Source organism: Schistocerca americana, chromosome X (genome assembly GCF_021461395.2).
Source record: "Schistocerca americana isolate TAMUIC-IGC-003095 chromosome X, iqSchAmer2.1, whole genome shotgun sequence".
Classification (NCBI taxonomy): Eukaryota; Metazoa; Arthropoda; class Insecta; order Orthoptera; family Acrididae; genus Schistocerca; species Schistocerca americana.
This window is the reverse complement of record NC_060130.1, coordinates 142,557,521-142,701,699: the sequence shown is the minus strand read 5'-3', so window position 1 is coordinate 142,701,699 and position 144,179 is coordinate 142,557,521. Positions and strand designations below refer to the sequence as shown.

Below are 144,179 nucleotides of genomic sequence, written 5' to 3'. Positions count from 1 at the left end.
AATAGCTCTGCTATCTTGCAGTTCTTTAAGTTCAGCAGCAACTTTGTCCCATAATGCAATGGGAAAAGATCTGGCTTGGCAAAATTTCAGCTGAGCATTGTCTTTCATAATATGTGCAACAAAATTGTTAGATTTGCCTAAACCTTCAGAAAAGAGTTCTGAGAATTCTTTCAGCAAGCTAGCTACACTGTCTTTTCCATGGAAGGCAGACCAGACACTGACAGTGTATTGTCCTGAATGTTAAAGCCAAACAAATCAAAAGAATCAAGGCCAAACATGTTCTCACAATCACTGTTCACATATGCAAGCAATACATGGCAGACAAAGTACATTTTCCTAGAACATGAATGTCATGTCCACCATCAGGTGCATGCTAGTTGTAGACAGGTGTGGGGAGCCTAACATTTCATATGTGTGACAATTCAGCAATGTAATAGAGGCACCCGTGTCCAATTGAAATTTCACACGTTTTCCACAAAGAAGCAAAGGAACAAAAAGTTTGTTGGATTGGCATAGCGGTAAAGAAATTGCTCTCTTGTTAGTTTTGCTAATGCCTGTTGCAGACTTTGAATATACTGCATTAATGACATGGGCCTTGTGGCTAGATTTTTGTGAGTGGGCAGAATTCTTATGTTTGTTCCATTGCAAACATACGGATTGTACATGTTCCTTCTTGCCATAAGCGTAACACTGTGCTTGTAGGAGGGGGGGGCGGGGGGGGGGGGGGAGGGCTTTCTGGCATTTGTGCCATGAATAACACTGTAGTCATGACTTAATTCTGATCACCTGTGTAGCCACCAGTTTAGCGAGCTGCTTATGTGGTGTGGAAAGTTGTTTCCGCGGCATGTCGAGCGCAAGCTGCCGCTGCTGAATGGACTGGTTGCAAACAAGGGACTCAACCCAACAAATTGGTAGCTGTTCAAATTTATTGGCTGGCAGGGTACCTGAATCGTACTGATCTAGTATTGGCACTACTTGCTGAAATGATGGATTGGACTTTTTCATAATCTGTTCTCTGAGTTTGACGTCAATTACACAGTACATGATCACATCACACAACATAACATCAGAATATAAAGCACCACAAGCACATTTGAATTTGCATTTCCTCATCATACCCAGCAAATCAGTTACTGACTCATGATAAGTTTGTTCTGACCAGTTTTTACAATTAAAATATTGATACCTAGCTGCTACCACATTCACTTCTTGGTCATAATAGTCAGTTAGCAAATCTACAACTTGTGGTATAGAAGTTAACTCGGGGTGACATCAGGAAACAATTTTTGTAGGAGCCTAAACACTGCACTTCCTACTGTTGAGAGAAAGTAATGGCTTTTCACAGTACCTAGTACGTTGTGAGCAATTACGTGGACTTCAAACTGTTACAACCACTTGAGCCATCCCTCCTGTTGTTCATGAAACTGGCAAAAAGGCATTACAGTACTTGGAGGTGCTGTAGGTGTTGCTTGTGCTGCATTAGTAGTTTGGTTTGCCAGGAACTGTTGTACCTTGTTTAGCAGTGAAGATATTGGCTGGCTCTGAAACTGAAACACCTGCATTAGCTGCAGTGCATCTAATGCTGGCAACTGTGGCGCATGAGCAGGTGGTGGTATATGTGGGGTGGGCATGTTGGAAGAGACAAATGCAACAGGCAAGACAAGGAAGAAAAATAATTACAAAAGCAAAGAAGATTTTTTCAACACCCACCTGAAGACACTGATTAGCAAAGACATGAGAAGAGACTGTTAAAACAAGTAAACACCCCTGAAAAGAAAAGACAAGAGAGAATTAAGGCACCAGCAAAACAAAGAAAATTTTGTGGCTGTGATGTGCAGGGCTTTTTTTTTTTTAAATCCTCGTTGTCAATTTTTACATCCTGCCCACTCATCTAATATAGGGTGTCTAGGAAGCTTCTCATTTATGGAGAATGCCAACAACATTCAGTGAGAGCTACAGACTTACACACTGAAAGATATCCTCAACGTACTCATTCTACACATTATACATTTAAATATGTGTATGACAAATTGAGAACAACTGGATCTTAACACATCAGAAACATATCCAGGAAAGGAAAGTTACTAATGAGAAAATGGAAATTGGTACTCTTGCCACTGTGGTCCAAGGTCGTTGTGTTAGTTTGCGTCAAATCATAACGGAATCTGGCACGGGCCAGAGTAGTGTCGTTCATGTTCTGCATAAATATCATTCTTACCATATTAGTCACCACCAAGGATTAACTGGTATGGATTGTATGTGTCACATTGAATTCTGCCAATGGATTTTTTCTCGTGTGGATTTGTAAAATACATTGTTTATAAAGAAATTCCAACAACACCTGAAGATATGCGAGAGAGAATTGTCAGAGCATGTGCTTCGATCAATGCCAATGCGATAAGGAATATCACTCAATCCATGCTAAGAATATTGCAGCACTGGATTGATACCAGTGGTCATCACTTTGAACACCTTCTGTAAATGGACGTTCATGCCGCTTTTGTGACCTTCATTGACCTTCAAAGACCTTACTGTTACACATCACTGGATTTGTCTCAATAGCCACTATCATAAAATATGTACCAAGCTATAGCATCCCATTTACAAAAACAAAGTTGACCTTAATATCTCTGAAGTGACCCCACGTAGCAACAAAAAACCAACGTCATATGGGTCCCTGTTGTCCCACGCAACATTTGTCCCACAAACTTTTCAGTTCCTATCATACTTTTGGATTTATTCTTGGTGGCAGTAGTTAGTGACTCACCTTGTAGATGCTGCTCCTCTCTTGGTGTTGTCCTAGTCAGTGTACTATTGGCTGATGTCATCTCACAGCCCTCTCTGCTCTTCCAATCTTCATTGTCATGCTGGTGCTTGTTGTTATGCCGGAACAGCATGACAAATGTAACTAGAAATGTACCACTTGTATTAAATAAATCTGTAAGTTTTCCTTTTGTTTCCTTATAAGACTTCACTTTCTCACATAATGCATGTGGAACATGCAGCAAATTCCTCACTTGACCTATTTGTATCATCTTCTGCTAATACACTCCTGGAAATGGAAAAAAGAACACATTGACACCGGTGTGTCAGACCCACCATACTTGCTCCGGACACTGCGAGGGGGCTGTACAAGCAATGATCACACGCACGGCACAGCGGACACACCAGGAACCGCGGTGTTGGCCGTCGAATGGCGCTAGCTGCGCAGCATTTGTGCACCGCCGCCGTCAGTGTCAGCCAGTTTGCCGTGGCATACGGAGCTCCATCGCAGTCTTTAACACTGGTAGCATGCCGCGACAGCGTGGACGTGAACCGTATGTGCAGTTGATGGACTTCGAGCGAGGGCGTATAGTGGGCATGCGGGAGGCCGGGTGGACGTACCGCCGAATTGCTCAACACGTGGGGCGTGAGGTCTCCACAGTACATTGATGTTGTCGCCAGTGGTCGGCGGAAGGTGCACGTGCCCGTCGACCTGGGACCGGACCGCAGCGACGCACGGATGCACGCCAAGACCGTAGGATCCTACGCAGTGCCGTAGGGGACCGCACCGCCACTTCCCAGCAAATTAGGGACACTGTTGCTCCTGGGGTATCGGCGAGGACCATTCGCAACCATCTCCATGAAGCTGGGCTACGGTCCCGCACACCGTTAGGCCGTCTTCCGCTCACGCCCCAACATCGTGCAGCCCGCCTCCAGTGGTGTCGCGACAGGCGTGAATGGAGGGACGAATGGAGACGTGTCGTCTTCAGCGATGAGAGTCGCTTCTGCCTTGGTGCCAATGATGGTCGTATGCGTGTTTGGCGCCGTGCAGGTGAGCGCCACAATCAGGACTGCATACGACCGAGGCACACAGGGCCAACACCCGGCATCATGGTGTGGGGAGCGATCTCCTACACTGGCCGTACACCACTGGTGATCGTCGAGGGGACACTGAATAGTGCACGGTACATCCAAACCGTCATCGAACCCATCATTCTACCATTCCTAGACCGGCAAGGGAACTTGCTGTTCCAACAGGACAATGCACGTCCGCGTGTATCCCGTGCCACCCAACGTGCTCTAGAAGGTGTAAGTCAACTACCCTGGCCAGCAAGATCTCCGGATCTGTCCCCCATTGAGCATGTTTGGGACTGGATGAAGCGTCGTCTCACGCGGTCTGCACGTCCAGCACGAACGCTGGTCCAAGTGAGGCGCCAGGTGGAAATGGCATGGCAAGCCGTTCCACAGGACTACATCCAGCATCTCTACGATCGTCTCCATGGGAGAATAGCAGCCTGCATTGCTGCGAAAGGTGGATATACACTGTACTAGTGCCGACATTGTGCATGCTCTGTTGCCTGTGTCTATGTGCCTGTGGTTCTGTCAGTGTGATCATGTGATGTATCTGACCCCAGGAATGTGTCAATAAAGTTTCCCCTTCCTGGGACAATGAATTCACGGTGTTCTTATTTCAATTCCCAGGAGTGTAGCTTTAAATTAGCAATAAGTAAACCCTTTAGCAGACTCACATTGTCCATGCCAAAATTATCAAGACTGACTGGAGGCATAAAATCTCCATCTACTTCACTGACATGTATTATGCTTCTGCGTACAAGACAGTGTGACATCCAATTCCTTTTTGCTTTCCAGTGGCTCTACAACACATAATATGTCCTTTGGTAAGACCAGATTCCTAGTACCTTGTGGTATGCTACTACATGAATCAATCTTTAGTGTATGTGTCTGCAGTTTATTTGGTACCACCTTCATAATCAATTACCCTTGCAACATCGTAACACTTACAGCTGTTGCCAATAGCAGAAACAATGTTCCACCAAATGCAGTTGTGTGCTGTTAAAGGTGAATTCTTGCATGATGTTTATCAAGAAAATCAAATCATAGTATTGTGCAGTACCCCTCAACAACATGTTTCAACACTTCCTCATGCTACCAAAAAACTCTTAGTTCCCATGCCACAGGTGAGCAGTGTTGTCCCCAGTGACATCACATCATTATCACTGACCCCACCTAACCTATACTGCATAGACCTCAGTCTCTTTCTGCTCAAGAAATCCAGATTGACAGGCAACACATGAGCACCTACATCTACCAAAAATTTATGTTTCCCAGCATTCACTGTGCCTATCAAGCAGCATTCTGTCTCTGCATGTATTTTTGCAGTCCTCTGTTCTACAGGGAATGCCATCCAGCAGTTGAGGCACTACAGTACCTGTATAACAAATGCTTATTTGGATGTTCCTTATCCCATTTTCTGCTGCAGCAATCACATAGCTTGTATCCCACTACTCCACAACCACAACATTCTAACTGGTGACACTGTTTCCTTACGTCTCCCATATTCCCACTCTTGTAACTAGGAGAAAACATTTTGGTCACTTTGTTTCCAAGTACCAATGTCAATTTCTTCCACCTCTATGGCAATCCTAATAGCAGCAGACAAATCACTTGGGTTCTCCATCCTCATCCTTCTGGTTCTATTAGCAGAAATACTCCCCACAAACACATCTAGAAACTTACTCTCTGTCTCACGCAGAATGATTCTGGCAATCCCTGAATTTCATTTTAGCTCATAAGTTTATGCATTTACCTTCCTAATCCTGTCTGAGAAGGATTCCATCAATGCACCTTGTTTCTCTGACAACCCACCGAGTTTTTCCTAAAAATCTTGTGAATGTTTTATTTATGATAACACTGGACAAGTCCAGCAGCCAGCTCCTCAAATGTTTGTGGCTTCATCAGGGTCTCATGGTACATAATTTACATCTTTGCATTATCAAATCATTGTACCCTAGCCATATTTAAGGAAGCTTCTTCTGACCAGTTCCCCAGTTTGGCAGCAGCTCTCAATGACTAATGAAAATAGACACATCATCAACCATTTTCCCCTAAAACAGAGCTATGAGGCTAGTGTTACATGATCAGTTGAAAGGTCCGGTATGTTCAACAAGGCTTTGATCTCTCCTGAATCAGATTGTGCTTGCCCACCAGAAGCTTGTAATGCTTCTACTTACCTTTGTAATGCAATGTTACTGAGCTTCTGTTCAGCTGTCTGCCCTTTCATGTCTTCCACTGTCTCATGCACAGTCGCCACACGTCTAACATTTCTGCAACCTCCACTTGCTGTCATACAAGAAAAATAAGAAAACTGTACCCACAATGCACAAACAACAAGCAAACTATACTAATATTTGTGCTGTATCATAGCTCAGTGAGATTCTGTGCACTGCTGTGCACTGCTGTGCCCTGTGGCCAAACCTTCTACATGTACACTACTGGCCATTAAAATTGCTACACCAAGAAGAAATGCAGATGATAAAAGGGTATTCATTGGACAAATATATTATACTAGAACTGACATGTGATTACATTTTCATGCAATTTGGGTGCATAGATCCTGAGAAATCAGTACCTAGAACCACCACCTCTGGCCATAATAACGGCATTGATATTCCTGGGCATTGAGTCAAACAGAGTTTGGATGGCGTGTACAGGTACAGGTGCCCATGCAGCTTCAACACGATACCACAGTTCATCAAGAGTAGAGACTGGGGTATTGTGACAAGCCAGTTGCTCGGCCACCATTGACCAGACGTTTTCAATTGGTGAGGGATCTGGAGAATGTGCTGGCCAGGGCAGCAGTCGAACATTTTCTGTATCCAGAAAGGCCCGTACAGGACCTGCAACATGCGATTGTGCATTATCCTGCTGAAATGTAGGGTTTTGCAGGGATTGAATGAAGGGTAGAGCCACGGGTCGTTACACATCCAAAATGTAACGTCCACTGTTCAAAGTGCCGTCAATGTGAACAAGAGGTGACCGAGACGTGTAACCAATGGCACCCCATACCATCATGCCAGGTGATACGCCAGTATGGCGATGACGAATACACGCTTCCAATGTGTGTTCACTGTGATGTCGCCAAACACGGATGCGACCATCATGATGCTGTAAACAGAACCTGGATTCATCCAAAAAAATGACGTTTTGCCATTCGTGCACCCAGGTTCGTCATTGAGTACACCATCGCAGGCGCTCATGTCTGTGATGCAGTGTCAAGGGTAACCGCAGCCATGGTCTCCAAGCTGATAGTCCATGCTGCTGCAAATGTCATTGAACTGTTCGTGCAGATGGTTGTTATCTTGCAAACGTTCCCATATGTTGACTCAGGGATCGAGACATGGCTGCACGATCCGTTACAGCCATGCGGATACGATGCCTGTTATGTCGACTGCTAGTGATACGAGGCCATTGGGATCCAGCACGGCATTCCGTATTACCCTCCTGCCCCCACCGATTCCATATTCTGCTAACAGCCATTGGATCTCGACCAACGCGAGCAGCAATGTCGCGATATGATAAACAGCAATCACGATAGGCTACAATCCGACCTTTATCAAAGTCAGAAATGTGATGGTACACATTTCTCCTCCTTACACGAGGCATCACAACAACGTTTCTCCAGGCAACACCGGTCAACTGCTGTTTGTGTATGAGAAAACGGTTGGAAACGTTCCTCATGTCAGCACGTTGTAGGTGCCACCACTGGTGCCAACCTAGTGTGAATGCTCTGGAAAGCTAATTATTTGCATATCACTGCATCTTCTTCCTGTCGGTTAAATTTTGCATTTGTAGCATGTTATCTTTGTGGTGTAGCAATTTTAATGGCCAGTAGTGTACTTACATACAGTTTACACTGCCTGAACACACAGCAGCTCATATCCAGACAAATTATGATATGGTTACCTCATCAGCCTCAGGCAAACTTCCCTACTATTTCCAAGAGCTGAGAAGGTCTGCAGTTTAGAAAGTGATCCTTGTAAAGTGCTGTGAGTGTCCCTATGACTCAAAATGGCCATGAATAAAGAGACACAATAAAATCCACGACATTGGCTGATGACGCTGTAGATGTGTGGGTGTGGCATCAGGCATAAATGTCTCTACCACTGGCACCCACTTGCTGACACCAGATACAGATGGCCAGCCCACAGCCCCCACAGTTGTCATGCCTGCACTATGCAGGACACAGTGGTGAGGATCTGTCAAACACTCAAAAGCTTTAAGAAATCATTTCTGTCAGTTATATATTTACTAAGCACACATACACAATTGTCTTCCTTAGGATGCCAGCAGCTTAGGCACATAGGTGGAGCAGACACCAGGACAGCGGATGCTGACACATGCACACCTTGCAGTCTCAGAGCAGCAGTGATGGCTCACTTAGCAGGTTGCTATGTTGTGAGTGGACAAAGGCCCTGATAGTTCCACCAACACACACAGCATTGGACAGTGGTCTGCAGCACTGCTAATTGATGTCCAGAGCACTCTTGTCAGTGTCGTATCTCGACACTGGGAGCAACCTCCCAGCCCCATTTGGATTTCATGTAGCTGTGCAGAGAAATACCGTGACCTCCAGTTAGGAGAGAAAGGCTGGCAGCATCAGAGTCTGCTGCAGGAACCAGGGTGAGTGGCAGCAGCGGCTTACCCTCACAATGGTGGACGACGATCTGCTCCTACACCCTACTGTTTAGGAGTCCAGAAGGCCAACTGGATGGTGACAGTCACACAACCCCATCAATTTTGGCTCAGTAGTACGCACAGCAGATCACATCAGCTAAGTCCCTCAAACAGGTCCTAATGCTCCATGGAATTTCAAAGGTGACTAGAGGGTCAACTGATATAAGCCTTGTCTCTTGACGGGACCACTGCAACTAGATAGAAATACGCCAAGACAGGAGTAGTATTTATTTTGTGTGTGGTCATGTGCTGTGGTACAATGAGGCAGCAATGACAGCAGGGGTACTGATTTTTCTGTTTCATCAGCTCCCTTGGTCGTTTCAGGATTTGTCAACTTCACCTTTCAGACATTCTTTTCTGTTGTGTCAGTAATTGAATAGTTTCTCTTATGATAGATTTGAGCTTTGTTGCAATACTCATAGGAATTTTTTCATAAGACTTATTTTTTCATTGCTGCTCCCTTTGAATCTAAGCCCACACAAGTTGGTGGATACCCAGGTGGTGCAATTTTTTTAGCTCTTTAGCTTACCTTTCACAGTAAATAAAGCAAACAAAGTAATATGGTGGTACAGCAGTGGAAATATCACAATCAAAGTGAAGAAAATTGAATTGTGGTTTGGTCATCCAGCATTGTCAGAATAATTCTTCATCAAGGAAACATAATCATAAGTAGTGAGTTTCAAAAAATCCTAAAAATGACTGCCTCACAACAATGCTGCAAGCTGTTAGTATGAGTTGTAAACAGTTTGATTTTAATCTAAATTTTTGCCCAAAATTTAAGTCAATCAAGAAAAGAGGGAAATGTAAAGAGAGAAGATGAGCAACAATTTTAAATGACCATCAAGATTTACTCACAAACCAGAACTGTGATACATGTAGATGAAAACAGTATTCCCTTCATAAAATGGATAACTCATTCATAGATAATGAAAAGCAGTGCATTAAACCAATAATGTCCCAGTCACATTTGCACCTCTGTTGTCTGTAGAGTGCAGTCTCTTTGTGGCATTTATAGTTCACTTCAGGATGGTGGTGAGTATAAGTGTTGTGATTTTATTGTTAAGATGAATTACAGTGATGCAGTCAAAAATATACACTCCTGGAAATTGAAATAAGAACACCGTGAATTCATTGTCCCAGGAAGGGGAAACTTTATTGACACATTCCTGGGATCAGATACATCACATGATCACACTGACAGAACCACAGGCACATTGACACAGGCAACAGAGCATGCACAATGTCGGCACTAGTACAGTGTATATCCACCTTTCGCAGCAATGCAGGCTGCTATTCTCCCATGGAGACGATCGTAGAGATGCTGGATGTAGTCCTGTGGAACGGCTTGCCATGCCATTTCCACCTGGCGCCTCACTTGGACCAGCGTTCGTGCTGGACGTGCAGACCGCGTGAGACGACGCTTCATCCAGTCCCAAGCATACTCAATGGGGGACAGATCCGGAGATCTTGCTGGCCAGGGTAGTTGACTTACACCTTCTAGAGCACGTTGGGTGGCACGGGATACACGCGGACGTGCATTGTCCTGTTGGAACAGCAAGTTCCCTTGCCGGTCTAGGAATGGTAGAATGATGGGTTCGATGACGGTTTGGATGTACCGTGCACTATTCAGTGTCCCCTCAACGATCACCAGTGGTGTACAGCCAGTGTAGGAGATCGCTCCCCACACCATGATGCCGGGTGTTGGCTCTGCATATGACATGCAGTCCTGATTGTGGCGCTCACCTGCACGGCGCCAAACACGCATACGACCATCATTGGCACCAAGGCAGAAGCGTCTCCATTCGTCCCTCCATTCACGCCTGTCGCGACACCACTGGAGGCGGGCTGCACGATGTTGGGGCGTGAGCGGAAGACGGCCTAACGGTGTGCGGGACCATAGCCCAGCTTCATGGAGACGGTTGCGAATGGTCCTCGCCAATACCCCAGGAGCAACAGTGTCCCTAATTTGCTGGGAAGTGGCGGTGCGGTCCCCTACGGCACTGCGTAAGATCCTACGGTCTTGGCGTGCATCCGTGCGTCGCTGCGGTCCGGTCCCTGGTCGACGGGCATGTGCACCTTCCGCCGACCACTGGCGACAACATCGATGTACTGTGGAGACCTCACGCCCCACGTGTTGAGCAATTCGGCGGTACGTCCACCCGGCCTCCCGCATGCCCACTATACGCCCTCGCTCAAAGTCCGTCAACTGCACATACGGTTCACGTCCACACTGTCGCGGCATGCTACCAGTGTTAAAGACTGCGATGGAGCTCCGTATGCCACGGCAAACTGGCTGACACTGACGGCGGCGGTGCACAAATGCTGCGCAGCTAGCGCCATTCGACGGCCAACACCGCGGTTCCTGGTGTGTCCGCTGTGCCGTGCGTGTGATCATTGCTTCTACAGCCCTCTCGCAGTGTCCGGAGCAAGTATGGTGGGTCTGGCACACCGGTGTCAATGTGTTCTTTTTTCCATTTCCAGGAGTATAGTTTGTGTGAAGAGCAAAAGCAAATTCTCAAAGTGTAATGAATGCCTTTTCAGATTTGCAGTGTGTAACCAATGATCTAAGAAGGGAAAGCAACAGATTGAAGTATGAAAATATGCATCTGATGTCAAAGCAAAATGTGTATGAACTGCTGCAAGTTAGAGGTGACAAATCATCAGAAGGATAAAAGTAAAGAAGCACAAAGCACTTGGTGCAAAACTGTCACTTGCAAAATACAACACAAACTCTGTGAATATAAACAATTTTAACGGCTTTCCTTCAAGTGGTGGACAAAGAAAGCTTTAGTCTGCGTGCTGACTCACAACACAGCCCAGTTCAGCGCTACACTAAATCTGAATAGATTACAACAAAAATAGAAGTTGCTATGAGTTTACATTTAATGCATTTAGATCATACATTTCTATAATTTCTATAAAACTCAAGTGCCCTTTCAAACACTTGATATTCAGAAATATTGCACAGTGCAGCATAGCAGGCATGTGTTATTGATGTGGTCAACACCTGTCAACATGTAATAATTGTGGTCACTTATAGAGCTCCTTCTGATACTTTCAGGTACTTTATCGGACAGCTAGAGCATCTGCTGCAACATTGTACAGGAAAATCAAAGAATACAATAGTTATTTGGGTTTTAATTGAGATTTTCTAAAAAAAATTATGCCACAAAGCTGATCTTAAACACCTGATGCATTCCTTTAATCTAGTACCAGTAGTTAATTTCCCCTCCAGAGTCACTGCCAGTTTTAGCACATTAATTGACAAAATCATTGTTTTTAGTTACAAAACTGACAACATTTCTGTCAGGCAAGTCATAAGTGGCCTTCCAGACCACTATGCACAAATGCTGACAGTTAACACAGTGAATATCAGAGCACAGTTGAAAATTGCTGAAGAATGACAAGAAAAATATGTCCTTGTTGGACAAAATCAATAATTCAGGTAACAAAAAGAAAATTATGTGAAATTCTATAAAAAGTGAGACAAGTGTTGCTATCCCCAAGGCTTCCAATATTGTCCTTAACCACAAAAATAATAGAGTTAGCGATAAGCGAGAGATCACCAAGATCAACAGTGAACACTTTCTAAGTGTTGCTGAGCAGACAAACCTTAGGTCAGTTCTGTGTTAGATGACAGATATTCTCAAACAGCAAGTTCCAAACACTTTTGGTGAAATAATGTTATCTCCATAGCCACCAGAAAACTTAAAAACATAATTGTCTCAATGAAAAATAAACTTTCAACTGGTTTGACATTATCTTATTAAATCTGCTGAAACACTGATCTAGTGAACTATGTCGAATACTGACCCATACCCTTAACTCAGAAATGTGTTAACATATATTCCCAAAGAGGATGAAATTTGCCACTATAAAATCTATTCCAAAAATGTGATTAGTTAGACTGATTTCACTTGGTATTACATATTCAAAAGTATTCAAAAAGTTTTTGCATGTTAGGAATGTCAAACATCTCAAACACTTTAATACTTTAAATAAAAGGCAGCTTGTATTTTTAAAAAAGAAAATATGGATTGATCAGGCAATCTTCACATTTGTGAAATACGTCTTAGATTCCCCAAATAAGTACAGTTCACCATTGAGTATCTTCTGTGATTTTATTGAAGCCTTTGATTGTATGGATCATGAACTACTATTAGAGAAAGCCCTGTATTATGACATCAGGAGCCCGTTAGACACCTACTGCTAACAGGAATCAGAAAGTAATTTTGGAAGCTGTTGATTGCAAACCAGGAATAGCTGTTTTTTCCCCCAAACTGGGGTGTTATTTATGCTGGAATTCCACAGATTCCCTTCCAGGACCTTTATTGTTTTTGGTTCATGCTAATGATTGGCTTGCAGCTGTGAAGAATAGTGTTGCACACAAATTTACCATGTTTGCAAATGACACCAGCACTGTAACAGAAAATCTGCCAGACATAGAAACCAACAACATTTTATCAAAAATCTATAACAGGTTTACTGTTAACTCCATTTTTGCCAACCTAAGCAAGACAAATTTTATGCAGTTTAGATCAAGTTATGAAAACCCAGAGGAATACTCAGTGACACTCAGTAACCAGCAGTTACAGAGAGCTGACAGCACTAAGATCCTGAGCATTCACTTAGACTGAAAACTAATCTGGGAACATCACATTCATCAAATTGTGAAGAGATTGAACACAGCAACTTTTGCACTAAGAGTAGTGTACCACACTGATCAAACAGTTATGAAGACAGCTTATTTTTCTTATGTGCACTCTATCATGTCTTATGGAATTATCTTCTCTCCATTTGCTCAAAAATCTCCATTGTCCAGAGAATAGAGACTAAGAGTCACATTTAGAATAAGTCCAAGAATCTGCTGTCACAAATTATTAAGCCAGCTCAGAATACTTACCACCACTGTGAACATATTTTTTCTCTGGTATGCTTTGTGACAAGTAACCCTGTTTGTTTTGTAAACAGCTCAGAAGTTCACACACATGACACTAGACATAATAATGACATTCACTGTCTAGTAAAACAGCTGTCCCTGGCGCAGAGAAGTGCTAAGTATGCTGGAGCAAACTTTTTCAACCTTTTTCCCACTGAGTTTAAAAACTTAAATAATAATGAATCCCTTTTCAAAACTAAACTTTGCCAATTTCTCTTGAATCACCCATTCAACTCTGTTGAGGAATTTGTGGATGAGAGCTTACCTAAGATAAGATATAGCTAAACAGTTTCATGATTGTCTAATGTTAATTCATGCATTTCCTGCAGATTATGTTATTTCATTCAGTCACTCTGTGGTGTGGATATGTATTTTTATTGTATATGTGTTGCTGAACTGACTGCCCAACAGAGTGACAATAACTATGCCTGCAAAACTGTCCTGAACACATCACTAATGAAGTGTGAAAATAATAATTTGTCAAATGTTAATATAAGTATTTTATATAGGTCTTGTTATTTTGATTTGGGCACTGTGTAGTTCATATACATATTTTTACTGTAATTGTATCACAGAACTGATTGCCCAGCAGTATGACAACAACTCTGTCTGTTACTTTCTTATAAACATGTTGCAATATGGTATTAAAGACAATAATCCTTTATTGTTTTATTTGAAATACTGTAACATCTATTGAGTAGTAACCTGCAATTTAATATACATGTAAATACACAGGGTGGGGTGGTTAAAACTGTTTTGGGAAACTACACATCACATTACAAAAAGGGCTGTAGTAACAGTTGTTCATCTTGAACGGGGACCTCCTTGTCCAACTTTCAGGGTGATGGAGGAGGGTCAACTTTGAAATCTTCAGTAGGAACCCCCAATTTTTATCAGATTCAGATTCTCTGGGAAACATTTTGTAACTTTTATATGGAACCATTTTATCATTGCGTGATAGACGGCACTGTATTTAACACAAATAAAAATGGGTTACAATTCATTGAAATATGATAATATATCAGGAAATTGCCTAAAAGCTTAGGATGCCAGGAGGGTAGAGGGGTAGTATTCTTACATGCTGTAATGTGACACTGGTGTTTTATAGCAAACCAACATGATTCTCCAGTCCATAATACATTACAGTATTATGGTGTCTACATTATTGGTGTAATTACCTTCACAAATGGTGTCAAAGTGGAAAGCAGTTGGAACAGGTCATTCGTTTGTTTGTCAGTACAGTAACAACTACATTTAGTGTTCCCCAGGAACAACAATGTGGATGTAGTAATTTTTAGTTCCATTCATGGTGTTTTTTTTAATGAGAGTCCCCTATCCTCTCACCATCAGGGTGCTTGTTGTAGGTGAGTCCACTTGCCTCTCACCATCAGGGTGCTTGTTTTAGGTGAATCCCCTTTCCTCTCACCATCAAGTTGGTTGTTGAAGTTGTGTCCCCTTGCCTCTCACCATTGGGGTGCTTATTTTAGTGTTTTTCTGAAGCAAATGTTCAAAATGGGGCCCATTTGGTACAATACATGTTGCAACCCTGTTTCTGAAAACAATCTTACATCTCTACGTATCTCTTCACTAATGTTTGCACATTCAGTGATAATTCACTGCCGCATATTTGCCGGTGTTGTTAGTACATTCATATAACATTTTTCTTTTAGTGTTCACCACAATAAAAAATCTGGAGGCATCAAATCAGGTGAATGTGCTGGCCACTCTTGAGGGCCTCTTTGTCCACTCCATCAACCAGGATAGTGTCAATTCAGAACATCACAAAACATCCATGGATAATGTGCTGGACAGCCAACATGTTGAAACAATATACCCATTCTCATTTGAAGTGCAACATCTTCTAGTAGCATTGACAAAATATTATCTAAAAAGTCATCATATATTCAACCATTCACATTACTGCCTATGAAGTATGAGCCAATTATCTGGGTACCTAACACACTGCACCAAACATTGACACTCCAGGGGTGTTGAAGCTTGCTTGCATTAACCAGTGGGGATTCTCCACTACCCAATAATGCATGTTGAGCTAGTTCATGTGATCATGGTTTGTGAACATTGCTTCATCAGAGAGAATACCCTGTGAATGAAAAGCATCATTGGCTACCAATTGCAAAAGTTCAAGTAGCTTTGAAAGTCATCCCCCCCCCCCCCAAATGTAGGGCTTGATGCAACAATAGGTGAGATGGGAGGTATTTGTGTTCATGCAGTATGCACAGAACACTTTGTCATAAAAATCCTGCACCTCATGCAATTTGCCGCAAACTAATGTGAGGATATGCTGCAGGTACAGCCAAAGCAACGACTGCAACATTTTCATTCATTGCAGGCCGTGGTCAGATTCTTTGTGTGGATTGAATACCTCCAGTTGCAGTAAACAGATGGATGATACTGCGAAAAGCCATTGCAGAAGAAACATTCCTCTCAGGAAACAGGTTTGCATACCATCAATGAGCTTCTCCTGAATGCCTTTCTGATGTAATGTACAAAGGAATAATATCTACCCACTTTGCAGTCATCAACATCATTGCACACATAGAAAGAGATGTTTGCAGTTGGGATGTTTGCAGTAAAGTGAACCATGACGGCTTTGTGCCATTATTTCCTTGTCTGCTGGTTGCAGTACAGCCACAGTCAGACTCAACACAATGGAACTACATCCCTGCACATAGAGGTGTTGCACCTACTGCAAGAGTTTGAACACAGACTGCGATGCATGTTCACCATCCATGCAACACAGATGGTTATTTGAATGGTACAAAATATATTACAGACAATCTTTAACATACCAAATATTCCCCTATCACTTCTCAACAGTTTGTAACCCATTTGATTTGTGTCAATTTCAGCACCATCCATTGGGAAATGATAAAATTGTTCCATACAAAAGTTACATATATTTCTTTCAGAGAATCTGAATCTACAATAAAAATTGGGCATTCCTATTGAAGATTTCAAAGTTAACCCCCTCCTATCACCTGGGGATGGGGCAGGAGGATCAGGTTTAGTGTCATTGGATGTCCCCTTTCGAGATGAAGAACTTTTATTACAACCTTTTTTTCATCTGGGTTGTATTGTCCCAGATATTTCCAAAAACAGTTTTAACTGCATCCTGACCCATTCCATACCCAAGGTGAACTCACTGCTTTATGGATCCATGGAACTAAATAAGTAAATACATGGTGTAATTTTCCAAGGAGGCCATTTCCCCATATTTTTCAGAATAGAATCCTAGAGCATTTTGAAGCTGGTCATCCATAACTCACCATCTCAGTAACCTTGACTGTGCTATAAACTGTTATTTCAGGCTTTGACACTGGTTCTAAGATACAGAACCAGATTAACTACATAAATACCACTACTGTTTGAAGAATGATTCTGATCATACATCTGTCGGTAGGAAAAGTGGCAGTTGGTACAATCAAAGATAGGTCATATGTCATGGAAAGATGAATTTTTGGCGTTGGTGAGCTTTTGGTGGATGAAGATATCATGTTGGGTATGTGAATGGAGCTTCACACCTTTTCTGGTGGTCACAAAGATACCATTAATGCTCAGAGGTATTACAACTTTATGTGTAATTTTACAGATATGCAAATATTGAAAACTTACTCCTCCCAAATTATAATGCCTATTTATGTCAAACTGCACTGGTGAAGAAAGTTTCTCATGGGTAAAGATATCCATTGCATGGTTTGGGCAGTGAGATTTCTGGCTCTAGGATTGGATCCTACGTATAGACCACATCTGGGATGTACCGACTGAGGTGGGACATTGCTAAGACATTGAATTTTTATTCAGGAGTATGATGGTTCAAAGCTCTATCTGACCAGCCAGGTTTAGATTTTTTGTAGTTTCCCTAAATCACTTAAGCAAAATCCATGGTGGCTCCTTTGAAAAGGGCGCAAATGATTTCCTTTGCCTTTTTCTCTAACCTGAACTTGAGCTCCACCTTTGATGGCCTCAGTGTCAAAGGGATGTTAACTCCTGATCTTCCACTTGTGCCTTTTGTTTGAAGCACTCAAGAGATTGACAGCTGCTCATCAGCCTCTACCAATGACTCTTTCAAACCCCCATACAGCTCTTTCTCAAAAACTGAATCTACTGTCAATAGAATCCTTCAACCCCTTCATAGGGACTGTAACGCATTTTGTCAAACATCTACAGCAGCCATGGGTAGCCAGATCACCTATTTACTGTTTTGATCTGCTGGAAGAGATCTGGTTAGTTTTCTTGCATGTGTCTTCAGTTTTAGAATTTCATAATTACATATTTTGTCCACTGCTGTATGGTGTATACTTGTGATTAAGCTTTACCTTGTTCAGTAAACTATCTGGCATACTATTCTGGAAATATGCATTCTTTTTCTTAAAATTATGCTTCACTTTTGGACACTGGCATATGTCTATTATCTTCACTGAGCACCTTGGAACTTCTTTAGCTCACATGGAAAGACATGGAGGAGGAGGATTGGGGAGGAGCAACCATCCATATACTAACAGAGCAGCCCATACATCTTCAATACTATTAAGGTCCAAGAGCCTTGTTTTATCCTCAGCTAGCATATTCCCCACAAAGCCAATTAAATAAGCATTGTGAAAGAATGTTACCATATTGTACAATGATTTTTTTTTTTTCATTTTATTCATCCATGGATTCACACCTAAATACCCATGAAGACTTGGGTGCATTCAGAAACACAAAGAACTCTGCATGTCCATCAATAGGGCTTTTATTATAACTGCCAAGGAACCCATTGAGTGCGAGATCACAAAAGGTCAATGATGTTGACAACATTTGACACCCCATGTATTGTCTACCACGCACCAACAATATTGGCTGCAGATGGCAACAGGGGGCAGGACTGAAGGACTCCAATAGTGAGCACAGCATGAGGCTATGGAGTGTAGTTGAACTGCTTAGTCAAAGAGTAACTCACAACTGTGCTACAGTGTTAGTGGTGTTGATATAAAGCAGAGCAGTGGCAATAATAAAGACAGCTAATATTGCTTATATCTACAACAACAGTTGCCAAAGTTGACATTTCATCAGGAAGGAACCCAAGGACTTTTGCAGAGTACAAAGAAGTGGCATATGAAATATTAGAATTTCTGCAAGAAGAGTCAATTGAATTTGTGGTTTCATATATGTTCGACTGTGTGGACAATGTGCACAAGGAATACAATGATGATGTTATATTCTTACCAAGTGGAAGTGATACTGAAGCAGCTGTTGAGCCATTTAGTTCATGACTCTTGCCAACAGAGAGTCACAAATCCCATGTTCAGTGCAACATGCTAAAGGACAATTATTGTCCAAGGAGCAGGAACTAAACATAATTACGTACGACAAAGATAATCTGAAGCATAGTACTATATATATATATATATATATATATATATATATATATATATATATATATATATATATATATATATATATATATATATATATATATATATATATATATATATGACACAGTTCACTTGTTACAAAAACTGATGTTTGCTCATTTTAGGGATGCTTGATACAATCTACAAAATGTGCATGGTGGTGACCTACTATGTTTTGCATATCAAACTGCAGACAACATAGATTACAGTGATTTCAGGGAAGCAGTGGATGGTTGCATAACTTCAAACAGTGCTACAGAATTGGAAGATGTAAGGTAATGGCATTTCAAACAGCAAACTGCAGAATAGGCCTGAAAATTTGTAGGTGAGATAAACAAACTTATCTCACTGTTCAGGAATTTATTTTGGACTCTGCAAAATTGGGATTTGAAGAGGAAATGCATATGAAAGGAACCCTAGAAATTAGAGGTGCCAAGATCAACTAACAATAATGTCTTAACACATTCACATACAATTACGCCAACTGTTAATCTGGTTGGTAAATAGGCTGGAATGTTATTTATTGTGCTGCAAGAAGTTGGAAGTGCTCTATCCCCTATGATTCTTTCTTGTGTGTGTGATCTTGCAAGGACAGTAGGGAATATTAATGTCACAGCAAGCAAGAGTGGGAAAATGGGTGTAAGAGAACTGTTTTTGGCCAATAGCTGGTCAAAATAACTTGAGTTTGCTCACTCCTAGTCCGTGTATAAAAATCATACTTCTTTAGACAGAACTATCCCTCCTGAAAAGCGTGTGACATTGTAGTTCATTCCACCTGCAACCACTGGGCAAATTCAGCTTCTGAATGTTTTTTTTCTGTGCTTATAAAACATTTTATTGCACTATCAAAGCTATGTCTTAAAGGATAGCTAATTGCATGATAAGTTCCATGGCAGACTGTTTTGCATTCAATGCATGAAATCGCATTCGATCAGTTCTCGTCACCCCTTTACACCACTACGATTCTACATGCATTCCTTAAGAGTGGATACCTAGGTGAATGTCCTACATAGTCCTGAGTTTGCATTAAATCTCAATGGTGCAAACCTTTGTGATCACTGTGGCATGCCACTTTTCATTTGGTGTTCAGGATACAAGCTAATGGTTTGTTTTCAACATTTCTTGAATGTTGATGATGTCTATTTTGTGAAATATCATACATACATCCATAGAATGTTGATATCTGCACCTCTCAGACACTCATTTTCTGTCACCTTTCCTGATGCACACAGTGAGTCCTTAGCAACTAATTTTTTTTCATTTTGTTTCGGCCTACCACAGACCATGGGGCTCATCTTAACTCTCAGCTAGGTTCTTCTGCTTTTTCTTGGTCCAGTATGCCTTCATCTTCTGGCTGTGAGCTTGCTTCCTCTCATCTGTCCACTTAGGTCTCGTGGTGCCTGTCACTTCTTGCTTGTGAGAGACAGTGGGAAGACTCCCTGCAGGATGGCCTGCTGGTATTGAGTTCAGTTCTCGGTTGTCTTTAATGGGATCTACAGTTCCTCTAAGTCTGATTTAACAGAGGTGATCCACTTGGCTTTGGGCACCTATCCCCTAGTTATTACTGAAAGGATTCTGTTGGTGAGCCTGGAGTGATTCAGGCGGGTCATGTGCCGATATAAGGTCAGTCGCCTTTTCCTTAGAGATGTTACTATGTCTTCCTGATGTTTGTAGAGCTCATTATTGTGCCCGATTTTGTAGATACCGTCTTCCTCTCTTATGGGTCCTAGTATTTACCTCAGGAGCTTCCTCTCTTTAAGTTCTAGTTTCCTGAGTGGACTCTTTCGATTCATCAAGAGGCACTCAGAGGCATAGAGTGCAGAGGGTTTTACTACCGAACTGTAGTGCTTCAGCTTTATGTTCTTGGATAGGTACTTGGAGATATAAATGTGCTTACAGGAATGATAGGCCCTCTCTAACTTGGTGCACCTGGTGACTATGGTCAAGGTTTCACTCTCACTAGCTGAGATCCAATCTCCCAAGTACTTGACTGCAGGAGCTTAGCAACTAATATTTTTCCTGTCATAATTTTTAGCACAATTTTTCAAACAAGCGTTACTAAAGATTGAACTCACAACCTCACACTCAAGGGGACCCTTGTGAGATGACCTGTTTACATTTACTCATCCTTTCCACTGAAATTGACCAGGTGTCATTGTATCCCTGATCTTTGCAAAAACAGTGCATGTTGTGATTCACTGTCTAGAGAACTTGTACTTGTCCATGAGACAACTCGAGCCTCTGTTCCCGTGCCCAATTAATTTTAAAAATTAACTCTTGTGATGTCAGCTGAGTAGTTCACATGCCTTCAACCACACAGAACATAGCTAGAACACAGTTTATCACCACTCGCACTGCTGGTGACACACTGAGCACCGTAACGAACATGCATTTCCAGTGTTTGATGATAGTGGAGATCAAAAAGTGAACACCTAGCCCGAATCAAAGTCCAAAGCATAGAAAAAGTCACCCTAAGCATTTGCAAACAGCCCTGGGAGTAATTTAAATACAAAAATGTAAACATAGTCAAGGCCAATCACCTGACTATCAATGGCACATATCAAAGGCTTCAGAGCATAGTGAGAATTTCCAAATGCAGGGCCACAGTATTTACAAACACTATACGCCCATGTGATAACCCGCAGTGATGGCACCACCCTCCCTGGGAGTAAGCTGCAGCCACAGTATGAAACTTGAGTATCTCTGACCTTTTCTGCTCATCAATATTCATGCTGAGCAGAGAATCTGAATCACTGTTGGATACTAAACCTCTGCCCTATTTAATCAACATGTACATGTGGAAATGGTCCATCTTGTGCCAACTTCATTGAGGAAGTGGAGATTGAGACACTGGAATCCCCATCAAAGACTCCCACATTATTTCCTTATTGCATTCAACCAAATCAGATGTCAGTACTTTTGCCGGAATTACTGGCCAATTGATAATTTCTGGGGTGATGTTCTGGTTTGCCAGCAGGGGAGTGAGTGTCAGCCATAGTTCAGACAGAGACAATGCTTCAGCCTCCATGGGCATCTCAGTCTAAGAATGTTTGAACTCCACTGAATGTGAGACTACGGGTTGTCCGGCATCAGTAGGAGCCAGAAGTGGCATAAGTGTCCACCTTCACCGGCTCATGTCCTTGGTCACTGTCAATCCCTGTTGGCACCTAAATCAGGGGCAGAAGTCATAGTGGTTGCAGGTGGGCTGTCGGGTAGATGAGTAATGTGTGTAGTTGTGTGAGTCATGCCCAGTCAGCTGCAGAGGAGAAGGGGGGGAGGTGGTACATTTCATTGTGGCCGGAGCTGATTTGCTGCCACCTGTGGCCGATGCTGAGAAAGGTGACACAGTAGTTAGCACACCGGATTCACATTTAGGACGATGGTTAAAATTCCCATCTGGCCATCCAGATTTAAGTTTTCCACGATTTACGTAAGTCACTTAACCCTCGAGCGGATGTGCCTATGTATAAAGTGTGTCAATCACAAGAAACATTGTTCTGTAAAAATCCATTGTTGTTTTACAATTGCAAACTCATACCTATTCCTTCATTACTGCTTCAGCTAACACAGTGATAAGTTCTTTTGTCATATGTCCAAGTGAGCAGCAGTAAAATAAAATAAACAGTGAGCTAAGTGAGGAGAAAATTACAATCTGTGCAAAAAAAATGACCCAGATTCCAAACTAGAAGCACAATCGCACAGTGAGGCAGTTATCTATGAGATAATTAGTAATCAAATAAGTGGTTGGCATGAATCGGTTGCAACTACGCTGTTTAATGCTTTGAGTGAGTCATTGGTATGGAGTAACCATTTGTAGACAGAAATAGAGTGATATAATGAAAGTTTATTTTATTATTGTTTGAGTAAACAGTGATTTCGCTCATATAATGTAAGTTTATTTTACCATTGTGTAACTAAACTGAGATTTAACTATGATTCTGCTCATACATATTTATCCTGAAACATAAAGACAGCTATTCATTACATGTGTACAAAGTATGCCACGCCCCACTAGTCTTATGAAAAATAGTGTGCTGTTTGAGAGTTAAAGCAATTGAAAGGGCACAGCCAGCTTCTTTTCCCATACTTTCCTAATCCAAGCTTGTGCTCTGTCTATAATGACCTTATTCTTGACAGAATGTTAAAATCTAATCTTCCTTCCTTTCATCCTATTGCCAGCAACAACACCCTCAGTCCACCCAGGGTTCCAGCTGAAAGTGCAAGCTCATACATGGGAGCCCATGCAGTAATAAGGCTGTGTGCGTGGCTAGCAAGGCAGCTCAGTCAAGTGCAGCACGTTGAAGATGTTACAAGGTCTGCATTTATGTAAAATTTTGGCTAGATCATGTAGGTTGTAAGGATGCTGGTGAGTGGTTCCCTAGAGTTAGCTGTCTTTATCTTGTGCATCTGGTTTTTAAAGATCCTGACTATCTGCATGGTTTTCAAATTGGACATTGGATGGAAGAGGGCAGTGGTCAGGTGCTCAATACCATTGCATTTATAAAAACCCTGAAACATGGATACCATGAATTGGGGGACATGGTCAGAAACCAGGGTAGAAGGTGTTCACTCTATTGCAAATATGATGAAGAAGGCATGCTGTGGTAGTGGTAGCCATCCATGCCACATATGGGAAGCTGAAAAGGTCATTGACAATTAGCAGCCACATCGCCCCTTGGAATGGTAAGGCAAAATACATGTGTACTCTTTGCCAGAAGTGGTCAGAACATGGCCAAGGGCTGGAATGCTGTGCCAGAGCTGATTGATTGTGGGAATGCTGTGCCAGAGCTGATTGATTGTGGTTGCATCCCTGCCAGCTCTGAACCCTATGTTCTTTGGTGGTGTCACCACTGGGCTAACACACGAGCATTGTTGCCTACATTCTACACATTTCACAATGTGCAGTGTAGAGGACACTGGAGTGGACCGTGGGGAGAATTACCACCCAGTATTCAGGTTTGTCTCAGGCTAACAATAAGACCCCATCAGTTGCATAAAACTGGTGTAATAACACAAGATATTTGCACCAAGCCCACTGTACAGTATACAACACACTGCAGAGTAGCATGATTGATGCCCTTTTTTGTTGCCAATTGACACATCATTATGGGCACTTAATTGAGAATGTGTGACTGATGGGATCTAAGGCTAAATACTGTGCTTCATGCCTGTCAGAAACTGCATTTGGAACACACAGCAAGTGTGAAAGTGTGTCTGCATTCGAGTACTGTGTTGTGGGCCTATAATGGATCTTGCAGCTGCTGCACCATCTTATCAGGAAGTTAGGAGTGGAGACTGGTTTGTGAAATGAGGGAGTTGTAATCAGAGATCAGGTGAAACTTAGCACCATACAGGTACAATACATGAAACTTCTTGATGCCAAATATACACAATGTCATTTCTCAAGTTTATATTTGAAACTGAAATCATATTACTTAGTTTTAAAGACCAACATGTTAAACCATTGCTGGGGTTTCCACAGCTGTGTCACTGGAGTATGACCCATAACAATAGTGATGTTTCTACTTGATAAGTAACATTTGAAATAATTTATACCAAAAACTCGTGCCAGAAACACTTTTTCAGTAATGCTTTAGTTAAGCTTTGCTTGACTTAATAGACATCTTTGTCTTTAAAAGTCGCCATCAACTTGACTTAAAACACACCTTATGACACAATCACTACTGCTGCAAGGTAAAACGGACAGTTTCTCAAAATCGAAATAGGCTAATACCAGTAACTGCATCAGAAATCTACACTTTTCCAGTTTTACATCTACATCTATACTCTGCAAACCACTGTGAAGTGCATGGCAGAAGGTACTTCCCATTGTACCAGTTATTAGGGATTCTTCCCATTCCATTCCTCTATGGAGTGTGGGAAGAATATAGCTTAAATGCCTCTGTGCCCGCTGCAATTAGACTAATTTTGTCTTAAGAATCACTACATGAATGATACATGGGGGTTATAATATATTCATAGATTTCTCACTTAATACTGGTTCTTGAAACTTCCACAGGATAGTACGCATCTTTATTCAAGAGCCTGCCAGTACAGGTTTTCCAGCATCTCTGTACTACTCTCCCATGGATTATACAAGCATGTGACCATTCGTGCTGCCCTTCTTTGTACACTTTTAATATCCCATGTTAGTCATGATTGATATCGGTCCCAAACACTTTAGAAATATTCTGGGATGGATCACACAAGTGTTTTGTAAGTTATCTTTTTTGCAGACTGACTGACTGCATTGTACTAGTATACTTCAAATGATCTGAAGTCTGTCATCTGCTGTAGCTATGACTGACCCTATTTAATCATCCCATTTCATATTCCTACCGGTTTTTACACCTGGATCTTTCTAGGAATTGATTGATTCCAACTGTGATTCACTGATATTATAGCCAAAAGATATTACTTTTTATGTGAAGCGAACAGCTTTACATTTCTGAACATTTAAAGCAAATTGCCAGTCTAAGCACCACTTTGAAATCTTACAAATATCTGACTGAATATTTGGACAGCTTTTTTCAGGTAGTACTTCATTACAGATAACTTTACCATCTTGCTGTTCATATTGTATATTACTGATCTGACTAATAGTATTAATAGTAACCACAGATATTTTCCATGATGGCTAAAAATTGTATCAGCATTCTGTTGGAAGCCTACTACAGTATTTGAGACCCACACTTATATTACTGGCCTAGGAAGGATCTGTGTGTTCATCTACATCTACATAGGCAGAGGGCATCCTGTACCACTACTAGTCATTTTCTTTCCTGTTCCACTCACAAACAGAATGGAGGAAAAATGACTATCTATATGCCTCTATAAGAGCCCTAATTTCTCATAGCTTATCTTCACAATCCTTACACACAATGTATGTTGGAAGAAACAGAATCGTCCTGCGGTCAGTTTTAAATTCCAATTCTCTAAATTTTCTCAATAGTGTTCCTTGATAAGAATGCCACCTTCCCTCCAGGCATTCCCATTTGTGTTCCTGAAGAATCTCTGTAACACTTGCATGTTGTTCGAACCTACCAGTACCAATTCTAGCAGCCCGCCTCTGAATTGCTTCAGTGTCTTCCTTTAAATCCACCTGGCATGGATTCCAAATACTTGAGCAATGCTCAAGAATATGTCACATTAGCATCCTATATGCAGTCTTCTTTACAATGAACCTCACCTTCCTAGATTACTCTCAACCAAAGTTGACTAATCACCTTTCCTACCACAATCCTCACACACTTGTTCCTTTTCATATTGGTTTGCAGTGTTATGCCCAGATATTTAAATGACAAAACTGTGTCAAGCTGGACATTACTAATGCTGTATCCAAACATTATGAGTTTGTATTTCCTACTCATCCACATTAACTTATATTTTTCTACATTTAAAGCCAGTTACCATTCATCACAACAACTAGAAACTTTATCATCTTGTATCTCCCCACACTCACTCAATATTGACACCTTGTCTGTCTAGTAGGCTCTCAGAGACCAGTGTGGCCTGAGTTCCCAGTTGGTGCACATTGACAGCGCAGAAAGATACGTACATAGCTCCTTTTCTGTGTTTACTTCGTAGATTCTTACTTAAATTGCGTGTGAGTTTCTTATAGGAGGTGTAATTTCGAGTTTTAGTTACTGTAATCATAAATTCAGGCAGATTGTAGCACAGTCATTAGGCATTTGTACAGGTTAGTTCATACATTCTTTGCGTGTTTCCCTTGCGTTATCTACGCACAGACTCGTGTTTCAGTAACTGTTGTTCAGTAACTGTTGTTCAACATCGATTAGAATGGACAGGGACTGTGATTGCTGTGTTCGGATGAGGGCTGAGTTGGCATCCCTTCACTCACAGCTGCAGGCGGCACTGACTTTGGTCGCGCAGCTTGAGGCTGTTGCCAATGGGCACCACTGTGGGGAGCCGGACTTGGGTATCACGGGGATGTCAACCTCGTCCCGTCTGTCCCCAGATCGGTCTACCGCTGTGGTTGCCCTGGCTGCTGCCCACAGTGGGGCTGAGCCCTCGCCTGTGGTTGATTGGGAGGTTGTTCCAAGGCGTGGCAAAAAGACGTCCCCGGAGGCTGATCAGAAAGCCTCCCTGGTGCGTCTGCTGAGCCAGATGCAGCTGCCTGCCCTGTTTCAGAGGATGATTCTCAGCCTTCAAGGTCCGGGCAATCGCAGAGGGTGGGCTTATTGGTAGTTGGGAGCTCCAATGTTAGGCGAGTAATGGGGCCCCTTAGGGATATGGCGGCTAAGGAGGGGAAGAAATCCAGTGTGCGCTCCATGTGCATTCCGGGTGGAGTCATTCCTGATGTGGAAAGGGTCCTTCCGGATGCCATGAAGAGCACAGAGTGCAGCCAGCTGCAGGTGGTGGCTTATTTCGGCACTAATGACTTGTGTCGCTTTGGATCTGAGGAAATTCTCTCTGGATTCCAGTGGCTATCTGATTTGGTGAAGACTGCCGGTCTAGCTTACGAGATGAAGGCAGAGCTCACCATCTGCAGCATCGTTGACAGAACCGACTGTAGACCTTTGGTGCAGAGCCGGGTGGAGGGTCTGAATCAGAGGCTCAGATGGTTTTGCAACCGTGTTGGCTGCAGATTCCTTGACTTGCGCCATAGGGTGGTGGGGTTTCAGGTTCCGCTGAATAGGTCAGGAGTTCACTACACTCAGCTGGCAGCTACAAAGGTAGCAGAGGCTGTGTGGCGTGGACTGGGCAGTTTTTTAGGTTAGAAGGGCTCGGGAAAGTACGGGTTGGGCTGCAATCTCAAAGGGTGCATGGCAAATACAGGACGTGCTTGGATCAAGGAACAGTCAGAATTGTAGTTGTAAATTGTTGTAGTTGTGCTGGGAAAGTCCCTGAGCTTCAAGCGCTAATAGAAAGCACAGAAGCTGAAATCGTTATAGGTACAGAAATCTGGCTAAAGCCTGAAATAAGTTCTGCAGAAATTTTTACGAAGTCTCAGACGGTGTTCAGGAAAGATAGATAAGGCAGAATTGGTGGTGGAGTATTTATGTCTGTCAATAGTGGTTTATCTTGTAGTGAAGTCGGAGTAGATACTCCGTGCGAATTGGTATGGGTGGAGGCTATACTTAACAGCCAAACTAAGTTAATAATTGGCTCCTTCTGCCGACCCCCAGACTCCGATGATATAGTTGCTGAACAGTTCGGAGAAAATTTGAGTCTCGTAACAAATAAATACCCCACTCATATGGTTAAAATTGGTGGGGACTTCAACCTTCCCTCGATATGTTGACCAAAATACTTGTTCAAAACCGGTGGTAGGCAGAAAACATCTTCCGAGATTGTCCTAAATGCTTTCTCCGAAAATTATTTCGAGCAGTTAGTCCACGAACCCACGCGAAATGTAAATGGTTGCGAAAACACACTTGACCTCTTAGCCACAAACAATCCAGAGCCTAATAGAGAGCATCATGACTGATACAGGGATTAGTGATCACAAGGTCATTGTAGCTAGGCTCAATACCGTTTCTTCCAAATCCACCAGAAACAAACGCAAAATAATTTTATTTAAAAAAGTGGATAAAGTGTCACTAGAAGCCTTCCTAAGAGACAATCTCCATTCCTTCCGAACTGACTATGCAAATGTAGACGAGATGTGGCTCAAATTCAAAGATATAGTAGCAACAGCAATTGAGAGATTCATACCTCATAAATTAGTAAGAGATGGAACTGATCCCCCATGGTACACAAAACACGTCCAAAAGCTGTTGCAGAGGCAACGGAAAAAGCATGCGAAGTTCAGAAGAACGCAAAATCCTGAAGATTGGAAAAAAATTTACAGACGCGCGAAATTTGGCACGGACTTCAAAGCGAGATGCCTTTAATAGGTTCCACAAGGAAACATTGTCTCGAAATTTGGTAGAAACTCTGAAGAAATTCTGGTCGTATGTAATGTACACAAGCGGCAAGACGCAGTCAATACCTTCGCTGTGCAGTGCCAATGGTACTGTTACTGACGACTGTGCCACTAAAGCGGAGTTATTGAACGCAGTTTTCCAAAAATTCTTTCACCAGGGAAGACGAATGGAATACTCCAGAATTTGAAACATGAACAGCTGCTAGCATGAGTTTCTTTCAGATTACGCTGATACAACAGCTCCCTACTTAGCAATCGTATACAACTGTTCGCTCACCGATAGATCTGTACCTACAGATTGGAAAATTGCGCAGGTCGCACCAGTGTTTAAGAAGGGTAGTAGGAGTAATCCGTCAAACTACAGACCTATATCATTGACATCGGTTTGCAGTAGGGTTTTGGAGCATATACTGTATTCAAACATTATGAATCACCTCGAAGGGAACGATCTATTGATACGTAATCAGCATGGTTTCAAAAAACATCGTTCTTGTGCAACGCAACTAGCTCTTTATTCGCATGAAGTAATGGCTGCTATTGACAGGGGAGCTCAAGTTGATTCTGTATTTCTAGATTTCCGGAAAGCTTTTGACACCGTTCCTCACAAGCGACTTCTAATCAAGCTGCAGGCCTACGAGGTATCGTCTCAGTTGTGCGACTGGATTCGTGATTTCCTGTCAGGAAGGTCGCAGTTCGTAGTAATAGACGGCAAATCATCGAGTAAAACTGAAGTGATATCGGGTGTTCCCCAGGGAAGCGTCCTGGGGCCTCTGCTGTTCCTGATCTATATAAATGACCTGGGTGACAATCTGAGCAGTTTTCTTAGGTTGTTCACAGATGATGCTGTAATTTACCGTCTAGTAAGGTCATCCGAAGACCAGTATCAGTTGCAAAGCGATTTAGAAAAGATTGCTGTATGGTGTGGCAGGTGGCAGTTGACGCTAAATAACGAAAAGTGTGAGGTGATCCACATGAGTTCCAAAAGAAATCCATTGGAATTCGATTACTCAATAAATAGTACAATTCTCAAGGCTGTCAATTCAACTAAGTACCTGGGTGTTAAAATTACGAACAACTTCAGTCGGAAAGACCACATATACAATATTGTGGGGAAGGCGAGCCAAAGGTTGCGTTTCATTGGCAGGACACTTAGAAGATGCAACAAGTCCACTAAAGAGGCAGCTTACACTACACTCATTCGTCCTGTGTTAGAATATTGCTATGCGCTGTGGGATCCTTACCAGGTGGGATTGATGGAGGACATCGAAAGGGTGCAAAAAAGGGCAGCTCGTTTTGCATTATCACGTAATAGGGGAGAGAGTGTGGCAGATATGATACGCAAGTTGGGATGGAAGTCATTAAAGCAAAGACGTTTTTCGTCGCGGCGAGTTCTATTTACGAAATTTCAGTCACAACTTTCTCTTCCGAATGCGAAAATATTTTGTTGAGCCCAACCTACATAGGTAGGAATGATCATCAAAATAAAACAAGAGAAATCAGAGCTCAAACAGAAAGGTTTAGGTGTTCGTCTTTCCCGCGCGCTGTTCGGGAGTGGAATGGTAGAGAGATAGTATGATTGTGGTTCGATGAACCCTCTGCCAAGCACTTAAATGTGAATTGCAGAGTAATCATGTAGATGTAGCATACACCACAGCATCATTAGTAAACTACTGCAGGTTGCTCCCCACCATGTTTGTCACATCATTTTTGTGTATAGAGAATAACAATAGTCCTATCACACTTACCTGGGGCATTCTTGAGGATACCCTCCTCTCTGATGAACACTTGCCATCAAGGAAAACATATTGGGCTGTATAACATAAGAAGTCTTCAGGCCATTCACATATCTATGAAACTATTCCATATGCTCATACCTTCTTTAACAGCCTGCACTGAAGCACCATGTCAAACGCTTTCCACAAATCTAGAAATATGGAATCTGCCTGTTGCCCTTCATTAATATTTCACAGTGCATTATGTGAGAAAACGGTAGGATGAGTTTTGCATGAGCAATGCTTTCTAAAACCATGCTGATTCGTGCACATAAGCTTCTCAGTCTCAAGAAAATTTATTATATTCAGTCTGAGAATATGTTCAAGGATTCTGCAGCAAACCGATGTTAGGGATATTGGTCTGTAATTTTTTGGGCCCTTTCTTTTACTCTTCTTATACACAAGAATCACCTAAATTTTTTTTCCTGTCACTTAATACTTTGCACTAGGTGAGAGATTTGTGATAAATGCAAGTTAAGTAAGTGGCCAATGCCATAGAATACTCTTTCAAAAACTGAATTGGGATTCCATCTAGACCTGGCGAATTATTTGTTTTCAACTCCTTCAGCTGTTTCTCCATTCCAAGGATGCTTATTACTATGTTGTTCATATGGGAGTCTGTTCAATGGTCAAACAATCATATATTTGCATGATTCTGTGTACGATTTCTTGAATGTGAATTTAAAATTTCAGGTTTTGTTTTGCTATCTTCAACTGCCACACCAGACTGGTCAACAAGTGACTGGTTGGAAGCCTTAAATATCCTTCCAGTTTTACACAGGACCAGCATTTTTTCAGGTTCACTGCCAGATCTTTTGCTAAGATATAACAGTGGTAGTAGTTGTATGCTTCAAGCATAGACCTTTTCACAGGCATATGAATCTCTACTAACCTTCACTTGTCATTATTTGCACATTCTCTTTTCAACTGAGAGTGCAACAGGCTCTGCATTCTCAGCATTTTCCAAATCTCGTTATTAAACCATGGTGGGTCTTTTCCATCCTTAATCCACTTACTAGGCATGTAGTCCTCCAGACCACAATTTACAATCTGCTTAAACTTTGTCCATAATTCCCCTGCGTCCATCTTACTGGAACTAAGTAATGTCAATTCACTGAGTAAGGGAGATGCTAACAAAAGCTCATGTGCTCTTTCTAACAAAAGCTCTCTCCTTGCCTTTATTAACTTTCATAACCATAGTTGCTATAATTACATCATGATTGCCAATCCACAATTCTATATTGATGTTGTCAATAAGGTCTGGACTATATGCAGCTACAATGATTAAGATATTTCCATTTTGTGTGGGCTATCAAGCTAGCTGATCAAGACAATTTTCAGAAAACATTTTCAAAAGTACTTCACATGATGGTCTGCCTGTACCCCCTGCAATGAAACCATAGACAACCCAGTCTACACTTGGTAGGCTAAAGTTGCCTCCAACTAGTAATACATGGTCTAGGTATTGACACACTACTGACCATAGACATTCTTTGAGTGACTCTAGAACTGTCACAACAGAATTGGGTGGCCAATAAAAACACCCAACAATTAACTTGGTTTCACCTAGACCTGTTATACATGACCAGATAACTTCACTGTCACAATCACATTTGACCTCAAGAGAGATGACAGCAAAAACAGTGTTGAGGCAGTGGAAGCTGTGTACAGGTGCAGAGTGTATGTACAGTGACTGCTCTGTAGAGGAAGGCAGACTATGCCAACATCTCTAACCCATGGCCATCAGATTGTCATGATGCACTGTCCACTACTAAGGTGACAACAACCAGTTTGCTCACAACAGCACCCAGTGGCATGACAGGCAGCAGTCAATTTTGATTTCAGTGAATTGTAGCATAGTTCATGCTTGACAAGGTAACATTTTCACTTTATGTTGGTAACTAACCACTGTCAGCCTCAGTTAATCATTTGCCAAAATAAGTGATGCTCAAATTGTAATTAAGTGGTCACTGACCAATGGAAATATTGTTGGCCAAATGGATATGCATCCAACATCTGATGCTAGCTGTTCCAAGGATGGAAAAGCAAATAGGCAGTGGACAAGGGATGAACAGTGACTTTGAAGCAAATGATTAATAGGAATTTTAAAAAAGAGACTTTGTTTTATTAATGAAAGGAGGCTAGATTAAGTAGGGGATCTTGAGCCTTAATTAAGGGGATGAATATGGTAAACAGTCTCATGAGGAGGAAAGGAGATAGTAGGAATTACCAACAGGACTGAGAGCAGCTTCGCGCATGACATCTGAGCTCTAATAAAGCTAGTGGTGCACCACAGACGTCTGGAAAATAAAGTCAACCACCAATGGAGCAGTGCTGAAATGAACAATGTCAGAAAGCGACCGTCATGGTTAAAATCATGCAACCAAGAAGGAATTCTCAACTCATTTGGCTTCACAGGAGAGTGTGGAGTCCTGTCATACAACATTGATCTCACATTTACCAGTTCAGCTCAGAAAAATCACAAATCCAGTGCTAAGTGTGAACAAAATGGCCTTGGTCATTATCCATATGTTGTGACATTATTGTTCATTATTATACAAAAAATCTTTTATATTCATGCCAACTTTTAAAAATATTGTAGATGACTTTATGGGAATAAACTTCCATTGTAAGTCATCAAGAGCCAAAAGCACTTAATGGTAATGCACAACTAAATCAGTATCTGAATGTATACTTACCTTCAGGGACTATAGCTCAACTCTCCCTGGGTGATCCTTTTGTAATAAAGTGCAATAACCAGAAGAATATTTCCATTTATTGTTGTTTTTTTATTCTTTAACTTCTTCAGCAAGATAAATTTAAGATTGTCCAAACTTTCACACAGGTCAGTATTAAAATCTTGAATAATACTCAAACATGGCTACAACTGATACTGAGCAATACAAAGGCTGAAGCAAGACTGCCAAAAATGAGCTATAGCATTCTCTCCTGCTGGATGATTTATGTGATAAGATGCCTTAGATGTTTTTCATGCATTGTTAGTTCCCAAACAGGATTAAATATAAAACTGAAAATTAAACTTTCACATAAGTTCAAATATTAAAAAATGTCCTTCAACAAATGGAAATTCTGTTTACATACTTTAAATCATGGCTGAATATGTTTTATTGTATGAAATTTCATACGTTACATAATGATAACAATTGGTTTCAAAACACATTAACTTCATTTTTAATTACAAAATCGATTTTCAAGCTAACATATATACTGAATCTTGACTTGGTATTAAACATTTTTCATCATATCTAAGGTATACAGTTTAGAAAAATGGTTTCAGGAACTGATGAGTTGCACATTTTTATGAAATTTTCCACAAAAGTAAATTTAAGCAAAATAATGACTTGAAAGACCAAACCATACTCACTCGACCATAAAGTATTAATAATTAAAACTCATATCTAAGTGGAAACAAGTTTGATCATGCTAGCAGCAGTCCACAAAATGAGTGTTCTATACACGACCAGTGTATTGAGATGATCATCAGTCCTGGCACTGACAATTTCATAATATTGTTTCCTTATGTGCCACGTTACAACATGACATACTGAAACTGCTCTGTGTCACCTTCCACTTGGAGAACAAAAAGTTCTTTCTGTACTGAGTCACAGGAAAATATAAAAGAAAATATATTCTCATGAGACTGGTTTGTGGGTTTGTACATTGATGACAGTGGTGACTTTTATTGCTGTAAGGAACCTAATATTGTGTAGTGAAGTTATTGTAGATTTTAAATTTGAAATAATTTGGCTAAAGGTAAGCATCAAAGATAGACGAAAGATGGAAATCAAGGTGCTTTTATTGATGACACAGCTCAGGAGTTATAATGCCAGAATGCTTAAAAGAAAATTTCCTGACTGTAGATTGGTAATAGGTGGAGATTTCAACCAACCAGGAATGCTCTGTGAAACTCTTGATGCCACAAGTGGTCAAACTGCCTGTCTAGTTCCTAGAATGAGATTTTCAGTCTGCATCGGAGTGTGCACTGATATGAAACTTCCTGGCAGATTAAAACTGTGTGCTGGACCGAGACTCAAACTTGGGACCTTTGCCGTGAGTCATGCTTGGATAGCTCAGATGATAGAGCACTTGCCGGAGAAAGGCAAAGGTCCCTGGTTCAAGTCTCGGTCCAGCACACAGTTTTAATCTGCCAGGAAGTTTCATGCCTGTCTAGTTTCTCAATGGTCATTTTTGTATCAAAATTACGTATGACACAGATAATGCTTAAATACTGACTTTGGTCTTTTGAAACTAATGCAGTGAGGAATCATACTATGATTCTTCCTTTTGACAGTCGAGTCAACACTAAAATGATACATATTAAAAGAAATGATGGGGGAACAGGAAGTCAACTAAAGTATCTTAATACAGGCTATATAACTGAACCTTGTGAGAAATGTGTATGATTTTATACAAAATTTATGAAAGAACTGTTCCCCTTCAAGGAGCAGTTTATTCTAGGTTGCTAGAACAACAAAACAATCCAAGTGATTAGAAAAAAGTGTAAGCCATTTCCATTTCCAAGATTGGACATCAGAAAAATGTGGATAATTCTGGCTTTTTATTAGTTCAATCTGTTTTAGAAATATGGACCATGTCTTGCACTCCATAAACAGTGATTGACTTAGAATCAGCTCTCTCTGCTCATTCATGAGATTCACAAGGTTTAAGTCATTTTACACAGTTCTGCAGTTACCACCTAATGAACAAAATGTGACCCTATGGAATATCAGACCAGCTTTGTGACTGGATTGAAGACTTCCTAGCCAACAACCTAGTCCATTTTTCTTACCCAGGAAAATTTACCAGATTGTTATGGGCTGGTAGATAACATCAAAAGTTCTGTACAGTTGTCACTGGGTGTTGATGTTGCATGTAGGGATGTCAAAACAAGAGAATATTGTAGTGAAATGCAAGATGACGTGCATGACATCAACACATGGTGCTAAAAACTGTAGTTAATCAACATAAACGAATGTAATGGATTGTAGATAAACAGGTACAATGACCCATTATTGCGTGATAACACAACTGGTAATCAGTAATGAGGAACAGTTTCAATTATTTAATACCTAAGGTTGTACATCGAGAGCAGTTTAAAGTGGAAGGTATACACAAAACCAGCTGTAGGAAAGGTAGGTACCAAACAGATTCATCAACTGAATCCTTACAGAACATAAGTCACTCACGAAGGGAGGTAATCTCGCATTACAGAACACTTAACAGGTATGACTAATGCAGGAAACGGAGAAAATGCAAATAAGACTTGTGCATTTTGTCAAGGGTTGGTTTACTGTTAAGATTTCTAAGAGTGCATGTTCCAAGACAATTTAGGCAATATATTGCTTCCAACCAGATACATCTCACAAATTGAACATGATGGACAAATGAGATAAATTTGAGCTCATATGGAGTCATAATGACTGAGAATTTTTTGTGAATGGAACAGGGGAAATAATAATGATAGCAGGAGTACTCTCCCCCACACAGCACACTGTAACTTACAGAGTGTACATGTAGTTGCAGACACCGGACATTTAATAGCCTTATATCCCTCTTTCACTTCAGCATAAAGTATTTACTTTGAGACTATGATTTATCTATTCTTCTATTAAAATCAATCACAACCAACTCCATGGTTTCCAAAGCAGTCTATGTAGGGTAGAAATAGTGAACACAGTGTTCCACGTTAATGTGCCACTTTGTCACGAATTTCCTGAATTTTACAATTTATGATGATGATCCCATAATATTGATATTTAACATATCTCATTATGTTGGCCATATAACTATGCATCTCAGGAGGAATACAACCAGCTTTGTCGTGTTGTAATAACATCAGTGACCTATCACTGAGTAATAGGGCTGTTCTGTGACGCTCACCATTTACCCATTACATTACATTTTCTAACATCTACATTCACTTATACAGTGAAGTGACAAAAACTTTGGGCTACTTCCTAATATTGTGTCAGACCTCCATTTGCCTGGCATAGTGCAGCAACTCAATGTGGCATGGACTCAACAACTCATTGGAAGTCCCCTGCATAAATATTGAGCTATGCTGTCTGTATGGACATCCGTAATTGCGAAAGTGTTGCCAGTGCATGGTTTTGTGCACGAACTGAGATCTCAATTATGTCCCATAAATGTTCAATGAGATTCATGTTGGGTGATAGGGGTGGCCAAATCAGTACCTCGAATTGTTCAGAATTTTCTTCAAACTGGTGACATGTCACATTATTGTTCATAAAAATTCCTTCGTTGTTTGGGAAAATGAAGTCCATGAACACTGCAAATGGTCTCTAAGTAGCTGAAAATAACCATTTCCAATCAATGATCAGTTCAGTTGGACCAGAGGACCCAGTCCATTTCCTGTAAATACAGCCCACACCATTATAGAGCCATCAGGATGCACAGTGCCTCATTGACAACATGGGTCTATAGCTTCATGGGGTCTGCACCACACTTGAACCCTACCATCAGCTATTACCAGCCAAAATCAGGGCTCATCTGACCGGACTGCAGTCTTCCAGTCATCTAGGATCCAATCGATATTGTCATGAGCCCAGGAGAGGCACTGTTAGCAATGTCATGCTGTTGGCAAAGGCACTCAAATCGCTCATCTGCCGCTATTGCCCATTAACGGCAAATTTCACCACATTGTCCTTACATGTATGTTTGTTGTACATCCCACATTAATTTCTGCAGTTATTTCACACACTGTTGCTTGTCTGTGAACACCAACAACTCTACACATACACTGTTGCTCTCAGTCATTAAGTGAAGGCCATCAGCCACTGCCTTGTCTGTGGCTAATGATATATGAGATGGAATGTTCCATGCATCTAACTCCAACTACCATTCCACATTCATAGCCTGTTAATTGCTGTCATGTGGCCATAATTATGTGAAGCACCAAAGTACAAATAACAGCTCCGTCAATGCACATGCACTGCCCTTTTTTTATACATTGTATATATGTATATGTGCATAGTTTTGTCACCTCGGTGTGTGTGCGCCACAGGCCACAGTACAGTGCATATCAGAGTACACTTCATACTAATATAAGTAATTTTCTGTTTTATACTATTCATATATTCAGAGGGGAAAAATGACTGCTGTATGTCTCTGTAGGTGCGCATATATATATATATATATTTTTTAAAAACAGAGATGATGTGACTTACCATACGAAAGCGCTGGCAGGTTGATAGAAACACAAACAGACACATAAATACACACAAAATTCAAGCTTTCGCAACAAACTGTTGCCTCATCAGGAAGGCGAAAGGAAGTGGGTTTTAAGGAAGAGGGTAAGGAGTCATTCCAATCCCGGGAGCGAAAAGACTTACCTTGGGGGAAAAAAGGACGGGTATACACTCGCGCACACACACATATCCATCCACACATATATAGACACAAGCAGACATGTGTCTGTTTGTGTTTCTATCGACCTGCCAGCGCATTTGTATGGTAAGTCACATCATCTTTGTTTTTAAATATATTTTTCCCGCGTGGAATGTTTCCCAAAACAAAGATTATGTGACTTACCAAACGAAAGTGCTGGCGGGTCGATAGACACACAAACAAACACAAACATACACACAAAATTCAAGCTTTCGCAACAAACTGTTGCCTCATCAGGAAAGAGGGAAGGAGAGGGAAAGAAGAAAGGATGTGGGTTTTAAGGGAGAGGGTAAGGAGTCATTCCAATCCCGGGAGCGGAAAGACTTACCTTAGGGGGAAAAAAGGACGGGTATACACTCGCACACACACACATATACAGACACAAGCAGACATATTTAAAGACCATATATATATATATATATATCTTTCATCCAAGAACTGCCATTCAAGGTTCCCAAGCATTTTGTTACATTTTCATGTGAGCTACACCAACATGTTACAGTCCTAGTAGTGTGTGTCTGAATTTGTTTGAAGTCCACTGTGATGCCAACTTGATCATGTCTCAAATGGAGTATCATACTCTAGAGTTCCTGTACACGTTCACTGCATTTCCACAGAACCTTTACAACAAATCTGCCTTCTATTTGCCTTCCCTAATACTGATTTTACATGGTCATCTCATTTCATGTCGCATCTTGGTATTATTGCTAAATACATTGCCTGGAAAAATAATTAAAGCACAAAGAAGACATGATCAGATGTCAGTGTAACTTATACATAAAAAGACCATTAGCAAGCATGTAAGTGATTAGAGTTGCAATTTTCTGTGACAAGTAGAACAGCCACCAGAGTGTGTTAGTGTTGATCATGTTTAATGTTGTTACAAGGCCTGATAGAGTATATAAGGGATGTCAACAGCATCAGATGTTGAGTGATCACTGTGAAGGACTGGGAGATGCTACATACTTTCATGAGATTGTATTACCTTCACCCGACAGAGTTTGAAAGGGGATTCATTGTGGGACTCCAATTGGCTGGCTGGACAAATTTTGCAATATCCCTTCTGTGGGGCATACAGATGTGACTGTAGCCCAACATCAGACTGCACGGAAACTTGAGAGTAGGTACAATTCAGGCCGGCCATATCTGACCACCCCAAGGGAGGACCGCCGCATTGTTCATCGACCACGTAATGCCTTTGTGTCTGCACCTTCTATCCAAAAACCAGTAATTGACTCTCTGCAACATTCTGAATCATCCTGCAGCAGCGGCCAGTCTAGGGAATTTCTGTTGTCCTGTATATGGGCCGTCATTAATACCACAACATAAATAGCTGCATACAAATTGGTGCCACTAATGGGAAATATGGACTCAAGATGAATGGCATCTTATTCAGCAATTAATTGCAATTCTGTACTATCCCTACTGACCATCATCAGCGAATATGGCAACAACCTGGGGAGTGGTCCCTTCTTCCAGTGTTTTGAAGAGGGACAGTGGTGTTACTCTTGGTGTTATGGTGTGGGGAGCCATTGGGTATCACTTCAGATCACAGTTGATAGTGACTGAGGGAACTCTGACGTCACAACAGTATGTTACGGACATCCTGCATTTTCACTTGTTACTACTCACGTGACAGTATCGTGCTGCCATTTTTCAACAGGGCAATTCATAGAGAGACACGTGAAGTGGCTTTACGACACCCTTTCCAACAGAATCAATGCGTGCATTTGGACCACAGTTGGTGCAACATCGTACTGATAGTGGGTTGATATTGCTACACAGTTTATGATGTTGCTGAGCACCAGTCATACATACTATATTTTTTAAAGGAACATACCACATTTTGACTGTTTTGTTGTTCATTTAAGTACAAGCCAGGTTTCAGCCTTTTATGCCATTGTCAACTATTTGATTTTATGTCTTTAATATATATTGCAGGACACTTGACAGCATGTTAAGTGATTTGCAATATATGTTAAAGACATAAAATCAAATACTTGAAAGTGGCATAAAAGCCCGTTTAGCAATAAACAATAAAACTGTCAGATGACAGTGTGTTCCTTTGAAAAAATGATACTGGTAAGTTGTTTGTAAATTTAACTCGATTTTGTGATCTCTGTAATAACATCATGTACAATCTCGACCCATCAAGTTTCATTTTTTTTCTCCTCCACTTCGCAGTGCTTCAATTTTTTGTCAGGCAGTGTACTTATATGATGTGACACACTCAAGATGTTCACCACTAATTTCATAATCTGAGACTATCAGGTTCTTTCAGTTTCTTGCATTTATCCACATTTAATGAGAGCCGAGCAGAAGCTTTGTCCATGTTTTTTTTCTGCATTTCTTTACAATCATCCAACAATGATACTTCCCTGTACACAACAGCATCATCAGCTGACATTCCTACAGTACTGCTGATCCTATATGACAAATCATTTCTGCATACTGAGAACTGGCAACACAGGTCATCAATGCTTACACGAGTGACAATCTGCAGCTGACTGCGATCCAACTTCTCAATTGTTGACCTGGCAGGCAGATCCTCCCCAGATATATACAGAGTGCCCATTGGTCTTGTCCCCCTACTGTGATGTTATTTCTCTGAAAGAGGTCATCACACACCCAAAATTGGAACTGCCTAGAGCCCCTAGTTTCTTCTCTGTGTGTGTATAGGCCTCAACAGAGGAGAAACTGCTGCACAAGTGGCAGAGGTAAGGTTCATTATCGGTCATATCCTCAAAAGCAGCAGTCGTGACAAAACTATTCCACAAGTGTGCAAGATATATGAGACTTGCAAAATAACCTCAGAATTAAAGAAAAATGTAATAATTCCAATCCCAAAAAGTCAGATGAGGGTACATGTGTGTGAGTGAATTATCAGTTCGATAATTCACGGTTGCAAAATACTGACACGAACTATTTACAAAAGAATGAAAAAATTGGTAAAGCCAAGCTCAGAGAATATCAGGTTGGATTCCAGAGAAATGTAGGAGCACAAAAAGCAATACTGACTCAACCATTTATCTTAGAAGACAGGCTGAAGAAAGGTAAATCTATGTTTATAGCATTTGTAGATCTAGAATATTTTTTACAGTGTTGACTGGAATACTATCTTAACTTTTCTTCAACCTGTACAGAAACCAGACTGCAATCATAAAAGTTGAAGGATATGTAAGAAAAGTAGTAGTTGAGCAGGGAGTAAGACAGGGCTGTAACCTATATCCAATGTTATTCAATCAGAACAATGAGCAAGCAGTAAAGGAAACTAAGAAGATAACTGGGAAGGGAATTTAAATTCATGGAGAAGAAATAAAGAGTTTTGGTGTTTGGCAGTGACATTATAATTATCTCAGAAACAGTGAAGGACTTGGAAGAGCAGTCAACAGAAAGGATACTGCCTTGAAAAGAGGTTACAAGATAAACACCAGCTAAAGTAAAACAAGGGTAACTGAATGGAATCAAACTAAATCAGGTAACAGTGAGGGGAAAAATTAAGAAATTAGTCACTAAAACTAGTAGATGAGTTTTTCTATTTGGGCAGCAAACTAACTGATATCAAAATTAGAGAGAATATGTACACTGACAATAACAGGAACAGTGTTAACATCAAATATAAATTTAAGTGTTAGGAAGTCATTGCTGAATGTATTTGTCTGGAGTGTAGCCATGAAACACAAACGATAAGCAGTCCAGAAAAAACATGAACAGAAGCTTTCAAAATGCGGTACTAAAGACAACGATTGAAGATTAGATAGGTAGACTGAATAACTAATGAGGAGATATGTAACTGAATTGAGGAGAAAAGAAATGTATGGCACAACTTGATTAAAATAAGAGACTGGTTGACAGAATACACCCAGAGGCAGCAAGGAAAAGACAACTTGGTAATGGAGAGAAGCAAAGGGGTTAAAATTTGTGAAAGGAGAAAAGGCTTGAATACAGTAAGCAGGTCAAAACGGATGTAAGATGCAGTGGTTATAGCGATGAAGAGACTGGTACAGGATAGATTAGGAGGGAAACAACAACTACATCAATGATATATATTAAGGAAGACTGGTGTTAACATCGTGTCAATGATGTGGTCATAGAACACAAGTTCAAACTGGGGAAGGCTGAAAAACGAAATCAGCACTATACTTTTCAAAGGAACCTTGCCTTGAATGGTTTAGAAAACCCACAGAAACCTAAATTTGTATGTATGAATGAGGACTTGAACCACCAACCTCTTGAATGAGAGTCCATTGGTATGTATCAGCACTCACCTGAACATATCTCTACAATAGTGGCTAAAACATTAGATTATTCAGAATCAGGGAGCAGTCATACAACCAGAATAACCTATGTCCTTCACAGTACCCCACATACGCGAAAAATGCCAAACTTCTCCATAGCTCAGATTCTATGTGAATCTGAAGGTCTGCCCTCATAACTGCCTGGCTGAGTCCACAAGTAAGATTAATAAAACAGCTTATCAAATTAAATAAGACCATGCTTCATAAAAAGCCTTCAATTTGATCAATATCAAAAAGGATTATGCACTGGTAAGAAAAGCAAAGTGAATTTGGCATACTGAAAAAGTATCTAACTATGAAGTGCCTTTAGTGAGTAATGTTCTTACATCTGCCCTAATGAATAACTCTCTTACATTGTTTCAAAGGACCAAGCTCCAATAAATGGAAAGGGAGGCCGAGAGAAAATTGCTGTCATGTCTCAATGACACTACTGTAATTTGCAGCATGCCGTAGACAACTCCATTAGAAAGTCACCTAAGGCAAGCAGAAAACCAGTGTGTGTGTGTGTGTGTGTGTGTCACAAGGTTCCTCTGAGTAGTCATTTATGTACTGTTAGTAGATAAAGGAAAAAAAAGTGTGATAGCTATGTGTTTGGAAGAGATTTGGCAAATAGTTAAATAACCCTTGTAAAGAGAGATACTTAGAACAACATACTGCAGTATAAATGTATTGGTTGGAACAGCTATTAAGATGACTACACCTGAAACATGTTTACTGCAGAAATTGCATAAAACTGTAGAAGAAAAGTTTACTTCTATCTGCTATTGTAGTGGGCAACAGGTTATGAAATTTCCTCTTTTTCTGCTGCCGTTGATAAGTGTCACTCACCTATGCTTGTATCTCTTCCATAAAAGCTAGTCTACTAATGAATGTACAAGTTCGTATGCACTTCCAGACCATAATATTACTGGACAGATCCAAGACAGTGCCAGTTAGCAGGAAGGTAATACACCTCAGGTTTTTACTGAACAACTAAATTCCGAGCCACAAATCTTGCTACAGACATTTGCTTCTGGATATCAAATTTGTCTTGTATACATATATTGCATCCTAGTCATCGCCCTTTTATAACTGCATTAACCCTATGAGAAGCCACGTTTAATTCCATAGTGTTCCCTCAATGTGTATGCTTATGCGAGCACCAGAATTGTTCCAGCACTCTTTTCACTGTCAACTAATCTCCAGTGTTGGCTCTTTCTCAATATATTTCCACCTTTTTTAATTTATTCTAATTTGCAATTAAATTGAACTTAGGTCTGTTTAGAGAGAGAGGGGAGTGGACAGCTACTAATCTAAGAAATGAATTTGCACATGTCACTGAATAATGTCTCAAGATTTTCTGACTAATGTGACAGACTAAAGCTTCACTGCATATGACTGTCCTTTCATGGATACATATACATTTATGTTTTACCTCTCTGTAAGTTTTAAAAACACAGAGATACTAACTCACAATCACAAATGGAAGAAAACTACAGACATTAAAAAAATCTATAAAGTTATTGTTGTATAGAATAATTATAAATGCTTTGGTTCAAAGAGAAATTTTATTACAACAACACATATTCAAAGGCTACGCTTTAACATTTAAGTGACAAAGCAGTCACAAATATATAAGTTCATTATTTTCACAATTTCAGCATTTGTACTACTCAAATACAACAAAGAATATGAAATTTCGTCATGTCCATTTTAAAACTATTTCAATGGAATGATCCTGTTAATTTTATGATGCTTTTTATATATGATATCAAATTAATAATGCTTTAAACAATATGACATCTTAAGTCCTCCATTTCCAGCCTGATCATTTTCGAAATAGAACAAACAACAATAAAGCTTACATCATCACAGTGTATCCAAAACTAATGCACTCCAATAGTTTTAACTTAGTTCAACAACATTACCATTTTCATCCTAAAACAGGTACTTAGTGGATTCCTTGATTATGCACTGTGTACACATTACCTGACAACAGTGTAGACACAAGCAGCATAGAAAAATGCTGACAAAGAGAGTGCAGTGAAATGAATTACCATTAGACTGTATAATCCATTTATTTACTACTATCTGTTTTCAGCAACAAAACTTTTCTTAACTTAAATACACAAAATTTACTAAAATAAATTGCCATAAAATGGCAGGTTCCTTTACATATTAATGGCAATACTGAAAACCACAATGTATACATTAAAAAAAAAATAATGACACATTGTTACCTTTAAACTGTGCCATTGTTTTTGTATTCACATACTTAGCAGGTTTTAGAAAAGCATTCCATTTAGGGCAGACAACTGACTGTTGAAAACCAGTGCATTTCTGAAACATATCCAGTAAGTGTATAACAAAACAATGATGCGGCTTAAAGGTAACTAAAACATCATCATTTAAAATGTATTTTTCATTTGCAAGGTATGAAGTCCGCATGATATTCCAGAATTTATACAGTTGTAAAATAAAGAACAGGCAAAGAAAATGGACATTTAGACATATCAGCATATTTCACAAATATTATCAGCATGAAAATGTCAGTCTGACTTGAAAGAGAGCATGAAATCCATTTACTGCTTCACAGCAGCTTGGCTGAGAAATAAGACAAGGAATATACAAATGAAAAATTATATTTTTTCTCTAAATTTCATTATTATAGCAAGAATTTTATTACTGTAAAGTTCATTTCATGCTACCATGGCCTACAACGAGAAATAAAAACTGCACACTTAACTCCTCCAGTATTTTCCTCATAAATAACTTAAGTCAGTAAAAAAATGAGATATCTTACAGAGTATCAAACACAGATTATCAGGTTCAGACTCTTTCTTTATGAACTGCAACACTTTTAGTCATTATAGATACTGTGCACATATAATGCTTACAGAAATGCAGTAAAGTGCAATTTGTGCTACTTCACAAAGCAAGTAGTTTTCTGAAAATGTTAAGTTGTGATGAAAATCATATAAAAATTGTTGTGGTAGTGTTGTGCCTATCTCTGCTACCTTTTCTGGGCAAAAATATGTTAAAGAAAGAAATACAAACTTTAGATGAGAGCAAAAGGATTAAGCATTTTCACGTGAAAAGCAAAACACCTGTGACTTGCAGGCACATGCAAGATTCCATATGTAAGAAAAACAATACCAGGACACTTCTGAAATTATCTCCCACTTCCTCCACATCTGCTTACGAAAAGCAAATATAAACATGAAAAAGATTAAATTGGAAAAAAAAGATCAAGTAAAACAAGAGTGTTGCTTTTATCCACATCTGCCTATTACATCCCCATAATGTGATAAGTGGGAAATCACAGTTAGCCATATTTTGTGTTTAGAAACTACTTGTAAACACAAGATAGAGAACCTAAATGAGATATAAAAGAAAAACAACATACCTAACTTATCTAGTAATGAATATTAAGTACAAAAATTGGTTTAAAATATACAAACAGTCTCAAACTGAAAGATCTTGCAAAATTATGGAACATAGTAACACCAAGATCAATAGATGAAGAAATCAACAATTATTTATAGTGCCAAATCACGCTAAAGCAACACTACTGGATGACAAAGCCATAAAGCACAATACTGATCTACCATATGACAAAGGCAAGTCAAACTCCCAAGATAAATTTTGTTTTATAACCACCAAAAACATAATACTGTTAAAAGAAGGATCACATCTTGTGCGTCTGTTAACATTTATATCTTATCATCAGAATTCATGTTGAAAATGGAAATACTTGCTGCTTGAACTGAATTTGATACCAGAATAGACTTTAAGATACTGCTACTGCTAAATTCTGCTGGAAATTCTCCAACTTCTATAAATTACACAATCTGTCAATGTCTGTATTGTACATTAGCATAGCATTGTGCACAATAACCATGACAACAACAACAACAACAACAACAACAATAATAATAATAATTATTATTATTATTATTAATAATATTATAATATTATTATTATTAATAATATTATAATATTATTATTATTAATAATATTATAATATTATTATTATTAATAATATTATAATATTATTATTATTAATAATATTATAATATTATTATTATTAATAATATTATAATATTATTATTATTATTATTATTATTATTATTATTATTAAGCTCATTATAGAACTTCAATAGCTACTGGAATATCACCAAATAAGAGCCCAAAATTATTAAAATACTGATAAGATTGCTGGTAGAGTTAATGTACTTCATGAACAACATATTATAATCAATCATACAATAAACAGCTGTATAGTAGCTACTGTGTTGGCAGAAACATCCACACTAGTATCATTAAACAAGTGCTCTCACTTATTTTGTAATGCAAAATTTTATGGCACAGAACATGATGTGATGCAAGAGGCAATTTAGCAGAAGTCGATAACAGTAAGCATTTCTCCTTTGAAAGCTACAAGAAATTGTGCATTTTGTTTTTATGAATTTCGCACAATTTAAAAATAAAAGGATTGGGAGATGATGAAATGATTTAAATATGATTTGGTTTAAACAAATATCACCCCCTTCTGCTGTGGTACTCCAACAAATATTGATGCCAAGGAAGAGTAATAAATTCCAATGGCATTAATAATGATAAATGCTAAATGATACAGCATCTATTACTAAGGTATTTTACCACTTACCTCACAGATTACATTATGAGTGACAGTTATAACAATGTCTACCCTTGTCATGCTTTTGGAAAGATAGAAAATAATTACCACTTTAGTACAAATGTTTAATCACAAAAGTTATTTTTCAAACAGAGGACCCAAGAAATATTTATAATTCTTCCCTCATTTTCACAGTCTAGCCCCTTTTCCCTCTCTCTCTAAATCAGTTGTGAAAGCGTAGGCACTGGTATGATATCAAACTCTTGTGTAGTGAGGAATATTCTCACTAGACAATAAAAAAGAAGAAGAAATCATTTGATGGATCCAGTATGTTCTAACATCACGACTTCATCAGTGTGATTTATATGTCATATTTTAAATTAATTGTCCAACAGTGTTGTTACACAATAAACTTTGAATTACTCTCAAGAAAAGAAAATATCGCAGTTCTTCTTAGAAAGACAAGAGAAGGGTATGAAACTACTACTACTACTATCATCATAAACCATAACTTGTTATTACATTTAGCTTCTTCACAGGGTAAAATTCATCCATGTTCTATTACTTATCCAGAGCATCAGAGGATTCAAAGAATCAGTTGCTTTTGCACTGTATCTGGCATTAAAATGCCCTGACACTGATACACAAAAAATTTAAAAGAAATCACCTCACACTGGTTAAGTGCATAAATCAACTGACTACAGAGTTAAAATGACCTTCAATATTAATCTAAAGGAATGCAACATATACACAATGAAGATTCATAAGTTGCTGCATCTCCTTTCTATTTTAGTGTAGTTTCAATCAACATCAAATAGCAGTACAAGAACTATCCATGAGACTGGGTGAATTTTTTTATAACTGACTTTACAGGGTAATTGCTGATGTTCAATGAGGTATGCTTTATGGTACCAAATTCATAGTATAAAAATTTCTTCAAAACTGGAGCCCAAATTCAGATTATCAGTGTGTAAAATGATTTCTCTACCTGATGATTCTTTTTAGTAGTTACTTGCAAGTAAAATGTCACTAGTTTGGAGCCAAAAGTGTAAAGAAAAGTAGTGGTAAACTGCTAAGTATGTAAGTTAACATTCCCTACCTGACAACAATATAACTCAATATTCTATATTCAAATTACTAGAATATCTATTTTTGTGTGGTAAAATCACATAAAATTGTGAACTGTAACTCCACAACCAATTTTACGAATTGAAGTCACAGAGGTATACAATGACACATTAACAGTGTATCGTAACTTTTAAATTTAGAAACAAAAGTAAATACCAGCACACCTAAAACAATAGGCCCCTTTTGATCATAGTGTATCTAGCCTGTTTACTGTTGGTTGAAAATATTCTCTCTTTTTCTTAAAGTCAGTTTTCAACAATCCCTTTTGGTGTCCACCAGCAATGTTAAGGGTGACAATTGTGAGATTGAAACCACAAGAAGAAAAATGATATTTAGTCATCCATTATCATTTGTTACTCTTCAGTTAAGTTATTACAGAGATGTCACTGGTCACCACCAACAACAATTAACAACTGAAACTTAGTATCCTACATACTCTACAGGAATCAAGGTTACACCTAAAGGTGGAAGGTTGTATGAAATAAAATATTTACTTGCGTTTACACTCCTGTAACTTATTCACCATCACGTATGCATCAGTGATATGTGGTTTACGATACAAACACAACAATTAATGAAAGTTACTATCGTCTCTCATGCACCATACAGTTACTTTTAAACTTCAGTTCCAAGAAGTAATAACCTGGTTTCAGAAACATTTTCCTACCTGTAAATGCACCCACTGTATTTACCAATGGCAGATATAACCCACGAATAACTGTGGAAATTTCCAGCACCTAAAGCTTTTAAATAAATTAGATTATATGTACAAATTATAATTTATGCACCAGTGGTAAAAGTATATTATGTATCACTTTACAAACAAATAGAGAGCTGCCATGTGAAAAGTGTGGCTTACGATGTGTTATGTACTGATACAATCCAAATAATTATGAAACCACACAAAAGTATATTGGCTGGATTATTGTTACATGTGAAGTCAGTGAGAGCATCTTGTGACAACTGACTGCACACCTGAGAAATCATCAACCATGATCACCACCATAAAAAAACCCTGAAGTTACTTAACAAATGTATATTACTGCCAAAATGCAACTGAATTACACGTACAATGAATGTAACAAAAACTGTAAATATTTTTAATTCCCAACAAATAATTTGTACATATGTCTCCAGTAATTAATTATTACCTTATGGGAAATAATGGACATGTTATAAATAAACAGAAACTTAATCTATTTCCTGGAAGATCCTCTATCAGCTTAGAATTTATAATTGTAGCCATTCCCACAGAAGTATAAGATTCAGAGAATGAGAAATCTTAAGAATGTGTGTAATGAGAGATTTCATGGAAACAGAAATTATGAGCATGAATTTTAGAGAAATTTTTGCTACATTTTTTTCTATACTTTGTGATGTGCACCATTTTTACTTTAGGCAAAACAGACGTAACACTGCACTCAATCCTTTTTTAATGAGTGTAAAACGGAGGCATAAAAACATATTCCATTAAAAACTGTGCATTACACATTCATGTTTCTCATATATTACTTTAATAGACCCAGTTACTACTGTGTGAATATTATTTAGTCAGAACACTTCACAAACAATTAGTGATTCAAATATATTTGTTTGCATATTATTTACATTAATACAAGTACAATAATTTTTATTTCACATACTTCCTAAATGGAAGTAATACTGAAACAATCTCCTCGACAGATCACCATCTCATTCCCCATATTCCAATATTGCAGCTTATATACGTGACAAGATCACCACATATTTAATCATGCAGTGAAGTTCTAACAAGGGTATTTGTGGGAAGCCCAATTTACTTTACCCAGTACTCAACCAGCAAAAAGTTAAAGAGGAAGGTTACTTACAAACACATTTATACATGACTGCAATGGTATCTGTTTATCTTGTGCCTATACAGTAGTTTCACATGTTACCTGTCAGCCATGTTCTGTACAAACACATCTGATATAACAATTAAGGTTATAGGTGGAATGTAGGAAACTTACAGATCTACATCTTCACAAGTATTTCAGATGGAATGTTCAAATAAGGACCAGTTTGTCAGAGAAAGAGGAGGGAAATCCAATTTTAAGGTGGATGAAATGAAGTTTTGCCAGATTCAGCATTCTAAAACTACACGAAATACAACTTAACCCATGTCCAAAAAGTGAAAACTGTGATGGTATCACAATCTCTCAGACTTTTAATAACCTTGAGCTTAAGAATAGCCAATGCTTGCATTACTTGAAAGCAAAAGAATGTAGAAGCTGGGTGCTTTCAGTTTTGACATTCTGCAAAAAAACTATACAACCAAATCTTGTGAACTAGTAATATCATATGCAGACATCCATTCTTAAATTCTTTCCACAAAATTTTTGAGGACCACAATTTATAAGAATGTTTAATGCTTAAGAAATAGCAATATAACACACAGTAGAATATTTTTGACAGCTAGAAACTTCTTTTCGGAGAAAGTGGAAAACATTTAACAAGTATTTCTGTACATGTGATAAATTCCAAACAAGACAAAATAAGTGTACAGATATTACATCAAATTTAAAGAAGCTGCAAACAGATAATACTAATGTGTAAGTTTACAGCTATATGTAGCATAAATCAGATTCTGTATTGAGTATGTTACGAAACAGTATACAACAATCTCTCACCAATTAATTTACAATTTATATAATGTGGTACCAGTACAAACACTGAATTTTTCTATTAGTTTATGTCAACACAGAGTTTTCATAATATGTATATAAATATTTCACAGGTATTTAATATAATTACTTCTAATCTTCAAATATGTAAAAGACTGAGTGAACAAATTGAAATGTTCCAACAGCTTCCAGCCACTACTCCATTTGCCACTTATCCAGTTAAACAAAGAAAATGAGTTGTAAATTATCATTCATTTATTTAGGAAGTTAAGACAATTATTGCATTTCTAGGGAAAAAAAGTTTCCTTAGAATTACTAGTATATCTGTTCCTCACCCACTAAAAAAAATTTAAAAAATATCTTTCCCTTATTTTAGAATCTCTTCTAAAGCAAGTTCGTGTCTCCATCAAATCAAAGTACTTTTCTTCCTAGCAAAGGTGTAAGAAGTCATGACATAACAATAAAAAGTTAAACAGTAATTCATAAACACTACAGTAGTGGAATCAATGGAATCTTTCTTATTTCCGGCACAGAAAAGCACAGTGCTGTGTAAAACACAGCCTTCTGATCACTGGTACTTTCATATGATCTTACACACACACACACACACACACACACACACACACACACACACACACACACACACACAGAGAGAGAGAGAGAGAGAGAGAGAGAGAGAGAGAGAGAGAGAGAGAGAGAGAGAGAGAGAGAGAGAGAGAAGGGGGGGAGTGAGGTAGAAGTCATGCACACACTGTAAGACTGTTGTGTCCACAGGAACGTGATTAAAATAGGAATATTATGACACTAGAATGGAAAACAAAGTCAATGTCTTCAGAAGATGGTGGGTAAACCACAATTCAAACAGGAACAATAATGGGTGGGTGGTTATGTACATAGATAGGATAGGTAGGTAGTTGGACTGTAGGAAGAATAATGTAAATAGTTCAGTATTAAAAATATATGGTCAGCTTAACTTCAGTAAAAGGCAATATTTGGTTGGTTGTGCGGGGTAAACTGGAACAATGATTAGTGTGAAATCTGTTGATCACAAGACAGCATAGATGTGTGCATGCTCTCTCTTTCTCATAGATATGAGCAAAGACAGTTTTTATGGTGAGTTACAAGTAGTTTTGGAGCATATAACAATAACCCAAGTATTTTTGATTTAAAGAATCACAGAATTAGATTATTATTTTCACCTCTTGTTGGAGATGTAATTCTTAATAGGGAAGGTAGTACATAGAGGATGAATGAAAGTACTTTTTAAGATAAAAGCTGGGGGGAGATATGAGGAGACATTCCATCTGGGAAAAAAGGGCCAGTATATTCTTCACTCACTCAAAGAATGAGTGCCATGCATATTCAGCTGCCATACGGGAAAGACTGCTGCATTAGTTAAGAAAGATATGAGAAGAAGTATATTTTTCACATTAGAGACCAAACAAGAGCAAACTTAACACAACAGAGAGATTATCACAGTAATTTTTTTTGTTTGGGAGAATACTGATGCAATGAGAGAAAGTTCACAATATAATTTTGCACCATAATGTATCACAAACAAGTTGTGAGTTTTAGGTCATGGGAATCGTTTTATGCTGTGTTTATATTCACTCAAAGAGTCAGTGTGGAATGTGGCATCTGAGAACATACACATTTGTCCAAAGATTACAATGGTATTAGGTTTATGAGGCAACACAGATGAAGTTTTCAACTTGTTCCAACTAAATGTCAAGACAGCAAAATTAATCTTAAACTTTCATCCTACCCACAAGTTATGGTATGTACAAACTAGGAAATCCCAGGCTTACGGTTGTCTTAATAGTTTCGGTAACATTAGTCAATGTACTAAGGTAGTAAAAAATCCAAATTTGGCACCACATTGATGAATAAGTACGGACTAAATAGGAAATTAGTGTGTGTAACTGTTCAAAAATAGTCCATGCTTATGAGATCTCCACAACGCTTTAAGAATACCCAATATCCTACTCATCGCAGTTCCTTTGAAAACTTTGTTTAGTTGTCAAGTGATTCTTGAGGTACAAAATTTCGAGTTGTACATTCACTTGTCATATTTTCAATGGCCCAATACTGTTTGTGTGTGATTCAATGAGACAAAAAGAAAGTGAAGATAATGCCACAATCACATGCTGTTGCCAAGCCTTTCCTGCATTTTGGAACAATGAGCTAATAATCTGAATGTCATTAATGCAATGATTTTGTTTTTTATGTTTTCTGACAGCACAATGACAAGTTGAAAATTTATTTGTGTAATGGCATTTTCATGTCTGCCTCTCATGAACATCACCTACAAAAAACAGTCAGCTATCAACAGAACATTCCACAGTAGATCTTAAAAATTTCTGTTAATACTGCTATAGTTTACAATTAAATATAAAATAATAATCAAACAAAGAATGTAAAAGCTTAGTATTTGTGACATTTCCATTTCCTCTCTCATATTCAGTTTAAAGATCCTATGAAGTATGGAGTGCATAAATTAGCACATAATGATGTCCGGCAACATGAAGAAAATAACACTAAATTCACTTATCTTAGTCACTGACCAACAAATATGAACTAAAATGTTTATTAGTAATGCTTTTTCATGAAAATGATCTCAGAACAGTAAATAACAGTTCTAACAGATACACAATGGGAAATAATTTTCATAGTATGCAATTGATACTGTCACACAATTTTAAATGAAGTTATTAGATCAATCTGCAAAAAGTACACTAAAATGAACTGAAAATATCTGAATACAGCCATTATTTTCTCATGATTAAATTGCAATAATGGTCTTCATTTCTGTTCTATGCAACAAAAATTGAAACAAAAATGAGAACAGTTACTCTCACCATTACAAAAAATTGCAATTATTATTTTAAAACAACTGGGGCAGAATGAAGGTCTCACCAACATAACAGACAAGCTGATTGTAACAGACAACACTGATCTGACAAGAGGTTATCAGAGCCCTTGAAAAGACACCATGGCTGCTAACATTTGCAAAGGAATAATATTACAGTAATAATAAATAATATTTTCCTGTTGCTCAACAACTTGGCGCACACTTCTCTACTGGACACCATTTTGACAACTTGCATGTCTCTACCTACTCCAGTAAATCTACCGAGAAAACATGTCGAACAGTTTAATGTGGAATCTGAACCATGTGTTGTTGCTGCCGAATCTTAATATCAGAGGTGAAGGGTGGGTTAAAGGCACACTGAAAAAATTCAACGTCCAACAAAGATTCAATCCCACCACCTTTTGGTTTCCAGGCATGTGCTTCACCACTAGACCACTAGTCCTGACGTACTACAGTCACATGTTCTAGGAAGCTGAATGCACATTTTGCAAAGAAACATACCTAACAGATACACTGTCTTTAAATTTAAGCAAGATTTATTTGCTATAAAGGAATGTAGAAGCTCGTGACACACAGAATAAGTACAACATGCTCAAACCTTGAGAGTGAGCATTAATATATCTCTAGGGTGTCTGTAAAGAATTCTGACCAGAGTACACATCATAAGTGATGATTAAGCAAGGAGTGAGTGGCTAGCAGTGCTGGTTTCCACAAATCTTTAATACAGAGTTTTATGGCACTGCATCATGGGGTGCCCATTCCATGACTACACCTCGTAACTGGCACCCATTTCACAAGTTATTAACAATAACTTTAGAGTAGATAGCTTCAGCTGTTTCCCCACAAATTCTAAAAAAAACTAAAAAATATAATTTTGTGGCTTCATTTTTAAATCACAACAGTAACAGCAGATTCTACAAAACCCATCGTCTATAAGTAACTTGTTTCCCAGAAGCTTGGTATCAGATTCTCAAAACAATATTTTTGATTAAGATATGAGTAATTTTCTGGTACTTATGGCAGTGCCATTATTTCCATGCAGATAGCAAATAGAGAGTGATTTGAATTTGTGTCAGCAGAAAATGAACAAAGCACATACAAGTGACATTAGTATTTCTACCAGCAATTCTGCACCAGAGGATTACTCATTGACCAATGCTTGTGCTTTCTCAGTCTCTGCTTCACAGAACTATTACTTAAAAGAAAGAAAAAAAAAAAAACAGAGAGAAAAGTAACAGTAACAATAACAAAGTAATGAAAATGAAAAAAGGTAACAATATTTACAAGCTTCCATTTCATTTCGCAAATGAACGTATAACACAGCTCTAACACTTTCACATGTGTTACTATCACATTAAAATAGCGTTATATCAATAAACTTTATACAAATGTCACAAAAGAAACTTGCTACCAGATTCCAGCAGTGGCTATCTATACATACAAATTACTACTTGCATGTTATACAATACATGCATCATCACTGAAGCTGTCTGAACATAACAACACACATTCCCAGTGAAATTCAGATCCTGCTGTAACACCAGAAGAAGTTTTGCACCCATGAGCTTGGGCACTCCTCTTTAATAAAAGAGGGAATACCAGTGGACTATATGAAGCGTGGTGGACCTGAATGGTATGTAGAGTGTCCATGTCCAAGAGATGGTGATGGACGATATGGAGGGGGAGGGCTGGGACCGACAGCAGACAGGTAGCGATGGTAGGGTGCAGCACTGTGAGATGCAGCACGAGAGCTCGGACCCCTAGTTGATACAGTGCTGAGGCCTCCAAATCCCAAATGGCTCGCTCCATCACCGAGGTCAAGCTCCAGTTCCTGACCATCTTGTAACTGCAGTTGGCCAAAGGACGCTGTTGCCATTGCCACATCTGGCATTATGTCTGATAAGTGCCCATCGCTGCATGAACTGCTTTCAGGCTAATGGAAGAAAACAATCACTGCACTAATTTTTTTCAATTCAACAAGATGACTCTACATTAAAGATACCTTACTTCTCTCTCTCTCTCTCTCTCTCTCTCTCTCTCTCTCTCTCTCTCTCTCTCTCTAGCCACACACAAACTTCATCAGTCAAGTAATCAAAACACTAACAGTTTAAATTAGAAGATTTAACAAGAATTATAAAATGTTAATTGAAATTGGATGGAAGAATACAAGGTATGGCAACCACACATGTCCTATTTATTGACTAAATTCAATACTCTGTCTTTTTAAATCATTTTTGACTGTAATTGGTGGGTCACAATATCTGTAGCAAGATATGTAAAATACAATAAGACTCATCTGGGCTCTACTGAAGCATGAAACACAAAGTTGTTATAAAGGAGGACAAAGAAACTACCGATTTCAAATCCCTTCTTGAAGACTGAAGAGGTATAACAATATAGAAAAATTGAGACAGGAGTTCATAAAACCACACTACTAATACACTCACATTATGAACATCTTACAGTTATTCAAAGTGAAATTTACACTTAACTACTTTACCTAACGCTGCCTCAATGTGGACAGTCCCCATCCAGCCTTCTTAATTTTTACTAATAAGGTAACATTCGGTTAACTTACACATGACAAGAGTCTTCAGTGTCAGACCTGAGTTTTTCCTGGTGTATACTATGTTCAAGTAAACTATGAAAATGCAGCCAGGTGACACATCATCACATAGATAACCAACAGGTGGCCACCCTGCCATTATCAAGGCAGAACTGCAGCAAGTAAGTGTTGTCCATGCAATAGGATGGACATTCATAAATTGAATTTAAAACCTTGGTTTGCATAGCAATTCCAGCCCCCCCCCCCCCCCCACACACACACACAAAAAATAAACATTAGCGCCACCACACAACCAAAGATGAACAAACTTATCGAAAGTGAAAATTACTAAGTAATGAGGGGCGTAGCATTAACTCTTTTCCCATTTTTTGATAAGACAGAGAGCAGGGTTCCACATAGAAATGAAGCAAAAATCTCCATCTCTATTTACAAGGTTACTTGCTAATTTAATCTTAAATGCTTCCTTAAGAACACTATGCCAATAGCTGGAAGTACATGCCAGAATCTCCACACCATCATATCCCATAAGATGACTGGTGCAAGACCGTGTTTTGCAATACCTGATTTTAGGGTTGCCAGACATACGATTTTAGCCAGAACAATACAGAATTTTCCCCCTTTTTGTTCTGGGCACGGTGCAAACCTTTAACCATATGCCAAACATTCCGATTTTGAACATGAGGTAAAATGACATATATTTTTTAATCTTTCAGTACCAAATTTTACAATGCTGATTACATTCTACGTGCTAGGGTGCAAATGTGATGGCAGTTGGGACTGAGAACGAGACGGATGTGACATCGGAATCAGAACTGCATTGTGTGCAGTATATTAACAAACAGATCAACGAGTCCTGCCTAGTTCTTGCTCGGCAGAAGTCGACCAACTTAGGCCTGCTCACGTTTTATGTCTGTCGCTGTCAACCTCAGCGATCCAACACAGAACTTGTCTTGTTACCATTGCAAAGTGATTGTTGGGATGTATTCTTTTTATTGCCACAATGTAAGTTTTATTACTGGCTCTTTTCAATTTCTAATTGTCTACGATATGGAATTAGGAGCAAAAAAGCACCATCACTCAACATGGAACTATCAATTCCGACTGGAGCCTTGCTCGGGCATAAATTGATAACGGTATGTAACTGCGAGTGTAGCAATAGCACTGTATGATGGAAGTGCAGCTTGCTCTCCCAATGCCACACCCCCTCAGAATTTTTCTTCCTTTTCTGAACAAGCTGTACTTCCACTCCATGCAATGAGGCACATTGTTTCATTCATTTCGGGAGCAGATTCAACACTTTATGCAAGCCATTGTACATTTTATGTTTTAGAACTTATTTCTTTGTGGAAGTAGTGTGTTCAAAATGGATGGGACTGTGACAAATCCCACAAAAAGAAAATTAGATATACAAAACCAGCACACACCGGAATAGAAAACTGCATGTGTATCGTTCAGCTTGGGAAAAAGAATTTCCAGAATTGCGGCCAGTTCCAGAAAATGTATATAAAGCAAGGTGTACCTTATGTGTTGGAAAAGCTGGAGAGGGATTTTCGATTTCACACGGTGGCATAACTGATGTTCGGCATCATTTTAACAGTGTCAACCACAAACACAAACAATTAATACCAGTAAAAACCACACTGAAAAAAAGTCTCTACAAGATGGACTCTGTTGAAGCAGACAAGGTATGTAGTAGGTTCACACTAATTTCAACACTTCTAATTTTCAAGGTAATAATCTGTTTAGGCAATTATAAAAAGATGTTATTATTATTAGTGCTTCTTTCTTCATTTTCAGATAACAGCATCTGAGCTTAAACTCACTTTTCACACAGTTAATCATCTTAGCTATGCCAGCACTAACTGCAATGTAAAAATATCTTCTCAGTTATTCCCAGATTTGACAATTGCGAACAAAACCATGTGCGGTAAAACAAAATGTGAGACATTCCTTACTGGTGTTCTGAGACCAAATAGCGTCAATAATTTAACTCAGAAGTTGAAGGATAACAAGTTTTTTGGTGTGGGATTTGACACTTCCAACAAAGGTTAATCAAAAGTACTATCCTATTTGGGTGTAAGGTATCTTGATGTGCAAGCAGGTGTGTCCCACAGTATTCTAGATTTCTATGAGGACTCTGATGAATCTACATCTGCAATGTCTGATCAGATCTTGAAAAGGAATCCAAAATAAGAGTTGAATTTGTTCCGGGTTTAAAGTTTTACTGCTGACAATACAAATGCAAACTATGGGAAGAAATCTCTCTTCATGTTTACTTACAAAAGGAAAATCGTGATACAGTGAAATCAAACTGCTGTGCACATATAGTCTGTAATTACTGTAAATCTGGTACGATCACTATGTCAATAGATATCGAAATGTTAATAATTAAGACTTTCAACTATTTCTCAAATTCAGCTAAAAGGGTATCTCGGCTGAAATATTTTTTTTAATTTGTTAACATAGAATAAAATGCTTTGTTGAGACATGTTCCAACAAGGTGTTTAAGCCTAAAGCCTGCCATAGAAAGATTGTTGAGAAATCTTCCTACAATTATATCATACGTTTCTAGTGTAGACAATTGCCCAGCTTCATTAAAAACAACTTAATAGATGTGTCTGGTTCAGGAAAACAACTTACTTCAGTGGAATTATATCTACAATTTTCCTTGCACTTAACTATGTTTTTTTGAAGGGTGCACTCAACTTCGAAAAAAATGAACTGACAATTTGTGAAGTATACCATGTGATGGAGAAAATAAAAATGGAGTTAGAACATAGAATAACTGACCTGTTTTTTGGTTATAATGTGCAATAACATGCAACAATTGCTAGATCAGTTGGGAGGGCCTGATCCCAGGTGAAAAAGAAACACAACTGGAAGAATGCAGACAGACACTGAAGCACCAAAGCAGTTAGTATAGGCATGCGTATTCAAACACAAAGATATGTAAACAGGCAGAATACGGCACTGTGGTCGGCAACGCCTATATAAGAAACAAGTGTCTGGCGCAGTTGTTAGATCAGTTACTGCAGCTACAATGGCAGTTTATCAAGATTTAACAGAGTTTGAATGTGGTGTTATAGTCGGCGCACAAGCAATGGGACACAGCAAGTCTGAGGTAGCAATGAAGTGCAGATTTTCCTGTATGACCATTTCATGAGTGTACTGTGGATATCAAGAATCTGATAAAACATTAAACTCTGACACCTCTGGGGCTGGAAAAAGCTGGGACCAACGACAACTGAAGAGAATCATTCAGCATGACAGAAGTGCAACCCTTCTGCAAATTGCTGCATATTTCAGTGCTGGGCCATCAACAAATGTCAGCGTGCGAACCATTCAACAAAAAAATCAATATGGGCTTGCAGAGCTGAAGGCCCACTCATTTACCCTTGATGACTGCATGACACAAAGGTTTACGGCTCACCTGGGCCAATCAATACCAGCACTGAACTGTTGATGGCTAGAAACATGTCACCTGGTTGGACGAGAGAGTTTTCTCCATTATGAACATTAAATGGAGGGATGAGCGAAACATATGTTCAATTTATCTAACAAAAAATGAGTTGTACACTTATTTCAATTATGATGAAAGTTGCAGTGATTTTTATAAGACAGTACTGTCTAATGAAAAATGTCGAGAATTGCCTGCTCAACTGGAAGGTACTCCTCTTCATTGTGTTGAGTGTATTATGAAGAAAATGTCCAGTGAACATAATTATTTTAAAAAATGTCAGTGTCGATAAATGTGTTCCTACTTTTCCTCACTGAAATCTGGCAACTCTAGCTGATTTGCTTAGCTGTTGTAAGTGTGTGTGACGCTGGTCCTTCGAGGTCCTGACAGTCTGACCAATATATGACATGCCACAACTGCACGGAATATGATGGACTTATGCAAACTGAGATCACGCTTAACAGAACCAGTTACTATAGATAGGGGCCAGCTTGCCTCATGAGAGGACTATATGGCTTTATGACACCCTTTCAAACCAAATAAATGCACATATCCAGACCAGAGGATTGAAATGTCATACTGATATATGGGCTCATACCGCCAATTTATTTGTTACTGAAGGAACATCACATATCATATCCACTGGTGAAGTAACATTTCATTTCACTTTTCTTGTGTCAAGCAATGTATTTATTTTATGTAGTTTTGTCCTTGAATCCAGAATGATCAACATAAAATTCTAAGAGCCGTAAAGGTTTTAACTGCCTCCATAGAAGTCTGTATGCTTCCTGATCCGAGCACACTTACCTTCTGTATACTTCCTAAAATGTACAAAAATTACCATCTCGGCTGAAAGCTGGCTTTAGTTGGAGATAAAGTCAGTTGAAATTGTTAGAAAGGACCTTCACATCTTCAGAAAGGATGAATTAAATACAGTTGATGTTGGCATGTTTGTTGGTGCTAAAAGTAGTTAATATTGTAATGAAATCGAAACAGATAGTTATTGTGAATTAGTATGGGTAGAGGTTATATTTGAGAACTGAAATAAATTAATAATTTGCTCCTTTTCTCAAACCCTTGACTCAGATGTTACAATTTCTGAAAGATTCAAAGAAGTATTGTCTCAAATAGGTACCCACTTGCTCTGTTACAGTTGGTATCAACTTCAACCTACCTTCAATATGTTAGCAAAAATTGAGGGTCAAAGAAGGTGGTAAGCATAAAACTTCATCCAAAATTGTAATAAATGTTTTCTCTGAATATTAGTTTGAGCAATTTGCTCAGGAGCTCACTTGAATTGTAAATGGTTACAAAAACACAACAACGTCATTGTAGCGAGCCTGAATACAATCACATCCAAACCCATTAAAAATACTTGTAAAATATATTTATTTGATACCTTCCTAAGAGATAGACTTCATTCCTTCTGAACTAAGTTTAGACCAGATGTGTCTTGAATTCAAGGAAATAATATCAACAGTAATTGAGAGATCTATACCAAATAATTTAATACGAGGTGGAACATATCCCTCACGGCACACAAAACGCGTCAGGAACACTTGTAGAGGCGATTAAAAAGTACATCAAATTTAGATGAATGTGAAATCCCCAAGATCGGCAAAGTTTTAGAGAAACTTAATACTTAGCAGGGGTACAATGTGAGATGCTTTTAACAATTCCCACAACAAAACTGCCTCGAAAGCTAGCAGAAAATCCCAAAAGATTTTGGTCATATGTAAAGTACACCAGTGGCAGTATACAATCAATACCTACACGGCATGATACCAATAGTAATGTTACCAATTACAGTGCCACTAAAATGGAGTTACTAAACATGATTTTCAAAAGTACTTTATCAAAGAAGATGAAGTAAATATTCCAGAGTTCAAATCAAGAACAGCTGCTGACATGATTAATTTAGAAGTAGATATCCTCATGGTAGCAAAGCAGCTTAAATCATTTAATGAAGGCAAGTATTCTGGCCCCAGTTGTATACAAATTAGCTTTCTTGCAGAGTTGGCTGATATAGTAGCTTCACACTTAGGAATCATATAAAACAGCTTGCTTGATGAAAGATGCACACCTAAATACTGGGAAGTTGCACAGATCACACCAAAACAATAGCAAGGACACAGGAATAATCCACTGAATTGCAGACCAATATCATTGACGTTGATTTGCGGTAGGATTCTGGAACATATACCGTGTTCAATCATTATGAATTACCTCAAAGAAAACAAATCTACTGACATCGCCAGCACAGATTCATAAAATATCGCTTCTGTGCAACACAACTAGCTTTTTACTCTCACAGAGTAATGAGTGCAATCGAAGTGGATTTCAAATTGATTTCAGATTTCCAGAATGATTTTGACTTGGTTCCTGCCAATCAGTTTCTAATCAAAATTTGTGTCTATAGAGTATTGTCTCAGCTGTGCAACTGGATTTGTGACTTCCTGTCAGAAAGGTCACAGTTCGTACTGATGAAAGATCATTGAGTAAAACAGAAGTGATACTTGGCATTCCCCAAGGAAGTGTTATATGCTCTCTGCTGTTCCTGGTTTATATAAATGATTTAGGAGACAATCTGAGCAGCCGTCTTTGACTATTTGCAGATTATGCTGTCATTTACTGTCTAGTAAATTTATCAGAAGATCAAAATCAACTGCAAAATGATTTAGTCAAGATGTCTGCATGGTGCAAAAAGTGGCAATTGATCCTAAGTAATGAAAAGTGTGAAACTGTCCACATGAGTACTAAAAGGAATAAGGTTCAAAGAAGGACAGTACATTTGGTAGTATAGTGAAATACAGTAGACAGTGTCACAGATGTAATACATGGGATGAGGTGGCAATCATTAAAATAAAGGCAGTCCTCTGAATGCAGAACTATTCAGTTGACACACACACACACACACACACACACACACACACACACAATCATTGTAATAAAATTAGTGAAATCAGAGCTCATATGGAAAAATTTAAGCATTTGTTTTTCCCATGCATTGTTCAACAGTGGAACGATAGAGAAATAGTGTGAAAGTGGTTTGATGAACTCTCTGCAAGGCACCTACGCGTGAATTGCAGTGTAGTCATGTTGCTGTAGTTATCACCTTGCAACAGGCTTCAAAGTTCCAACTGAACCCATCTCAGCTCTGGTAGACCACCACCTAAAACCCATGACACAGTCTCCCATCCCATACCTACAATCCACCTTAAGATATGTGGCTGTGGGTGTTGTTTGCACAACTCTCCCTCCCCAATCCCCCCCCCCCCCCCCCAATTGTCATAAATGGTGCACAGAAAGAATGACTGCATGAGCTTGAAACACTTTAATTTACTTAATTACTTAAAAGACACCAACCACTTCCCGCAACATGTCAAATCATTTCCCACATCTGTCCTACCTGAAACTTTCCTCGTCACAACTGAGACGACCTTGCTGCACACCGACATCCCTGGAGACACACAGCTTCTCATCCTCAGAAAAATTCCTCTCCCAATGCAAACCTGAAAATGTCTGAAAAACTTCAGTCATTATCACACTAGATATTGGAACCAGAATGGCTTCATCCTATTCCACCCATGTCATTTGTTGCACAGTTGGAGCATCCCTCAACACCCAGAAACTGTGCCAACTGTCTTTATTGAAGACATATTTGTAGTCTGGATTTACTGTGAAAGAAAACACTATTCCCTGCAGCAGCTTAACTCCATTTCCCAATTGCAATCCACCAAGACCCTTTTCCAAATCCAAAGCACTCTTCATTGATGCTGACCTTCTTGTTGAGGCTCACATCTATATTCTATCTGCTCCCAATACAAACATGTACTCCATAAATGAAGCCAAGTTCGTCAAGAGTAGAATACTGAATGAATGCAAGTAATGAGAACATGAAAGGCCAAGTACAATTCTGGGTCAAAATCCATTAAGCAGCATGGCAAGATTCACAGTAGCTCATGCAACATACTGCAGTAGACTGAATCATGGCTGCCCGCCTACCCCATAGCGGCAAGCAGCTCGAACTGTGTGACCTGCTGCACATATCCCTAATGGTGGTCAACACCACGATCTGAAGTGCCTCTGAGCCACTATCAATATCAGCCATTGGCAAGGATATTAAACAACCCTCAACTTCTATAAAACTAGCAACTAGGGAAACAATACCTCCACTTCAAGAGCTTCCAGCCCTTCAACATAAATTGCTCCATTCTCTTCATCCTAGGCATGATTGGTAAATTGATCTGCTCCATAGTCATACTCAGTCTCAATGCTTATACCAATACCCTCTCCCAGGCTTTCCTCTGCCAACTGCCCCACTGATCTTGACCAAAAACAAATCTCCCTGGCACTCTCCTATCTCAATCTTCTGAAAAATATAGTGTGGAGAGGGCGACACCCCCCTCCCTACCCCCCCCCTTTAAAAAAAATAAATAAATAAATAAATATATCTAAAAACAAATATGATGTGACTTACCAAACGAAAGTGCTGGCAGGTTGATAGACACACAAACAAACACAAACATACACACAAAATTCAAGCTTTCGCAACTAATGGTTGCTTCATCAGGAAAGAGGGAAGGAGAGGGAAAGACGAAAGGATGTGGGTTTTATAGGAGAGGGTAAGGAGTCATTCCAATCCCGGGAGCGGAAAGACTTACCTTAGGGGGAAAAAAAGGACACACACACACACACACACACACACACAAAGAGCAGACATTTGGCGTTTACAAATGTCTGCTTGTGACTGTGTATGTGCGGATGGATGTGTGTGTGTGTGTGTGTGTGTGGGCGCGCGCGCGCGAGTGTATACCTGTCCTTTTTTTCCCCCTAAGGTAAGTCTTTCCGCTCCCGGGATTGGAATGACTCCTTACCCTCTCCCTTAAAACCCACATCCTTTCGTCTTTCCCTCTCCTTCCCTCTTTCCTAATGAAGCAACCATTGGTTGCGAAAGCTTGAATTTTGTGTGTATGTTTGTGTTTGTTTGTGTGTCTATCAACCTGCCAGCGCTTTCGTTTGGTAAGTCACATCATCTTTGTTTCTAGATATATTTTTCCCAGGTGGAATGTTTCCCTCTATTATATTCGTATTATAAATAAATAAATAAATAAATATAATATCCAGCACTACTCAGGCCTTGAATGCCTCACTACTCACTATCTTCTCACTACTCACTATCTTTGCCAAAGTGATTATTTTCTTATTTCTGAAATAAAATCACCCACTACCATTTAAATTAGTCCCATCACTGGTACATCCTACATCTTTGTAAAATGGTTTATTGTCACATATAACCACATAAAATTTCCACAAGAAATTTCTAGATTATGCGCAGAAGCAATAGTTCAATCACAAACACACTGAGAAAACCACATTGCTTTTTGTAAAGCCTTGTCACCAGTTTTGTAAAGGCCTTATTGCTACTGCTGTGGAGGCCGAGTTGACACTGCTCTTACAATATGCAGAGTTTGTGAAACGGCTTCTGGTGCAGTACACCACTAGGACAGTTTGTCCCTGCCGCTATTACAGAGCTATGCGCCAGGGTCAGGTAACAGGTTAGGAGAATGAAGGTTCTACAACACTCCAACAAATTAGTAACAAATTCACACAAATGAGTTAAAACGATTACTTATCTTTGCGTCTCGACAAATAAGAAGTCTGCAACACTACTTGTAATATAACACAAAAGAGGCCCTCAATGGCTAAGTGCAAATTATCTTAGGTAAACTTCACAGTACATAACAAATGCAATTTAAAACAACTGTCTGATCAATTCTAAGAGTTCACTAATGACGTTCCCTGTCTAAGTCGCACTGGATGATGATCTATAGCCAAGTGTGCGAGAGCTGCTTTTCTATCTTCCAAGTAGGCTTCTGCCCATTGTCATCTGGTCATTGGCGGATTGTACTTGGCCAGCAACTAGCCATGGCGAAGTCGATATCTTCATCCTCAGCACTGCCTGTGGCACTGGTGGAACTCGCGCAAGTGGTGAGTCTCTACAGCACTGGCACCAGCTCGAACCTTTGTGCCTCTGGTGCTTTTGCCTTGGTTGTGTCTTGTTCGGATGACACAGCATCATCAGTGTGGATCTAGGATCTGACACTACCACCGTGGTTTTCTCAATGTGCTCACAATTAATTGCTTCCTTTTACAATCTGGATAGGCCAGTAATGGCAAATAATTATAATTTTTGTTGAAATTTGTGTTTGTGCCAGCCAATGAACCATTTTAAAAACTATTTAAACAATCAACAAACATCTCATTAATATTTTACTTGCACATCTGATGGATGAGACATTATTGATGATCCACAGCTGCACAAACCCAAAGCTTATTCACCGACTAAGTTCTTTGACACTAGTTATATTTGCAGTACATGCAGGGCTGTGCCCATACGTATTTGGCCACGATACCTACACATACATTTTGCAAATCAGGTATGGCCCCCACATCACCTTGGAAGACTTTTGTTCACAGAAGAGTTGCTGAGCTGTTTACTGTAAAGACTCTAGCACCTGCCACGGCACCTGGAAGCGCAAGACATGCCACTACAAGGCAACCAGGTCATGGTGCATAGCGCTGAAGTCTTGGGCACTTACTCGCATCCGCACAATCGTGTGTCTAGGTGACGCTACGCATGTACTCTTCCGTACACGCCTAGTTAGGTCGACACTCCACCCATCAAGAGCCAGTTATGATCCATTCTCCGACCAATTGACAGCTGCTACAAGTCTCCAATAAAAACCCAACACCTGCTGTTGCTGCCTCTGCTGCTGCCGCCACCATCCTACAACGTGTCGTTTAGCCCTTGCTGTGAGCCCTGTATGATGCTGCACTTCTGTCAGCCACTGCCTAGGGCATCACTTCAAAGTATCCACACATGACTGCCCACGAGCTCATTACCTTGTGGGACCATGTCATTACAGTAACTTGCTGCTCATCAGTGGGCTACCTACAAGCTCCAAGCACAGAGGGACTGTGTCATTACTTATCCTCTCTATTACCCGTGACTTCGATGTTTATGGGCTTTGTCCTAGTCCGCACATGTTAGACACTGTCAAGGACAACATTTCTGTCACTGGGTCATGTGAACATTGGTTCTCAGAAGCTGTACACAGTTTAGTTATGTTAATAAACAGTTGTTACTACAAAGTGTGTATATCAACACTGGCAGTCACATTACTCAGCTAAAGGATACTGAAGTATTAGGTACAGGTGTGCTACCTATTAGTGACATACAAAAATCTGTGCCATACAGAGACTCAAACCCCAATTTACTGCTTATCACGATCTGTTGTACAAACATCTTCAGCTATCTGTGCATGCTGGACTGATCCAAACCTCCATATGTCACATGGTCTACATCCTGACGTCACAGTTCCCTACATGCATCACCGAATGCCCACCAACATTATCAATTTGATTTCTGCACAGGCAGAATGAGACTATGATGAGTCGGAACCACTGTTGTTATTGTCGTATACCCGACGAGGCTTGTAATACTTTATTTGCATGTCTGAAAGAAGAATAGACATTATTGACGATCCACAGCTACATGAAATAATTTGAGATTTCTGCTCTGACTGCAAACTGTCTGTTCTTTCAAACATGCGAGTGAAGTATTACAAGCCCAGATGGGTATACAGCGATAACAGCAGTGGTCTCGATTCTTCAGTCTCATCCTCCCTGGCCAGGAATCCAATTAATAATGTTGGCGAGCATTAGGTGGTGACTATAGGAGACTAAGGCATAAGGATGTCCACAATGTGATGTGTGGAGGTTCGGGTTAGTTCGAGCAGGGTGCATAGATAACCAAATCGGTTAAGGTGACCTCTTGCACTAAGAGAGAAATCTGGATTCGAGTCCTGTTCTGGCACAAATTTCCATTATGTCACTAACAGGTACTATATCTACAACTAATAAAGCTGATGTCAAAGAATTCACAGACACAAATTTTGTATTATCTCCTTAACAACTGAAATGTCATTCTTTCCAAAATCCTGACTCATCAAAAGAAGAACACCATGTGAAACAGTTCATGTTATTTAACCACTAAGATGGATTTATTGCACAACTTTTTATATATGAAGAGGTACCGCTAAGCTGAACAAATGAATGAATATAAAAAAAGTGCCATCCTTGAGAATACCCAGTATCTAGTGGCTGAGCTTGCTTTACAGGAGAACACAAGTGACCTTAGTGCTTGTTACACCACATAGACCATTTGAATCCTCTTGCCCAGTATTAGTTTACTTTAACTTTAAATACTGGAACTTTTCCTCCAACATTCTCTCATCACCACCCTCCTGGACTTACTTCCATTAACATCTGCTCCCCCCCCCCCCCCCCCCCAATACTTCACGGACCTTATTTTCTCAATGGTAAAATATTCTCTCTGTATATAAAATGGAGTCTCCAGCTTGCTTTTGTCTGTTTGCTTGGGCTAATCTCAGGAACTACTGTAGCGATTTTGATATCGTTTTTACTAATAGGTAGGCTGATTTACAAGGACGGTTTGTGTATGTAATTTATGAATATTCCATGCAATTGGCCGAACTATAATGAATTTGAGAAAACAATGTTTTTGTCATCTAATAGTAAACGGCAGAACTCGCAGACTAGGCTGTTACTGTATGAACAAGAGCATTTCATCTTCACCACTCCTCACAATAGGTATGGTTCTACACTCTCACTAAGACAACATTGTCGCATTTATCTGAGCTATTATTGCTTTCCATTCTGGGTTTTGCACATTTTGTGCTACACGTACATCTTCCTGAGTCAAGTCAATATCGTCCAGGCCACAGAGCCATATAAAATTATTATTACCTGAAGCTATACTTCTATATATACCCTTTCTATGTTGAAGTACCCCAACATGTTTTTCTTTCTGTATGTGAAGGATAATCTTATCAGGAACTACTGTAGGGATTTTGGTACAGTTTCCATTAACATATACACTGATTCAGGGCAGACCGGGCGGCCTGGTAGCTCGCAGCTTCCACTTTTGGCACAAGATGTCATTCCGAACGCCAATTAAATATAGAACACAACAGCTGTGCCACCTGAAAACTTTCCTAGCGAGCACTGCATAAATCATTTAAGTTACACGAAAGTGATGTTTTTCACTTGCCTAATGTTGTTCTCTATAAACTTAAATCATAAATCTATCATGTGACCTGTAAATAAAATACCCACGTCAGCCAAGTCGTTCAGCCGTGCATACTTAATGCTACCTGTCTGAAGCCTGGGTGAGTCACAGATCATTTACTGAATTATTTATTTCTATTTTCAGTTCTCTTTCCCCATTCACTCTTTCTTGATGTTTTCTTCCCACACTCTATTCCTCTTCTCATACCACTTCTTGGTTGCACTATTCATTCAACTTTTCATTTCTCTTCTTCTTTAATTCATCATTATGTCTCACTCTGCCCCATCTGTCATCTTCTGTCTGACGCCAGCACAGTGCTTAGCACTGCACTATGTCACCACCTACTCTCTCTGACATAATCTCCATCATCTTTGCCTCTCCTCTCCACACAACAGATGGTGTCCCTCTCCACCAAGAGTCCTAGTGATCTACCCTCGACACTTTCCAACCTCAACCAATCACTAGTCCCTCTTTCTTCTCTGAAGAAGGAACATCTAAGTATCAAATGCTAAAGTGAATTACTTTTCAAGTGTCTCTTTTACATGGGTAAAGTCTTATAAAAAGAAGAAAGAACATATTGTTGAAATTACCTCTCCGTGACTTCTATAAGCATCACCCTCCGTGACAATGGCTGGCAACTCGTGGCGCTGTGAATAACTTGTGTGACCACGTGGGAAGGTCATATTCCGGCCAAAATTTGGCGGTATCCCAGGAGAGCAAACTGGCTGTTTATTTCCAACAGGTGCCTTAACTGGTTCTCCGTCCATAGCAACATCTTCCTCCTCTTCCTGAGCACAATAACAAGCTGCTGTCTGGAAATTTCAGACAAAGGAAAGTTCAATGAAATCATTGCAAATATTTATCAGCAAAGTTATCAACATTATGAATTACTGGCAAAAAACTGCTCAAAAATGCTTACACAGCTCTTAGTATATTAGTTTTCTCTACAAACAATTTCTAACTTTTTACTCTAAAGTTTTCGTGATTTATATCCTTTTACATCACTGATTAACAACAGAAAATTATGTTCATGATAAAAGAAGAGTAGTTACGAGTATATAACAAAATCATATTAAAACATTTGTTTTCTATGTTAATTGTACTGTATTTTAATAAACCACACTACATTTAGTAAGAATGAAGGCATCACAGAGATGATTAATCAACTTTGCTGCAAGCGAAGCATTCTGCAATAAGGTGCAGGTGCAGCTTCATGTTAAAACGTTCCAAGAATAGTCAACAAATACACTCCTTCCTCCTACATGTATCTTATGAAAAGATCATGAAGATAAATAGAGGGATTAGAGCCTACACACAGGCTTACCGGCAATCATTCTTCCTGCAAAATATTTGCAGCTGGAACAGGAAAGGGGGGAAGTGACACTGGTACACAAAGTGCCATCTTCCACACACCAGAAGGTGGCTTGCAGGGTATAGATGCATACATAAACGTTTTACAAATGGCTGCAGATCTGTAAACATATCCACCTCCTCCCAGAAAATAACGGGAGGTGCCAGTGGTAAAAAATCTTTGATCCAGTACTCTTTAACAGAACTCTTTTCCTTTCTTTACAGGTAAATGATTACCAACATGAAAATATGCATGTCTTAACTGTTCACAGCAATGAATTTTCCTCAAAAGTTAAAATGCTTGGGCTCTCCATGACTCAAACCTGGACCTTGTATTTTGTGATGTAAGGTCACTTTCAATTTAGACACAGCTGCAGAGTGGAAGCTTTGATTCTGATTCATTTCAGCACTTATAAGATACAATACACACACACAATACATTATTTTGCTTGTCACTTCTGCCAATTACATATGAGCTTAAGAAATATATCTCCATGTTAAATTTTTGTCTCTTAAAAAGTTTTAATAATATAAGAGTAACATCTGTGAGAACTTCAGTAATGCAATTATTTCAATTTCTATTAGTCAATAATCAAAAAATATGCCACAGGTTTTCCCTTGGTGAAAAGGGAGGATGTATGGCAAAACAAAAATTAATTTCAAAGTGTTGAAGAATAATATACAACCTCTGTCGAGAAAGTTCGGTGAATGTGGCTATATCGCAAACAGATTGTCGAGTTACCTGAGACAGCAGTTTCTGTCCTTCGAAGTAAACCCCATCGATGATAATGCACTTCCGGTAACAGCTGTACAAGTCACGGAAACCCTTTGTGCAATCTGGGGTCCTTACAGATAGACTTCAGTTGGGTCATAACATTATGTCCAAACCTCTTAACTTTCAGCACAGATTTCAATTTTACAAATGAGAAAAAAATCTGGGGCAGACAAGTCAGGGGAGTAGAGTGGGTTATTGAGTGACTACACCCCTAACAGTCAGGAACTACTGTACTAGAAAGGCAGTGTGCGCCCAGGTACTTTCGTGGAAAGGGATCAAGTCATCTTGTTTGGTGTACGGGTGCATACCCATTTTATCTGTTACAGCAGACATTTTTGCATTTCCACACATATAGCAGCATGTAACGTGGCGCCCACCAGGAGGAATTTTTTATGGATGAGACACTCAGATTCGAAGAACACCGCAAGCATTATCCTGATGTGGGATCTCTCACTATATTCCTTCTTGCTTTTTGGCGATTTTATAACCCCACCACATTATACTGTGTCACTTACCTTTGGAATTGTACCTCACACACCAGGTCTTGTTGCTCACGATGATGGTTTTCAGGAAATTTGGCTCTCTACCCACCATGTTGATGATGTCTCCACAGGCATTAACTGAAGTTGCATTTTTTATGGCATCAAAGTGTGGGGAAAAGGTCAGGACCAAAACTTGCATCACTTTGAGGTGGGCACTATTCCCACTTTGTTGTCCATCATTCGTGCTGTCACACGACAATCCTGGGACAAGAGTTCCTTTACTTCCAGTACACTCTCCATGGTGCAAACAGTTACAGGCCAGTCAGCTCAGTGGCCGTCTTCCAAGGTGTCTTTCCCTTCTCGGAACCACTTAAACCAGTCAAATACACTTCAAGGTGACTGCACATTCTTCGTAAACTATTATCAGCATTTCAAGAGACTTTAACTGATTTTTCAAGTTTGAAACAAAATAGCATATTCGTTCGCTGATCCATTTTGTGTTCTGACTGTGTGCAATACACCTTCACTCTACACCATGCAATTTAAACGAGATGGAGATTATTGTTTAACATTCTACTGATGAGGAAATAATTAGAGATTGAGCACAAGCTCATATTAGGGAAGACGGAGAAGGAAATTGGCCGTGCCCTTTCAAAGCAACCATCTCAGCATTTGTTTTAAGCAATTTACGGAAATCACGGAAAATCAAAATGTGTATGGCTAGAAGTGGGTTTGAACCATCGTCCAGTGTGCTAACCACTGCACTACCTTGCTCAGTCGTTTTCCACACAAGAAGGACACTTGCAGTACTGCTGCTGGGGAACTTGTTCAGCCATGTCTTGACTTGTCTGGTGTGGGATCTGGTAACTCTTACCACTGTGAGCATATGACGTTATTCATCAAACTTTCTGGGCAGAGGCTGTATATCACAACAATCGTACAAAAGTAGTGCGCTGTAGGATAATCTTATAATGAACAAACAGTTGCGTTATTACAAAAATGATGCTGACTTTGATGCAGAAATATAGAAGTGAAATTTTAATAGTTTTAGGAGTATGGTAGTGGTAAGTAAAATGCCAATTTTACATAAACAAAGTTAAGTAATAGATTGCTATGAATCATTAAATGGCATGAATATGATTCGAGAGAGAGAGAGAGAGAGAGAGAGAGAGAGAGAGAGAGAGAGAGAGAGAAAATATTGCAGGATTATATGTTAATCCTTGTATCAATGGAAGGAAGAATTTGCAGGAATATTCTCATTGATTTTAAAGAACATTAGATAATTTTCATGGACTAACAAAGTCAAATGATGTCATTAACACAATGTGGACAAAAATGTTACACAAGCAGTCTTTGGGTCCTACACTATATGCAAAACTTTCTCACATCACAGATGTCTCAATAGTCTTTGTAGTACAGCACTGCAAAGGATATTTGTATGTCATTATTTGATAAATAGAAGTTTTGCTTTGGAATGTCAGGTATGATATTCAAGTTCAGGAGATTCTCTACACTGTATGAGCAACAATGCTGAAGTTTGGCAATTACTTGTGCAAGAAATATGTTCATACTCAATTCTTCTGAGTGAGTTCATCACTACTGGTTGATTCAGTATCAACAGGTCACATTGATATCTTGCGTACCACCTTACATGGATTCTATCTGTACAGGCATTCTTACAGCCATTTCTCTGACAAACTTTCAGGAAGAAGATATGTTGTTTAATTTGTAATTTGTCTTACACTGATGAGCCAAAAAATTATGACCACTGCCTTGGCACTGCACACACGTGAATCCGTAAGGAAAGTATCTAAGAGGAGCAGAGACAAATTGGGAATCATTCTAGTGACAGTATGAGCAGCAAATAAAGAAATCCCCAGACATAACTGACATGCACAGAGGACAGATTATCAAGGCATGTTGCTGGGGAAGCAGCCTTTTGGAAATGGAGAAGCTGGTTGGGTGTTTGCATGCTATGGTCTTGAACATCTACTTCCAGTTGACGGACAGTGAAATCAGGAGTAGGTGACAAGGTGGTGGACATACATGCCTAGTCACAAGTCACAGAATGGAGAAGTCAGAGGCTTGCCCGCTCTGTGGCAGATCTGATGACAGTGTACAATGCTTGTGCAGGTACAAGAGTTTTGAACACACCATTCAGTGTACATTGCTGAACATGGGGCTTCGTTGCAGATGACTCCTCCCTGTTCCCATGTTGATCCAACATTGTCCATTATGACTGCAGTGCACAAGGAATCAACAATATTGGATCATGGATCAATGGTCACCAGTCACCTGGGCATACGAATCACATGCACTTTACACCAGTTCGACAATCATTTCCAGATGGCTGCCTGAAACATGCACCTTGCTTTGGACGCAGGACAGTGGAAGCAGTATTACACCATGAAGGACATTCACATAGATGTCCTTGGGGCCTGGGGTAGTAATCATAAATACCATGACAGCTGTGAACTACATGAACATTATTATAGACCACCAGCATCCCTTCATGACTGATGTCTTCCTCAAATGCAATGGCATCTTCCAGCAAGATAATTATCCCACAGTAGTTTGTGTAGCATTATACTGATTTTATGTTGGCATCTTGTACACTAAATTCACCTGCTCTGGAACCAATGACACACATCTGGGATGCTATTGGACACGAGCACCATGGACACAAACCACCAGCTCATAAATTAATCTTAATTGTGAGACCTGCGCCTAGGTATCTGATGCCACATACCTGCAAAAACTTGCCAAGGACTTGTTGAATCAATGCAAGGCAGAATCACTGTTGCACTGCATTCCAAAGGTGGATCAATATGCTACTAAGAAGGTGGTCATAATATTTTGGCTCATCAGTGTACATTAAACAGGTTTCAAAATAGGAATAACTGACATTCTAACAAAATATCTATTTCATCTTTCGATCGAATGATCGATAACTTCACCACATACCAGAACTACCAACAACTTATAACGCAGTTGCATCCACAGATATGTAGCAGTCTAACCATGTGAAATTATCATGCTTTAAGACACAGTGCTAGTGAATATCACAGCAGTGCAAATAAAAGCAGCCACACAATAACATAACATATAAAAACAGCGCAAACATTTTATACATTTCTGTTTTAAAACTATTTATAACAATAAAAAAAATAATAATTCATGGGAACATGCCAGATATCACTGGGCAACAGGTACATATTTAAGCAACTACCACATTTCTACTATTGGGTGCACTGAGAAACTGACTGCATCCACGAACTATTTTCTCACCTTCTAAACAGGGAGAAACCAATTCATTGTTGCAATATCCTTCTCTTCATATCTTGAATAAACCAATGCATAATTTTCTATTATACCCAAAATCCATGAGTTCCATATGTTGCCTGAACCTTTTCACTTAATAATAATTCTCCTATAAAGATCATAGCTAATTCCTCCACTAATCATCAAACCCTACAAAGTTCTGTTTGGTTTTTAAGAACATGACAATGGAGCAACAAACATAAACTTGCTACCAGTGAATATACTATACTATTACTTTTTTTTTTCCTTTGCAGACATTATCCGACTGATAAACAGAATTACTGCTTCATCATTTTAATAAGATTATTATTATTATTATTCCATGTTTCTTCCTCTATCCCTATTAATTTACATTGCTTTGTAATCTACTTCTCCTCAACCATATATTCTTGTGCTGTTATTTTAAATACAAAATCAATACCACTTACAATAGTATCTGTTTCTCAATTACATATTACATGCCAAGTAAAAACACACAATTGTTTTTATTTTAACCCATCATTTAATTCTTTTAAATGGTGAAATCATAAAAGTATTTTTACCTCTAGCAAATCAGAGACAGCGTCTGGCAAGTTGAACTCTCTTACAACACGAAGTCTTAATTGTTTATTGATTTCTTGTCGATTAGATAATGGCAAGGCAATGGCTCTTTGGCAGCTTGGAGACTGTCTTAACTTCTGCTCCCTTTTTAACATAGCTGTCATGGTGGCAGCATCTGCAAAAGGGCAAATTTTTAAAGATATGCATAAATGTTGAAGATAAAAACAGTAAGTACCTCAAGTAAACAGTTTCAATGCAAAAAGTTATTACATTTATAAATATACATTTAATCCTTACTATATGTGTAGTAAAAATAACTGTGAAATCTAGTAACCATTTTCAGATAATGGCTTTGTAATCTGCTTCTCCTCAACCATATACTTTTTTGCTGTTATTTTAAACAACAGCTTTTAAAGATGAAATGTGGAACATTGCCCATACCTGGAAGTGCTGCAGCTAGAACATCAACACCAGCTGCACCCATTGGTCGAGGTTTCTCCTCCACCATGTACAGCGTATCAGGAATGTCAGGGGCATATCGAGCTCTTCGTATTCGAAGTAATTCTACCTCCTGTAGCATATGATCATCAAGCTGTGCCTTTATTTCTTCATAATACGGCATGAACAGACGAGGCCGAACAAAAAGTCCATTATTCTTCCCACATCGTATCCATGCGTTTAGGCGCAAGTTCTCTCTTTCATCTCCTATCATGTGACTGGGTGGCGTGCTTACAAGGCCACGTCTGATTGCTTGGCTAAGTACTTCACTACTTGGAGGCAGTACATGGTCCATACGTACCAGTGGCAACAAATCTGACAAAATTTCTCTAAGTTCAACATCACTCAGGTCACGTTTCTTTACACCTTTCCTTGACACTGAATGGGCTGTATGACTAAGAAGATTTGGCTCTGTGGAGATTGAAAGGAAATAAAGGCAATATATGAGATAAAATTAAATTATCAGTGATAAATTCAATATATCAAGCAGAAAACAGCACATCTAACAGGAAAAAAATACATTATGAAGAAAGAACAGTAAGCAAATATTCACAAGAAATAAGAACCACTTAACAAAGCAGCTTTTAACATATGTGATGGTAACCAGCTGCTCATAATTGGTATAGAATAAAGCAGTTATACAATGGCTATATTTTTGCAAAACTTTTCAGGCTTCACTAATGATACCAGTTTTCAGTACCAGTTATTATATTAGCACATTATGGAACCCATTTACACTGAGCTACACCTCTGCCAATTGTCCTCATATCTTAGCTGCAGCCAGTCTTCACTTTTTTATTGTGTGTGTCACTCTTAAAAAGTCAGATCATTGTAATACAAACTTTTCTACAACTTTTGTTAAAAAAATCTGATTTCCACTTTTCATAGTTATTTCCTAATCATACACGGTTTCACTATTACAGGTGACATACAGCCATTCCTTTCCTTCTCCAAGGAAACTACTATAGTGACACATAGTTCAAGATATGCAGATCTTTGAGGTCACGATGTCAAAAGCCAATACTTGTTTCCCAGTCTGAAGTGATCACCATTATGATTCAAAATAGGGCCAATGTGTGCCATATCTACACAAAATATAGAAAACTACAACAGTCCACACACACACACACACACACACACACACACACACACACACACACACACACAGAGAGAGAGAGAGAGAGAGAGAGAGAGAGAGAGAGATATTCGTAAATCCTCTATATCCATGACACTATGCCATGTCAAGGAAAGTACCAGGCTTTATCACTAAATGAACATATCAGATGTGTTCAAAAGGTATCAGAAATTTTGTATTTTCACAGATAGTACACTCCTGGAAACTGAAATAAGAACACCGTGAATTCATTGTCCCAGGAAGGGGAAACTTTATTGACACATTCCTGGGGTCAGATACATCACATGATCACACTGACAGAACCACAGGCACATAGACACAGGCAACAGAGCATGCACAATGTCGGCACTAGTACAGTGTATATCCACCTTTCGCAGCAATGCAGGCTGCTATTCTCCCATGGAGACGATCGTAGAGATGCTGGATGTAGTCCTGTGGAACGGCTTGCCATGCCATTTCCACCTGGCACCTCAGTTGGACCAGCGTTCGTGCTGGACGTGCAGACCGCGTGAGACGACGCTTCATCCAGTCCCAAACATGCTCAATGGGGGACAGATCCTGAGATCTTGCTGGCCAGGGTAGTTGACTTACACCTTCTAGAGCACGTTGGGTGGCACGGGATACATGCGGACGTGCATTGTCCTGTTGGAACAGCAAGTTCCCTTGCCGGTCTAGGAATGGTAGAACGATGGGTTCGATGACGGTTTGGATGTACCGTGCACTATTCAGTGTCCCCTCGACGATCACCAGTGGTGTACGGCCAGTGTAGGAGATCACTCCCCACACCATGATGCCGGCTGTTGGCCCTGTGTGCCTCGGTCGTATGCAGTCCTGATTGTGGCGCTCACCTGCACGGCTCCAAACACGCATACGACCATCATTGGCACCAAGGCAGAAGCGACTCTCATCGCTGAAGACGACACGTCTCCATTCGTCCCTCCATTCACGCCTGTCGCGACACCACTGGAGGCGGGCTGCACGATGTTGGAGCGTGAGCGGAAGACGGCCTAACGGTGTGCGGGACCGTAGCCCAGCTTCATGGAGACGGTTGCGAATGGTCCTCGCCGATACCCCAGGAGCAACAGTGTCCCTAATTTGCTGGGAAGTGGCGGTGCGGTCCCCTACGGCACTACGTAGGATCCTACGGTCTTGGCGTGCATCCGTGCGTCGCTGCGGTCCGGTCCCAGGTCGACGGGCACGTGCACCTTCCGCCGACCACTGGCGACAACATCGATGTACTGTGGAGACCTCACGCCCCACGTGTTGAGCAATTCGGCGGTACGTCCACCCGGCCTCCCGCATGCCCACTATACGCCCTCGCTCAAAGTCCGTCAACTGCACATACGGTTCACGTCCACGCTGTCGCGGCATGCTACCAGTGTTAAAGACTGCGATGGAGCTCCGTATGCCACGGCAAACTGGCTGACACTGACGGCGGCGGTGCACAAATGCTGCGCAGCTAGCGCCATTCGACGGCCAACACCGCGGTTCCTGGTGTGTCCGCTGTGCCGTGCGTGTGATCATTGCTTGTACAGCCCTCTCGCAGTGTCCGGAGCAAGTATGGTGGGTCTGACACACCGGTGTCAATGTGTTCTTTTTTCCATTTCCAGGAGTGTATTTGTCTGATTCACATGATTTATTATTGCCGTGTTGGTAAATAAGGCTGAAATGCATTTTTACACTGGTAGCCACATTGGATGTTTAGTCTGTGGTCAGCTGTCAAGAAGGTTAAATGTGTGTGCCTACAAGTGCCAATTATTGATTTCTTTTAAAAATGTATCAGAGAATTTTCAGTCAATTTTGCTATAAAAATGGAATAATAACAAGGATTTAGAAACGCTGAATATTGCTTTTGGTGATTCTGTTGTGAATAAAATGGGTTTACGAGTAGTACAAGTGTTTCCTAGATGGCCGTGAAGTAGTAGACTATGACAAATGTTCTGGATGCCGCAGCACATCAACAACTTGCAAAAGTATATGTTTTAGTCTATAGCCACAATTTATTTTGATGATTGGTTACTGCTTTCAGACAGTACCATCTTCAGGCCTCCTGGCGCATGCCACAAAATCTTTTTGGATGTGTTGGATACAAAATGTAGAACAGCAAAATTTGTGCCAAAGAAGGTGATTTTTGAGCAAAAACATCAGCAAATGGAAGTTGCTCTGGCATTGCTAAATGAAGTCAAGAATGATGCAGAACTACTGAAATGTGTCATAAGAAGAGACGAGACATGGGTGTACAGGGTAAGACATAAAAACTGTGACTCAATCGCCCCAGTGGAGGAATTCTGGATCACCAAGACTGAAAAAAGCTCAGCAAGTGTAGTCAAATGTGAATATTTGCATCATGACAATGCATCTGTACACACTTCATTGTTTGCTCATGAATTTTTGACAAAAAACAACACTGTAATGATGCCCCATCCTCCATATTCACCAGATAAGGCCATGAGTGACTTTTTTCCTGTTTCCAAAAATAAAGAGGACCTTAAAGGGCCATCGTTTTATGAGCTTATATGAGATTAAAAGTGCATCATTAAATGAGCTGAGTGCTATTTGAAAGATTGAGTTCCAGGGGTGTTTCAGGGATTGGAAGGAGTGCTGGCATAAGTGTAAATATCTAATGAGAACTATTTTGAAGGACAAAACATTAATGTAGCTGAACAAATAAAATTATTTCCAAAAAATTAAAATACCTGAAACTATGTGAATACATCTTGTGCTAGAATAGCAACTTTTCAACCTTCAGTTGTCTAAGGCCAGACTCAAGGTAACTTTCAGAACTTATATCCTGGACTGCATGGCCCCAAAGGGAGCCCTTTTCTTACTGAGTTTATTTGTACCCTCTGCAACTAATTCTGGAATGGCACCAGTGTGGTGTCTCTCTAATTTTGGGTGTACCCAAATCTCTCTCTCTCTCTCTCTCTCTCTCTCTCTCTCTCTCTCTCTCTCTCTCTGTGTGTGTGTGTGTGTGTGTGTGTGTGTGTGTGTGTGTGTGTGTGTGTTCCTTCAATGTAATTATGGTATTTTCTTTTTAAACATGTTCTATTAAAAGCCAAGTAGGCCACAATGAAAGTCGGGAGCAACCTATTGTTAAGATTCCAACAATGTAAAAAAAATGACTGCACGATCATAATCTACACACTTTACACCACATGTTGCCATATTGTGACATTATTAGCATCTATCGTGTGATCGCAGACAGTACTTCCAAAATAGACAACATCAATGTTTCCTTTCAACCACATGCCATCATTGAATTCTTAGTTAAAGAGGAAAAAATGTGGAGCTGAAATTCACTTCAACCATCAACATGTATATGGAGATGCCTGCATGTATGTCAGCAGTGCTAGGAGATGGGTGAAACATTTCAAATATGGAAACCCGAGTATTCAGGATGAACCTCATAACAGTCACCCTCGAACTGCCTCCAGAAACGCAGAAAGGAGAGTTGATGAACCCATTAGAGAAGACAGGTGTGTCACAGTAAACAAAATTGCTGCAAAACTTGCAGCAGGACATGGCGCAGTGCAAGAAACGATTTAAGGCTTAGGTTATCAAAAAGTCTGTGTCTGTCGGACCCCACATTTCTTGATTGAAGACCATGAACTTGAGAGAAGAACAATCACCCAAAACCCTCAGAAACTTGAAATTGAAGGTGACTATTTTTTGGTGAGTATTGTGACAGGCGATGAAAATTGGTTCCATAATTACAAGCCTGAAACAAAATACCAGAGTACGCAATGGCACTGCTCGGATTCATCGCTGAAGAAGAAGAAAGGCGGCACGTTTTTCTGGGAAGGTAATGGACAATGTCTTCAGGGGTGCACAGGGTTGCATTCTGACTGATTTCTTTGAAATTGGACAATCCAGAAATGCCGTTGCCTTTCTATATCCAGACACTTTTGAAGCTCTATTGTTCATTGCACAATAAACACCCTGGAAAGAAGACCATTCTGCAACAGGATAACGTGTGTCCTCACATTGCTCCTATTACTGAGGAGAAGATCAAAACATTTGGCTGGAAAACTCTTCCACAGTTGCCCTATAGCCTTGACTTGGCACCCTCCAACTACTATCTTTTTGGTTCTGTTAAGGTACAGAAAGTGAGGCCAACATTACAAGACAGTGAAGGATGTTTTGCGAGCAGTGTGTTAGTGTCTTCAGGAAGCTGTAACGGAGTTCTATAGCAAGGGTATTTCCAAACTTGCAGAAACATGGGAACGTGTGCAAGACTACAAAAATAAATATAAATTTTTACGGAGCAATCTGATGCCTTGTTAATCCGATGCAAAATCCTGGGTCATGAAGTTAAATGAATAACAACTTCCATTCTACATTGACTGCATGTGGTGGGCTGGTTTTTGTCACACATTTTATTCACCTGCAGAACAATTTGAATTTGACTCTTTTTAAGTGTTTGGGTGAAAAAGTTACATTAAAAATGACATAAAAATGAAGACTGCACACAATTTTTGTAAATCCATGGCAATCATGAAAACTGTGGCGGTGGTGGTAATCGTTACAGGATACCACCCTTCCTTTCCAGGTTCATTTAGTGTTTAAAGATAGTTCAATGTCACCTCCACTTAACGAGTGCACAATCATATCTGTGCTGTTACAGACTATTTTTTAGTGGTTCTTGTTAGAGAGACTTTGATTTATTGATCATTTTGTTAAGCAACTCAAGACACAAATGTGTAACAAATAGCTTATAACAGACTTCATTTTAGCAAAATAGTTCATCTAGGATTAAAAAAGAATCACCGATTGGAACATACAAATAAATTTAGCTTAAACTATGGCATATATATTATTATTCTTCTTCATAACAACGCAGTTCAAAACACACTCTCCCCCCAACATAAAACTACCACATTTTTCTGCATACTAACAGACAAAGAAACACATTTCTTTGTTCTCAAATGCTATAACGATATCAGAGTTACAAAGTGACAGGCACCTAGATGTTAAAATAACAGCTATCATACTAATTACCAACCAGAGAATGAGCTTAGTCACACTGCCTGTTTGTTTGGCATTGTCATACCATACTCCAGTCAACAATTACAGCTGCTTACATAACTGTTGTGACTCATTTTCATCATGTGCTCCGTGTATTTTTGTTATCTTTTAAAAACACACAAAAGAATGTCTGCAGCTAATAGTGACAGTATGCAGCGAAATGATAAGGCTATTAAGATCCTGCAAGGCGAACTCATCACTGCATATTAACGGAAGACACTGGATGGACTTCAGTACTGAATTGCACAAGTGCTGCTGCTGCTGCTGCACAAATTTGGGTATGACAGCGAACCTCCAACAATTCCCACTTGCATGTCTAGTTGTCAATCATTTTGTTATTCTAACCCAAGCATAGGTCCTACAGCTGAGTAATACAATAAACCATACAACAGCCCACAGTTGACATGGCACCACAGCATAACTTACGATCACGTTGATATGTTGTTGTGTCTGTGCATAGCAAAACTCTATTTTTCAGTCTTGTGGACATTCTCTTCCTAAACTGGGCTTTGCTAGATGTTCTGCAATACCAGAAACTGAAAATTGGTTACTGTTTTGGTATTTATAAACGGCGAATAAAAGTATTTCAAATTATCTCTGATAAAATATATAAAATATTTCATTTGAATACAATTCACTATGAAATAGCTTTTATCAGATAAATTCGCATTTTCATACTTTGAAGCATAATTCACATCTTTATTTGCATTTATCGCAAATGTGAATTGTTCAGATGACTACATCACATATGGTGACAATGTCCATTTGGTAAGTGATGCTAAGGAATGGGGAGGAACATGCTATGTACAGCTGAGGTACTCATACAATACTATCACACAAACCATTCCAGCCACAAAGCAAACAAGGTATATTTGATTGTATCCCACACCATGAGAACTATTTCTGGCAAATGTAGGTATGGACATGACTAGCATTTGTTAACAGTTTTTCAGTTAATCTCACAACATGCAATAAAGTTCCCACAAGTGATGTGGTTGTCAGCTTATGGTTTTCCACTAAGCTCAAAACCAAGACACTTAGGTGGCACTGTGACAAGTTTGGTTGTGATGATTTACACTTGTCCCACACAACTTACAGCTGTGATGTCCCTATAATTAGCTTACAAACACATATGCCACAGACTACAACCTGCAAAACTGATTCTGTATGGAAAGCACACAAGGATTTTTAAGAGCAAGTAACACAATGATCAATCTTTATAAACATATCTGCAAATAGTTCAAAAAAACTTATTGTAATGTAGCAAATATTTCTGACAGTTCAGAATTTAAAAGTATAATTAATTAATTGTAAACATATCCCAGAATTTGAAACAGTTCTAAAAAGTAGCAGGGTGCATTTAATATTTTGTTCCAAAAGTTTTACAAAACATGAAATCAACAGTAGTGTGATACTTGGGACAAATCTAAGTGTTTACCAAAAGAACAGGATACATGGGATGCAAGATTGCACATTTTTTGCAGTGAGTACAAAATGTCATTCAACAGAAAGAGAGTTTAGATTAAAGCTGTTCAGGCAAATTTAACTCTCAAGAGCAGCCTAAAAGAAGCTATACCCTTCTGCTAGCAACTACAGTCTGTAAAAATAGTTTGTATCTTTAGAGAAAACATCACTTTACTAGCATGTACGCTCCCGGCATATACAATAGCAACTCAGTGAAATTTCAACCCTCCTCCAATAGACTGGGCATCAACACATTGGGGGTGGGGCAAAGGTATCAAGATTAAATTTATAAGCACACATTTTTCTCAGACTCCATTTGAATGTAACATAGATACTGAACAGTAGTACGGCTGTATTAACCTGAAGGTTGGTATGAATACTACAGTGCTTTACTAGTCATGGCTCTATTGTCGTTGCCTACCTCTGACCTCTGAACTGCCTGAATTAGGTAGTTACATGGATACTTACAGATTAACATGGACCCCTAACCACTGTGCAACTTGGCATTTTTTGTATTGACAAACACTGTCAGAGGTGAAAGAAGATTTAAGAGAGAGATAAAAATTCTACAACTGACCAGAGATTGAACCCCACAACTTCGGATGTAGTGTCTTGTACTTTATCACCAAGCTATACACTTTTACAGTGAGTTACTAAGTATATATGTACATCCTTCACTACAACCACAGGAAGAGATACAACATCCTTCTCTTTTCAGCTCCTTCACACCAATCACTTCACTTGTGGAACCCAACCTAGATCTCAGGCTAAACTACAGATAAGTTTGTCACCACAGCCAAGATTTCATATTTCACATGAAATTAAGAGGGTTGGAACTTAAATAGTGGCAACTATTTATTCACAACCGATACAAAAGAGTTACATGTTTGCACCTTTTACTGTCCTTCAAAGTAGTCACCAGCGTTGTGTAGAACCCGTCGCCAGTGATGTGAAAGGCATAGTTTACTGTTAGCAGAGCCTGTTCTGCTGATGGTGCGAATGGAGCGGTCTACTGCCTGTCAAATCTCTGGAACAGTTCTGAAGCGAATACCACAAAGTGGTTCCTTCATCTTCGGAATCAAATCAAAGTCATAAGGACTTAATTCCGGGGAGTATGGTGGATGGTACAGTACTTCCCAGTCCCATCGACCGAACAGAGCAACCACAGCTTGCGCTGTATGCACCCACGCACTGTCGTGCAAAATGATGGGTGGGTTGCACAGAAAGTGTTGGTGCTTCTTCCGCAAAGCTGGTCACAGGTGATGATCCAAAAATGAACAGTAATACGACTTAAGTCCTTGTGACTTTGATTTGATTCCGAAGATGAAGGAACCACTTCATGCCATTCGCTTCAGAACTGTTCCAGAGATTCGACAGGCAGTAGCCCGCTCCATTCACACCATCAACAGAACAAGCTCTGCTAACAGTATACTACACCTTCCACATTGCTGGCAACGGGTTTTACACAATGCTGGTGACTACTTTGAAGGACAGTAACAGGTGCAAACATTTAACTCTTTTGTATCAATTGTGAATAAATAGTTGCCACTATTTAAGTTCCAACCCTCGTATTAAAATCTGTTTGAGCACAATACAAAAGTGCAAAAATAATGTATATATATTATTTTTGCACTTTTGTATTGTGCTCAAACAGATTTTAATACGAGAGTTGGAAGTTAAATAGTGGCAACTATTTATTCACAATTGATACAAAAGAGTTACATGTTTGCACCTGTTACTGTCCTTCAAAGTAGTCACCAGCATTGTGTAAAACCCGTTGCCAGCAATGTGGAAGGTGTAGTATACTGTTAGCAGAGCTTGTTCTGTTGATGGTGTGAATGGAGCGGGCTACTGCCTGTCGAATCTCTGGACAGAGTGTGGAGGAAGGGTTGTCAACAAAATTTGTATTTTCTGATGTCTGGTTACTAGCTTGGCATAATGCAGGAAGTGAAGGAAAGTCCGTCCACACAATGCAATAAATCTGTGTTACTCTGCTTATGGTTATCATCTGATTAACAGCTTGTGGCTCCACACGATCCCCTCACTGTCTGCTTCCTACCCAATATTACGAAACATTGTGAACATCTGATTTATACAGTGCGAAAGTACAGTCTGTGGACAGCGCCTTTTATACTTCAACCCGTGGCAGCCAGAGACAGTGGTCATGTGTGTGTGTGTGTGTGTGTGTGTGTGTGTGTGTGTGTGTGTGTGTGTGTGTGTGTGTGTGTGTGTGTTCCAGAAGAAGCTTACTTTTTTAGTAGTCCTTTTGATGTGCCTGTCTGTGACTCAACAGCTCCACTGTATGGTAAGTAGCAATCTGCCCTTTTTTATTGTCTTTTTTATGTATGATGTGAAATAACTTTTTTCACCTTCAGGTGCTAGGACTGACACCACCACCTACTACCATTTAATTATGCAATTCAGCTTTGTAGGCAAACTACATCAAATTTTGAACAAAAAGTCACATTTGAAGTTCGATAAATTATACTTTAATAAAGCTATGCAACAACAGCAAATTAAATGACAGGAAAAAATGTAACTTCCTCTTGCACGCTGTTAACACTTCCCATGGTAGTTTTAGTGTCAACAACAAATCCTCCATTTTTCTATACACCCCTCTCTTGATTAAAACTCCAATTTCAAGATTTCTTACAAACAGTTACTGTAACACTGTAACTTAGTGTGCTATACAGTAGCAGGGCATTCTCCAGTTTACTAGTTTGAAGTAATTGGCCGGCCACGGTGGTCTAGCGGTTCTAGGCGCTCAGTCTGGAGCTGCGCGACTGCTATGGTCGCAGGTTCGAATCCTGCCTCGGGCATGGATGTGTGTGATGTCCTTAGGTTAGTTAGGCTTAAGTAGTTCTAAGTTCTAGGGGACTGATGACCATAGACGTTAAGTCCCATAGTGCTCAGAGCCATTTGAACCATTTGAAGTAATTGGTATGGCTGATGACTTGTTTTAGTCTGAATAAGAATGGTACTGTACTTTCATCTGTTTATGGGTTTCAATGTACCAGTAATTCTCTCCGCCCTTTATGACTAAACAGGTATTTGGATACAGGTTCTCTCTGGCCATAAATGGTCTCGCTCATTTCAGCCACCTCATTAATATAGACGTTGTTCTTATAATGTAATCTACCCACTCCTCCTGAAATGTCTCTGTTAATCTTAAAAACCAGTGCAACTGCACAAGCACCTAGAGGAATGAATAACCATTCAGGTCAACCCCTGCATGTCTGAGTCTCCTAATTATAACACTGGAATGAGGGTGTGCATAAGTAAAACTCACATTATCCTAGATAGGCCACAAGGCTACAACAATATAGTGATGTATACAAGAGTGTACATTTATGTTCAAAACAAGAATTGAAGTTCTTGAAAGACTACATTCTTGTTCTTTATCACCAGGTCCCTCATCACACAAGGAACTCCAAACAAAATACTTTCCTAAAAAACACAGCACTGCTGACAGGAAAGAGTCATTCTCAAGTAATTCTGCACTGGCTTGAACAACCCAACTAGGTAAAATAGAACACTTTTGACTGTCCATATAATGTCAACTAGTGCACATCACAGAAAAAAAATCTAGTCAAATTAACATATCAAACAAAACAGTGGGAATAATTGTACACATTGGGCATAAAAACTCAACTACATGAAGAAATGCTAATAGCAGACTGATACATCAAAATATTACTTAACTATCTCTGAGACCACAAACTATACCATTGTTGACTAACAAAGATTTAAATGACAACCCCCCTCCCCAAAGCAACAGGACAACCCATGGAAGCAGCCTATCGGGGATAGCCCGCAAAACAAATACCAAGAATTAACACTTCAGAACAAATGCATTAAGTGATGCTTAAGGGTCTCATGGTAAACAAAAATTGCAGAAATAAGTGAAATACTGAACAAAAACTGAAGGCAACAGTTTTTCATTTCAACAAAACTTCGTGGATTTGGTGTCAAGATACTGAGAACCAAAAATAAAACCACATGCAAATACATTACGAGCATTGTGGAAGGGAAGGGGTTACTACAGAGTATGCACGGGAAAGCCAAAGCCCCTTTGAAATTCAAAATTAAGTGACTTAAAGGTAGTACTGTAACTCTTTAGTAAATAAAAAATAAGTGCCTACCTTATCTACAGTTCAACATCTCCTTTTTATGGGGAGTAGTTATCTTGGCACACTGCACAGTATGATAACCAAATAATCCTCAGTGTCTTTTCAATAGTAGTTAATAAAAGCATGATCAGCATTTACAGTGCTTGAGAAAAGGAAAGGAAGATTAGGGTTCAATGTCCTGTTGACATTGAGATCATTAGAGACGGAGCACAAGCTCAGATTGTTTCAAGGCTGTGGAAGGTAATCAGCCCTGCCCTTTCAAAGGAACCATCCTGGCATTTCCCTGGAGCAAGTTCAGGAAATCACAGAAAACCCAATGCAGGATGACCAGGTGTGAATTTGAAACGTCATCCTCCTGAATGCATAAAGGGCTTGAAGAGTGATACTACACAACAGAAGACCTCAAAGGGGTCTTTGCATTTTCTGGCTTAGTGATTGGTAATATTAGGTGGTTCTTCCAGAAATATGATACTTAGACCCCACATTACTGCATATTAATAAGCTACATACAGACTGGATGGAAATGGGAAAAAATTTAAACTTTTAGTTCGTACCTCGATCTTCCATTCGGCGAATTAGCTCGTGTTCTCCCCATTTCAAGACAGCCTGCAGAACTTCCAGTTCACTTGCCTAAGAAAATTGAATACATTACACTTTCAAATGTATACAACAACACAAATTAGTTATTATATGAAGGCAAAGGGGAGGAAAAATAGATACTACTCAATATGTATAGAAATTGAGAGTTATTAACTGAATAAATTAGACAGAACAACCTCTTGCAATACATTTCCTCATTGTGTTAATCTCCATCTCTTTAACTAATGTTTCACTTAATTTAAAAAATAACAGAATTGGAAATATGCAATTGAATACTGTATTGCTTATTCTAGTAAATGACACTGTCTACCATAAACTAAGCATGGCAGATATACACAATACATAATAATGGATGTGTATTATTTAAAACTGATTGGGCACTACATAGACACAATGACCTCTGCAATGTAAGCCACTCTGTGGTGTGCAGTAGGTAGTGTATAAAGTGTGGTTGAAATAAAACTGATACACAAAATTCAGTAAGTTCACATAACATTAAGTTACCCTAATCAATGAACAGGAAAACTATTCTTCGTGGAAGTTACAGGAACTGCCCATCATTGATATCAATGCACAACCTTGTTGCTGTGTAGGTTGTGCTGCCAAGAAATGATGAAAACACTTTTTGGGTTCATTTTATTTTAGGCACTCTGTAGTATATCATTAACATTACAGTTCCATTTGAGGCTGGTATGTAAGCCTAACTTTAACTGCGATAGACACTACATAATGTGTGCATGGAAGATAGTAATGTGTCTCGACTCCCCTTTGAAGACTGACACTCTTAAGTTCAAGGTTGGTCCTGTTTATAAAGAATAATGTCTTTATTTTAGTTTCTCTCACAAGCACTTCTTGAGCATGTATGTGATACTCTCACACCAACTAAACAAAATCATGAATAATCTCACAGGTTTTGCTTAAAACCTTATAGATTTCTTATACTAGATTACAAGTACTGTCGAGATAATCACATGTGGCACTTGGTTATGAGCAAGAACTTATATGTGGGTTCCTTTGATATGTATTGGAGTTGTGTCGATCTGTTGATAAAAATACTATGTTTGATCTAACACAAGGATGCTATTTTTGACATGCCATTAGCATAACAATGTCCCACATCCACTGTACTCATGTCAATGATCTGATGTTGAAACATATCAATAATACAGAATAAACACAACACCACAAATAGAAATTGTTTTGTCCATTGAACTGATAGCCTGCAGTGTACAAAAAATAAGAAATAAATGTCATGTCTATATTCGTGGTCCTTTCGATTTTGTTTCGCAATAAGCTTGCAACTTCTTTTAAACATGCAATCATGATCGCTGCTTTTTAAATAGTTTTAGAATACTGTTATCAATTTGAGGTGGACCTTTCCCACGTTTGTTATCTCTTATGACATATATGTAGTTAGCATACACAACATTACAGCCCAAGCCATACATAGCTGGTTAGACATACAAATAAGTTCATAGTCACACTTCCCACACAAATGTATTTTGCCATTCTTTTTTCCATTGGGTGCCATAACTAATGTTCCAATATCCTTAAGAACACTTTTCCCTTCTTCTAGCGAGACTGAGTCAATAAGTCTGGATCAACATACTTCCAAAAGATCTCAAAAAACATCAGAAACCATGTTGAGTTCAGTTTTGCATAAATATCTCTCTCTCTCTCTCTCTCTCTCTCTCTCTCTCTCTCTCTCTCCCCCCCCCCCCTCCCCCTCCCCCAATCACACACACACTTAAAGTAACACTAAATGCAACTTCCTGGCAAATTAAAACTGTGTGATGGACCGAGACTCGAACTTGGGACCTCTTGTCATTCGCACGCAAGTGCTCTACCACCTGAGCTCCCCAAGCACGACTCACGACCCGTCCTCATAGCTTTACTTCTGCCAGTACCTCGTCTCCTACCTTTCAAACTTCACAGAAGATCTCCTGGAAGGTAGGAGATGAGGTACTGGTGGAAGTAAAGCTGTGAGGATGGGTTGTGAGTCGTGCTTGGGTAGCTCAGATGATAAAGCACTTGCCCTTGAAAGGCAAAGACCCCAAGTTCGAGTCTTGATTCGGCACACAGTTTTAACCTGCCAGGAAGTTTCATATCAGCGCACACTCTGCAGCAGAGTGAAAACTTCACTCTGATAACACTACATATTTCACACAAATATCACAAAAACTGATCCGACAGACAGAAATGAAAGAACGTCAATACAGGCAAATGCCTCACGCACTACCCTTCTCCATTTCAAACCACGAATTTCACTGCCTCTTACACCCAATTTTAGCGAGCTATCAGTTATCACCATTATATGGAAAATACGGCTGATGGAGTAATTTTACAAACTACCCTAGAACGCTCTAGTAGATGAACACTTTGTGACATTTTCAGGATTATAAGGTCATTTTTCCATTCTCTGTAAGTAATGTACATCAATACCCCTCTCTGAGAGTACTGCAGATCAGTACTAAATGGACCTACAACTTTCATTAAATGGAAAATTAACTAAAATTAGAAACTGTACTGTGCAACCATATAAACACTGTCACCCAAGCAGCTATTTCCTGCATGCAGCACTTGGATGATTATTCAGGAGAGATTACACGAATTATCACAACTAGCCACAGTGTAGCTTAGATGCCCTATTTCCAAAAGTAAAAGATATAAAACTTTTCTGCAAAAAATTTCAAGCAAATAGTATGCATAGAGTAATACTACTACTTATTTCATGACAATTTATGAATTTATTACTATTACTTCAGCTCTCCTTCCCCCCACTTGGAACATTCAGTTTCAGACCACTTTTGTTAAACAACTATAAAGGCAGGAGAAAAATAAGTATATTAAAGCTGAGAAGGATTTTATGGAGACTGACTCTAGCTGAGAAAACCTACAGTAACAGCAATAATATACTTGAGTCTGAAACACTATTCAAATAATTTAATGTCAATTTAAGGTGACAAAATCAAACAATTGCACGAATTTTTGTTGCATGGAAGGTGAATACTCTGTTGCAGGTCACTGGGGAGAGGAGGCCTCTCTAAAAGAAAAATCACATTTGCGGTGCATCAATCTCTTCTCTATATTGTACCTCTTGACACATTATAATGTCTGAAGTCAAGCTGTGTGGTCTATGGATGTTCCATTAGGCTGACACAGGAGCATTACATCAGTGTGGCAAACACCAATGGAAGATTATGAGAAAAGCATATCATTACATGCAGAGATGCTACTAAAATGACCAAATTTAGTCTGCACAAACAATTCTAAGGAAATGTTACTGCCCCTAAAATGCCTCCCTTATAAATGCTACACACATAAAATTAATGAGATTATGGTATACACTGAACCACACAATCTGCAGAAACCAAGAATGAAATAAACAAAAGGTAGGTGTGTGTGTGTGTGTGTGTGTGTGTGTGTGTGTGTGTGTGTGTGTGTGTGTGTGTGAGAGAGAGAGAGAGAGAGAGAGAGAGAGAGAGAGAGAGAGATTATATTCACTGAAAACCTGGATATCACAACAAGAACACATAGGAACAGAGGTGCATCAAAGTCTCTTTTTTACAAGGGTCATTCCATAAGTCATGGCAACTATGGTACATCTTGTGATGAGAACTCTAAGATATGCACTGAATCAAAATCAGCTACTATGCTTCAAAATAGTCAATCAGTGCATACACACAGTGTTGCCAATCGTGGGGAAGGGGCTGACACCCCCCCCCCCCCCCCCCATGGCTTTGCCATCAATGTGTGCCGCCTGTCACCGAAATGTTGTAAGGACATTTGCCCCGTTTGCAAAGCGCCTCCCTTGCAATGGTTTCCTATGTGGAATGTGGTCGAAGTCGCATGGGCTGAGGTCTTGCGAGTAGGGTTGGCGATAGAGGATCCATTTTGTAGCACGGCCAACCTCACAATGGATGTTTCAGGCAACGGTCTCAGCCATCCACGAATGCGGTCGCAATCTGTCGGTTGATTTGGATGATGCTTGCCGTGAGATTTCAAATGTATTTACAGTAATTACGGTGATGTGACACATTTGCATGATATACCATAACTGCCATGACTTATGAAATTTCCCTCATATAATCAAAACTCCTGCATTATGATAGAAATTTAAATAGTAATTTTCAAACCAGATATGAGAGCAAACTTCATACCAATTTGGTAATGATTGAGCAGCCCATGGTCCAATACCATATGTCCAATGATCAAAGAACAAACACATAAATAAATGACATTCTGACGTCAAAGTCAGGTAATGGCATCAAACTAATCACTCACAGTGCTGTGGAAAATGACCCCAAAGCAATATTTAGAACATATATATATATACAAAAAAAAAATAGAGGGAATCATTCCACGTAGGAAAAATATATCTAAAAACAAAGATGACGTGACTTACCAAATGAAAGTGCTGGCAGGTCGACAGACACACAAACAAACACAAACATACACACAAAATTCAAGCTTTCGCAACAAACTGTTGCCTCATCAGGAAAGAGGGAAGGAGAGGGAAAGACGAAAGGATGTGGGTTTTAAGGGAGAGGGTAAGGAGTCATTCCAATCCCGGGAGCGGAAAAAGCAACAGTTTGTTGCGAAAGCTTGAATTTTGTGTGTATGTTTGTGTGTCTGTCGACCTGCCAGCACTTTCATTTGGTAAGTCACATCATCTTATATATATATAAACTTCCTGGCAGCTACACTGATTTTTTTTATATATATCTGCCGGGATGGGGGGTGAAAATCAGTGTAGCCCACGATACATGTATATCTATACTTAAGTCATCGACTATTTCTCTTTTTAAGCTACTGACTAGGAATTGCTTCTCCATTTACTCCACTTATTACTTCTCACCACTTGGTGCATCTCGCATGCTGTTTGCGTGGACATATTTCCTGCTGCCATGCCGTTGACATCTATACACCAGATCAGTGGTGTGTTCTTAAATTTACAGTGTCATACTACTGGTATAAATGCCACTAGTTGCAATTCTTTCACAGTATGTACCTGTGATCTGAACAGATTTCAGTACCATCTGTTTCACTATCATTTAGTTGTGCCCAAACTTCTTTTCTTCTATAGTCACTTTCCGACACTTAATGTTAATGATTGAGAAATGGGTTCCAGCCCCATGATGCACTTCACACTTTGTTTTTGCAGACAGGTTCCCTGCTAGCATGCTACTGACCTCACTACAGCAGTTTGGAGATTGGGTCCCAAATTTCCCATCCATAGCACTGCTTGTCATTGGTATTAACTTATCTTGTTCATCATTAGGTTTTTATACATTACTTATTATGCTGCTTATGTGCACTTACATTTTTGATTATGCCTTATGGCAACTACAGGTGTGTATTGTTTTGTTTTATTATTTTATCATACTTTTACCCCCACCGAGACCATCCTCAAGAAACGCATGTCATTAGCTCCAGTTCTGGCATGAAATCTGCAACTGTTGTTTGGCTTCTTTACACCGTTTTTGTGCAGGCACTATGAACTACATGTAAGCATTTACTAGCTCTTATTACATTAATTTATTCTTTATTGTCTTACTTATCGCTCTTGCATTTTTTTAGGACCACAGCAATATGCCAAATACATCTTATTCTTGACACTCGACAAAAATAACATTTGAAACTTTTCATCCTTAATTTTGATATTCTTACTTAAATTCTACTTCTTTGTGGTACATTTTCTGTACAGCCTTCTGATGAAGGGCACTAAATGCCTGAAACCAGTTAAGAAACTAAATTTCTTTTACGCAACTGGATGCTGATTAATTCGATACATACAACTACAGTTGCTGAAGATCGATAAACTACTAATGCTAACATTGTATTTTTTCCTTAGGGTTTTTACTGTCTGTTTTTAAACTACTTTCATATGAATTAACTTTTAACTCATCCACCAGCTGCAAGGTAAACCTGTAAATGGTTCCTTCAGTTGAAGATGTCTTTATAGATTAAGTTTATAATATTGAGGAAAATTACAATCAATATTTGTCCACACTTTCCAGAAGAGAAACACAAGGTATTCATATACAATACAATCAATGCCACATGCTTCACATGTTCCAATAAGCTGTCTTTATTTTTGTAAATAGCGATAACAACATGAGTAGTATAAAGCAGAGACAGAACACCAACATAAATCATAGACAACAACAATTATTACGAAAAAAAATAAAAACGTAAAATAAAGATGGCAAATAAAACAAACTAACTTTAGGCAAAAACATAATTAGAAACAAACCTATATGACAAAATAATAATAAGCAACTGAATTCCACACAACACTTATTTATAATGGTAACAATGTAAACATGTAACATCGCTGACCACTGTCACCCAAGCTGCCAGAAACATAGCATATATAGTAAACAAGTAACATCCAATATACAGCTCCACTGTACACCTGGGAGAAATTAATAATTCCAAAACAGATAGGACATGACAACAACGATGTTACGTGTGAGGTAAAACACCTAATGATATATTATAAATCTTCAGATCATAGTTAGAAAACCATTATATTAAGACCATCATTTGTCTATGTATTTACAGAGCACCTGACGATGGCAATTTGCCAAAATGGGCTCATTGTGAATGAGATAAAACATAAACAACTTACATAGCAGTGTAGCTGGCTATTATTCATAAATAATTATGTCATTAAAAGAGATATTTTGCACTGCAGGCCCCAAAGAACAAAATTTTATTTTTTGTTGTTTATATGTACAAAATGTTATCAGTTTCTATGCTATAACTAAATCTTCAGACGTACATAGTACGGTCCAGTCAATCAACTGCAGAATACAGCCAGCAAATCAAATAGTGTACACACAGAAGATAAATTGTGAAGGCCCAGCATGTCTCAATATATCTTCTATGTGTATCTATCTCATTTGCTCGCTGTATTCCACAGTCAACTCACTGGACAGTAATACGGATGTTAAATATGTTAGTAACATAACTCTGAAATCAATAACATATCATAAATGTAAACTGTGAAACTAAAAACAGATGACTGGAACATGTAAAACATTAATTATCAATAAATACATTTGAATGCTCAAGAATTCCACCTAGCAAGAAGGATAAGAAATTGAACGTATTTATACATATTGGCAGTCAAATTTCTATATTTGTCATATTCCTTTCCATCCTTTGGATCGATTTAAGTCAAGCTCTTTTCTGCACCCTCTATTCGTTGGTCTATGTTCAAATACATTTTTCGGTAATCTTTCTTGTCTCAGTCTCATTAAGTGTCCAAACCAAAAAGAGGTATCAACGTTCTAATTCATCCATCATGGTATCTTTCCTTTGCATTATGTGCTCATCTTAGAAACTCCGTTTCTACAATTTCAGTCTTCTTGCGTTTCTTCTCTGTAACAATCCAGCACTCCAAAACATAGATAGTAATTGGTTCAATAATGGCTTCACACTTATTAAGTTTTGTTTTCAATCCAATTTTTGTGGACCACAAAAGGGAGTTATTGCTCTCCTTCCTGGGGCCAATCTGTTTCTCAAGTCATCTTTGCAGGTTCCATCTTTATTAATTATACTCTCTAGGTATTCACATTATTCACAATTATCGATGGTTACATTGTCTGTTATTTCAAGATCTATCAATTGTGTTCCTATGGTTCAGTATTCTATCTCCTTGATGTTCAACTTCAGTGCCAATTTGCTATATTCTATTAATTTTATCATCATACACCTTCATCATTGTTCACAACCACCACCTGGTCTTATGCAAATAAAAGGATATACAGTACATACAGTGGTCTTATAATTGAATTCCTGTTCTACTGCATTTGTTTTTCCAGATCTGCAAGACGATTTGTAGATATATTTATGAATAATGTTTGAGATTATCAATTGCCTTGATTCAATCCTTCATTTTAAAAGATTTATAGCTTATAGATCCTACCCTTAACCTTACATGCACATCTTTATGTATGTCATACACACTTCTTACGTATAACGAGTCAATGAATACCACATAGTTCCAGTTCTTCAAATAGCTTGGTTAAGAGGGTTGTTGTTGTAACCATGACAGGAACAGTCGCGGGGTTGCTGTTAACGAAAACGCAGCGGGACCGAATGGGAGCAGCCCGCGAACAGGCGTGACGACAGACAACCGAGCAAGACACCAAGATCAGCAACAAAGTATTAAGCAATGGTGTCCCAAGAGATAACCTCACGAAATCAAAACAATGTCCACTCATAAATGGGAAGTAAGCACACGCAACGTAAACACGATACCTGTAAGCAAGATATCAACCAACTCAACGCAAATACCAGATTGCCTCACTGAGTGAGAGGCAGCCGCCTAAATACACAACAGGGTATGTCGCTACTGGCCACTGGGACTACGTGCTCCACAGTGGCACCTTCACGTTAGACTTGGGGCCAGGAGCACACGCAGCCACGGCTTACGGTGCAACTACTGCAGAGACCTCTAGGGTCATCGAGTTCCATGGCGTCTGGCGCGGATTCGAAACCCATGGCGCTCGGTACCAGAGATGTCACAAGCTTTCTCAAGATCGATGAAAACTAAATGTGTTTCCAAATTTCATTAAGATTTTTTTTTTATATCTGCAGGCATAGGGAGAACATATTATCAACATACAATCGACCTGCTCTAAATCCACTCTATTCTTTGATGTCTACAATTTCTGCTTCAATTGTTTCTCAGAATCCTACCACACAAATTTCCTAATTAACTGGTTACACTGAAGCCAGTTTCCTTTTTTGCTAATGTAACTTATTATAGAAATATTAAAATATTCTGTTAGCTCTTCATCTTCCGTCACCAGTTTATTAAAGAAGCACGCCAATATTTCCCATGAGGTACTCTGTCCATATTTCACTAACCCTATACTTGTGTAATTCAAGGTCCTGGTCCAGTGAATTTATTACATTTCATCCATTTGACAGTCTTTTCTACTTCATTGTGTGTCACTGGTTCAACATTAAAATTATCCGCATCTTTCAGCTGATATAGTACCTGCTTTTGTTTAAATAAATATTCCTGTGCTGAATTAACCTTAGCTATGTTAAGCTTTTCACTGATTTAGTTTCATCCTTTGCAGCACTGTATGAATAGTTATTTGTAAGCTTCTGACAGAACATATTTGACATCCAACGAACATAGTAGTTCATCCCAAAGACATTTGTAGGTTTCAGATCAGAGCTTGGATTGAGCAAATCCATCAAATCCATTTATTTTTTAACCTTAATGCAATGGTACTAGCTTTGGATAGAGCAGAATTACTATACCAATATAGTAAAGATGCCTTTTCAAAAAATGAGGGAGTATTTTATCAACCAAAACTAATAGCCCGAGCCTAAACTACGGAGGGGGGGGGGGGGGGGGGGGACCATCAGAGCACCACACCACCTCTATCAAATTTAATTGCTACCATAAGACCAGTTGAGTACCAATCACCAGACATACACCAAGTCTGCTCATAATCACAACAACATCAAGTATTATAACTAATCACTGCATACAAACTTCTTCTACCACCTCATATATCAGTATTGGAATTGTTTTGCAGTCATTTAATGAAACTGCACATTTGTTCTTGTAATCAATATGTTCTGTGTAGCAGTACAGTGATTAAAACAAAATTCTATATATTTCAATGAAGATTTGTGCTTGAGCTGCAATGGAAGTTATCTTAAACAGACGACAAAGATGTACAGTAATCAGTTGATGTATTAGATTTTAAAATTCAGTACTCCTTAATCATTTAATTTTTGGGCTCATATGAGCAAGGATTGTGTTTAATGCTTCAGTGACATTTCCACTTCATATCAGCAGCATATCACCAGCAGTGAACCTAAGCATGTTTAACACCTATGAAATTTCTCCAACTCAGTGCCTGGACTTGGGAGCCCAATTATCATGTACCATTCAAACTCAGATCTCTAGGAGACAGCTTCCAGCCCCACACTATCCATGTAAGCATCAACCAAATGTGGCTTTCCTGGGGTGATGGCAATTGAAAGTCTTACACCAAGTAGGTTAATAAGAGATCGACAGATCCCTCATGGTACACAAAACAGGCCAGGACACTGTCTCAGAAGCAATGAAAAAAGGCATACCAGATTTAAAGGAACACACCATCTCCAAGACTGGAAATGGTTTACAGATGCTCGAAAATAAGTGTGGGCTACAATACAAGAGGCTTTTAATGGGTTCCACAATGAAACTCTGTCTTGAAACCTGTCATAAAATCCAAAGTGATTATGCCCATTTATAATGTGTACGACTCACAAGACACAGTCAATACCTGTGCTGTGAGAGAGCAGTGGCAACACTAACGACGACTGTGTCACTGAAGTAGACTTACTAAAAATGGATTTCTAATATTCATTAACAAAAATAAATGCAGGAAACATTCCTGAATTCAAATCAGAGAAATTTGGAAATAAATGCAATGAAACAAACTGAAGTAACTTAATAAAGGCAAGTGTTCTGGCCAAGACCGTGTACCAATTGGCCTCCTTTCAGAGTATGCTGATATAGTAACTTAGCAATCATATGAAACTTTATGAAATATCTGTACCTAAAGACTAGTAAGTTGCACAGCTCACACCAATGCACAAGAATGGAAATAAAAGTAATCTGATGACTTATAGACACCTATCAAGGATATTGATTGATTGCAGGATTTTGGAACATATATTCTGCTCAAACATTATGAACTACCATGAAGAAAACATTCTACTGACACACAACCAAAGCATATTCAGAATATTGTTCTTTTGAAACACTACTCGCTCTTTATTCACATTAAGTAACAATTTCCAGTAGTCTGTGACACGATTCCTCACAAGTGGCTTCCAATCAGAGCAGACTGGCAGAATACCTATAGAAGATTAATCTACTCAGAGACTCTCAACACTATGATTGTCCATACTTTTCTGGAGTATTACTGTACAGTATGGGGTCCTTAACTGATAGCACTGATGTAGGACATTAAAAAAAGATCAAAGAAGGTTAGCTCATTTGGAGGGATGGATTGTTGGGATCAAAGGGACCAAACTACAAGGTCATTGGGCTCTTAATTTTTTGTGTGTCAAGCCAGGAACAGTCCCACAGAGAAAGGACACAAAAGACAAATCCCAATGGACCTAACCGTACCCGAGAATCAAGAAAGCCAAGAGACAGAATCAAGTAGAAGTGAGAGAGGGATAAAAGGGTGAAGGTGGGAGAGCTGCTCCACACACAAAGCAGCTGAAGACCCCAGGAAAGCCCTATAGCACTATAGGTAGTGTGTCAGAAAGTTTAAGGTTTTGCTGTAAGGTGGCCAAATTAGGTCAGTCCAGAAGGATGTGGGCCACTGTGAAGGTGGGCACCACACTGACAATGGGGTGAATCCTCACATCACAGCATGTCACTGTGGGTCAGCCAAGTGAGGCCAATGAGAAGCTGACAGAGGACAGTAGATTCCCTGAGAGAAGCAGGGAGGGAACACTGCCACATCGTTGTGGTCTCCTTTACAGTTTGCAGTTTATTCGGAGAAACCAGGGCACACCAATCCCCACTCCAAACCTCCAACAATTGTCAGCGTACAGTCGTCCGACTGTTTCCAGTATCCCCATCTCACAAGTTGGCATCTTGGTAGCCCATTTTGCCAACCTGCCAGCACGTTCATACCTTAGGATCCCTAAGTGACCAAGGGCTCATATAAACATGACCAACTCTCTAGCATGGTGTAGGCCATACAGGAGACCCTGGATAGTCACAACCAATGACTGTTGAGGGTAGCACTGGTCAACAGCCTGAAGACTACTCAAGGAGTCACTGCTGATTAAGAACAACTAGCCAGTGCAAGAACAAAGGTGGCTGAGGTCTCAAGTAATGACCACCAATTCTGCAGTGAATATACTTCATCTTTCAGCAGAGAATATTACATGAGTGTTGGCAGAAACGGTTCATACATCAATAGTAGGGCCACTAGTGTGTGCCACTTCTGAACCTGGAAACGAGTAAGAATGGCCAGGAACAGGGGCAAAAAACCATGGAGTCAACATAGTCTTTCAGTCCCAAGGATAACTGGAGACAGATCTTAGGATGCCGTATACATCGTGGGGACATACACGAATGCTCGCTGACAAGAGGCGACAGTGGGGAAATTGGAGTTCAGAACATGACTCCAGTCTTGTCCCTCCATTGTGTGCAGGAAAAAGGACACGGCGGTTCACATACTTAAGGGAGCAGCAACTGTGTATTGCATAGTTGAGCAGCAGTTGTTGGTGGCTGATCTGTAGGAGAGGGACACTAGCCTCTGCAAGTAAGCTGTTCACAGAGCTGATCCAATAGCCACATGTTGCAAGTTGGGCCTCAATGGTGTACTGGGTCAAGAATCCGCAATGCTGAAGGTGTTGCTGAGACATATGCCAGGTTCCCATAATCGAGATGTGACAGAATCAGAGCTTTGTAGAGTGGGAAAGTGTAGAGCAGTCTGCACCCCAGCTGGTGTTACTGAGACAGCAAGGAGTATTAAGGTGTGACCAGCATGTTTGCTCAAGTTGACGAAGCAACGTCAACTGGTACTGAAGGAAAACCCAAAAAATGTTAAGACACCACCACACTGAGCATTTGGTCCTCAAGGGTGTTTTGGTTGAGGATTGGCAGTAAAATGGCAACAGAAGAGCACGACACCTGTCTTGTTGGCATAAAACCAGAAGCTATGGGTGAGAACCCCAGACTGCACCTTTTCTATGACACCCTGCAGTCAGCGTTCAGCAACACCCACAGTTGAGGAGCAAAACAGGAAGAATTACTCTGTAGACCCTATAGCTGTAGCTAGACCACTAACAGCACTAGAAAAAGTGGGACACCATTCTCTAGTACATGGTGAGTAGTGTGGAAAGCACCAACTTCAACCCCCAGTGAGACTAGAAGTTCTGGCCAAAAATCGGGAGTTGGGCCTGGAGACCCCAATCGTGGAGCGCAGCGATGATGTGGTAATGCCATGTGGCACTGTAAGCCCTATGCAAGTCAAAGAAGACAGTAATAAGATGTTGACGCCAGGCACAAACTAACTAAATAGCAGACTCCAGGCAGACCATATTATCAGCAGTAGAATGGCCTTGGCAAAAACCACCCTGGGACGGAGCCAAAAGACTCCGAGACTTAAGGTACCAACCACAGCTGTCAGCTCACCATATGTTTGAGGAACTTGCAGAGAAGATTAGTGAGGGTAATTGGGCGGATAGATATCCATCTCAAGGGGTTGTTTACCTGGTTTCAGTACTGGGGCTATCAGGCTTTCTTGCCACGGGGATACGAACTCACCATTGCTTCTGATACGGCTGAAAATGGGAAGCAAGCGATGTTGACAATCCACTGATAAGTGTCTGAACCCAATGCACTTTCATAGATAGTATGATTCTTAAAATAGCCCTGATAGTCATGAGGGTAGAGGTTCACATTGCCGGGACACTAGTTTCCTTAAGGGTGATGCAAAAAACAGGGAACATGCACAAAAGGGGTCATAGCTCAGTCAAGTGGTGGTAAAAACTGCTACAGTTCCACTGCAGGATCACACTATCAGTATCCTGTGGGGGCATGAAGCAACCAAGGATGTAGGTCATACCTCAGTGCTGCCTGCTACCACTGGTTGTCACGACACACCAACAGTACAAATTTGCTTCAAATCAGGGTATGCTGGGGGGTCTGGGGCCACATGAGCCACCAGAAACGCTACCTCAGATACAGAGGCAAAACATGCAATGCCTGGCAGGGCTTGTCTCTCCTGGATTCTGGTACAGAGGAGGAATGTGAAGTCCTACAACCTGCAACTTCTGGCTCCTTCAGTCACAGGCTGGCATCCGGTTGCAGCTCAACATAGACCTGGGAACAGACTGTCCCAAGGGACCCCCTTCCTGGTAAGAGAAGCTGGAGGAGGGCATTGCTTCTCCAGCTGGGGGTTGGGGCTGACGCCCCCGGTGGATAGGAAGTCATCACTCCCAAATGGGGTGTGGGAGAAGCAGTAGGAGCACGACCCTCAACCACTAGGGGAAGGGGTGTAGGTGGGCAGCCCGAGGACTATATGCAGAAGAGACAGAGGGCGATGGCACAGTAACTAAAGAGGATAATGTCATCTTATCAGTAGCATACGTCACTGTCAATACATGTAGGATGTAGGCCATTGCATTTCGTATTCCTGGACTTTCTTCTTCCATTTCAAAACAGTGCAGTTTGGTGAACAGGACGAATGGTGCTCCCCACAGCTGACACAGATGGTGGAGGGGTACAAGGAGCATTTATTTGCAACTGACAGCCACAATTCCTACAGATGGGCCTGGCACTGCAATGTGAAGATGTGTCCAAAATGCACGCATTTTTAGCACCATTGGAGGAGGAATATATGGTTTGATATCACAGTGATACATGATCACCTTGACCTTTTCAGGCCAAGAGTCACCTTCGAAGGCAAAGATGAAGCCTAGAGTATTCACTCTGTGTGTAGTGTACTGTAACCTACTTCCTTTGTTTTCCGACTGCATTTCCTTAGGATCCTTCCAATGAATCTCAGTCTGGCATCTGCTTTACCGACGATTAATTTTATATGGTCATTCCATTTTAAATCACTCCTAATGCCTACTCCCAGATAATTTATGGAATTAACTGCTTCCAGTTGCTGACCTGCTATATTGTAGCTAAATGATGAAGGATCTATGTATTCGCAGCACATTACAATTGTCTACATTGAGATACAATTGCCATTCCCTGCAGCATGTGTCAATTTGCAGCAGATCCTCCTGCATTCCAGTACAATTTTCCTCTTTTGAGTGATTTTAATCGTTTTTCTATACCTCTGTCACCTATTTCTATATCTACCATTTTTTCATCTGTGAGACAATGTAGAGCAGGAACTACAGTGTAGTCTTCCTCTATGAAACAGCTTTGGAAAAAAGACATTTAGTATCTCGGCCTTTAGTCTGTCATCCTCTGTTTCAGTACCATTTTGGTCACAGAGTGTCTGTACATCTTGTTTTGATCCACCTACCGCTTTGACATACGACCAAAATTTCTTAGGATTTTCTGCCAAGTCAGTGCATAGAACTTTACTTCGAATTCATTGAACGCCTCCCACATAGCCCTCCTCACACTACATTTCGCTTCGTGTAATTTTTGTTTATCTGCAAGGCTTTGGCTATGTTTATGTTTGCTGTGAAGTTCCCTTCGCTTCTGTAGCAATTTTCTAACTCGGTTTACCTGGCCAGTAAACCATTGCCCAGAGTCCCCATGCCCCAGCCATGACAGGCACGTACTCCTTGGCTTGTGCGGGGAGTTTCCAGCTCAGGCACCAACAGTGCAATCCCTGATTTGTCAGGGGGCTACCACAGTGCACATATTTGACAACCCTTCCTCCCTATCCCACCACCTCGCATATGGAATGACTATCTTGCTGGGTTATGGGCCCAGTACTGCTGCAAGAAACAAGGGTGCAAAGAGAGGAAGGAATAAAAGTGGATTATATGTCACACTGGGTGACCTTCCCTGTGTGATCCACATTCCATTAAATTTAGAAAAGAAGTAGCAAGTCAAATGCAACAAGAAGACTGTAGAAAAAGAGTGTCCAAAACAAAAAAGTTCCAAGAACAACTGGTGCTAAGAAGACCATCCAATGGAAAAGTAGACAGGAAAAATGAACAGTAGGAAGATAGACTTGCAGCACAGATAGAGAAGAAGTGCTGGGACCCCATGGTGACCATGTATGAACTCACAAGACGGATGTGACACCCTGGGGGAGGCAGCTCATTTGGTAATACTGCAAAATGAGGGGCGGGGGGGTTGGTAATAGATATGATAAGTGAGTAGTGGGTGACATTCATTAAAACAAAGGCTTTTTCACTGTGGCGAGATATTTCCACAAAATTTCAATCACCTATTTCTCCTCCGAATGTCAAAATATCTCGACAACTCCTACCCACGTTGCTGAACCATCATGATGAAACAGAGAAATCAGTGCATGCATGGAAAGATTTGAGAATGGAATGGTCACTAGTCAAAGTGGCTCAATGAATCCTCTGCCAATCACTTAAGTGTGTAATGCAGAGTAATCAAGTAGATTCATTTACATGCATATCACAATGTAACAAAGAGCATATTTTGAGAGGTTCTTAGAGAAGTATGGTCACATGGTGTACTACGTGGCATTCCCTTCTTTTTAATTTCACTACCAAATATGACAATTCATGAAAGACTAATAAATCATTTGAGAACAGACACAAATAAGAAGAAAATTAATTATATTAATATCTGCATTATCAGTAACTGAATTTATAGTCCATAGTCCATTGTATTCTATGGTGATGGATGTGTGCTACTACCTGTGTCACCTGACTACTGTAGCAACTTAATAAATAGGACAGACCTTCCCATTACTAAAGAGCTCTAACTTGCTGCTGTGGTTAGTTGTCCTAATCCTGTTCTGAATACTACACCTACAACTATTGCCAAATATGCATGTACGTCTCCACATTTTCCCTGAAGAATGTCACAATCTGAACTGTTGACAAATGTAACCTAGGGATGAAGACCATCTCCCTCTTCCATCACACCCACTCTCCTCCCCACTTCCTCCACTTATTATTTCAATATATTCAGTCAATTCACTTCATATTTGGACATAGTAACCACCTTGTTGAACCTGTGAGAGTTATACATGGCAAGGAACATCCTCCCTCCATTTCAATAGAAAGTACTGTTTGAATAAATAATTCATTCTAATCTGATAACTGCTTTAATGAGTTTGTTTTATTTCATGTAGTTTTTTGCTTAGTGCTGTATTTGAGTTAAGAATAGTGCCAAGAAGCAAAATAATTATAGGGTTACAAAATCTGTTAAGCTAAAGCTATCCCCAATGTGAAAATTAATTTCAACATCACAGTACTTTGCTAGGCAAGGTGCTATTGGAGGGGGTATGCCATTGCAATCATCTAATCTTTGAACTGACTCACCCAGTCAGTTATACAGGGATGCTCAGCTTAATGATTACAGAAATGTCAATAACTACCAATCTGTTTCACTACCAATACCATTTTTCAAAATTTTTGAGAAGGTGATGTGTTCTAGCATAGTATCCCACCTTAGCAACAATAATATCATCATCAAATCACAGTTTGGGTTATAGAAGAGTTGCTCTACTGAGAATGCCACTTACATGATCATTCACCGAATTTTACAACCATTAAATAATAAAATGGTGCCAGTTGGTATTTTCTGTGACCTATTTAAGGCATCTGACTGTGTGAATCACAGTATTCTCCTATATAAACTGAAGTTTCATAGGATTGATGGTATATCCAACTAACGAATAATGTTTTTTCTAAGCAATAAAAGGCAGAAATTTGTACTTAGTAATTCAACCAATATAATTCAGGGATGTAATAGTGACGGGGGAAATCATGTATGGGGCAGCCAAAGGCTCAATCTTAGGTCCACTATTTTTCCACATACTACAGGATCTTACTAATACAGAACAAGCAGAATTAGTTCTTTTGTGGAAGACACTAGCATTGCAATCAATCCAAGCATACATACAGAATCAGAAGAAATGGTAAAAAATGTTCTTAAAAGTATCATTGACTGGTTCCTGTGAATGGTCTCACCCTCAATTTTAAAAAAGGCACAACATATTCAGTTCTGCTCATCTAGAGGTATTACATCAACGATAAGTGTAGCATATGGTGATGAAATACCAGAATAACCTAGTTCAAGCACATTTGCACATAGAATCACTGCATATCTTGGGGAGAGAAATCAGTAAGTTGGCATATTTTCATCAATAATGTCATTCAGAATAATGTTCTGGGGTAGCTCATTTTTAAGAAAGAAAGTCTTTGTTGCTCAAAAACGTGTTGTAAGAATGATATGTGGTGCTGCCCCATAATCATCTTACAGACATGTTTATGGAGTTGGATATTCTTGATCACTGCTTCACAATATATTTATACCCTCATGAAGTTTTTTGTGACTAAGCCACTACAGATAAAAATGGACAATCATGTACATGATTACAATACCATAAGGAAAAATGACATTCATAACTCCACATTAAAGTTGTCTTTAGCACAAAAATGGGTGCACAACGCTCCAACAAAAATTTTCCAGTGATACAAAAAGTGTCAGACAGCAAAGCAAAATTTGAAAATGAACTGAGACCGATTCCCCTTGACAATTCTTATTTTGTGGAATAATTTCTACTATTGTAAGGTGTTACAGGTGGTGGGTAGGAGTTACTAACTCATATCTGCATATCTTTTTTCTTTTTGTCATGAAAAATAAACAACAAAAACTTTTAAAAACTTAGAAATATTCACAATGTACCCACATGTACATACCATGCAAAATGATCCATGGAACACGCAACAACAACAACAACAACTAACTAACCAGCCAACTATGTAACGAACTTTGGCTTGTGGGTAACACAAACGCATATGTACTTTCATAAATATCTCAGCAAGTAAAGTCCCAACAGTTAAAAAAAAATTATTTCATCTAAATCTATAATACGATCTGTGAAGTGTCATCTCACTACCTTTAAATACCTGTGATTGTGCAAGAAAATGTTTAATGTCATCAAGGCAATCTTGTCAGCTTCCATTTCAGTCGAAAAATCAAGGCTCATGTGATGTGATTAATAGGAGTGTTTTTCCTCACTTTGAAAAATACAGTAGGCCTAATTTATAAACTAAACATATTTGCACTTCTGTTTGCAGTTCATACCTAGAATTAATTGATGCAAGGTCATTCAGATAACAGGAGTAGGTAACAAATTTGCAACATCTCCCATTTAAATTCAGTATGATTGGGTAATATGGAGAAGTAGCGGAAACTCTTACATGTGCTCAAAGATTAACATAGTTTCTCTTGAACAAACTACCACCTTACTATCCTCATACGATATAAAGCTTTTTGCAAGTCTTCCGTGTCATAGCTAATGCACTGCTATCTAACTGAAGAAAGGGAAGAAATAATGACATCAGAGCTAGCATTTATTTGGCACTAAGGTATTGGAAACAAAGCCTAGGTTCACATTAGGTACAGATGAGAAAAATCAGTCATAACGTTGTTGGAGGAATAACTGCACCATTTACTTGAAATAGTTTAGAAAAATCACAGAAGACAATCCAGAGTAGTTGGGTACAAGTCCAGTGTCTTAATCAGTGCACCACCACAATCCATATATTGACTTAAATAATGCGAAACACTTGAATACAGAATACAAGCAAGAACAACAAGCAGAAAATAACTTATTGAGTCCCATTAGTTAATATAAAAATAAGTCATACCTGCAAGAAGTGACTGTGCAGAGCATCAATCAAGTGAGATTTATCAAGCTGGTGTAATACAGGTGACTGTGCCACTGTCTGAAACTCCTCTCGTAAAAAGTGAAGAGCCTGGCGGTGTACCCAAGCTGAACCATGAGGTTGGCTTCCCCATCTCAATACTGTTGGTAGCGATTCCAAAGTCAGCCACTCTAAAATTAAATCTTCACAACCCTGAGAAAGTATATCCAGTTCCAAGAATCTGCCAATCTGATAAAGTTCCATTGCTTCTTCCAAAGGACTTGGACGTGTTCTACCAGTATTTGTCAGGGCTTGCACCTGTAAGTACAGTGGTAAAAGACATGAATCACAGACATTTACAGGTACAGTAATAAAAAATAAACATGGAACATTTAAAATGAAAATCTGTTACAAATGACTTATTTATTAACAATTGACATACCTCTCCCAAACTTCCTGCACTGCTTCCACAACCACTGCCTCTTAGTATTAATGAAAGGTCTACAGTATCCAAATAAACAGCATGTAACAGCACACGAGCATAACGTTTTGGTATTACACTTTCATCCAACACTATTCTTGTTGGTATATGAAGAGCTCTTTCTGTATGCTCCTCTCCAGAGCGGGTACGACGCTGTATCAAATTGCGGAAAAAGGGAGATCTTGCACTCAGAATTGCCTTATGACAAGGAAGTTCTAGTTTTGGCCGAAAGCCATATTCAGAACTTCCTGAGTCTGGCCTCTGATAATCCCCATCAGAAGTAAAAACCAAAGCAGCATCAGCATAATCACCCGTTTCTAACAGATATCGCAAGTCATGATCAAGAGGATTCGGCATACCAAATTCCTCACCAAGCCTCTGTAACAAACCAACATCCAAACTACCATCATGAGGACAGATGTCACCTGTGTATAAATATCGTAATAAAGCAGAAAACATCTGAACATCAACTCCAGGAGTCCTAAGCTCAAGGCAAATGCGTGCTCCATATCCTGGACAGCCAGCAAGCAAGTCTCTGAAATATGGACACCTTGCAGACAGCAAAGCACGATGCACTGGGAAGCACAACCCTCTGAACACCAAATCTGCATCTGTACAATATTTAAAATCGTATAACGTTGACAGATCTTGTTTGTAAGTAGCGGCTGGTGGTCTTGCCAACTCTGCTTGCACTGATAGGTCCTTCAAGGCTGCCAATGCCTCGTATTCTTCCAATAATGCTCCAACTTCCATTGGTCCCCATTCAGCAACCAGCTCACGTAATACACGCCCGTGATCACACGCCTTTGATGACCGACGACGACGAATAAATCTTTTTCTGAGTGTTGCAAACCCAGTTGCTTTTTTCTTCCTCTCCCTACAAAATTCAGAAGCCAATGTAAAACCACACATAAGGGGCACTGAACAAGGCAGAAAACAATAAAATAAAACGCCCATACCTTACAGCCACTGACAGTTGTTCACTTGTTCCTGAAGGTGCAACAACAGGTTGAAAAGCAGGTGAATATCTGGCAGTTTGAGTCATAGCACCAACTTGGCCCTGAGACTCTGCTGCCAGGTTGGAGGCAGATGCTCCCATTCTACCAGTCATGCGATCATCTCCCGCCCAGCAACTACGCTGCAACGCACAAGGAATGAGGGCTCGAAAGACATTCATTTCTTGCCCAGCATCCAGGCTGCAAAAACAGATCGAATTAACCAAAATCGGAGAATCTGTAATTACTATTGTATGATCAAGCTGAGATGTAGCATAAGCAATACAAATTTATTTAAAACTGTTTCCCATTCTCTTGTATCAAACTTTGTTTGAAAACTAAAAAAGTCATGCCCATCATGCACACAAGTATCTATATATCGTCTTGATTGAAAATAAACGATGTGTTGTTTTTCACATGTGTGTTACTCACCTGAGTTTAGAACTCGCATTTTGTGCTCGTTATTCTCTCTCAAGACCCTCGCATATCCACACTATGTGAACATAAACACAGCTCCACACAGTCTGCCGCCATGTTTACATTTGTCTAATGTTTTGACAATCGCATACTTTAAGTTCACAACGCAAATATAAACCATCCACTTAACTTTTATTTCTGAGAGGCATTTCTAAGCATGAAAGTAAGACCGAAACTATCCAATTACTATAAGCCTCACGCTCATTGAGCAGAAAAACTCTACTCTTTCGGCTAGTAGTTTTCTCATCGAGACTACGATAGTACACTACAGTAAGCAGCTGCCTGAATGTTGACAATATGAACCTGTGCGTTTCACTCAATAGGCAAACCCCCTCACGTTTTCAAGTATAAGAAATTTTAAAAGAACACTGTAAATACAACTACGAAGTCGTAAAAAATTATACAATATGTGATAGCAACATGCTACAGCAGTTACTACGTAGCATCTTTGGCCTCCCGAACATCTAAAAATATAAGTCTATTATCTTTGTTCGTGTAGCCATTTTCCGAACTCAGAAGACTGCAGGTTGAGCCTTTGAAGAAGGATTTGCGGTTTGAACAACTTGTAAAGAAAATGATTGGAATTCAAGGAGCATTCCGTGTTGCCCCGAGATTTGGCAGCATGATTTGCCAAAGTCGCTCTATTGTTTCGGGTGTGCCCCGAACAAAAATTTCAAAAGCGGTATGTTTGTGGAACTTATCTGAGATGAGCATTACGCTTACAAATAACTTTTATTTTTCGAAATCATTTTGTGTAGCTAGTTAAAATATAGTAGTAATTTAGATTATGAAGATATTTGTTGACTCAGTTTAATATTACCTCAAGTTGATAAGGTTTCGAGCAGGTTCTTTTCTATTCTAGGGTCGGAAAGAACAGGCCGCTAAGGTTTGTTGTAGCGTGCAAGTCTTACTTCGAATTATTTTCGATACATTCTGGTTGTAAGACATTTGTGTGCAAGTTGAAGGCCGTATAACCTTTACATCATCGTTCGCTACGTGTGAAAACCGTATCATGCATTAGTTACCGAGCGAGATTGCACGGTAGTTAGCGCACTGGACTCGCGTTCGGGAGGACGACGGGTCGACCCCGCGGTCTGGCCATCCTGATTTAGGTTCTCCGTGATTTCCCTATATAGCTTCACGTAAATGCTGGGATGGTTCTTTTGAAAGTAATGACCAATGGGACTTTAAACACTAATCTCCTCCAACTCCTGTTAGTTATGATTGTTAAAAGTTTAATCAGCCTGCTGTTTACGTTGTATGAACGTAAGTCAAAATATTTATTTTTATTTTTTTCGTTGGTGGTGGGATGTGGGGACGGAGGTGGCAACAGTATGTCAACCTAGTCGCCCTTTGTGATAAATGTTTCATATCTTAGTATGATAGTGTTGGGCTTTTTTCAACGTTTTGGTGAACCTCCTGTGTTAACAATACACATTCATTATACATTGTAGAGCTTTACTTTTTCACTGTAGCAGTAATTTGATTATGGCCCTAGGTAAACTATATGTAGTAATGAATTTATTTGTAGAGCTGTTGAAAGTTACTCAGCAGAGAAGCTAAACTTCCTAAAAACCTGCCAGGAAACCTCAGAAGTGTTTTCAGAACTATGACATGGTTACTTCATGTTTTTATCTGCCAGTCAATATACCGATATCTGAGTTATGCATATGTTTCAAAGTCTGTGAAGTTCCCATAAAAGACCATGCAAGTTTGTGACAACTGTGTAATCAGCTCTGGTGAGTGTGAGTGACCACTACTTGGGCATCATACTTTGCGTGTACCATCACTGCAGTGAGATTTCTTTACCAAAGAACACTCTCAGGTAATGTCTGCATCAGACCAGGAACTGGAGCCACATGCCAAGAAAAAGTTCACACCTTGTGTGTGTGTGTGTGTGTGTGTGTGTGTGTGTGTGTGTGTGAAGGGCGAATGTAAAATTATGTAGGCTGAAATTCATTTCATGATTACTTCAAATTTATTTTGCTTTTGTTAGCTAGTGTGTGATGGTGCTTCCCTTTGCTACCCACCATCATTTGTCATGTGGTAACACTAATCAATATATCCGTTTTGAGGTTGGAGGTTAATTTGATTGGGAATGGGCAAAGGCAGTGAGTGTGAATATGTAATAGTTTTGTGGGAACTGATTGCTTTTGGGTATCGCTGTTTGTTACCTCCATTTCTATTTATAAAAGATGTAGCTGCAAGGTAAATTAGGTAATGCACTCAGTAATAGAAAAATCTCAATTTTTTTTTTTTTACCACATATCCTGTAGAATGCCCTTTGACATGTTTAAAGGGTGTAGAGACAGACTGAGAAATTTTATATATGTATAATTTTTTTTAAATTTTGAAGTACACTGTAAATGAAAAAGTTGAGCAAGACACTTTTGCATTGCCTACTACATTGGATGTGGAAAGTTCACAATAAATTTGCATGTGAAGTAATCAATGTGTTTATTTGGGAAATTTAAGTAAGATGCAGTATGCAATAACAAGGTTGGGTAAAGCATTCACATTAGTAGATTTATTTGTACAGGGGTATTGCACATATCATGGTATTAATTTCAGAATGAACACATGTTCATACTTGATAACTTTCCAAGTTATGGAGTGCTGGCTTATGGGAGTAACTGTATAGATAGAAGTGAAGACTTTTGTTAGTGCCAACAGCTTCTTTTATCACAACTAGCATAATCAACCATAGTTACTAGGCAACGGTGTTTACAGTGCATATACGTACTGGTAAACAAAAGCAGATGTAACACTAGTATTGCCACAATTAATGGCCATACTGTTTCATATTGGATGTCAACAAGGACACAACATGAAAATGTTTTATACATGTCTCATAATTTATTTGTAACTGTTGTGCAGTGTTTGGACAGCTTTTTTCTTATTTATATGGCTACAGACAGTACTATGGAATATAATTTCTATAAGTTGTTCAATTAATGTGAACCACTTGACGAAATGGATTGGTCCTGTAGAGTCTTTCTATACAAATGAGCTGAAGATAGTGATTTAATTTCACTGAAACTGGTAATCATTGTGTATTATTTGTGCAGTCTGGGCAAATAATCTTCTATAATAAGATAAACAGTGTTTAGATTGTGCAGTTACCTCCCAATACAGCTGAAATTGTCCGGTAATCGTCATAGTAGTTCTCTAGTCCTTTTCTTCAGTTAAGTCCCCCTTTCCATCTTCTGTTGGTCTTATGATTGAAGTAAAATGGGAAAGAGGCAGCATACTTTAGTTAATAGTAAGTAAATGGATTAGTTGTGTGATAATGCACACTTTGTCTAACAAAATCTCTGTTGTTGAGTTCAGATGTGCTGGTGGATGTGTATGCAAAATGAAAGTTGTGGTAAGATACTGATCTGTGGTGTAGCCAAATGTCTACATTTGTGTCACACTTAACATATTGATTCTTAATAAGAGATTGGTCTTCTTCCAAGAACCAGTGTTATTTCCCATGTAGGACATTGGTTTGTCATATAAAAATAATCTAATTAAATTATGAAATTGTTAAATTCTGACATTTGTTGACCAATGTGTGCCTTCTAGAGGTGTATTTTAGTAGAGCTGATAAATACACTAAATTTTAACAATATTCATAGTTTCCAGAACTTTGGGGTTCAAATTTTTCTGTAGGAAAGTATGTGACCTTCCTACTTGCTCCTCTTGGGTTGCTCTTTTTTTTCTGAGTGACCTGCAATTCTTCAGTTTCCTTTTTTGTTCCATAGAGGAAGGAACTATAGAACCGAAAGCTACACTTGTACTTTGTATACACTACACTAAGAGTTGCGCCTTCTGAAGCAATGTAGTGGCCAGCATGTCTCTCACACAATGTGGCAGACTCATTTTTGGCTGGAAACTTAGAGATCTTTTACTTGGGCACAGAGCAGTGTAGTGGTTCCCTTCAGTGTGGGGTTGCTATAAAAGGCATCCATTCAACAACAAAAAGGTTCCTGCAAATTTCCTAACCACACCATTCACTGGTAGTCTAAAAGTTTGTATGTTCAGATCACCTATTACCAGACAGTCAGGGGTTTGTTCTACTGTTCAAACATGTAAGTGGCTGTTGTGAAATGGACAGAGTGGTTTACCAAGCACCTTGTGAAGCATGTTGAATGATGTGAACTCTTTGGACATAAAGTAACAGCAAATGTGCTTGATGTTAGATACATTTGTCACCTATAACATCACTGCAGGCTATTAGTGTGTGGAAAGCTTTGTTGCATCATCGACATCCCCCCACAAATTAAAAAGTTGTTTTGCTTGTAGTCAAATGCATTCATACATTTTAAGATGATTGCTGTGAAGAAAGAAAAATGACGGAAGGACCATGTGGATTGACATCTTTTGATGTGGTTCTGCTGTCTACTGCCAAAAATTGGGGTGTGTGGTTTTCTATCTCTTCAGAGCTTGAAGGTGGTTGCGGTCCCTGTTATGAACAGCTTACTGACATTGACAAGCTCAGTTGAGATACTGATATTGTCATAGTGTATCTGAAATAGCTTGTATTAAATAAAACTTTAACAGTATATATTTTGTTACACTTAGTGACTTGTAATGAGTGGTGACAGATGTGTGGAAATGTTGACTGCATTCACATTAATTTCAGTTGGTGCAGTTTATTTTTACATTGATGATGCTAAAGGTTCTCTAAAGTTCTAAATCAGAGAGACATTAAGTAGTGTAACCATTTGCAGCCAAACAAATTGTTTAGTGTTAGTAATTTGTTTGCCCAAGGATAATTTTACAATTATATAGGTTTGTCATCTTAATGCAAGGAATGTCTGTTTTTTGGAAAACTGAGAAATGCATTGCTTTTATAATTGTGATAGAGACTAAAATTTATAAATCGTAATTTTTTGCTCTTTGTTTACAGGAAAAATACGTCCTGGGAACAGTCCTGGCAACCAGTATTTGTGTTATACCAGCCTATGTTTTGGTTAATTTGAAGCATTATTCTGGAAAAGAATAACAGGCTTACTTTCTGTAGAGTACCTTAAAATTTTGGTGTAAATATTTCACTGTTATACTACTTAGTGCATTGTTGTTATTGTCAGCTACTGTGTTGGATGTAAGATTGCTACAAGCATTAACTAATGAAATAGTGCTGGTTGTGAGTAATACAGTTGTGTGAAAGTAAATTATGGTGGAAGTTGTCATATTTTACTTGTGAATGATGTACTAGCTGCAATAAAAGTTGATTATGTACAAAGTACGTATGTTCTAAGTTTTCTTAAAATACAAACTGTTATATACAGCTTACATGAGAAAAGACGCAAAAATGTTTTCGACTGAGTTATCTGTAAGCCATAATAGTAACTGCTTAAAACAACAGTAGCAAGTAGTTCATGGTTTCTTTGCATTAATTTGTATTGCAGTTCCTTGGACCAAATCCCACACAAAATAGTTATCTTATATAGGACCAGGAAGGCAAGGACTGGAACATTCTGCAAGAATTACTTGTATGTGCAAAAAGCTATTGCTGTGAAAAATCATAATCAGCTGATGTGATTAAGCTCTGTGGACAGAATTTCCTGCTCTTTCCAAAATGTTTGCACCTGTAGAAAATTCAGGAAGGAATGCAATACGTATGGGACTAAATTGCACCTCTAATAAATACCAAGTGTTGGACAAGCATATAGAAAAGATGGCAAGCTGTCTAGTTTCAACAGTCCTGGGCTTAGTCTGAGAGTTGAGCAATTTTCCTCCTTTCATGGGTTCCTCTATACTGATCAACTGCTATTTGGTGAGTAGTGATCTATCTTTGTACTTATTAGGATTTCTTAGGGTGTAATGGGGGTCTAAATTTCCAGTGGAAGAAATGATGTTCTGAAATAACAACGAAAATAATAAATATTTGACAGTCAGTTTTTTCCTTCTCGTCCCATCTAGTAAGTCCCCCCTGACCTGCAGTTCTTGGTGACTTTCCCAAACTCTACTCCTTTTGCTAAACCTCACCAACCCTTTTCCTTCACCTTCAACCTTTCTGCCAGGAGGAGGAGGAGGAGGAGCAGCAGCAGCCACTGGCTCCTAAAACCTTTAATACATAATACTGTGTGTGTGTGTGTGTGTGTGTGTGTGTGTGTGTGTGTGCTGCTTCTGCTTGGTGAGTAGATTTTTTTAATCTAAATTATGTGCTCTGGAAGTTGGCAAGCTGCAATAAACTTGGTGGTAAGTGGGTCATTTGTATGATAAAATGTCAATATCTTTTTTTCCTCTTGGTATGATTTTAGTGCTGAGTGTCATTAATGTGTAGAATTGTATTATGACACACATCACAAGCCCTGTCATCGGATGCAGTAAATGTTATGCAATGTTTCTTTGGAATAGTTGTTTTTGGAAGGATTTAATATCATTTTGCTGTAATTGGTGTCCTTGGATCGCCTTTTGTGCGAATGAGCTGTGTGATGTATCTGGTATTTGCTTGTGGAAAATGTTTGACCTGGACTGCAAGCAGTCTGTGTTAGACATAAGTGCTGATACAAAACTTTAGTCAGCAATGTGTCTCAATTACAGAAATATCACTGCTTGGAATCTAAATGTATAATTTGTGGTGCCATGTTGGAGAAAGTCAAATCTATATTGTGTTCGTATATGGGGAAGATCTGTCCCAAAGACATGATTCATGGAAAAATTGTAAAAAGTTTAATGACTTTGTTGGGATCATCCCTCAGATTTGATCCACTATAAGTCCCTTTATTAGACATAGTTCTGGATCATTTTGAATGAGCCCAGGTTGGCGCAGGAATAGCATAAACATAATGACTTAATTGTTGGTGTAAAATATATTTACCATTACGTTGAGTAGAAATGATGTTTACATTGAAACTAGTACCATTTTTATGATTATTTACACACCATAGTGATATCGGACTAAATCTAAAACGTTATTGAACTGTTTTCCATAAGTAACAAATCGAAAACGTGGTATGGACATTGCATATTCACTAAGAAATTTTTGTCTGGTACAGTAACAATGGTAAAAACAAAATTGTGTGTTCTACAAGTTTAATATATTATGTGGAAATAATGTCCAGAAAATTAGAGCTCTGCATGTGCTTGCTCGTGCCATGTTAAGATGAAATCCTATAAAGTTTTGTAAAACTAATTTGTTTAGGTAACTTTACCAATATTGTGGGGTGAAATGTATAGAAAAGCAGGAATGTTTGCCAAGTGAGTCAATAATAGTTCTGGGAAGGGAAAGAACATAACATTCCTGTTTAATTTTCTTGCCTTAAATAAGTACCTAGTTAACAGAAATTTTGCAAAAACTTATGTCAGTGTATGAATTATAGTGGATATCCAGATACAGTACTGACTTACAGTAACACTACAACATCTAGGAGATGATTTTTTTTTCCTTGGGGGTCAATGGCATGTGAAAGTCTTTCAATTGGACATCACTTTGGCAACCATTATGTCCTTAACCTAATAATCCTACTGGGGATAAGGACCTAAACTTGGAAGCCAAACTTTGCCATTCATGGCAAATCTTCGTCACAGAAGGAAAAGGTAGGTTAAAAGTAAATTGAAATATTCTGTGATATTTGTTTCCAGTCACACCCTTTATCACCAGGCCTGACACCTGTGGAATGAGTGGAAGCACTATGAATCTGAGATAATGACTATTCACAGGATGAACATTGCAAGGCACCACATCCTTAAAATTATGCAACTGTACGTATTGATGCATGGATCATGTGAGCCAAAGTTACTTCATCATTGGAAAGAGTCAGTACATAGGTTACAGGCTGCTGATTGGAAAATTTATGAACAAAATTATTAGAGACTTAAAATTGAATAGAGCATATGAATAAATAGCACACTAGAGATCTTGACTACCGTGTAGAACTTCTGTACAGAACAGGAATTGGCTCAAGTAGAACTTTCAACTTGGATTTGGTTCCTTGGCATTTAGCACCCCTCCCCCAAAGCTCTGCTGCAAACCTGTTGAAAATAAAACATGGTGAAAAACCCACGCCTTTCTGTACAGTGATTAGTGCTATCAAGGTACATATTATTTTTTCACCTAGTGTTCTCTGAATGAATGCTGAAAGAGTAAATATTGTCATCTTGTGATAGAATATATGTGTAGGCATGGTAAAGTTAAAATTCACACATGAACAGCAACCTACAGAGTTCACACACTGCTGGTCAGTATGTGTGCCCTTGTCTGGGTTAAAAAGATTCTTACTGTGTGCAGTGTTGCCCCAAAATATGCCATCGTACTAAATAAGTGAAAGCAAGCAAAATAAACAAGCCTCACATCTCAGTGTCAGCAACAGTGGAGATCATTCTTGTAGTGAAGGTAGCAGCATTCTTTTTTCATGAGGTCTTGAATGCAATACTTCCAAGAAAGCCATCCATTTACCCTACATTCTAAGATTTTAAAATGATCTCCACTGACTGGCCATTTTGGGACAAAAATGCTTGTCAGAATACTGTATCGGAAACTAGGCAGTGTGTTTTGTTACATTCAAATGTTACTTTCCTTTGAAACCTGTGTGCTGATTTAACTGATTATCCTATTAGCTTCATAATTCATTCACATTCAACATATTTTGATAGTAACACTTGTCATTCACAAAGAGAATTTTTTGAGACATCTGTCATGTAAAGACAGATGTCGTCTAAAGCCTTACTGCTGTAAATACTGTCATTCACTGATGGTGTCAATAGAACTGGCTGTCCCTCAGAATTCAAGTCTGGCCATCTGCACAATCTGCTATATTGCTGGATGCAGATGTTTCTGGAGGAAGTTTTGTTCTCCCTCCAAGCCATTGCAGTGCTGTATCTACTCAAGATCCAATGGTAAACACCAAACAATGTAGACATTCATGAGTTTGTCCACACCTTCCTTCATTTCTTAAACCACATTTTGGCTGTCTAGTAAAGGGGTATTAGTCTGATGAAACCTCAGGGATAATTTGCTTCACTTTGTAATCCTTCAGTGATAGCAGAAACTACCAGAAACATATCCATGAAGCAGCTCATGGATGCATCAAGGTAACAGCTTATGTTAGTGTTTCCTTGTATAGCAGTTGCCAGATACCTGCCACTGGTTGCATAAAGTCAGTGATTGTCCATAGAAGTTAAACTTGGACATGTTTGGTTAGCATAGAATTGTTTATTATTATAGTTTGAGTTTTTGATTTGTCAATTGTCATATTTTAAAAGTTCTGGTATTTGTCCTGCAGTTTTATGTAGGGTTGAAACTTTTAAATGTTGTTTACCCATTATAAAATAGTTCAGATGGAGAAAGGTCTAAAATTAACAATGTACTGTTCACTTTGGGTGTAATGAAGGGGTGAAGGCACTAGAGGCATTTTGAAACATCTGTATCATGTCAGGGTTGAATGCTATTGGGCAAATCACACCAGAAAAGGATTTCCTAGTTTCAAGAAAGATTGTTCCAGCATGAATGAGTTTTCTCACTCAGGAAGTCTCAAGTCTGCAGACTGAGGTGTGTGGCAGAGGGTATGCCCTGGTCTACCAGTTCAGGTTTCTTCCCATTCCATTCACATATGGAGTACGGGAAGAATGGTTCTTTGAATGGCACTGTGTGCGCCGTAACTATTTTAATGTTATCCTCACAATCCCTAAGCGAGTGATGGAGATTGTAGTATATTCCTAGAGTCGTCATTTGAAGTCAGAGTTTGGAACTTTAAAAGACTTTCTCAGGATAGTGTTCTAGTTAAGTTCCTTCAGTATCTTTGTGACACTCTCCCGTGAATCAGTCAAACCTGTGACCATTAATGTTGCCAGTCTCTCTATATGTTCTCTGTCCCCTGTTAGCACTATCTGGCACGAGTTCCACACACTTGAACAGTATTCTAGAACTGGTTTCACAAGTGATTTGTAAGTAAGCTCCTTGGTACACTGATCACACTTCCTCTGTATTCTACAGTAAACTGAAGTGTACCATCTGCTTTGCCCACGACAGAGCCTACATCATCATTCCATTTCATATCCCCCCCCCCCCAAAGTGTTACACTGAGGAATTTATATGAGTTGGCCAATTTCAACAGTGACTCATTGATATTATGTTCATAGGATATAATTTTTTTTGTTTTTTCCATTTTATGAAGTGCACAATTTTACGTTTCTCAATATTCAAAGCAGGGTTGCCTATCTCTGCACCACTTTGAAGTCTTATCAAGATCTCACTGAATATTTATGCATCCTTTTTCGGATATTAGTTATAGATAGCTGCATACTCTACATAAAGTCTGTGTTAACTGCTAATATTGTCTGCAAGGTGATTAATATGCAACATAAACAGCAAGGGTCCCAATGTACTCCCCTGGGGAAAACCTGAAATTTCTTCTTCTGACGATTACTACATCCAAGATACCATGGTACACCCTCCCTACCAAAAATTCCTCAGTCTAGTCATAAATTTCACATAACCCCCATATGACCATACTTTTGACAATAAGTGTACATGTGTAACTGAGTCAAATGTTTTTTGGAAATCAAGAAATACTGCATCTACCCGACTGCTTCGATCCAAAGCTTTCTATATGTCATGAGAAGAGTGAGATTTGGTTTTCACAGGATTGAAGTTTTCTGAGTCATGCTGGTTGTCGTTGAGGAGGTCATTCTGTTTAAGATACCTCATAATGTTTGAGGTCAGAATATGTCCTAAGATTCTACATGAAATTGATATCAAGAATATTGGATGGTAGTTTTGTGGATCACGTCTACTACTCTTCTTGTAGAATGGTGTGACCTTTGCTTTTTTTACTCCTCGCCAAGAAGTGGGCACAGTTTTTTGTTTGAGGTTTCTACGATAATTATAGTCCGAAGAGGAGCTAACTCAGCTGCAAATTCAGTATAGAATCTGACAGGGATTCCATCAGGCCCTGGAGCTTCATTCAATTTTAACAATTTCAGTTATTTGTCAACACCATTGACACTAATATTTCATTCATCTTTTCAGTAGTACGAGGATTAAATTGGGGCAGTTCTCCTATGTTTTCCTTGTTTAAACTAACATTTGAAAACTGAGTAAACCCATCAGCTTTTGCTTTGCTGTTTTCAATTCAGTTCCTCTCTCATTCATTAGGGACTGGTCACTAACTTTGGTGCCACTAACAGCCCTTACATACAACCAGAATTTCTCTAGGTTTTGTGAAATACCATTTAATAATCTGCTAAGTCATTGAAGGCATCACACATTGCTATCTTGACAACCAAACTTGTTTCATTTAGCAAGTGAGAGTTTTCTTATTCCTGCAGCTAGGTTTTATAGTTACTAATAATGCCCAGTTACATAGGCTGCAAACTAAATATCATAAATCAGCTACTTTCGTTGTTTTTCTGTCTTACGTATACTGAAACCAGTAAAGCACATTCACAAGAGGCAGTTAATATTTTTGGAGCATCTGCAGTAGTAATACTGTAAAAAATGTGAGTAGGCAACATTATTGTGATATAGACTAGAAAATGAATTTCTTAAGATCACCGTCATTTGCACCATTCCCAAAACAGAACAACACAAATGAAAATGTAACCCAGCATTGACTGCAAAACATGAACATCCACAAAGAGAGACTTCGTAAGATATGAATAACGTAACATTCCAAATGAAGATAATCCACTGTACAAGGAAACTGTATGATCAAAAATGTTACAAAGAAAATGAAACCAGCATATGTGCGCAGTGCAAGTTTGATTACAGCTTCTGCTAATGTGAAAGGAATGGCAGTTATCATCAGGATACTGAACAGGTAACACTAAACACTGGCAGTAATGTCAAGAGTAAATCAGCATTTAGCAAAACTCATTCAGTCTTATAAATAGTGAAAGAACAAAAAGTCTCATCTACTCATAATTATTACAGTATAACTGCTGCTTTGTGAATAAAAATGCAAAACCATGTATGTTGAAGAGCTTTTCGACTTGCAATATGCAGTGAGACGGGTTCACAAAGTTGTGTGTGGTACTGAGATTCTAAACAGAATGCTACTAATTAAGTCCCCGGTGGTTTCTGATACGAACATCTCTTAGGGTACCACACTATTCGTACGAGAATTATTGAGGTGTAAGGTGACACCAGAGACGGGTAGATGCTTCTAGAATTTTCAGAAACTATCCATACGTGCTGCTTTGGGACATTACACTGTCACTACTTTACTTCGACATTGGTCATTGTCAGCCATTTTATAGTATGTATGTACATGAATCTGAGTGCACAGCCAATTTATCCAAATAAATAATGATCAGTATATTTCGGAACAGAAAAAGTAGGACTGCAGCAAGCAGAATACTATCTCTAACATGTATAACATGTGAAGTGTCTTTTCATTTCAATTTCATGGTAGTTTGTAATTGTTATACAGTTATCTGTATAATTAATGTAATTATTGCTGCAATAAATGTCATTTGTATCATTAGCAGCTCATTAAGTCAAAATTGTGTGCATTGTCAGATTATTCAAAAGTGATGCCAGATACAAGAGATGTCGTGTTCAAATGGCTCACTCCTCATTCCGGGTGGTTACGAAGGATTTCTCTAGATGGCCCATGAATGGGTTGGCATTGAATGGTGCCATGTGGGTGCCCATTGCTGTACTCCAGATATGTTTGTAGATAATGCGTTCAAAGCAGAAGTGATTGTGGGTGAGGATATAGTTAGTCATGGTGGCCAGGGAAGGGGGTGTGGGTGTGGAATCTGTCAGATGTTGAGAAAGGTAATGTTCAACAGCAGCAAGGCCATGGGCATTAGGGATGTTAGAGTAAAGGGAGGTGGCATCGGTAGTGACAAGCAGGGTACTGTGTGGTAAAGGAACAAAACCTGTGGAGAGTTGGTGGAGGAAATGGTTGGCGTATTTTATCTAGGAGGGTAGGCTGCAGGTAATAGACTGAAAGTTTTGGCCTACAAGAGCAGAGATTCTCTGTGGCACAGTAACCAGCCACAATGAGGCATCCTGGGTGGTTTGGTTTATGGACTTCAGAAAGCATGTAGAAGGGGCAGCAGTTTGGGGAGTGGTGGAGACCTTCTGGCAGGTAGTCCTTGCAGTTCAAAACAACAGTGGTGGAGCCTTTGTCAGCAGGTAGAATTATAAGATCAGGCTCAGTTGTTAGGTGATGGATTGCGGTTTTTTCTGTAGATGTAAGTTAGCTTGCATGTTGAAGGATTTAGAGAATGGTGGTGAGGCAAGGTTAAAGGTTAAGAAATTATGGAAAGTAAATGGGGTGATTTGGGTGCTGTGGGGGTGGATCAGTGTTGGATGGAGGAGTCAACTGAGTCAGCCAGGGCTCTACATCTGGGATCCAGGAGGAGAGAAGGTCTTTAATAGCTCCAGCATGATTGAGTTTGGGAATGGAGCAAAAGGTAAGGCCTTTGGAAAGGACTGATATTTCCGTGGAACTAAATTTTTTGGAGGGAAAGTTCATGACTCTGGATTCTGTATGGTGATGGGAGTTTTTGAGTGTGAGGTAAATGTAGTAAGTCTGTGAGGCAGGGTTTGTCAGCTATGAGGAGAAGTGGGGGAGCTTTGGAGGATAGTGGTAGTCCAAGACAGGAGTAGGAAGTGAACAGGTTGTAGAGTTTTCTGAGATGGCGTTGTGCAAGCTTCTCTATTTCCTGGAGGGCAAGTGTTTCGTTGTGCGAGATGGAATCTAGGAATTTGGGAGTGCACAGCGGGAGAATTTTATGTATGGGGAGGAGGTATTGCAAGGAGCCTTGGGGCTGATTGATAAGGTTTTGCAGGAGGTGAGGGTTAAGGGTTGGTGGAATCTGATCAGATGGCGGTAATTGTGGAAGGAAGGGTAATTTGATGGTAATACCACCCCCCAAATTGTCAATGCCAACCTATTCACGGGCCAGCTAGTTGAATCTTTTCTGATGACCCTAAATCCCAAACTCTCACCTGGTTAGATTCTTTTGAAGACATATTCGTGATCTGGATCAAGAGTGAGGACACACTATCCACATTCCTCCAGAACCTCAACACCTTCTCCCTCCCTTTGCTTCACCTTGTCCTCCTCAATCCAACAAGCCACCTTCCTTAATGTTGACCTCCATATCAAAGATGGCTACATCAGCACCTCCATCCATACTGGACCTACCAATCACCAGCAATACATCCACTTCAACAGCTACCACTCATTTCATACCAAGATGTCTCATCCATACAGTCTAGCCACCTGGGGTGTGATGAATAACCAGATTGCCACCGGTGCCTTCATCTTGGCTTTCGAGGGTCACACATTGCCCGAGAAGTTCAAGGTGATGGTCTTCCACTGTGATGTTAAGCCATATATCCCTCCCCCCAATGCAGTGCTTTAATTGCTTGAAATTCGGCCAAGTGTCTTCCAGCATCACATGTCAAGATTGTGGACATCCATCCCATCCCAACACTCCATGTGCCCCGCCTCCCATTTGTGTCAGCTGCAGAGAGCATCATTCCCCTTGTTCACCAGACTGCAGGATTTTACAGTGAGAAAGAAAAATCATGGAATACAAGACCCTGGACAGACTGACCTACACTGAGGCCAAAATGAGAAATTTGAGCACCTACATCCTCTGGCTATGACCTCCTCGTATGCCGCCGCTACGAGAACAGTTGTAGCCACATCAGTTCCGCGAGTTCCAGTCGGTTCTCAGAGCTGAAAGACTACACCTGCCCCCTTGATGGTGGGGGGCACTTCCCTCCCTGTAGCTCCCGCACCACGTACCTCGGGACCACTGTCCCCCCAACCATCGGGAACACCAGCAGCCGGAGAAGCGTAAGTCGTCTTCAACTCCTCTCGCTAGGAAGGGGTCCCTTGGGTCACTCCCTTCCCAGTTTTCTGCTAGTGGGAAAGATGACACCCGCCAGTGCCCAAAAGCAGCTTGTCATAGGGCTTCACAATCATCCTCTGTCCTGGAGATTGGATCAGTGAAGTCCTCGCAGCCAGAGAAACCCAAGGGGCAGCAAGAGATATCCAGAAAGAAGACCCCCAAGACCAAGGGAATTGTGGTGGCACCCACACCACTGCTGCATACGAGCTCTGCGTCTGAGGATGAGGTGAAGATTCTGGCATCTGCTGAGGACCTAGATCTCACCAGACCCGCAGACACAATAGATATAGCCTGTTCAGGAAGTAAGTCTGTGGCAGCAGGTGATCCTGAGGCATAGACTACCTCATTGAGTGTTTCATGCCTTCTTAGTCTCACGATCACATCTTCCTCCAGTGGAATTGCAGCCGCTTTTTCCACAACCTGGCAGAGCGGCAACTAATAAGCTTTACACCTGCTTTCTGCATTGCCCTCCAGGAAACCTGGTTCCCATCAATGCGGACCCCCTGCGCTTCGTAGCTACAGGGACATTACAAGAACCGATTGACGTGGCTACTTCACCTTTTGTCAGTTTAAGTTTAAGTGCTGGGAGCACCTCAATGCTCTCTGCTGCCTGAGCAACACCAACTGGGGTGCACATCGCTCTATGCTACTGCAGCTCTACAGAGCCCTTGTTCAATCCCACCTTGACTATGGGAGTCTGGTTTACAGTTCGGTGGTGCCCTCAGCGTTGCATTTCATTGACCCAGTGCAGCTCTGTGGTGTTCGCCTAGCAACGGGATCTTTCAGAACGAGTCCGGTGACCAGTGTCCTGGTGGAGGCAGAGTCCGTCCATTGTGGTTCCAACGTGCACAACTGCTCACCAGTTATGTTTCACACATTCGTAGTTCTCATGAGCATCCAAATTACTGTCTCCTTTTCCCACCCGCAGCAGTTCATCTTCCACATCCATGGCCCAGGGCAGGGCTCAAGTTTGCAGTTCGCGTGTGATCCCTTCTCTCCGAACTGGAGTCCTTCCCTTTACCATCTCTACTTGAGGTCCATTCACATACACCTTTATGGTGTACACCTCAGCCGATGGCCGAAGCTTCGTCTGGACCTGTTGCATGGCCCTAAGGACTCCATTAACCCCACCGCTCTCCGCTGTCACTTCCTCTCGATTCTTGATGTCTTCCAGGGCTCTGAAGTTGTTTACACTGACAGCTCGATGGCTGTTGGTAATGTTGGCTTTGCCTATGTCTACAGAGGCCATATTGAACAGCATTCCTTGTCCACTGGCTGCAGTGTATTCACTGCAGAGCTTGTGACCATATCTCGTTCACTTCAGTACATCCGTTCCTGTTCTGGTGAGTCATTTCTTCTCTGTTCTGACTCTCTGAGCTGCTTACAAGCTGTCGACCAGTGCTACCCTTACCATTCTTATGTAGCGAACATCCAGGAGTCCATATCTGCCCTGGAATGGTCCGGTCGTTCAGTGGTGTTTGTGTGGACCCCAGGACACGTCGGAATCCCATGCAATAAACTTGTTGACAGGCTGGCCAAACAGGCTACGCGGAAAGTGCTCCTGGAGATGGGTATCTCTGAAGCTGACCTGAGTTCTGTCTTACACCAACAGGTTTTTCGGCTTTGAGAGATGGATTGGCATAACAGTATGCACAACAAACTTCATGTCACTAAGGAGACTGTGAATGTGTGGAAATCTTACCTGCGGGCTTCTTGCAGGGAATCAATTGTCCTTTGTCAACCTCATATTGGCCATACGTGGCTAATGCATGAGTGCCTCCTCCCATCGCTGTGGCTCACAAATGATGGTTGTCCACCCTCTTGCTGGACTGCCCACTTTTAGCCGCTTTGCGGTGGACTTTTAACTTTCCCATCACCCTGCCTTCAGTGTTCGGCGACAATGCCTAAACAGCAGCTTTAGTTTTACGTTATATTCGTAAGGGTGGGTTTTATCATTTGACCTGAGTTTTAGCACATATCCTTCACCCCTCTGTCTCTTCCACACTAGGGCTTTTAGGGTGGAGGTTTTAATGTGTTGCAGAGTGACTGGCTTCTCCTTTTTTATTCTCATGGTCAGCCAGCCATGGTAGTCTGCTTTCTTGTTTTTATTCTCCTCTCCCTTTTTCTTGTATCTCTTTGTGATTTTCTTTTCCTCTTTTGTCCATTCTAGTGTTTGTTGTCCTTCTGTCATTCTTCTGGTTCTTCCTTTCTCCTGTTATTGTGCCATATGTCTTCTTTGTTTTTTCTTTCCCTTGGGTAATTTTTCTGCTGGGAACAAGGGACCGATGACCTCGCATTTTGGTCCCTTTTCCTCCTTTTAAACCAACCAGCCATCGTCTGGCCACAGAGGAACATTCCCCTTCTGACTCAATACCAAGCAGGACTGGATCAACTGAATCACATTTTCCACCAGGGTTTTGGATACCTCTCATCATGTCCTAAAATGAGGAATGTCTTACCTACTTTCCTTCCCATCCAACCCACAGTGGTATTCTGCCATCACCAAACCTACACAATATCCTCTTCCATCACTGCACAACCCCTGTTCCCAACCCCTTGCCTCATGGCTCATATCCTTGTAATAGACCTAGCTGCAAGACCTGTCCCATACATCCTCCCACCACCACCTGCTCTAGTCCAGTCACAAACATCACCTTTCTCATCAAAGACACTCATGTGAATTACAAGCTAAGCTGCAACCACTGTGCTGCACTCTACATGGGCATGACAACCGACAAGCAGTGTGTCTGCATGTGAATGGCTACTGACAAACTGTGGCCAGGAAACAGCTGGACCACATAGTTTCTGAGCATGCTGTCCAACACGACATTCTTCATTTCAATGACTCCTTCACAGCCTTTTCCATCTGGATCCTTCCTACCAACACCAGCTTCTCTGAATTGAATTTCACAGGTGGGCACTCTCCCTGCACTATATCCTACATTCCCATAACCCTCCTCTCCTCAAACTTCATTAATCATCATCCTTTACCTATCTATCCCTTCCCTGTTCCCACTCCAGCACTACATGGCCTTCTGCTTCACAAATGCACCCACAGTCTTTTTACTTCTCTCATTTTCTGCTCCCCCCCCCCCCCTCCTGCCGTCCACCATCTCCATATAACCTCCCAACTGCACCTAGTTGCCCTACCCTATCTCCACCTCGTTCCTGTATGCTCCCACAAGCCATAGGGTGGTGGGGTTTCGGGTTCCGCCAGAATGGTCAGGAGTCCACTACACCCAACAGGCGGCTACACGGGAAGCAGGGGTTGTGTGGTGTGGACTGGGTGGTTTTTTTAGGTTAGATGGCCTCTAGCAGGTACAGAAAGGGCAACAGCCTCAAAGGGTGCGGGGCCAAGTCAGGACATGCGGGGACCAAGCAGCAGTCGGTATTGTAATTGTTAACTGTCGAAGCTGCATTGGTAAAGTACAGGAACTTCAAGCGCTGATAGGAACCACTGAACCTGAAATCGTTATAGGTACGGAAAGCTGGCTGAAGCCAGAGACAAATTCTGCCGAAATTTTAACAAAGACACAGACGGTGTTTAGAAAGGATAGATTGCATGCAACCGGTGGTGGCATGTTTGTCGCTGTTAGTAGTAGTTTATCCTGTAGTGAAATAGAAGTGGATAGTTCCTGTGAATTATTGTGGGTGGAGGTTATACTCAACAACCGAGCTAGATTAATAATTGGCTCCTTTTACCGACCTCCCGACTCAGCAGCGTTAGTGACAGAACAACTGAGAGAAAATCGGGAATACATTTCACATAAATTTCCTCAGCATGTTATAGTCTTGGGTGGAGATTTCAATTTACCAGATATAGACTGGGACACTCAGATGTTTAGGACGGGTGGTAGGGACAGAGCATCGAGTGACATTATATTGAGTGCACTATCTGAAAATTACCTCGAGCAATTAAACAGAGAACTGACTCGTGGAGATAACATCTTGGACCTACTGATAACAAACAGACCCGAACTTTTCGACTCTGTAAGCGCAGAACAGGGAATCAGTGATCATAAGGCCATTGCAGCATCCCTGAATATGGAACTAAATTGGATTATAAAAAAAGGAAGGAAGGTTTATCTGTTTAGCAAGAGCAATAGGAGGCAGATTTCAGACTACCTAACAGATCAAAACGAAAATTTCTGTTCCGACACTGACAATGTTGAGTGTTTATGGAAAAAGTTCAAGGCAATCGTAAACTGCATTTTAGACAGGTATGTGCCAAGTAAAACTGTGAGGGATGGGAAAAACCCACCTTGGTTCAACAACAAAGTTAGGAAACTACTGCGAAATCAAAGAGAGCTTCACTGCAAGTTTAAACGCAGCAAAAACCTCTCAGACAAACAGAAGCTAAACGACGTCAAAGTTAGCATAAGGAGGGCTATGCGTGAAGCGTTCAGTGAATTCAAAAGTAAAATTCTATGTACCGACTTGACAGAAAATTCTAGGAAGTTCTGGTCTTACGTTAAATCAGTAAGTGGATCGAAACAGCACATCCAGATACTCCGGGATGATGATGGCATTGAAACAGAGGATGACACGCGTAAAGCTGAAATACTAAACACCTTTTTCCAAAGCTGTTTCACAGAGGAAGACCGCACTGCAGTTCCTTCTCTAAATCACCGCACGAACGAAAAAATGGCTGACATCGAAATAAGTGTCCAAGGAATAGAAAAGCAACTGAAATCACTCAACAGAGGAAAGTCCACTGGACCTGACGGGATACCAATTCGATTCTACACAGAGTACGCGAAAGAACTTGCCCCCCTTCTAACAGCCGTGCACCGCAAGTCTCTAGAGGAATGGAAGGTTCCAAATGATTGGAAAAGAGCACAGGTAGTCCCAGTTTTCAAGAAGGGTCGTCGAGCAGATGCGCAAAACTATAGGCCTATATCTCTGACATCGATCTGTTGTAGAATTTTAGAACATGTTTTTTGCTCATGTATCATGTCATTTCTGGAAACCCAGAATCTACTCTGTAGGAATCAACATGGGTTCCAGAAACAGCGATCGTGTGAGACCCAACTCGCTTTATTTGTTCATGAGACCCAGAAAATATTAGATACAGGCTCCCAGGTAGATGCTATTTTCCTTGACTTCCGGAAGGCATTCGATACAGTTCCGCACTGTCGCCTGATAAACAAAGCAAGAGCCTACGGAGTGTCAGACCAGCTGTGTGGCTGGATTGAAGAGTTTTTAGCAAACAGAACACAGCATGTTGTTCTCAATGGAGAGACGTCTACAGATGTTAAAGTAACCTCTGGCGTGCCACAGGGGAGTGTTATGGGACCATTTCTTCTCACAATATACAGGGTGGTCAGAAAATCTCTGAAACGCTTGTCGTGATGTTGTAGGGCAGATTGTACTGAGACATAAATGTTAAGAAAAAAATGTGATACGTTGCACCGTTTCCGAGATATGTAGCTTAGAAGCTAACTAATCAGGTCGTTTCACGCTCAGATTCAAACGGTCTGCGAGGGGCGGTGTTGCCAAATGTATATTTCATGTTGTAAGCATATGGCTATAAGGCTATGTATTAAAGGCTGTTGCCTTATCGGGCAGCATGGTCTGGGGGTAGAAGGCTAGACATGAGAAATGCAAGGTCCCGGGTTTGACCCCCGGCAGGATCATTATTTTATTTTTATTTAACCAATTTGTTGTTGTTTGTACATTTATGTATGAATTTCATGTTAGTAAAGGATTTGTACAACTTTTATATACATAAAACCCATTGGTGATGGGCACAAGTGCGTACATTTATTCCAACAGCTACAGCATCCGTAACATTCAATAATTGCTTATGATTGCATTGGACAAAGGTCTAACAATATGTAATATTGGACATAATTATAGAAAATCAGTAAAACTCATACATAGTCAATAGCCATACATGTAACAAATACAGGCAACATAATGATGAAAAAAAAAGAATACAACTGATGTTTCGTCAGGTCTTTAAAGTAACAACATAATTTCCAGGAGCAAAACGTAACAATAAATCTTCACAGTAGCTCCTCGAAGTGTCCTCCTCCAATCTGTTGTGGACAGCTGCGTCATGAAGTCCGCAAGCTTTCCGAAATCAAAGGTTTCCCTGATTTCATCAAAGGCTAAAATTATCCTTGCAAGAAGCTCTTCGATTGTGACTACTGGGATCGCGTAGACGATTTGTTTCACATGCCCCCACAGATAAAAATCTAACAGCATCAGATCTGATGAACGAGCTGGCTAGGGAACTGGACCACCTCGGCCAATCCACCTACAATTCATCTAAATGCTGACATACCGCAGCATCGAAGTGGGGCGTTGCGCCATCATGTTGGAACCACATTCCTTGCCGGACCACCAGTGGAACATCTACATACAGTGGAAGGACATTTTCATGGAATGCTAAATAAGTCTGTCCATTGAAATGGGGGGGGGGGGGGGGGGAAGTAGGACGGGACCCACCAAACAGTCGCCCACAATACCTGCCCAAGTGTTTACGCTAAACCTCTGCTGATATGATTTAACGTAAGTACCATGCGGATTTGCGTCCGTCCAAATGTGGCTGTTTCGGGAGTTGAATGGTCCTTCTCTGGTGAAACATACCTCGTCTGTCCACAACACCATTCTTTCAAAATGCGGATATTAGTTACATTTATTTAAATACCACACGGAATATTGGTAACGAGAGGGATAGTCCCCTTCCACCACATCGTGCACCTTCTGTAGATGGTACAGAAATAGGTCTTCGTCGTGTAGGATGTCCAATACTACAGCGTGCAAAACCTGTAGCGACAAACAAATGGATAAATTTTACCATGTGTGGTTTGCAGGCATACATTAAGAACAGCGGAATAACTTTACTTACCCCCAAAGCATTACCAATGGCCCTTGAGCTGGTACTAGGTGTTCCAGCAACCGTATCAAGAACATTTTCTTCTAATTGAATGTTCCGTACATAGCGTTCTCGTACAGCATCAACATTTGTTACAGCAAAACTTCCGGTCTCCCTTAACCGTCTATCAACCGCTATGAAGGTATTCGCACACGGAATAACACGGTTGGGAAATCTTGCATTGTAAATGTTGCGGGCCTTCGGTCCATTTGGACCTACAGCGCCGTACGCTAAATGCATATCGGCGTATTCCTCGAAGGAGTACCGATGTCGCGCCATGTTACCACTATGTGTGTGTCAAGCCTACATCCATTGTGGTTCTGTCACACCTGCTTCCGTGTACCTGCGCAGCGAAGTCTTCCGACAAAGATCGACTGCATACATACGATTCCTGACGGTGATCGAATGACAAGCAGATAAAGGTTCACTATACAGGCCGAGACGATTGGAGTCAGATGTTGTCATAGTGTAGATGGTACCGCATGGAATTGCTGACCCGTTGATCCTGGGTTCAATCCCTGCTACAGGTGAATATTTTCCCGTATTTGTATTTGTGTTGCTCTCTTGTTCGGTTTGAACAAACCACATGGAGAAAACATTAGGCAACACTGCCCTTTCCAGGCTGTTTGAATCTGACCGTGAAACGACCTGATTGGCTAGCTTCTAAGCTACGTAACTCGGAAATGGCGCAACGTATCGAATTTTTTTCTTAACATTTATGTCTCAGTACAACTTTCCCTTCAACATCACTACAAGCGTTTCAGACATTTTCTGACCACCCTGTATATAAATGACCTAGTAGATAGTGTTGGAAGTTCCATGCTGATTTTCGCGGATGATGCTGTAGTATACAGAGAAGTTGCAGTATTAGAAAATTACAGTGAAATGCAGGAAGATCTGCAGTGGATAGGCACTTTGTGCAGGGAGTGGCCACTGACCCTTAACATAGACAAATGTAATGTATTGCGAATACATACAAAGAGGGATCCTTTATTGTATGATTAAATGATAGAGGAACAAACACTGGTAGCAGTTGCTTCTGTAAAATATCTGGGAGTATGTGTGCAGTACGATTTGAAGTGGAAGGATCATATAAAATTAATTGTTGGTATGGCGGGTGCCAGGTTGAGATTCATTGGGAGAGTCCGTAGAAAATGTAGTCCATCAACAAAGGAGGTGGCTTACAAAACACTCATTCAACCTATGCTTGAGTATTGCTCATCAGTGGGGGATCCGTACCAGGTCAGGTTGACGGAGGAGATAGAGAAGGTCCAAAGAAGAGCAGCGTGTTTCATCACAGAGTTATTTGGTAAGCATGATAACGTTACGGAGATGTTTAGCAAACTCAAGTGGCAGACTCTGCAAGAGAGGCGCTCCTGCATCGTGGTGTAGCTTGCTGTCCAGGTTTCGAGAAGTTGCGTTTCTGGATGAGGTATCGAATATATTGCTTCCCCCTACTTATACCTCCCAAGGAGATCATGAATGTAAAATCAGAGAGATTCGAGCATGCACGGAGGTTTTCCGGCAGTCGTTCTTCCCACGAATCATACACGACTGGAACAGGAAAGGGAGGTAATGACAGTGGCACGTAAAGTGCCCTCCACCACACACCGTTGGGTGGCTTGAGGAGTATGAATGTAGATGTAGAAGCAGCACTTCACTGTATCCCACTCGTATCCTGCTATCCCTCCCCATCCCAGCCCCAGCATCCTCCTTACCTCAAACACCCAGATTGCTTCTCCCATCATGCACAGTTACTCACAGTCTGGCTACAGCTGCCAGAGACGCTTTTTGCCTGAAAGCTTACTTGTTTATCAGTCTATTTTCTGTGCTTGTCTGTGACTCAACATTTCCACTATATGGTGAGTTACTATCTTTAATCAATATCATAGTGTTTTTGACTGATAGATACAGTTTCCTTTTATGTCTTACTAGATACTTTTATCCCCTGAGTGATCTGTGACCTTGGTGTTATCTGAGTACTTTTAAGGTTAAACTGGTTTCAGATGAAGTAAGGACTTTATTAATAAATGTTATATTTTTCATTGATATCATGATGCATCATTCCAGTTAATATCTTTGAGGGGTTTTCTAACCCTCCTGAATTCAAATTTAATAGATTTTGTATGCTGATTCTTAATGTGACCTCATCTAAATGACTAAAGCTGTTTGACAGTTGTACATACCCATCTGTAGGGCATGGTTGTACCCTAGAATGAATATTGCAAACACTAAATTCAGCTCTGTTGCAGCCTGCAAAGTCATAACAAAGGGAGTTCTGGCAGGCATCCAGAGTGCCATCTGACTGCCAATAACCATGAAAAATGAATCGCTAACACTACAATACCTCAGCATACACCTATTATACCCTGGTGCCACTTAACACAGTCCTTGATGATGTTGCATTTTTTCTCAGTAGTGTATTATAATTAATAATAAAAATAACTTACATTTTTAGTGTGAACAAAATTAGCTATAAACTTATGGTTTATAAGAAAATATATAATTTGGTTATTTATAAATTCCTCCACTGTAAAGAAACTGTACAGAAACCAGATTGCAGTTATAAAGAGTCGAGGGGCATGGAAGGGAAGCAGTGGTTGGGAAGGGAGTGAGACAGGGTTGGAGCCTATCCCCGATGTTATTCAATCTGTATATTGAGCAAGTAGTAAAGGAAAAAAAAGAAAAATTTTGAGTAGGAAATAAAATCCCTGGAGAAGAAATAAAAACTTTGTGATTTGTCGACGACATTGTAATTCTGTCAGAGACAGCAAAGGACATGGAAGAGCAGTTGAACAGAATGGACAGTGTCTTGAAAGGAGGATTTAAGACGAACATCAAATAAAGCAAAACGAGGATAATGGAATGTAGTCAAATTAAATCAAGTGATGCTGAGGGAATTACATTAGGAAATGAGACACACAAAGTAATAGATGAGTTTTGCTATTTGGGGATCCAAATAACTGATGATGGTCGAAGTAGAGAGGATATAAAATGTAGATTGGCAATGGCAAGGAAAGCATTACTGAAGAGAAATTTGTTAACATCGAGTATACTTTTAATGGTCAAGAAGTCCTTTCTGAAAGTATTTGTATGGAGTATAGCCATGTGTGGAATTGAAACATGGATGATAAATAGTTTAGACAAGAAGAAAATAGAAGCTTTTGAAATGTGGTGTTACAGAAGAATGCTGAAGATTAGATGGGTAGATCACGTAATTAATGTGAAAGTACTGAATAGATTGAGGAGAAGAGGAATTTGTGGCACAACTTGACCAGAAGAAGGGATCGATTGGTAGAACATGTTCTGAGGCATCAAGCGATCACCAGTTTAGTATTGGAGGGCAGCGTGGAGGGTAAAAATTGTAGAGGGAGACCAAGAGATTGACGGATGTAGGGTGCAATAGTTACTTGGAGATGAAGAAGCTTGCACAGGATAGAGTAGCATGGAGAGCTGCATCAAACCAGTCTCTGGACTGAAGATCACAACAATAACAACTGTAAAGAAGCAGTTCTTCTGAAGTAACATTTTTATTATTGCTCTGAATCTTTCTCTCTTCTACTTTAAGCTTTCAGGTAACTTTTTGTACAGAACTCTCATGTGTTTTACACTGTTGTACCCTTTACATAGCCATAGAATTGTTATAGGCACACCATTGGAATGAAGCATTTAATTATTGGGAATATGTTTATTGTTTGTAAAAAATATGTAAATTTTCATGAATAAAGCCACTGTTTCATTAATGTAAATGCAAGGCACTGGTATGATATTGAGCTCCAGAAATGGGTGTTTAGTGATGGAAGAAAGAGGCACTTGTCTCATTATTGGAATTATTCTTGTCTGCATAATAAATATCTCTCTGTGTTAGATTCCCTGAAATGGAATGCAGTATGAGAGAACTGACTGTACAAGTGCAAAGTATGCACATTTTAGTGTTCTGATATCACACATTTTACTCAAGACATTAAATGCATAGCACTAACTGCTCAGTCTATTTACTAACCTTTTTAAATGTATGCCCCCCCCCCCCCCCCTGTGGAGTGTCATCTATCCACACGTTGAGGAATATAGTGGTTACCTTTCGATTTCTAGACACGTTTTGAAATCTGACATCATCGATTCTTGATGAAACTATATGTAATGAGTGAACATTTACACTACTGGTCATTCAAATTGCTTCACCACGAAGATGACGTGCTACAGACACGAAATTTAACCGAAGATGTTGTGATATGCAAATGATTAGTTTTTCAGAGCATTCACACAAGGTTGGCACCAGTGGCGACACCTACAACGCGCTGACATGAGGAAAGTTTCCAACCGATTTATTATACACAAACAGCAGTTGACCAGCATTGCCTGGTGAAACATTGTTGTGATGCCTCATGTAAGGAGGAGAAATGCGTACCATCACATTTCCGACTTTGATGAAGGTCGGATTGTAGCCTATCGCGGTTGCGGTTTATCGTATCGCGACATTGCTGCTCGCGTTGGTCGAGATCCAATGACTGTTAGCAGAATATGGAATCGGTGGGTTCAGGAGGGTAATACGGAACGCTGTGCTGGATCCCAACGGCCTCGTATCACTAGCAGTCGAGATGACAGGCGTCTTATCCGCATGGCTGAAACGGATTGTGCAGCCACGTCTCGATCTTTGAGTCAACAGACGGGGACATTTGCAAGACAACAACCATATGCACGAACAGTTCGACGGCGTTTGCAGCAGCATGGACTATCAGCTCGGAGACCATGGCTGCGGTTACCCTTGATGCTGCATGACAGACAGGAGCGCCAGCGATGGTGTACTCAATGACGAACCTGGGTACACAAATGGCAAAACATCATTTTTTCGGATGAATCCAGGCTCTGTTTACAGCATCATGATGGTCGCATCCATGTTTGGCGACATCACGGTGAGCACACATTGGAAGTGTGTATTTATCATCACCATACTGGCGTATCACACGGCGTGATGGTATGGGGTGCCATTGGTTACACGTCTCGGTCACCTTTTGTTCGCATTGACGGCACTTTGAACAGTGGACATTATGTTTCAGATGTGTTACAACCCGTGGCTCTACCCTTCGTTCGATCCCTGCTAAACCCTACATTTCAGCAGGATAATGCACGACCGCATGTTGCAGGTCCTGTACGGGCCTTTCTGGATACAGAAAATGTTCGACTGCTGCCCTGGTCAGCACATTCTCCAGATCTCTCACCAATTGATAGCGTCTGGTCAATGGTGGCCAAGCAACTGGCTCGCCACAATACGCCAGTCGCTACTCTTGAGGAACTGTGGTATCATGTTGAAGCTGCATGGGCACCTGTACCTGTACACGCCATCCAAGCTCTGTTTGACTCAATGCCCAGCCGTATCAAGGCCGTTATTACGGCCAGAGGTGGTTGTTCTGGTACTGATTTCTCAGGATCTATGCACTAAAATTGCGTGAAAATGTAATCACATGTCAGTTCTAGTATAATATATTTGTCCAACGAATATCCGTTTATCACCTTCATTTCTTCTTGGTATAGGAATTTTAATTGCCAGTAGTGTATGTACACTGTTTTGTCTTTATCCTGTTTATCCTGTAACAGTTTTTTCGTGTTTAAGGAGTTTACGAGTTTGGAATTTATGTCAGAAGTCATGTTATTGAGTTCATTAGCACAGCAATTTGAATTTGTTACTGGCAGATCTTTCTGTGTATTTTGGGGCAGATGATTGATAAATTTAATAAACAGAAGTGGACCAAGTGTGGATCCTTGAGCAATATGTTGCCTTATGACTTACACTATTGACTGTATGCTTCCAACTGCTTTTGAGGTGATTACAACTCTGTGTATTTCATCTGAGAGGTATGATCAAAAGTAATCATTGTTTTTTTTCCCCAATTCAATACTATAGCAATTTCTCCTTAAGTAATTGATAGTTGACAAGACTGAAGATCTTTGCAATTTCAAACAATACTCCTGTTGTATGTTTACTGCCATTAAGTACACTATAAACTTCATTTAGTAGTGTATATAGAGTCTCATTTAGTGATTCTCTTTTTCAAAACCCAAACTGATAATAGATCAATAAATAGTTGATTTCCAGGAACCTAATAATGCTGTCACATACATGTGCTGCTTTCTCAAGAACCCTGGATAAGCTTGATAGGATCAAGATGGATCTGTAATTATTAACATCACTCCTTTCAACATTTTTAAAAGAACAACTACTTTTAGTGCATTGAACACTTTAGGAAATAGGCGCAACAGCAAAGAACAGTTTATTGTATTGTCACATGATAACCACAATCGAGTCCAAGTACAAAAGTAAGGTCATCAATGAAGTACAACTCTCAGCACTGAAAGCATGTTTATTATGATCATCGACAGACAGAACAGAACTCCTGGATGGAACATGCTGCTATTTATACAATCATTGAATATTCCAGAATATCCACTGAACAGCCAAAGAAACTGGTACACGTGCCTAATATCATGTACTGCCCCCACGAGCATGCAGAAGCGCTGCAACATGACATGGCATGGACTCAAATAATGTCTGAAGTAGTGCTGGAGAGAATATACACCATGAATCTTGCAGAGCTGTCCATAAATCTGTAAGAGTATGAGATATGCTCAATAATGTTCATGCCTGGGGAGTTTGGTAGCCAGTGGAAGTGTTTAAACTCAGAAGTGTGTTTCTAGAGCCACTCTGTAGCAATTCTGGATGTGTGGAGTGTCGCATTGTCCGGCTGGAATTGCTCAAGTCTGTAAGAATGCACAATGGACATGAATGGATGCAGGTGATCAGACAGGATGCTTATGTATGTGCCACCTGTCAGTCATATCCAAGACACATCAGGGGTCCCATATTACTCCAACTGCACATGTCCCACAACATTGCAGAGCCTCCACAAGCTTGAACCGTCCTCTGCTGACATGCAGGGTTCATGGAGTCAACAGGTTGTCTCCGTATCCGTACATGTCCATCTGCTCGATACAATTTGAAAAGAGACTCATCCAACCAGGCAACATGTTACCAGTCATCAACAGTCCAATGTAAGTGTTGATGGGCCCAGATGAGGCATAAAGCTTTGTGTTGGGCAGTCATTGTGGGTACACAAGTGGGCCTTCAGCTCCAAAAGCCCATATTGATGTTTCATTGATGGGTTTGCACGCTGACATTTGTTGATGGCCCAGTATTGAAATCTGGAGCAATTTCTGGAAGGGTTGCACTTCTGTCACTTTGAGCAATTTTCAGTTGTCGACGGTCCTGTTCTTGCAAGATCTTTTTCCGGCTGTGCTGATTTTGGAGATTTGAACTTAACAAACGCTGCACTAATGCACTACTAAAAGAGGTAGAAACAGTAGCACCAAAATCAGTGCCAACAGAATGTGCAGAAACTGCTAAAAAGATGAAGAGTCAACAGAAGCAACAGTGGGTACTGAAGTGAATGGCAAGAAAACTATATCTCCTTGTCATCCAAATGAGTTTTTAGTCAAAGACAAGAAGAATGAGTAGGCTGTAACTAAAACATCACTACCATGTGCAGCAGAAGCAGTAGTGACAGAAAGAGAGAGATACCACCACACACAGTAGAAGCAGTAGCTCCACACCCCGAGCCAGTTCCACAGATAGCCCACAGTCAGCACAAACAGCAGTATAAGTTAACAGTAGAACCACTAAAAGCAGAAAAAACAGAAATCTTAAGTATTTTTAGCATCCTACCTCAACAAGACTCTAAATTTAGCCCAAGTAAGAGCACAAACCTATCCCTTTTACAACAATTTAAAATTTTTGAGCCATCTACTCCCCATTTAAAAGCGATTGAGACATCAACTAAAAGCAGCGTACTACACAAAAAAATCAGAATTTTTTTGTTTTCTTCCAAAATATCTGCAAAGCATCAGAAACAAACGTTTAGACCTACAAATATTCATATAAAACCACTGAAAACTGTAGATCTGCTTTGTGTAGCTGAGAATTGTCTCAAAGATGAGTTTTTTTTCCCCCTTCTAGGCTACCACTGCGTTAACCATTTCTGTGGAAATGACCACAAGGGAGGCAGCTGTCCAGTTGTTACCAGAGACACTGTAGAATGTAATCCCATATTTAAAATGAAATAACTGAACTATGAAAAACATTTTGAATATGTAGCAGTAAAGATTAGCTTCATGAAGCTTTTAGCTATATGCTTCTACAGATTACTTCATAGTAGCATACCAATATTCAGTTCTAAACTAGACACTGTGCTACAACTCTACAGCTCTAAGTACCCTAACATTTTGCAGTGTCATAGACATTTTCTCAGCATGGTAAAAACTGCTTTACTTGTTAAACTGCTCTAACATGGACCACAGACCTACAAGAATAACAGCTACTAGTTTCTCAGTTATTGACACCTTTTTCATCAATACCAACATATTGTTATTATGCAGGTTAAACAATATTTTAGTGGTCTATCTCATTGTAACTATTAACTTTGAAATGACTATGCCAAACATAGATAAGCAGACAGAAATAGTCCAACAATAAAAAATGAGCATCGGCAGACAATAAAAAAGTGTAGCAAACTTTCAATTCAATTCAATTCAATTTTTATTATCACATAACATGCCTTATACAATCAAAGATTGTGACATAGGTGACTTGTCAGTTTTTACACTATATATAACAATACTAAAAATACAACAAACTAATAATATACATGTTGTAACATCTTCAAAGAGGTATTTGAATTACAATTATAATGCATTGTTACCATTCATGAAATCTTCTACACTATAGTAACATTTATCTTTCAGATATTTTTCCAGGTCTCTTTTGGTGCCTTTTACATTTGGGTCATCCATATCTTTCCATATTTTATTTACAAATTTCATGCCCATATAGTATGGGGTTTTTTCATATGATTTTAAACGGTGGGTAGGTAACATGTAGCTCGTTCTATGTCTTGTATCATATTGATGCAAGAAGAAGTTGCCCTCAAAAAGTTGTGGGTTTCTTTTCGTGAAAGTGAGAGTTTCATAGATGTATATGCTTGGAATGCTCATTAGATCCAGTTTTACAAATAAAGGTTTGCAGTGTTGCTTTGGTTTTGCTCCCACCATTGCCCGGATGATTCTTTTTTGTAGTCTAAAAGCTCTAAGTAAATTTGTTTTTTCAGACCCCCAGAAAATTATACTATACCTAATGACTGAAACAAAATATGCATTATATACAGTTTTTCATACAGCTAAATCAGTAATACTATACAAGATATTCATAATATATACAAGGCTATTCAGTCGACCCAGTATGTTGTCCACATGGCGACTCCATAACAGGTTTTTATTGACTAACATGCCAAGGAATTTGACACAGTCTGCAGTCTCTAATTTTTTGTCCATATACCTTATTTCACTTATAGACGGTGCAGATTGTTTTGTGGTAAAATGAACAATTTCTGTTTTTGTAAAGTTTAATGTTAAGTTATTGTTTTTGACCCATGCCTCCACTTCCCCAAGTGTTTGTTCAATATGACGAATTAGGTCTACCTCATTTTTACAACAGACTACAGCTGTTGAGTCATCTGCATAGAGGATAGTATCAGACAGGACCTGACATGGCATATCATTAATATAATATAGAAAAAGCAGTGGCCCTAATATTGAGCCTTGTGGAACACCTAATTGAGTGTTTTTCCAGCCAGAGAGAAATTTCTTGCCATTGATGTTAATAAGTACTCTTTGTTTTCTGTTTGCCAAGTATGATGACATCCAGCTAAGAGATTTGCCTTGAAAACCGTAGCGTGCCAATTTTTGGAGAAGCAGGTCATGATTTACTGTGTCGAAGGCTTTGGACAGGTCACAAAAGATGCCTGACACACACATTCTATCATCAAGACATCTGCTGACTTTTGTGACTAATTCATTTATTGCATGGATTGTGCTGCGGCCTTTTCTGAAACCATATTGATTGCCTAAGATAATGCTGTTAGATGAATTGTGATTTTCAATCTGATCACATGCAGCTCTTTCAAATATTTTTGAGAAAATTGGTAACAGTGAGATTGGCCTATAGTTGCCCAATTCATCTTGTTTGCCTTTTTTGTGTATGGGCCGAACTTCTGCATATTTTAATCGATCTGGGAAACATCCCTCATCAAATGATTGGTTGATTATGAAAGAGAGTGGATATGCAATAATGTGACGGACTATTTTTATTATTTCAGTGGGGACCTCATCCCACCCCGCAGATTTTGAATTTTTTAGGGACATTATGATTTTGATGACATCTGAGATGGAAACATGAGAAAACTTAAAACATGTGCAATTGCTATCTGTCATATTGGGCTTTGTATTTGGTGGTGAACAGTCACCAAATTTGTTACAGTTTATGAAAAAGTCATTGAATGATTCACAAATGGCACTGGGTTCTGTAACAGCTCTACCATACATTTGTTCAATAAAGCTGTTTGGAGGGGTGTTTAGAGTGCCTGTGATGATGGTACTAAGGTAGATGAATTGGCAGGTACTCTGCTGCACTGTTATGATGTACTGTTTCCAGTCAGGTTTAAATCCACACAAACCCAGTGCAAGATGTCTAGTAAGAAATGGTTAACTCTGGGAAACAAGTCTCTAGCAAAAATTAAAAAAATTGTTTGCATTTAAAAGAACTACAGACAATAAGTTATTTCATGACTATTTCATACTGTGTACAAAAATTCTCAACAAGGCTATTCACAAAGTCAAGATATTCTACAACCTGCAGTTTATAATAAAGTCATAGTGTAAATAAAAAGCCACGTGGGACTTATCAATGAGTCAGATGTAAGAAAGGTGAGGGTCACTCAGTAACATACATTAAGAATTAGTATAGCACTATCTCTGACCATAAAGAAATATTCAATAAGTACTTCATAAATATTGGTAACAAACTTCCTTCTCAAATTATTACTCCTTTGCCCACTCTCTGTTCAGATATAGCTTTATGCCACAAAACATTGTTTCTTGATCCAATCACATAGGATGAAGTCTGTACTATTATAATGTAGATCTGCTCTCAAGTGTCTGTTTCATTGTCAAATATAGCCACTAGCTGTGCTGCATGCAGTGTGGCTTAGTGATTACTGTCACAGTATGAGGTTGATAATACTGACTGGGAAGTCATAACTCCTGACAGCCTCTATAGTTCAAAGTTATGCTGTTTGTACTACATACACTAGCCACCTTCAGATGCACAGGGCGACAATTATTGAACTGTATGAAATAACATTGTCATAACTTCTGAACAATTTCATTAGGACATTCAAACTGCATGGTTGGCCTTGGGGTAAGTGTGCATGCACATGTGCCATGTTGTTGTTGGCCACTTTCATTTGGATGGTTTCATCAATAAGCAAAATTGGCACATTTGGGGGGTTTGAGAATCTGTATTTAACAATCAAGATGTCTCTTCACTCTCAATGGGTGAATGTGCGGTGTGCAACATCCAGTAATGGAATAATCGGTGCAATAGTCCTTGATGGTACAGTGACTACTGAACGGTATGTGAAGGCTCTGGAAGATGATTTCATCACCATTATCCAAAGTGACTCTGATTTTGTCAAGATGCGGTTCACGAAAGACTGAGCTTGACCCCATCAAAGCAGGAGAGTGACTGAGGTTCTGCAGGAGCACTTTGGAGACCGCATTCTGGCTCTGGGGTGCCCAGAGGCCACTGGCATGGGCTTCGATTGGCCATCATATTCTCCGTATCTGAACATGTGTGACTCTTTTTTTGAGCTATGTTGAAGACAAGGTGTACAGCAATAATCCCAAAAACCATTGCTGAGCTGAAAACAGCCATTCAAGAGGTCATCGGCAGCATCGATGTTCCAACATTTCAGGGGATCATGCAGAATTTTACTGTCCATCTCCACATCACCACCAGTGATGGCAGGTATATCAAACATTTCATAACCTAAATCCAAATATCTGTAGTGACATTTACATGTTCAACAAAGTGGGCACATACCATAGTTTGTAACTAATTTACATTTTTTTCATATAGTTCAGTAATTGTCACCCTGTATGAAGGACAACCTGCCTCAACACCTTAAATGGATGATGTGTCTTTGCTACCACAACAACACTGTCATTTCTTCAAAGACATTTGCAGAATGTCTAAGCTGCTTGACAACTATGCTGAAGTGTGTTCAGACTGTAGACCTCCACCTGAATCCAAAGAAGTGCCTCTTTGTCACCCAAGAAATTAAAATCTTGGGGCACATACTTAATGGTGATGGAAACCACCCCAATCCAGTGAAAATAATAGCAGTCACAGATTTTCCAATTCCTCAGCACATTTGTGATGTGAAAAGTTTTATCAGAATGTGTTCATACTACCAGAATTCATAAAGTATTCCTCTACCTTGGAACATACCTTGCAAGAACTACTGCAGGGAAGCACCAAATTTTCCTGGAACAAGGTGCAAGAAAGATCTTTCCTTGTGCTTAAGAAGGTGCTGATGAGAATGCAGAGACAGAACTTCAAACTGATGCTAATGATTTTGAGACAGGTGCAGTTCTAATGCAAAATTAGTAAGTTGGTAGCTTAAGCTTCCAGAGCTCTCCAAGCCCTTTAGGTAATATTTTGCTATTGAGAAAGAGTATCTTGCAGTTGTCTGGGCCATCAGAAAGTTTGGCTGCATTTATTTGGCAAAAATTCACATTTATAATGGACCACCATTCTCTGTGATGGCTGACTAGCCTGAAAGATCTATTGGTTGATTGGTGAGATGGGCACTGAGCCTTCAGGAGTATGACATCACAGTGGTATACAAAAGCAAATGCAGACAGAAGGATGCCGAGTGCCTTCCAAGAAATCCTTTGGCAGACCACAGAAGACTGAATAAATTTTGTCATTGCTGCACTAAAGATATTAATGCAGAACAGAGGGAAGATCGAACATTGCTGAAAATCATAGAAGCCTTTAAGAAGAAGAAGGAACTACTCAACGGAGAATTTCAATTAATAATCAGATCATTGTATAAGAGGAACTATGATCTGATGGGGTAAATACAGTACTTATCAATCCAGCTCATGTACGGTCAGCTATCCCAAAAATTTCTATGATACTTCAACATTTGGTCATTCCTGAGGACTGTAGACAGAATCACATGCATGTATTGCTGGTTAAGTCACTGCCAAAATGTTAAACACTATGTGAGCCACTGTAAGA

The 144,179-nt window shown here is 39.7% G+C and overlaps 1 protein-coding gene and 1 long non-coding RNA gene across 2 annotated transcripts; one reads left to right on the top strand and one right to left on the bottom strand.

Annotated features, from left to right (window-relative positions):
* Positions 1-54,917: 54,917 nt before the first annotated feature.
* Positions 54,918-109,547, bottom strand: LOC124555738 (BTB/POZ domain-containing protein 7). The gene is made up of 9 exons (XM_047129761.1): positions 109,252-109,547; positions 108,784-109,020; positions 107,786-108,701; positions 107,347-107,661; positions 87,969-88,044; positions 75,604-76,071; positions 75,165-75,337; positions 69,285-69,506; positions 54,918-55,450 (listed from the first exon to the last, which is right to left on the bottom strand). Exons 2-9 carry the CDS (start codon positions 108,999-109,001, stop codon positions 55,124-55,126), a joined length of 2,715 nt encoding a protein of 904 aa, XP_046985717.1. The 5' UTR covers positions 109,002-109,020; positions 109,252-109,547; the 3' UTR covers positions 54,918-55,123.
* Positions 109,548-109,748: 201 nt separating this feature from the next.
* LOC124555428 lies at positions 109,749-114,529 on the top strand. Its single transcript, XR_006968553.1, has 2 exons — positions 109,749-109,978; positions 114,191-114,529. It is a non-coding gene; the product is annotated as an uncharacterized LOC124555428 (long non-coding RNA).
* The last annotated feature ends 29,650 nt before the right edge of the window (positions 114,530-144,179 follow it).

Bases quoted from the DNA above. Each gene is read 5' to 3' on its own strand.
- LOC124555738 (XM_047129761.1), bottom strand. From the start codon at position 109,001: ATGAATGTCTTTCGAGCCCTCATTCCTTGTGCGTTGCAGCGTAGTTGC. The intron at 107,662-107,785 runs GTATGTCAATTG...CTGTACTTACAG, and splicing joins GTGCAGGAAGTTTGGGAGAG to GTGCAAGCCCTGACAAATAC. The intron at 75,338-75,603 runs GTATGGGCAATG...GCCCTTTTGCAG, and splicing joins TCTAGCTGCAGCACTTCCAG to ATGCTGCCACCATGACAGCT.